The sequence below is a fragment of the Lygodium microphyllum genome, chromosome 2 (genome assembly GCF_053477565.2).
Source record: "Lygodium microphyllum isolate KBCC chromosome 2, Lygodium_microphyllum_v1.1.10, whole genome shotgun sequence".
Lineage (NCBI taxonomy): Eukaryota > Viridiplantae > Streptophyta > Polypodiopsida > Schizaeales > Lygodiaceae > Lygodium > Lygodium microphyllum.
The window spans coordinates 112434017-112578195 of NC_141136.1; the positions used below are offsets into that span (position 1 = coordinate 112434017).

Consider the following 144179-nt stretch of genomic DNA (forward strand, 5'->3'; position numbering starts at 1 on the left):
CTGCCAATCACTAGGTGATGCAAACTACTTTGTCACATTAATTGATAATTACTCACATAAGGTCTGGGCTTACCCTATTAAGCAAAAATCAGATGCTTGTCTACCTTTAAGCGTTGACTTGCTCTTGTTGAGAACTAGTCTAGGTATAGGTTGAAATGCCTAAGGTCTGATAATGGGGGCTATCAACAATCATGATGTAGTTTTTCATGAGGAAAAGATGTATAATCAGCATGAGAAGGTGGTTTAGGTACATGGGGTGATCTTTCAAGAGGAGCCTCCTGTTCTCGTGTAGCTAACTAGATAGCCTATAGTAGCTAATGCTCTAATGGCCTAGGCCCCACTTGTTGTACATGATCAGCCTGTTTTGAGATGCTCTACATGAGCCAAGAAACATCAACCTAAGCATTTTATGCCCTCCATGGATTATGTTATAGTGACACATGCATGTGAGCCTCTCTCTTATGATGAGGCTAGAGAATATAGTCACTCATGGGATCTGGCTATGCAGTTGGAGTTTGACTCCTTATAGACTAACTATATGTGGGATTTGGTTCCTTTGCTTGTGGTAAGAAGACATTGCCATGCAAGTGGGTATACACGTTGAAAAGTATCCTTGGATACCCCAAGCCTGCTTATAATGCCAGATTGGTAGCTAAGGGTTTCAAGTAGGAATATGGTATTGACTTCGATGAAGTCTTTTCTATTGTGGTCTAAATGACAACCCTACAATTTGTACTAGCATTGGTTGCTCAGCTAGATCTAGACCTTTATTAGATGGATATAAATATGGCTTTTTTACATGGGGACTTGCATGATGGAATCTATATGTAGCTGCCTAAGGGCTTTGAAGAAAAATGTAGGAAACACCTAGTGTGCAAGTTGAGAAAGAGCATTTATGGCCTTAAGCATACACTTAGGGAATGGTACCACAAGTTTGATACTTTTATGCATTCATAAAGATATAGTTGTAGGGCTACAGATTTATGCTTATTCACAAAGAAGGTTCGTGATGGCAATCTTATGACTTTGGTACTTTATGTGGATGGCATGCTTATTATTGGGAGCACTCATGGTGAGCTGGATACCTTGAAAATTTTGCTCAAGAAGAGCTTTGAGATAAAGGACATGGGACATGCCTTGCATATTCTTGGGATGTGCATAATGTGCGATCGCTCTAAGGGGCTCCTTTATTAGTCATTACAGAATGAGTATATTCAAAAAGTCATTGAGCGGTTTCATATGTAGGACGGTAAGCTTATTAGCTATCCTCTATTTCTCATGTAAAGGTTAGTTAGGACAATTGTCCATAATCTGCATCCATAGTCTGATGCGCAGAAGGCCGAGATGGCTAAGATCCTTCATGCATTCGTCATGCTTGGGCGGTTTGATGTATGCCATGATAGCCACTCATCCTAACTTAGCATTTAGCGTGGGAGTTGTGGCATATTATATAGCTACACCTAGCAAATGATATTGGGATACTATCAAGGGTATCATGAGGTACCTAAAGGGCATAACAGTTATGTGCATATGTTATGGTGGCTAGGATATAGGAGTTGTGGGGTACACTAACTCTAATTATGCAAGACATGCAGACAATAGGAAGTCCACTTTTGGCTATGACTTCATCTTTGTTGGAGGTGCCATTTCTTGGATATCTAGGGTGCAGAAATGCATGACCCTCTCTACTACTACCGAGGTCGAGTATGTTACAACTACTAAGGCTTGCAAGGAGGCTCTCTGCTGGCAAGCCTTGGTATGACTAATGTGGTCCCTATACTACATTTGGATTGTATGAGTGCTATCCAATTAGCCAAGAATATGGTCTTCGGTGCAAATACGAAGCACATTGAGGTGCATTACTACTTCATTAAAGAGATCGTCAAAGGACAAGTTTGTTGACCTTGTCAAAATCTCAATATTATAGATTTGCTCTCAAAAAGTTTCTTAGCAGAGCGTTTTGCCTTCCTTAAGAAGTTTATGGGCATTGGATGAGATGACTTCTTTCCTCATCCTATTGTAATTAAGTACATTTGTTCTTTGTCACTTTTTTTCTTGTTCTCTCCTCACTAGGGACACATTTGCCTTTAGGTGGGAGATTGTTGGGGATAAAGGCACATGTGCCTTGTTGCTCATGTATTACTATACTAATAGTACCCACACACCTATACACTATAGATAGCATGTGCCCATCACTGTCACTTCATTCTTTATTCTTTCAATGACATTTGAATAAAGGGAAGGCTAGTCACACATTGTGACTATTGGAGTTCCCACATCTTGTGTCTCTCTCTGTCTTGCTCTTGCCCCTTCCACCATAGCTCTTGCTTCCACTCACATGTTTCCACTCCAGGTTCACTCTCTTCTCTCGTATGAGCCATTTGAGCACAAATAGTTAACACTTCATCAAGGTCATAGAAGTGGGTTTCAACCTCATCACAGAAGGGTACCTATTTTCTTCCATTTATCGACTTGGTTTCTATGTCACAAGTTGAGTTTTCAAGTTGAGATTACCTTCCCTTGGCACATACTTGTTTCTTTCTCCTTTTCTTGGAGCTTTCCTTTGCTCATTTCCTTTTTCCATCACATGAGTCGGAGCATGCCTTGGCTCCCTCTAAGGTTGCAATCATCTTGTCACAAGAAGAGGGGCTCTCCTTAACACCCTCACTGTTTTCAATCCTCAAATCACATGTCCCAATTCTTTATGCTCCCTCCAGGTGCACAAGCCTTTATTCATTCCATCACAAGAGGAGGGGCTCTCCCTAGCACCCTCAGAGTCATCTATCTTGGCTTCTTTATCCTCGCTCTAGGTGCACAAGTCTTCATTCCCCACAAAAAGTGAGCACCTCATCAAATCAAACATTCCATCACTATCACCCAATACATAGGTTGGCCTCATGGTCTCAACATCATCATCAATCTCACTTAGAGAAGGGGAGTTGACCCAACTTGCCTCATCCTTGCTGCCTTCTTCAGTCAACACATCACCTACCCAATAACTTGAGGGACCTTGGCACTACAGGGTGGTTCCGTAGTTTTCTTGTTCACAAAAGTGGGAGTCAGCATCTCTTGCCTCCTCCACGTTGTTCAACATGTCCACCTAAAAACCATCTAATGTGCCTTGACATATAGGGTCATCCTCATCATATACTTGATCATCATAGGGAGACTCAACACCTCTCACCTCATCTATCCTATCCATCATATATTCACCATAATATTCTTGATCATTGAGGTAGGAGTCGGCTCCTCTTGCCTCGTCCTTCCCATAGTAACCCAATTGCTAGCATTTGTTTTCCTGTTAGAGTGGTGGGATTTCCATGTTGTACTAATTTGGCCATGGCACATTAGCCTCATAATCATGCAGTGGGCTTTTGCCCCACTCACTTGTGTGTTGGTGGCATTGTGTGTCCCATTGTCCATCTTCTATCATACTTTCCCTTAGTCTCAATTCATGCTCTTCAAGGTGGAACTCCATTTCAACTTTGGGGGATATCATGCCTTCCCTTAGTCTCCATTCATGCTCTGCCAAGTAAAGCTTGTCAAGAATTGCGTGGTGGGGGGATTTGCTTGAGCTGCTGCGCCAAACACACACTGTATACACAAGAGGAAGCTCACTCAAGAACACAAGAAGAGAGATGGAGGCCAAAAACGTTTTCTTGCAGGTTTCTTCTTCTTCTTCCACACACTATACAATGTACACGAAGTTTAGATAAGATACAACATAAAGGAAAGTGGCCTACTAAGTCAAACAGTGCATAACCAACTACACTAATCGACTAGCGCTATGTCTTTGCCAGCTGTAGGTAGGTGTAACAAACTAAATATAATAAGCGATAAGTCAGTGGCCATGTGAGTATCATAATGACCACCAACATGCTAAGTGTAGATGTGTGGACCCATCTAGCCAGGCAGTCCATCATCAATGTCCACACATGTTGAGCTTGCCATCTCAACACTCCCCCTCAAGCTCAACTCTATCTCTACAACTCCAAGTAAGCTTCAGAAAATTCGAAGCTTCTCTGCACCCAATGCCTTTGTGAAAATGTCAGCTATCTGATCCTGTGTGCTGACATATATCAAGTCAATCTCTCCTGCAAGTACCTTCTCTCTCACAAAGTGATAGTGCACCTTAATGTGTTTTGTCCTAGCATGGAACACTGGATTCCTAGCTAGATGTATGCTGCTCATGTTGTCACAATGAATGACAACTGGACCATCTCCTTGCATGTCCAAATCATCTAATAACTTTTGCAGCCATACCACCTAACATGCTGCCATAGCAGCACCTCTATACTCAGCCTCTGTACTCAATAAAGCAACTGTAGGTTGCTTTTTGCTACTCCATGTAACTGCTGCACTACTAAGGGAAAACATGAATCCACTTGTAGATCTTCTATCTGACATGCTACCAGCCCAATCTGCATCTCTGTATCCAAAGACCTGTACGTCCTTACCTGCCTCATAAAAAAGTCCATAATGTAAAGTGGACTTCACATACCTTAATATACGTCTAACTGCATCCAAATGAGGTTCTTTAGGTATCTGCATAAACTGACTGACAAGGCCAACATCATAACTTAAGTCTGGCCTTGTACAGTCATGTAAATCAAACTCCCTACTATCCTCTTGAACATAGTAGGGTCTTCTATCACATCCCCAACATCAGCACTCAACTTCACATTTTGCTCCAATGGTACTGAAAGGGGCTTACATGCTATCATACCATACTTGGATAACATATCTAAGCCATACTGCCTTTGGGATAGCCATATACCATTATCACATCTGATTACCTCAATACCAAGAAAGTATCTCAGCTCACCCAAATCTTTTATCTCAAACTTCTTCTTCAAGAAGTCCTTAACTTCAGCAATCCCATTGTCACTATCACTTGTAATAATCAAGTCATCCACATAGATGACTATGATGACCAACCCTGCATCTCCCTTTCTCACATAAAGTGAGTGATCAGCATCAGAAATACAAAATCCAATATTGACAAGATACTCTCCAATCTTGTCAGACCATGCTCTAGGTACTTGCTTCAACCCATAGAGCGCCTTCTTTAACCTGCACACATATGTGGGATGCTCTAAATCCTCATAACCTGTTGGCTGCTCCATATACACTTCTTCTTGCAATTCACCATGCAAGAAGGCATTCTTAACATCCATTTGCTACAACCTCCAACCTTTGGCTACTGCCAAGGCAATCACACATCTAACAGTTGCCATCCTAGCAACTAGACTGAATGTCTCTTCATAATCTATGCCATATGTTTGAGCATAGCCTTTTGCAACCAGCCTAGCTTTATACATGCTAACTAAACCATTTGAATTATACTTGACTTTGTAAACCCATTTACAACCAATAGCATCCCAATGACCATGACCAACAGCATCCTTAAAACAAGTGGGCTCAACATCCTCAACTAGTTTCACCATATAAGCATAATGGTGAGTTGTATAACGTTCAAAACCAAATCTTTTACAGGGTATCTGACCCTACTAGATCTGCGTATCACCGGATCACTCAATGGATCCTTTACATTACTAAGAGCTCCCTGTACACCTGGTGTCCTGACAGAAGGAATACCAAGCTCATCATCCAAGCTTTCCGAACCACTAAAATCTCCATCCAATCCCAAATGACTGGTAGATGCATCATTACCATCCAGCACATTCTTCTTTCCTTTGTCCTTCCCTGCAACACTTATAGATCCACCTGAAGATGTGGGGCTACTCCTTAGTCTCCCAGACCAAGGGTTCACTGTAGGTGTAGTACCAGATGATGTTTCTGGTCTACTAAGACTCCGTGATTCTTGTTTATCTTTCTGCACATAGCTGTCCTGATCATTATCATCATCCAAAACATCACCAGCAAGTGTAAACCAACTTCCCATCTCATCAAAGATAACATCCTTGCTCACTCTGAACTCACTTGTGACAGGGTTATAATAGCGATACCCTTTCTGCTCTAAAGAGTATCCAATAAAAACACATTTTTCTGTCTTTGGATCAAGCTTCTTCCGTAGCTCATCTGGCACATAAATATATGCAACACAGCCAAATACCTTCAAGTGCGATACATCAGGCTTCTTGCCAGTAAAGCATTCTTCAGAAGTCATCCCATGAACTGCAGATGTGGAAGTTCTGTTCATAATGTAAACAGTAGTATGGACAACCTCAGACCAAAAATGTTTGGGCATATTCTTTTCAGCCATTAATGCCCGTGCAACTTCTGCAATATGCCTGTTTTTTCTTTCTGCAACACCATTTTGTTGTGGGGTATACCTGCAAGTAAATTACCTCTTTATCCCATGAGTCCTCAATAAGCCATTGAACTCATTAGAGAGGTACTCTCCCCCTCCATCTGATCTCAAGCACTTTACTTTTAAGCCTGTTTCTGTTTCAACATGTGCCTTAAAAGATTTGAAGTGCTCAAATACATCACTTTTTTCCTTCATGAAGTATACCCATAACTTCCTTGAATAGTCATTAATAAATATGACAAAGTATTTGCTGCCACCAAGAGATACATTCTATGTAGGCCCTCAAACATATGTATGTACTACATCAAGTATTTTTCTACTCACTTCTCTATCATGCGAGAAGGGTTGTCTTGCCTGCTTACCAAACTAGCATGCTTCACAGACTTTATGCAATTCTACAACTCTAAAAGAAGGCAACCCTGTAACCAATCCTCTGGACTACATTAATTTCAGCATTTGCACATTTGCATATCCAATACGTTTATGCCATATTTCAATATCTGCAACTACTCCTTTTCCTTTAGCATACATAGCAGCATCCATTGTAGGAATTTCAGCATCCAAAGTGAACATTCGGCCAACTCTACTTCCTTTTGCGACCAACTTGTACTTATAATTAAAGTCTTCTACAAAACAACCTTTTGCATTGAATCGGACCTGCAACCCCTGCTCTACCATTTGGCCAACAGATACTAGATTCTTTGTAATTGATGGCACATGTAATACATCTGTCAAACTCTGTCTGGCCATCATACAAGGACAAGGGAACCTTTCTAATGTGTGAAATTGGGTGGCATGAATCATCACCTGTCTGCACATAACCTGGGTTTTGTAAGTCCTGCATCTCTCCAAATCATTCAACATGACTAGCCATATGATTAGATGCACCTAAATCGATATATCATACATCATCATGTGTCCCCTTTCTTGTAACTGCATTCATCATATGCTGCATAATAAATAGACGCTCATTTTTGTCTTCATTCTGTCATGAAGACGATGCATAGTTTCCTTGTTGTAATTTACCACTGTGAATATCATCCTTCTTTGCATAGCAATGGGCTGCAATATGGCTTGTTTTGCCACAATAATGGCAAACAATAGCAGAATTTCTAGAATATCTATTCTGCCATCTACCTCTTCCTCTAAAGCTCCCCCTGCCTCTAAAGTTTCCTCTGCCTCTAGAAACCTGCATTTCACCAAACGGTTGATTGAATCTATTTTGCTGGTTATCACCAACACGTTCCATAACACGGCCTCTCAAAGAGGATCTACCACGTCCCCTTCCAAAACTCGAGTAAAATGCTTGGACTTGTTTACCATTTCTTTCAGACAAATCACCCTGCATATTGATCCCTTTAGTAATCATGAGAAAGATCAGCTCATCAAAATCTGGAAATGGCTTCCATACATATATTGAAGTAACAAATGATTTCCATGCCTTCTCATTGTTAAGGCCACTCAAAGTGGATGAAACCAAATCATCATCATCCGGCATTGCATCAATCGGTGCTAAAGCATCTGCAATGCTCCTTACCTTCAACACATACTCATTGATAGACATTTTTCGTTTCTTCAAGGCATTCAACTCTTGCTTGAGTTGAATCTTTCGTGCCTTTGTATTTATTGAAAACATGCTCTTAAAATTTGTCCAAGCTACACGTGAAGTTTCTACATTCCTGATATGTCCCAGTATAGTATTATCAATGACTGCAGATAACCAGTACATCACCTTTTTATCTTTCACATTCCACTCTTTCCATGCTTTTAATTCATATATAGTCGAAGGGATACCCACCTCTGGCTCCTTTTCTTCACCTGAGACAAACTCATAAAGACTCTTTCAAATGAGGAAGTTCGTCACATGGAACCTCCATGAAGGGTAGTTGTTCTTGTCAAGCTTCTCAATAATGGGATTTCCACTGTTCTCTGCCATTATCACAAACAAGGATACAACACAGCAAGCTAGTCTTCTGCAATCTTTCACAACACGTGCATAGCACTATGCCAAGCAACCTTTTTCACTGATTGCTCAATAGTACATGTAATCTGCAACTTGTTTGCAAATAAAAATTATGTTTGCTTCCTGCAAACACTTAAAAAATTACAGATTCGCAATTTGTAACATGTGCACCCACTTTCGGTCAATACAACCGAAATCACAGTGTACCCTAAAACTGTTGTCCGCAACCTTGTGGCTCTAAAATGGGGCCTGAAACAGCCTCAGACGCCCAAAATAACTGTGGGAACGCCCTAAAGGACTCATCTATAGAATATACAATGATCTGCTCACACACCAAATCTCACATCAATCTAAGATTTTTGCTCGACCCTGCTCCCGGTGCATCCACGGCACTATCCAAGAGAGAGAGTGGAAGAATGGGAGAGCTTCTTACCCGTTGCTTGCTTGCTTGAACCTTGCTTATTCTCCTTCACTTCAGCCTTTGAAATCAACCTCTCTTAGTGGCCGGTTCTGATACCATGTCAATAATTGCATGGTGGGGGGTTTTACTTGAGCTGCTGCGCCAAACACATACTGTATACACAAGAGAAAGCTCACTCAAGAACACAAGAAGAGAGATGGAGGCCAAAAATGTTTTCTTGTTGGTTTCTTCTTCTTCTTTCACACACTGTACAATGTACTCAAAGTATAGATAAGATACAACATAAAGGAAAGTGGCCTACTAAGTCAAACAGTGCATAACCGACTACACTAATCGACTGGCGTTATGTCTTTACCAACTGTAGGTAAGTGTAACAAACTAAATATAATAAGTGATAAGTCAGTGGCCATGTGAGTATCATAATGACCACCAACATGCTAAGTGTAGATGTGTGGACCCATCTAGCCAGGCGGTCTATCATCAATGTCCGCACATGTTGAGCTTGCCATCTCAACAAAGCTCCGTGTCAACTTTGGGCTCACTTTCATCATTGGACTTACTTTGAGTACTTGTCTCGCTCTCCTCACTTGAATACTTCTTGAGGTATCTTGAGTGGCACGGGGTTGGTCTTCCCCTTTCAAACTTCCTTTGTCTTCTTTCCATGAAGCACCTTTCTTTGTTAGCCAAGTAGGTTTCTATATCAACTTCAGAGTCACTTCCATCTCTTGACTCACTTTCAAGAATCAACTCAATCTCCCTGCGGGGATAAGCTAGATTATGTGCCATCCACCTTGTTTTGTGACCCTTTCTTGCCTTATATTCTGCTTAGAGCATTGACACGAGTCAGTGCTTCAATCCATCATATTCATCCTTTATGTCATCTTACTCTTTGGACTTGGGCTCATCACTTACAAAGTTGGCACACTTCTTGGTGAGGTGGCTTATTATGATACCATTCCCATTGCATTTTCTAGAAACTTCACCTAATGAGGGGATATTTTCTCTTTCACATTCTCGCTTTTGGGACGTTCTTTCTTTCCTTTCAACATTCACTTGGCTTGACTTGTCTTCAAATGCTCAAACCAAATCAAACTCGGACTTCCCAACCTCCATTTGGGCTTCCAATTCACATTTCTCATTTGGCATCATACCAAGAGCCACACCAACTCCGGCATATTCCTTCTTGATTTTTTACTTTGAGGTTGCTTTCCGTCTCCAAATGTCAAAGTTGCCACATTCCATGGCCTTGTCCACCCGAATCACAATTTGCTCATTCACACCACAAAGCTGCTCTTTGGCACATTCTTAACATATTTTAACATTCTCAATCCTCCTTTCCAACTCTTATAAAGCCTTTGCACGAGGGGGACTCATTGCCTTTTAGCCATTCAAACTTCTTGGTCTAGAGAGATTGGTAGCCACATTCCAACACAAATAAAATTTCTAGCACATGCCTCTTCTTCTTGGCATAGATCTCCTCAATCTCAACTTCCAAGTTCGCTTTGGGACATTGGTGAAACACGTTCATCTCTTTGGATCCAGGTATCCCAACGCGAGAGGCTATGCACCCCCCTTGTCAGGTTTGCTTTGATACCAAATGTGATGAACCATCCCTTGACCCTTGTTTTTGGAGTGGCCCCATGGGGACTAGTCCAAAGGCCCATTACTCCTCATGACACGATCCATGGGGGAGTTGCACAAGGGAATCCCCTTTGAAGGGGTCTCGATGTAGGGCGCATCACGCAATGCCTTGCACAATAGGTAACATGGCATGGAAGCAAGTAAGTAGGCTCAAGATAGCAATAGTAGGCAAAGCGAGTGGAATGGCCCTTCTTGGGGTCTATCACACTATGAAAGAGAGGTACAAGTCGAAGGCACTCACATAGACACACTCGCATAAACACAGGACGGGGCCTCGGACTAGTCCCCACAAGGCCACCCCAAAATGGGGGTTAAGGGATGGTTTTGAGCACAACAAAAATTTAATGTAGCCTTTATGGTCTTAAGTAGATGCACCCCTGTTTTGGCTAATGGATGCATGATAGTCTATTTTAAAAGACATAAGCAGGCAAGCTGGGAAAACCAATCGCAATCCTCCACTTACACCACTGTTGATCTCACTTTGCTTAACGAATCATACTTGAGTGGTACCCATAACTCTAGCCCTACATGTTTTCCTCATCATGGTGGTGTTGCACTTCACGGAGTAGGATGGAAAATCATAACAAAATTTTAAGCTCTTAGATGGGCTTCGCATGCTAATTAGAAGTTGTGCCATTTGCGTTGAATGCTTTATCAAATTTGCCTTCACATGCGGCAAATTATGTGTCATTTCTATACTATTTCTCTCTGGGCATAGTTACAAGATGCAATGCACCTTTTCTGGATTCGTGGCTGCCTGACTAACTTTGCTTGTGTGAAGCCCCTCTTGTTCCTTTAAACTCCTAAAACCCAACCAAAGACTCTGTGGTTGGGGTACCATGGGAAAGGCAGCCTTTGAGGGGAGAAGAGAAGCATCCAACGGGTTGGATAGGGTGACGGATTGGCAGCCAGTAATGCCTGCGCAGGACATCCCTCCAGAAGGGGGAAGCTATGCAAGCTCAAGGTTTCCTCCCCTGCTGCTACTCCTGCAGCATTCTCTCATCATCATGGGCCTGCGCCAGCCATCTTCTCCCCTCCCGCCCCGCTGCCGGTCCCGCATTGGCCCTCCCTAATCGCGACTGCAGGTTTGCCTCTCGTCCTGCCACCATCCGTCTGGCCAAGCTGCTGCCCGAGCTCCACGCCTTTGCTTCCTTGGGTTTCACTGCAGACCCCAGGCCGAGGTTGGCCCTCAACCCCTCGTTCCCTTTCACCGAAAAAAGTCATTGTTTTTCTTTTTTGATAACCGCCATTCCTCCATGTTTTCTCTGTGATCATCAGTATAGAGAGAGTTGCCAATGGATTGTTGAAAGACGCAGCATCTCTTCTTGTCTACCAGGACGTGCTCAGGGTTCCTCCTGCTCAAGCCTTCCTCAAGGTTCTGCTTGCGTTGCGTCGGGGCGAAGGTAAATCGTCCATGCCAACATCTCATTTCGTACATGTAGCAATAGCTTTTGCACAGTGCCGATAGTATCTTCATACCTGTCTCTGGATTACCCAAGCCACAGAAAGTTCGCATCAATTCGACTCGCATTAGGATGCCTGGTACACATAGGACACTTATACGAGGCATTTGTTCCCGCAACAACTGTGCCGATGATGCTACCTCCAGCTTGATCAGAAAATGCTGCCTGAATTTAGCTATAGTCTCCTGTACAAGTGTGCTGGTTCTCGTGTTGTTGCTGTCTCCAACCAACGCAGCAGAGTTTCAAGCTTCCAGGCACTAAACGACCTTATTGGCAGTTTCTTCACACTTCCGTTGCCCATTTTTTCATGCTCGCTTGACCCATGTGATGGATATCAACTTGATTTCAGATGCATTCATGACACTGTGTATTCTCGCACTCATGTTACGTATTGCTCTATTGTGGATTCACATAAATCATTCTAGTACCCTTAGATACTCTTAAATCTGCATATGACCTGCAATAGAAATGCAAACACGAAATTGAAGCTGCTCTTCAGATCCTTCATGCTGGGGAGTCCGAGTATGTTCAAACGTGCAGCTTTGAACACGGCATATGTTCAAAATAGCCAGTTCTTGGTTCCTCATAGACTTTGTGTATTGTAAAGTTACTTTGTAGTTCTCAATAGAATCAATGAGAAGCCTAGATGCCCACATTGTGGGAAGGGGACACATCTTGAGGAGAAATGTTGGAAGAAGTATCCTCACCTTTGTTTGGGAGCGAAGGATGGAGCTCAATCATCGGAGCCTTCCTTTACCTCTACACTAGCTGCTACCCATGAGTCTATGTTCCTTCATGTCCATATGTTGGAGGAGCCTTCTTAAGTGGATGCTTTGTCTTCTGGGAGGCCTTGGCTTATTGACAATGGGCTAATTGAAATCCCCTTAAATTCCAGCATATCATTGGTCAATCCCTCAAAACACTAGAACAACTTGCTGTTCTTTGCAAACAACAACCATAATTTTCAATTTGCCCCTTGATTGCGCATCCATAGGGGTCAAATTGAATTTTCTTCAGTTGCATGCAAATCAGCCCTGTTGTGGACCACTAGATTTCACCCAATCTGCCTTCCACTGACTAAATTTGCAGCAACAATCTTCACAAATCACTGAGGCATGCATGCATAATGGTTACAGACCTGGGATCAACAAAATCCCAACAGCAACACTTCAGGTCCAAAATTGAGACTTGAATCATCAATTTTCTTCAGCAAATTGCACATGCATCAAGTGGGAGAAGATAGCAATAGGAGAGAAATATCTAATACATAGTCCCAAACAGATACCAGTAAGCCATTTTTAACCTAGAAACATGCCCAAAAACAGATTGCCCACAAGAAATGAGCCCCAAATCAGGTTGCCTGCTCATGATTGTGCATTAAATGCTTCTGCCTGTTGCTGAAAAGCACCCAACGGCTGTCTTTTAATCAGAAATGGCCTGTACATGCATCTTGCCAGCCCTTGATTGGGCTTCAAATGTTGTTGCCTACTGTTGGTGATGTTCCAATCAGGTTGTCTGCTACTGTTTAGGTTTTCCTGCTGTCAAACCATCCAGATTCAGGTTCGGCTGCTGTCAGTTGCTCCAAAATGACCTTCAGCTGCCCTCTTTGAACCTAGAACTAACTGGAATGCCAAGTGACAAACCTGCCATGCCAAACTCAGTCTCTTGTCTGAATTTCTGGCTAGTAATGATTTAATAAGTTGAAAAATATATGGCCATGCTGAAGCTATGGCCATTGCCTTAATTTAAAATTCCTAACTTCTTTGAACCTTAAATTGTTGAGACTTTTAACAAATCTTATTCCAAGACATTAAATCAATTAATTCCCTAATCCCGTGACACCAAAAGTCATTCCCAAGGTGTGAAGGTCCAACCCTCAGAGACCCGCTCGGGACCCCGTCTAGGCCCTGGGGCAGCACTAGACCCATTCCATAACATTGCCATCTCGACCCCTCAACACATCACGGGGCACCTCAACACGTCACGGAACGCGACATGGCACATAACATGGCACAAGATTCACCAAAGGGCCCATCTTGAGGCCAACACGTCATATTCATATGTGGACAGCATTTACAAGATCACGGGGGGCTCAGCAAGGGACTATGTCACGGCAGGTGGGTGGAGCTATCAACGCGCTTCGACACGACGCCACAACCGTGGGTGAGGGAGTACAAGGCAACACGTCACGGGGCACCTCAACACGTCACGGAACGCGACATGGCACAAGATTCACCAAAGGGCCCATCTTGAGGGCAACACGTCATATTCATATGTGGACAGCATTTAGGTACTCCCTCACCCACGGTTGTGGCGTCGTGTCGAAGCGCGTTGATAGCTCCGCCCACCCGCCGTGACATAGTCCCTTGCTGCGCCCCCGGTGATCTTGTAAATGCTGTCCACATATGAATATGACGTGTTGCCCTCAAGATGGGGCCTTTGGTGAATCTTGTGCCATGTTATGTGCCGTGTCGCGTTCTGTGTCGCGTTCTGTGACGTGTTGAGGTGCCCCGTGACGTGTTGAGGGGTCGAGATGGCAATGTTATGGAATGGGTCTAGTGCTGCCCTGGGGCCTAGACGGGGTCCCCAGGGGGTCCCGAGCGGGTCTCTGAGAGTTGGACCTTCACACAAGGTGCTATTCAATGTCCTTGACTAAGATCAGTGGGTTCCCCACTAGCACTTGTTAGCATAATTGGTGCCAATGTTCCTTACTACCCAAGCTAGGGTTGTCTCTCATTGTTACTTACACTCAATGTAATCTCACATGTGTACCACACATGTTCACAACTTAGTTGTCCCAAGAGCATTAAGTTAAAAATTCACAATCTCGTGACATAAGTTGTTGTAAGTATTAGCAAGCCTAGAGAACATTGCAAATCCTTTGGATAGGATTCAAGTGGAATGATCCCCTTATTCTACATGATTTGTTGATACCAATGAGATAATGAGTCCTTAGGAGGTGACCGAGGAGTAGATGACTTTGTAGGTGAGTTAGGGGGGTTTGAAGTAGAGCTGGCTTTGATGGCATGATATAAGATGCAGTAGGTGTAGATGAAGAAAGAGAAGGATGTGATGATGCAAGTCTAAGTGGTTGTATAAGGTCCCTCTCATTAAATACGTCGTCCTTGCTAACTAGAAACTTATTTGTACTAGGATTGTACAAATGGTACACCTTGGATTTAGAGTAGGCTACAAAATTCAAAAGCTGTGCCCTAGGCAGGAGTTTACCTTTCTTGTTATCTAGTGTATGTACATGTGAACCAAACGATGGTGGGAAAGAGATGATCGAGTGCCATGCAATGCCTCAAAGGGGATTTTTTTACGGATTGTCAATGTCCGGCAACAATTTAGAATGTATCTTGTAGCATCGACTGCCTTTGACCACATGTGCTTAGGTAGGTGAGCTTGATTGTGCCATGTTCATGATTGTCTAGCTTCTAAGCTTAACCACTCTATTCTGTAAGGGAGAGTTGGTAGAGGTGGCTTGGTGGTGAATGCCCAACCCCTATAAGAACTTGATAAATTTGTGGGAGACAAACTCACCACCATTATCACTCCTTTTGTCTCTATACAGATATCCGTTTGATTTTGGACCAACTGCACCTAAGTGGAAAAGTAGGTAAAGGCTTTGGATTTTTTCTTTAGAAGTACCTCCACATATCTCTAGAGTAATTATCTAAAATTATAGTAAACCATTTAGAGAGAGTATAGACAATCTACTACTAACTCAAGCCAAGATGAATAAACTTAAAGTGACACGTGTTGAGCTAAGACATGCTTTACAATTGATTAGCATTTTTAAATAGCTCTAAAACTTGCTTAATTAATGAAAAACACAAATTTGGTGCATAGTTTAAGAGAGTTTCAGTGGTTCCTCAAACCCTAATTTTTGGGGCACCCTTCAACATCTATAAATAGATAGACTGCCCACCATTCAGTCTTAGCTCTTTTATGCATGTTTCTCACTCGTGTATAGATCTCAACCATTAGTCTCCCACCACGTGGCGGTCCAGCCTTTGGGACTGTTGCCATGACGTCGTCTGCTTCTCTATTGTGACGTCCTATTGCTGCATTCTATTGCGGCGTTTTGCTACTGCATTTTATTGCTTCGCCACATCATGAATCATCATCCTTTGCAGTCGCCTTAGTCTCCTTACACTTTGATGATCAACATTTGGTGTTTCTCTCACTTCGTCACTGTGACTAGTAGTCATAGCACTTGGGATCCCTATCCGGTGGACATCACTCTCCGACACTTTACTGCTCTACCCTTGGGCATTCTGTACACGTACATTCATTTACAACATTCATTCACTTTAGAGTTTCTTCCCTTTGTGTTTGTCTCTGTGTTTGAGTTTTGAGTTTTGTGTTTGCATTTTGCATTTGGGGTTTGAGTTTTGCTTGTCTTTGTTTGAGTCTTTGTGTTTCAGTCTATACTTGAGACTAGACCACTAAATCAGAACTCTGTAGTGACTCAAGACCGCTAAATGCATGGAGCTACGGGCTCTCATTTGCCTTCATAGTATGGATATAAAATCATATGATATCGTAGGGCTGTTTTTGATTTGAATTTGTATGTTTACACTTCAGATGGAGGGTGCGTGGTGTTCATGCTTTATGTTGATGACCTTATATTGACAGGTGACCATGCTTGCATGATCTAGCAGACCAAGGATGCCCTTCATGAGCACCATAGCAGCTAAGAAACACGTTTCTTTTAGTTTGAAACTTACGAAACGTTTCTTAAAGTACGAAACATTTCTGAGAGTAAAAAATGTGGGTTTTTTGTTTTTTTTTGTTTTTTTTGAGTTGGAACCCAAAACGTGGTTTTTTGGACAAAAACTGTTAGGCAATGTTAAACATGATGATGATGATGGTGTGCAATGACTCGTGGCTCAAGATTTTGGATGAGAGATTGATTTTTTTGTGATTTTGTTTAGTTATTGGACTTTGTCAATCTAGTATCTATTCTTGTCTTGAGAGTTGGTTTTCATTTCAAAACAAACTAACAAAATGTCAAGATCGAGAATGAATCATAATATATCATAAATAACTCATAAATGAGACTAACTTGACTCAATCCATGTTGTAGATAGGCTATTTACATGTTTATTTCAATTTTCTTTGTATGATATATATGAGTCATAATGTTTTGAGTTCTAAACCATAGTATAGCTTTGTCCAAAGACTAACTTGACATAAGTGACAAGCCAATAATGGATCATGGATATATAACGCATTATTCTCAATTGACTCTATTATCACTCGAGCTCAATTGGCCATTCTTTGTTTAAGATAGAGTTCCATAGAGGTTTAGAATCTCTTTTCCTAGTCAAAACTATTAAAAATCCCTATATAAAAAAATTTGTGTTTCTTATTTTACCCCCTCTTGAAGGAAACTTACAAAACACGTTTCTAATGTTTTGTTTCTAAACGTTTTTGGCATTTCTAGCTGCTATGATGAGCACTTTGAGATGATAGACACATGCCTTTTACATTTCTTTTTGGGTTATGAGATATGGTAGAGTGAGAGGGGGATCTCTCTCTCAACAATTGTATATGGAGGAGCTTTTGACTACATTTGAGATGTCTACATGTCGACAAGTCTCTATTCATATGGATCCAAATTAGAAGGCTTCCACCTATGTAGATTCACCGGTAGTTGATGCTTCCCCCTATGGACAATTGATTGGATCTTTGATGTGGCTTCTTAGCACTTGGATTGATATTTGCTTTGTAGTTGGTTTGCTTGCAGGATTCACGAGTGAGCCAAGAAAGCTCATTGATAAGTTGCCTTGTGAGATCTCTACTTTCTCACAGGAAATCCTGATCTTGGCATCTTCTATCCTGCAAGTTTAGGAGACACTATGTGGTGTTGTGGGGATGGAAGGGTTCAGATTGGGCTGATGATGTTGATCTTTGGTGATCAACTGCAGGATTCTACTTTCTATTGGGTGCACGTGTTGTCCCTTGGAGTAGCAAGACGCAATTGATAGTTGCCCTATCATCTACGGAGCCGAGTACTGGGTGGCGGCTTCTACCACCTGTGAGATTGTGTGGCTTTGATAGATGTTGGGAGAGCTTGAATGTCCTCCGAGCCAAGCTACCTCTCTTCTATGCTATACTGAGAGTGGCATAGCTCTTGCATGGAACTTGGTGTTTTGTGCGAGGATGAAGCACATAGATATCCAGTATTGCTACATTTGAGAGAGGATCCTGGATGGTACCATAGAGGTTGAGCATTGAAAAACAGAAGACAACTTGATAGACCTGTTCACCAAAGCTCTTCCTCAAACTATTCTCTGTTAGCATTTTAGATCCCTTAGCCTCATCTTGCATCCAGGATCTGAGAGGGGTGTTAGTGTAGACACCTCTTGGACTGGGTGGGGGGCTAGGCAGATAGGACACCAGGATGGGCAGGCAGTTTGGCAGTTGTGGGCAGCAGTTACGGGGTGGGGCTGAGTGGCAGGCATGACCCTTTGCACAGGGCGGACAGGGCTAGATCAGGTCGGGCAGGCCTGTTGGATAGGTCTGGCATGTGGCAGCCGACCAGGCTTGCCACTGTCTGCCCCAGTCGATCAATTCTGGGCAGGCTGATTGCATGCTTCTGCTGCTTTTTTTTGGCCTATTTCGGCCCATCCTATGCTGCCTCCGGCCATCATTTTGTTTGCAAAGTGCAAGGTCTTCCATCTGTCCATATGCTCATGGCCTTGTACTCAGCATTTTATTCCTTAGTCATCATTTCAGTGTTCTGCTCTCTTTCAGCGTTCCCGTGTGTGTGCGTGTATTGAGCACATTTGATCAGTCTGAGCACATGCTTCTGCATTGCAGCACTCTGACAAGTCCACCACTGAAGTGCATTCCCCTTCAAGAAAGTGGTTACCTTATGCACCTTCGAATGTTTAGAGAAGCTACTAGTATGAATGCCTGCTAGGAAGATGAGAAAAGGATGACAATTACTGATGATCTTGTAGAGGGAAATGGTTGTTTTATATAGGTTGCTGAAACAAACAAACCAGTTCTGATGCCCTTCCACACAATTCAGTGTGCCACAATCCATAAGACCTATGCTAGTAATGAAAGCCCTTTGGTGCCAATTAAAAATCCTCCATCGCTGCTGCAAACCTCCTAAGCTCTGCACTATCGCCTTGTAGGTGTGTAATTTGTGTCCTATGTGAAGTCAACATCTAGGATCTCCTTATTACTTATGAAATAGTTTGAAGTTCAGGGTTTGAATTCAGAAGTTATAAGCTATATGCTACTGCTTGTTGATTTGTCATCACTTTTAAGTTGTGAGATGTGAGGCTGTAAGTAGCAACTTATAAGTTTTGACTTGTATATTTTTAATGTGCGCTTGGATACTTAGGTACATGCTCTTTCATATGCATCAGCTTGTGTTCCATGAGGGAGGGAGGAGCAGTTGAGAGAGGATCTCAACTGATGCATATTGAATTTTGCAGATGGTTGGAAACTTTTGGATGCATATGGAGAGTTTTTTAAGCTTATGGCTGTGGGCCATTTCTCCAGGTTTGGTGCTCATGAGCTGATGTATCATTTTTTTCTTGCTAGTAAAGCTTGATGAATTTTATATTATATTATATCAATAATAATGTGTCTCGTCTGTAAAGTTTGGATTGATAGTATTATAATTTCATGCAAGGCTAAGATGTTCTAGGGTCACAAATGAACAAATACAATTCTAACATTTTCTTTTTTGAATGACAAGGCAAGGGGTGTGATGAGAATGTGTGCAGCACATGGTTGTATCGATGGGTAGTCTACCTTGATTCAAATATTTGCAGATTACTGATATGTCTAGCATGTGGCATTGTATATGAAGGTGAAAGCCATTGGTATGGTAGTGGGATTCAGTGCTGAGGTTGCAGACTTGTCAAGAGTTTGAACACTTTTTGATGACAGTTTCTTGCCATGGAATGAGAGATGACATATGTAAAATCTATTCAGATGTAAACTCTATTTGCAGATGACTGATATGTCTAGCATGTGGCATTGTATATGAAGGTGAAAGCCATTGGTATGGTAGTGGGATTCAGTGCTGAGGTTGCAGACTTGTCAAGAGTTTGAACTCTTTTTGATGACAGTTTCTTGCCATGGAATGAGAGGTGACATATGTAAACTCTATTTAGATGTAAACCAAGTCTTGGCCTGCTCCAGATTGTTAGATTGGCCGGATAAAGATTTGCATAGACTCAAGTTTAATCGAATGGCTCGTTTGGGTTTGCAGACAGTTTTGGACGGTGTTATTTTTGGGCAGTCCTAGCTTTACTCTTTTCGGTGTATTCGTCAACACTTTCGGGTACCCCGAGGATATGGTGATGTCTGGTCATCCATACAGGTCAAACTTCAGAGGTTCTCTCTGTTACCAGTGCTGTAGCCTTTGTATCCATGGCGTGATTGGAAGTTTGTGATACCGGATGATTTTGAGAAGAGGTCTGCCAACTAGATTTACCATCAGATGGTGGAGGCCAAGAGATGGGTCACTACAAAGGTGAATAAATTATGGCATATTAGGGATGGCAAAAAGAAGTGGCAGGAAAGATTCCTTCAGCTATGAAAGTCCAAGGTTCCCTATCAGGGAGTCTTCTTGTGGAGATTGCTGATTTCTGGTCTTCCAACTGGAGAGGTGTTGCGTGCTCGGAAGATTTCTGTTGGACGTTGTGTATTCTGCACTACATGTGATGAAACATTGCTTCATCTTTTTGCCTCTTGTCCAGTTGCGCGACAGATCTAGTGTTTTATCTCCTGTGTGTGGCTCTCGGTTACTCAGCTACACATGACAGCCTGTTCTTGGATTATGGGAAAGCTCCCCTCCATGCCTTCGTTGCATTCTGATTATTCCTACCAATTCCAGTTCCTTAGATGGACTTCACTGCGGCATATCTGGCGTACTCGGAATGCTTTATTTTTGATTCGGTTTCTCCATGGTCATGTGGCCTGGATTCAAGGTTTGGTGTTATGGTAGATTTCTTCTATGATATTAGTTGACCTCATTCTTCTTGACATTGCTGGCTCGTGGCTGGCTATTGTTCGCTCTACACCAGCAGTGTAATTTTCTTCTTATGTTAAAGTCTTGATAGTCTTTCGTCACTTTCTTGGAGGACCTGATGGTCTGATGTAATAGAATGTAAGAGATTTAGTGAGAATCTTGACTGGATGGTCTGATATATATATTTTTTGGAGAGTGAGTCCTAAGCTGACCTATTGGTCTAATGTAAAATATTTACTTAATTCAATTACCTTCACGAAAAAAAATAAAAAACAAGGTGCTTGACAATGAGGGTGTTTTCATGTCTCTATGGATCGATATAAGAAAATATTATTTGAACTAGTTTTAGTCTTATGTGTTGATATGCCTTAAGAGCAACTGTCACACATCAACCTCCCCTCTCAAAAACACCATTTTGCCTATTGTTGTTGATGCAGCTGCAACCATCGTCAGATCCTTCCTCCCTCACCCCCGTGCATTCGCCTCCCCTTCTCTGTCCACTCTTGCTCTGGCTACACCTTCTTTGATGGCTACCTTGCTCCACCCTCAACCTCGTTCAGCCAGCTTGCTTGTGCTATCCTTGATGTAGCCAGTCTAAAGCATACTCCTTACCTTCTTCCTCCCTACTGTCACTCTCCCACCATTGCTTGACTGGTCCCAAATTGCACACCTCTGTGCAAGCTAGTAGGCTCCACTTGCATATCTTGGCGTCTCTTTGCCCTCACTTACTCATTCTTAGCCATGTTCTTTCTTCTTTCTCCTTTTGTAGCAAGTTTCCTCCTCCTTTCAGTTTGCCAACAGCTTGTTCGAAAAGTCTTGTGAGAATTGCATGCAATGGAAACCTTTGGTGCGACATCAGTGCAACTTGTGGTTGCAGCCAATTCTCTCACATTGCGTGTGGTTCTTTTGAGGGATAGCTCTAAACAGGCCTATCAAAGAGTTAGAGGAGACAAGCTTTATGGATAGGGTGCGGGTCAGCTTCTGAGGCACAACTTTGTGATTGGCTTCACTCTATCCTTTGCATAGCTGAGACCTTGCTGTTGGTACTTGAGGCATATACAATTCATTCAACCTTCGCAAATGTAGTACATGAGCTAGTTAATAGGTGGTCTCCACAAAAGAAGTGATTTATATTGTTCCATGGTATGGTGGCTTTACAGTTTCCAACTTCAATTTGCACCTTGAGTTCCCTTAGCATCCTATTACTCTCCCTTTTCCACGCCTTGTGGTGAAGTATTACCAATTGGTGGAGGACTTTGCACACTTCTTCTGTGTTGTGTTCCTTGTATCCTTTGCAAATGTGGTGACAGGTGCAAGGATACTAATGGTAGCTACAATGTCAAGAAAATATCTATAGAGTTGTAGATTGTGGTTGGCAGCTTGTCACTTCATTAGTGGGTCATTGTCATAGTGCAGCCTACTTTGTGTCTTAGATGCATGCATTCAGACATCAGGTTGCGGAGTGTATGTGGTTTGGGCATAAGCTTGTTTTGCAAGAGATTGCTTGCTAGGAAACAAAGTCCCATCTTATTGTGGATGATGATGGATTGACTAGTGTGCAATGATGCCATGGTGAGTGCTAGACACCTCAACAACAGCCCCAACTGTGAGTTGGGACTTTAGGACATGTCACATCTGGTTAGCATGGTTTCATGTAATAATGGGAGGCCCTTTTTCACAGCGAGCTTTGCCATCCTTTGCCTCCACCCTCTCCCTGGCCTATGTCTCCACCTTCCTCTTCGTGCTTACCCCTGTCTCCTTTCCCTTTGTCGCATCCATCTCTATTGTAGATGGTATTGCCTTCGTACCTCCCAAATTTGCCCACCCCTTCTCCATGACAGCCCCTTCCTCACCCTTCTCTTGTCATTCCCCACCTAACAACTCCTTCCCTCAGGTGGCGATGAGCTCCACATCCCAATGACCTCTTGTCATTCCCACCTACAACTCATTCCCTCAAGTGGCGACGAGCTCCGCATCCTAATGACCTCCCCTTGACAATCATAGAGTGACCCCTCTCGATGAGAGGGAGACTCCATGTCCTTGGTGGCTCTAGCATTCCTTGCTACTCCTAGCTTCTACCACAGGAGTTCCAGTGTTGTTGGCCTTGGTCCTACAAGAGAGTTGTGGGTGATGTGGAGTTTTTTGCTTCCACTAGAGGCGGGAATCTTCATAATTTGTAAATCTTAGAATGACAAGGTGCAATGGTTGGCTCCCTTAGACATTCCTAATTGCTACTTTTTTCTATAGATTGTACTCTTTAATAAGCAATCTAAGTAGTGAGGAGAACATAATGGAGGTGATTGGTGGTGATAGAGCACTCGTCCTAGTGGCTGGAAGGTGCTAGTTTGGAGTTGCTTTCATTGCACTGACCTAGGTGCTTGATGCACATCAAGGGAAGGCCTTTAGCAAAGTTTCCTTATCACATCATTCTTTTGTGTACCACACAACAATGGCACCTTCCCTTGGACATAATTGATTGAGTGGCCAGTCTTTGAGCAACCCAATGTTACATGTTGATGGAGGCTTTGCGAATGGAGGCATTGTGTGTGGTTCAAGGGGGTGAACATTATACCCCTACTACACCATGGGCGAGTATGGGGGATTGAAGCTGGTTTTCTTAACTAGCAACCAGATGTCATTGCATGATGCCAAGCGTGCTCTCTCTCTCTCTCTCTCTCACCATGGTAAATTGGAACATGTTTGTCAAACCTTGTAGTTTCTTGCACCTCGCATCTTGGAAATTGAATAGTCTCCACAATATACACTTCTATTCGCTTGAGTTGGGGGTGGGGGTGGGCCTTGTGGGTCAAGTTAGATGTCGGAGGTTCTTTTATTGGAGGCGTTAACATCTATGCTTTGATAGAGTTGAGAGCACTGCTCCTTCTTGGTTAGAGGTCGTGGTTGACTTGCTTGAGGTTGACTATTAGATCTCCTCCAACAATCTAGAGGCTTTAGAGGATTGCTAAATCTTAAACCTTAAACCTTAAACCCTAAGCCCTAAGTAGAATAGAGGTGCAAACTTCGAGTGTATTGCAGATTGAGAGTAGGTGCCTTCCTTTTTGCAGTGGAAGCTAGAGATGTTTGGATGGACTTGTCCTTCCATAGGCAGGACTGATCACTTGACTTATTTTGGAGCTACAAGCAATTGGGGGGTAGCCTCTCGGAGTGTCTAGACATGTTCTATGTAGGTGATCATGGCAACTCTTGAGGGGGAGAGATTAGGAAGATGGCAAGGACTACTCTATTGCATCATGTCCGAGTTCTCTCTAAATACACTTGCTTCGGCCCTAGATCCCCACTCATGTAAGATCCTAGAACTACCTATGAGCATGAGGACTTGCACATATAGATTAGGCAACCTTGGGCTAGAGTTTGGGCATAGAAGGTAGGTATTACAGAGGAGGTGGCACAAACCTTGGGAGAGTTGATAGGATTGCTAGAAGGAGGCTCTTTGAGTGAGGTAGTAGTGTTGGGAGTAGAAGAGGGCACTTACACCATGACCTAGCAGCCATTCAACCGCTGCTACACAATTCTTTTGGTGACCACAACATTTGGATATGGGAGATGCATGCGAGAACTTGTTAGTATACATATTTGCCATATACGGTCATCTCTTGGCTGTGATTGAGTCAAACAAGGACATTAGGACCTCTGATGTTGTGTTTGTTTGTCATTTTATGTGTTTTAGACACTTTAGATGGAGGGTACATCGATGCATTTCGTTTTGGGTATTGTGACCATTTTGGTCAAATGGGTAGGCTTTCTAGGGTGTCCATATTTTGGAGGTGGCCACTTGTATTTCAATTGTGGTCCCATTTTGCCTATTTATAGGCAGCTTGCCCCCCTTACCCATTCATCCATCATCCATTGTGATCATCAGATGACCCAGCTCTCGTCATTCTTCTCCCATCCCTTTGCTAACGTTTGGTGCCCACATTGATGCTTAGTGCTGTGTCTTGGGGCTGACAGTTGCAGCCTTTCTTTCAGCCATCAGTCAGTTTGTTCCTTCTTTCTTTTGCATTTCATTTAGTCTCCTTCTTCTCTATTCACTCCATGTTCACTTTCTTGTCTGCTGCGCATTCTCACATGGTATCATTCCCCTTGATGGGAGCCAGAGACAATGAAAAGGAGCAGCTGTCCATGTTGCAACCAGCTGGGAACCGTCTCTAGGAGCTTTACCACCTAAGTTTCAGCTGAAACTGAGCAGGGTGGCCTGCTTTCTGCCCAATACCTGCTGCATTTTGCAGTGACAGCATCCTTCACCCTCTGCGTTTTTGTTAAGACAGTCCTCATCTCTGCTGCGTTTACCCTTTGGCAGCAGCCACTGCAGCCAGATGGTGACCAATTTCTGCTGTGCGCATCCCTCTGTGCTGATGTCATTATTTGCAGACCTGGCATCTGCATTTTCTGCAGCACTCTATGGTTTTGGGCCCTTCTAATCTGTCTGCAGCCAGCTTTAGGTAGTGTTTCAGGTTCCAATCCTTGTATAGCCTGCATTTTCAGCTCAGCAAATCTTCCCAGCCTTGTGCTGCCCCTAGGCCCCCTTGGACAAGCAGAGAACATTGAGAGCAGCAGTCTTTTCTTGTGTTTTTACAGGTTTTCTTGAAGGAGATCTATGGCTGATGAGTATGACTGGGGGGATCGTGTAGAGTGAGCCCGTGAAGAGGTGAAGAAATTCTCGCTTGAAGATAACAAGCACAATTGTGTGACAAGGCACAGACTGATAAAGGAACTTAGTAGGGTTAGCGTAATTCAGAGACAATGAACACTAAAGAGGAATGAATGAATAATGATAAATACAATGCTCAATGCTGCAAACACACTATGAACTCTAATGTCACTAGGACTGGGACAAAGAGTATGAGCTAGAGAGTGTGTTGTACTCTAATGAATCCCAATACACAGTTTGGATTGGTGTACGATGAAGCTGGATAGCATGAACAGTGGGCAGCAGGCTGGAAAAGTGTTAGAAGATGCAGGCAACGACAGCTGAATGAAAACACAATAGATCTGATATTGTGGCAGGTTGTACGGCAGGGATGGACAGCAATGCAAATGTTGATGATGATGTCAGCACTTAGCAACAGCCGCTTGGATAGAACTCAGGCTGGAATAAGTAAATCAGTAGCAAATGCAGTGTGGAACCTGTCAGATGTGGAAAGCAGGCTGCAAACAGTCGCTCACAGCAGGAGAGAGTTTTGATGCAGGCGCCAATAGGTCAACAGCAATAGACATTAGCTCGAACTTGATATATCCTTTGTAGGTGGGGTGTGAATGGTAGAGATAGGTGTCGGCAATCTACAAAACAGGAGTGGTGCTGAGTGGGAAGCTTATCTATTTATAGAAGTGTGAATCCTTCTACATTATAGTTTGGCTTATGGGACACAGACACCCTCTAACAATGCACATTGTTTAATATAACTTTGCTAATAATTGAGTTTGGGGGTTGTAATAGAGAGCTAATTAGTTTATAATGCATTTTTTAGTTCACTTCCCCTCTCAAGCCCAAAATTGGAACTAGGAAGGGGCTATTAAGTTGCTCAAGCCCAAATTTTACCCCAAGGTGTCCCAACCCAAAGTAACCAGGGCATCGGACAAAGGGTGCATGTCAACAGCCTAGTGAACTACCAAGATTACAAAGGCTATGGTTATCTTACTAAGGGAGCCCAAAGCGTCACCGCAGTGAGGCCAAGGCATTGGAATAAGGGTGCTTGTTAGCTGCCCAGTGGCCTACCAGGACCTATAAAGACAGATGGAATCACTTTGAACCCTCTTTTCTTGGGAGGAATGGTTTAAGCCTTGTTAAGTGACTCTGTCCTTCAAGAAAATGAGAAAGGATAGCCAAATCCAACACACCACAAGATAGATAAGCTATCTTGAACATTTATGTATATCAATGTAGAAGGAAAGTATGGGGAGTATGTAGAAAATTTGTTAAAGAGATTGCTTGTGGAGGTTGTTATATAACTTGCCACATGGTGGACCGTGGATCTAGAGTCGACTACTCTTTGATATTGAAATGGGATGATTGCACATAGATGCATGTTTCAAGAATAGAATGTCAATGTATAGGATAATGTAAAGGGCAATACAAGATGCCATGCTCATGCAAAACTCTATGCAATGGTGTCACTTAGACAAAACTCTCATAGGGGAATTGTTCGTTTGCCCAAGTGTCCTTTTATAATCATAATCATCTTGATGATACATATAATGATACCAAGTACAAATAATAATATCCATCAAGCAAAATGTAATGAAAACCCTATAAACACCAAGAGAATAAGCGGTTCCCTCTTACCACTAGACGGTGGAAAGCTAGAGGGAGCCTCGTCTCTCCATTAGGTTGAAGTAGAAGGAAAGGGACCATCCACATCGATCATGGGTAGCAGGTATTAAGAACCGGTGATTGGCTTGGTTAGAATCTTTGTGAAATTCATTAGGAAAAAAATGAACTCAGAAATGGGCCATTTAGTCCCCCCCCTCTCTTCTCCTTGAAACAAGGAAAAGAGGAGAGAATAATAGCAAAATAATCGTCTTCTCTCTCTACTTTTGCAATATTGTTTTGCCTTTTTTATATTATGCAGAAATGATTTTCTCAGATTCTCTCTCCTCATTCAAGAATCCTTTTTAAACCAAGTTTTATATTAAAAAAGGAGTTAGTTATGAGAGTGTGGTGCTTGGGTTTCAATGCAAAATGATTAATAGATAGGAAGTAATTGATATTTCAATTGAAAACGAGAAAAATAAATATTAAAAAATTCATTTAAAGATACTTTGGAGATTGCAAACTTGTTGGTTAATTTTCTCATTTTTTGGAGGTAAAATTGAATTTTTAAAAAATACGAGCTCTTGGATATTCCTACTCTCTAAGCCATTTCCTCTCATTTCTTTACACTCTCATGGCTTTCCTATGACCTCTTCTTTATGAGTATGCAACCTTCATTAACACAAAAAACTACTTACATCTCTCTTGTTGACATTCACTCATCCATAACCACGGTATGTAATGTATATCTGTCTGTCTGTCTATCCTTCCTCACTGCACTAAGCTTCCTCCTTCCCCTTAATACCTTTGCGTGCCTCTCTATTCACTCTACTTTTTTCTCTTGAGACAACCAAGCCTAGCTCTCCATTTCTATTAATGTCTCTATGCATCCCCTCCAACCTATATTCATATAAACACAAATCCAACTATTTCCATTAACGTCTTTATGTGTCTATCTCAGTGTCTCTACATGTGTCTCTCTAGTTTATCAATGTAAACTCAATAGCCCTATTCCTATCAACTTATAAGTGTGTCATTTGGCTTCTCTCTAGGCTAACTCTCCAAATCCTAAACCTTATATTCTCATTAGTATCTCTGTGTAATCAATTCGTATACGTGTAACTGGGGCACAAGAAATAAGTAAAATGCATGCAGGAAAGAAGGAGCTGCATATTGCAGTAGAGGCTGAATATGTCCCTTTGTTTAAAAGGACCCAATATACTAGTGGCAACCCTCAGGTTCTATAGAGTAATAAGTAGATGGGATTGAAGCACGTGGACTTGTTGGTTGATGGGGGAATCTATCCAATTAATCCTCTAACTAATAAATCTCAAACTTTTCGAGGAATTCCAAAATTTTTGAAGTATAGGTGTGGGGGTAATAATGGGTTGCTGGGTTATACTAAGCGGCTCAATGATCAGGCATTCAAAGTGTCTACACCCTACCAAGCAACCATAAAAAATTGTTATGATGTAATTGTTGCACATCAACTTCATATACAACAGCTCATATGACAAGTGGTGTAACTGAATGAGACTTTAGTTTAATAAAATAATGAGATTGTTACAATGCGAAGGCACTATCCATGACATTGGTATCTCATATGAGGAGACAAAGTGAAACCAACCTTCCTTCTCGGATAGGGTGGTAAATAACTTGATTTAACACTAATTATAGTAAGCATAAAATTTACATAAACTGAAAATGCACACTTTACCACTTAAATCTTGGACATTGGACGTCCTGTTGGCTCCAAAACTAGCGCCCCTTGCGGTATTGCCGTATCTTATATTGCAAATGGAAGATATATAATTGAGATCCTCTGATCTCTTCTAATCTAAGTGCCTCTTGGTGTCGAAACTAACCAGCAAGCCTCCAAACCCATTTGCCCCTTGGTTTGCTTGGGGATTGATCTTCACCCTGCTCCTTGAAAGACAAATTCAGCCCCAAATCTGATATTGATTGGTTGGCCTCCAGAATCTTCTTGAAATTCCTTAATTTCAGCTACTGGAATTAAAGTCCAAGGCCCTCAATTCTAAGCATGTATCCCTAGGTCACTGTTAAAACCCTAATTTGTGTTGTAAATTAGGGTTTGTAGCAGAGATTAACTGAAATCTCTTCCTCTTGTGGTTCAAATTGTTGGAAAATCCTGAGATAACTTGAGAAATGGTTGGGAGATGAGAGAGAATGCTGTTTGAGAGAGAAATTTCAGAGTTTCGTTGTGAGAAATGCTGAAAAATTGTTATTGCGTTGCTCAAACAACCATGGAAGTGTCACCTACAACCGAAGATCGCCAGAAAGATTGCTATCCGCTTCTTATGCTGACACTTGCACCAAAAGGATGTTGGGCTACTGTTAGTTGCTCCTAGAGGGCTCCAAATTGCTATCACTTGCTGTAGGATTGGTCCATGGTGGCTGCAAATCATATCAGCAGCATCTCCTTGCACTCTTACAACCTCCTTCTCTCTCACAATGGTTGAAATAGACTCCACCAGTCCCTTAAAACGTTTTTTCTACTTGCACGTGCAAGTTTTGCCAAGTGCCAGCCTTCTAGTTCCATTTTCCAACATTATTCAGCTTATTAAATTAATTTTCAAAATATTAATTCTGAGAATTAATATTTTGAAAATTAATTTAACCAGTAAATAATTAAATTGGCTAGGAAAATTTGTCTTCGAAGTATGCTTAGCTAGTTATTAGCCCTTAGACCAATATTAATTAATTAATTAATATCTAGTCTCTAATGTCACCGATGACATTAGTGGCCAATTAATTGGTCTGGGCCAAAATGTGACATTGGGTATCACCTAGTACGTGTCAGGCATAACTTACTACAACTTTTACCTTTGACATCCACTGCATCCTCGGGGTCCTTTGCTTGTTACCATGAAATAATTGGCATATGCATCACATGTGCTAAACAACCTTGTACGTTTGATTAATATCTTACTCAAATGGTATCAATGAGATTAGAGCATCTCAAAATTTTACATTCCCGCGACACAAAGGCACAATTGGATGACCTTGGAAAGATTAACAACAAGCTAATATAGGAGCGTAAATATGAAAGAAGTCAATCAATGAGTTAATTGTGAATAGCAGCTAGTGGAAGCAACGTATTAAAGCATGCAAGGAAGTTAGAATGAAAATCTAGGTGAGGGTAAGCTTGGATTATCTATTAGAAGATTGCTAAAGGTGAGTACATTGGAAAATGCTTTGAGCAATCCAAAGTTCAAGGTTGTGAAGGAGAAGATGATTAAGTCCATATTGAAATATGTATTAAACAAGTTCTCAGCTTGTGGATGCACAATCCATTTGTGATAGGACCGGTATTTGTATAACGACTTACTAAAAAATATTTAAGGGTGTGAAGGTTGGGTTTGGTTGTGTGCTGAAGAGAAATAAAATCATGCTTCTTCTTAGCCTTTCAAAGTAATAGAGGCTCAACGACAACTTAATGTAAAGGTTTTGGAGTTGATAGGAGATCCCATGTATGTTCAAGGTATGGAAACACTAAAGGTTGGGATAAAAAATGTATATGAGGTGAAGTTTACCGAACTCAACAATCATTATCTAGATTTATACAAGGTGTAGATGGCAATGGTAATGTACTACAATGTGTCAATTGAGGAATGTAATGGTAAACTGCAGTTTGTCATAAAATTAGATGACAGTGAGGTCGTCAAGGAGTAAAGCTTAAAAGAATTAGTGTAACTTTGATGAACAGAGCTTTACAATTCGACAAGAACAACCCAAGGAACTTTAGTGTTTAATTAGAGTATCATTTGTGGTGGCTCGTTGCATTTGAGGCTCCTAGGGAAACATTTGAGATGCTACATTTGTTCTTTAGGCACACAAGCATTCCAAACATCATGTGTCATTAAAATGTATGTGTGGAATCTCCAATAGTACAAATGTAAAGCATCTATGCCTATATTGCTTGATAGAGAGGGTGGAAGGAAAGGACACGAAGAAGAAGTGGCAAAGGGTGACAAGTGTTACACCAACACGCCATAAAGAAGATCCCACTTGGAAGCCCATCTTCAATATTCCATTGGATCGTGTTCATATTCGTTTATTGCATGCTATTGTTAGAATCATGGAGAAAATTGTTTATGAGTATATTTGCTTTGCTTATAGGATGCAATTGGAAAAAGAAGCCATTGCAACGTGTAGGAATGTGGAGTGAGTGCTATTAGAAATTGAGCTATACAAACATCAAGTAACGATTGAATAAGATGAGAAGAGATTAGGAAAAAATAGTAACTTGCTAAAAAAAAGCCTTGCTTCGGAGAAGCGAAGGCTAGGAAGTTTCTTTCAGCACCTATCAGTGAGGAAGGAAATGTCACAGTTCGTAGGCCGCAAGATTATGATGGGTGGAAAAGTTTGCATATTGTGGTTTCTAATCAAAATAATAGAGGTAAAACAAGGTTGGTCAAAGCCAAGGTTTGGATTAGTCTCAATAAATTGACTCTCTTTCTTTGAAAGATGGTGTTTGATAATGGAGATAAGCAAGAGTTTATCGATGTTGTGCATAGCTTCTACGAAAATATAGTGGAAGCGTGGGGCAAATGTTCTATCACACATTACATGGTGCATACTAGGTCAATATTTTAAAAGTACATGAATTGTATAAATCATTGAGCATATTTTTACTCGTGTGATATGTACCTTTGAAGCATATCCTTGAGGTACATTGGCCATACTTTGCAGAAAAGAGAAGCATCGGAGTTTGATCCACGCAAGGAATGGAAAATTCACATTGGATAGCACATGGTGTATACTACAGAAAAACCGATCATGGTGGAGTAAATGGCAGCAATTTAATGATCCAATTGCTATCTTGGTGATACAGGATCACAACAGCGGATGGAGCTCAACTCTCGCAGAAGAGAGCAAATGATAGTGTTGATGAATCGGCTGCAAACGTGATTGAATCACTTTGTGTCACAAAAGAGTGTGTTATGATGCCTTAAGTGATAAAGAAAACCATGCCAAGTGGCTAGAAATAAGACTTTGTGAAGGCAGTAAATGGGTTCGAAAAGAGCTAAGATAGTAAGATAAAGAATGTTTTTAGTAGGAACGCAATTCATTATTTAAGAGAGAAAGAGAGTGTGCGCCTATGCGAACGAGTCTTAAAATTGAAGCACTATATAAGAGGGTTTCACTTTTCATCTTATTCATCGAGATTTCAAATCTCTTGTTGTGTAGGAAAGATGGCTAGGTCTAAGGTAGCCGAGAAGAAGGTTCCCCTCAGTGCCATAGTTACTAGGAGTTTCAGAAACAACGAAACAGAAATGCGTTTTGGGGTCGTGAAATGGAGTTTCGGTCCCAATCCGAAACAACGAAACGGGAATCCAAAAAATATAGGTATACAATTTAAAAAATATATACAGTGTCACGAGGACGTGAAAATTTGATGCTTTGCTTATGTTTAATTGACATTTGATTAAAGGATTCATCAAATGTGTAATTAAAAGATACACATGTGTTGCACATGTGAGGTGCAAACTACTTTTTTAACAGTTGAAGGCCCAAGGACCTTGTGAAAAAGATGGGTGTCAAAGGCAAAAGTTGTAACAAGCTATACTTGTTAGGTTCTTAGGTGAACTATGGTGTCAGTTTGCTCCTAGGACCATTATTGGCCATTAAGTGTCAGTGGTGACACTAGGGCCTAGGCATTAATTAATGGATTAATGCATGTCCAAGGGTCAATTAATGCATGGGACCACTTTGGATTGCAAATGGCCTAGCCAATTAATTTTTTGATGGTTGGGCAAGGTCAATTTTTTGGGCATAGATTAAGGACTGAATTAATTTTGAGAATTAATTAATTCTGAAAATTAATTAAATGGCTAGAAATTGCTGAAAATGGATTAAGAAAGCTGCCACTTGGCAAAACTTTCCCATGCAAGTGGGGGAAAGGCTAAATAGGGCTGAAGGGAGAGAGAAATCTCGTTTTTTCATTTTGGAGCTGTTGGGAAGAGGTGTTGGATTGTTGCTGCCAGCTTTTGGGGCCATTTCCCAGCCATTAGAGACCATTTTGGTGATGGAGATTGCATATTCTTGACCTTCGGAAGCTGGCAATTGCTGCTGATGCACTTTCTCTTGAAGATCACAGTCTCTGACGCTCCTATTGTTGTTGGTGCATCTGTTTGGGGCTGGTACAACAGGGCAGCAGCTGATTTTGATCAGTTCTTCGCGACGAATCTCGGAATTTTCTCTCTCTACAGGATTCTCTCATCTCCTTCAGCCATTCTCAGCAATTCTTAGCCATTCGCAGGAGATCTGAGTCATTTTTTGTGGGTTGATCTGTAATTTCTGCAGTAAACCCTAATTTTCAGTAGAAATTAGGGTTTAGCAGTCACTTTGGGATCCGTGCCAGAGATTGAAGGCTCAAGGGACTGAAATCAACAGCTGATAATTGAAGATTATCAAGGGATTTCAGGAGCCAGCCCATACTGAATTGATTTGGGGCAGCATTTGGCTAGCCAAGGGTCAAATTGGAGAAGAAGTCCTGGGTGAATCAAGGGGCAAATGACCAAAAGGCTTGCTGGTCATTTATGACAGCAAGATCAATTGGTTAGAAGGAGGAGATTGAAGAATCTCAAATTGTATTCCTTCCAATTGAATGAAAGCTAAAGAAATACTGCAAGGGGTGCCAGTTTTGGGGCCAACAGGGAGTCTACTGTCCAAGAATGTTATGGTAAAGTGTGTATTTCATTTTATGTGCATTTATTTATTGCTGTAATTAACTCTTAAATCAGGATATCACCACCCATTCCAAGAAGGAAGGCTGGTTCCATATAGTCATAAATATAACTAAAAATATATGATAGAGTAACACCACTCATTAGTTGAACCTCTACATCAAAACACTTAAATTCCTCAACGATATAACATTAGAACTTGAAAGGGAATTGAGATTTGACGAGTTTAAAGTATACATGAATCATGATTCAATTTAAGACAACAAATTGTAACTTGTCATAAACAGTTAATTTGAGATTGAAGGCTTAAAAGTGAAAAGTCATAGACTCATATTATGTCATATAGACTTAAAAAAGAGAGTACTCATGAGTTGTAACTTAGTAAACAGTGTACGAAAAAGAAATACAACTATGATGTATGATGTATGGTGCATCACAGTATCCCATGAGTCATGAGTCATCCAAATGCCATTGAACCATAAACATGAATCTACATAATCAACTAACAGCAAGTTTGCTAAGTACAAGTCTATGAATCATCATACCACGATTTGTTATCTAATGACTCATGAGAGTCACTCAGCATTATCCAAAGCCATCTCTATCTTAGTCTCCTCAGGGCTACTAGCAAGAGCACTAGTATTGCAACTAGAGGAAGAGGAGGCATCATCATCATCATCACCCATTGGAGTTGTTGAGGTAGAAGTAGCTCCACGTCAAAGTCGAGATTCTCTCGCTCTAGTTGATGTATGCATGGACTGTGTCCAATGCGTAGCTATAGACATCTCCTCATATAGCATATTGTAGATGTCTATCTTCTCCTTTGGAACGGTATGAATGTCCCTTACCTTCTCTATGACAATCTTATCTATATTTACTTTCTTTGGCTCAAGTGATGGCAAAAAACTAGTCTCTCAAGCTGAGCAGTCTTCAACTTATTTCTCTTTTTGGTAGGAAACAATGCCCACATGCTCCAATTTCTCTCAGTAGGACCACTACCACAATCCTGCGAGAGAACACAGATAGCTATCCTTTTCTACCTAGTTTGAATAAAAGAATAAGAAGAAATTCAGCACACTTGTTTATGTTACAACTTACAATTTACAACTAACATGTATCATTGTATGATGTATCATATAACATGTTTATTGTTTAAACTTGTTACTTTACTCACCAATGTTGTAGCACAATTTCCATACTTCTCACATCAAGACACAAGTTGGAGTTGTGTCTTACGTAACTCTGCTATGGGGCATGCAAATGAGAGTGTGATTACGAAACTTGAGGAGATCATCCTCAAGTCGCGTAATGATGGAAACATCTCTATGAACATACTTATTAAAATAATCTTGTAGCCCCTCTTTAAGCTTCTTACTTGCGTATTGATCCTTGTTGCGCCAAAGTAGATGCAAGCAATGTGCAATAGATTGGTTTGTGAAACCAATCCTATCTCCTATTCCACAATGCGCGAATGGTCAGTGATTCACTTACTTATCTCGAGACAATAAGGTCAAGTGGCTCTCCAATTTGATCCCTGTACTTGTACAAAAGGCCTAGAGTGCTAGCCTCCATATCAGTGATTCTCAAGACTATGTAAATGGGAGTCAAAGATTTTACCAATGGAGTTGCATTATCCTAATAGGCCTTATCGATGACATTTCTAATAATTGCCAAAGCCTTAGGTTGCTCCTTCTCATCCCATGCAGTCCACTCTCTAGAGACAACCATTCTCAAGAGGCCGTGGTGGACTCTAACAAGTCTCTCCACAACAATAAACATGCAAGTGAAGTGAGTGGCTAATGGCTTCAAAAGATCCAAATCATTGTTTGCCCTAAAAATGGCATGCACTCTAGGCCTCTTTGTCACAAACTTTATCATGCTTCTCTCTCTTGAAGTGGTCATCTATCCATCCAACCTTTTCCAAATCTTCCATGAGTAGGTCTAAGCAATGTGATATGCATGGAGTCCACATGATCTTAGAGTATAGACAACTTCTAGATTAGGATGACATGTAAAAGAAAGCATGTAGCTTTTAGCCAATTTGAGAGGATTTTATGTAAAAACAGAGATTGACGAAATCGCGCGACACCAGATCGCTGTTTTCAAGCAATGAACAACCCTCCGAAGGGGGAGATGAAGGAGTGATCTAGTAGAGCTCTGACCAGGTGTGTTGGTATTTTACCCCCCTTTCGGAGCCAATGGAAGCATCAGATTGGCAATCCGAGCAGCATAGAGGAATGTATTATTTTATTCACATTTTTATCTATTAGAGTTATATCTTCCATAGAAACAGGGAACGCCCGTTCCGGCGCATAGGAACGGATTAACGCGTTCTGGGAGGTACAAGCCCAGAAAACGCTAGCGAAACGTTCCAGCCCGTTCCTTGGCCCGTTCCATCCCGTTCCCTGTTTGGAACGGCTGTTTCAGCCATGTAATTTTTTAATTAAAAAAAAAAGTCTCTTGTTTGACGTTTCGCCTATTGCCCGCTCCCGCTAGTCTGTCGCCTGTCGCCTGCCGCCACGCGCTTGCCTGTAGCTCCACGCGCCCCCGCCTGTCGCTGCGCCCGCCTGTCGCCTGCCGTTCCACCTGCCCCGCCTGCTCCTACCCCTCCTGCTCCCGCTCCCGCTCCTGCACCTGCCCCGCCTGCTCCTGCTTCTCCGCCTGCTCCTGCTCCTCCGCCTGCTCCCGCTTCACTCACCTGCAGGCTGCTCGGCCTGCCACACCTATCTCGCCAAGGCCGTTGGCATGCCTACTTCTGTCCATCTGACTCTCCCACTTGTCTCTGAGTCTCCCGCCTACGTCGCGTGCGGCACACGGTACACTTTGGTTGAAATTTTTGCAATTTCATTAAACTTTGACGCATGGATGTTGAAATGTTGGCTGCAAATTTTTGTAATTACTAATTTCATTGAAGTTTACAGTTTACTGATTATTTGTCACTTCTATATAGATGGCAACATTGACATCTATGGGATCTTCATCATCCTCAGCAGGTACTTCGTCAACAACTGGACGAAGTTGAAGCACTACTTGGTCATGGTGGGATGAGGTAGATGCAGGGGTGCCATTGAGAGGTGGAGGGGCTCGCCCTTGGAAATGCAAACTTTGCCCTTATGCTCGCACTAGTGGGGCTGATAAAGTGCGAGTCCATCTTTTACATGGGGAGGGGAAAGAGGTGCGTTTTTGCACCAATGTATCAATTGAGAAAAGGCAGGATTTACTTGACCGCATAGCCACTTCTATGGGGAATTCACATGCCAGGAGGATGCCAAATATAGCAGTGGATCCAACAACATGGACTCCAAGGCCAGCAAGGCATGGTGCTTCATGCAGAAGACCACCAGGATTAGTGGCTACGTAGCCTTCTCGTGGGCCATCAATGGCAACAGGTCGTGGTGTTAACAGAGTTCATTGCATACTTCATGGGAACCAAAGAAAAAAGAGGAAACAGATGCAGCAGTGGCACGCTTTTTTTACCATGACCATATTGCATTCAAATCAGCCAGGTCACCTTATTTTTTAAATATTGTGACAAAGATTGCAGAGTATGGATCCACATATAAGCCCCCTTCATCAGAAACTATCAGGACTACATTGCTTCAAAAGGAGAAAGTAGCCATAGAGATTGCAACAATAAATATTCGCAATCAATGGGCAAGAAATGGAGTGACATTGATAGCAGATGGATGGAGTGACACACGCCATAGGTCCATACATGGTGTTGTTGCATATTCTCGTGGAGATGTATACTTCATTGGTAGTCATGATGCTTCAGAGACTGGAAAGAGTGCAGATGTATTGGCATCCGAGTGGTGCGAGGCAATGCAGGATGTTGGGGTAGAAAATATAGTGCAGTTTGTGGCAGATGATGAATCTACAAAGAGGGCAGCAGGAAACATTTTAATGGCAATGTATCCACATATCACCTTTAGTCCATGCATGGCGCATTGCTTGAATAACTTGTTGAAGGATATTGGGGACTTGCCATGGATTGCATCTCTTGTAGTAAGGCAACAAGATTATCGCATTTATATCTAATCATCAGTACTTGCATGCTGAGTTTCGCAAGAGAAGTGACAAAGAACTTCTTAAATACTCGGATACACGATTTGCATATAACTTTCTTATGCTTGGTCGATTGCACTATTGCAAAGGTGCAATTCGGAAGCTATTTGCTAGTGATGAGTATGAAAATTGGATTGGGGCTGCCACTGCTACTGCTGTGTTATGTAATGCATATGTTTCTGATAGAGATTTTTGGGATGAGATTAATCGCACCAACCAAATGGTTGATCCTATTATGCACATGTTGAGGCTTGCAAATGGCATGGATCCATGCATTGGGAAGATCTATGAAGGTATGGATCGCATGATTGAGAGGTTGGAGAGTTTGGAACCAAATGCAAATAGGTATGAGCAGATCAAGGAGTTATCCATCAGCAGATGGAATGAGTATGACTCTTCTATGCATGCTGCAGCATATGTGCTTGATCCTGAGTTTCAAGGAAAGATGCAAGAAAGAGACCTTGAGGTGGTCAAGGCTTGGAACACATTGCTTGCAAGGCTTTATCCCAGCCGTGAAATGCAACGCAAAATTAAAAATCAGCTCTCTGTATATCGGCAAACATTAGGGATGTTTGGTACAGAGGATGCACTAGAGGACATGACAAATATTGGGGCTGCTTTATGGTGGGAGGACTACGGAGCAGAAGCTCCAGAGTTGCAGAGTTTGGCTATTCGTATTTTTAGCCAAACAATTATCTCTTCTTGTTTAGAGCAACTATGGAGCTCATTCAATCACATTCACTCAAAGAAGAGAAATCGTCTTGGTACAATGAAGACGAATGACCTAGTTTATGTGAGCTCCAATTTTCGCTTGCTAGCTCGTACATCAGTTTTGCAAAGGCTGATTCTTTTATATGTTGGAAAAAAGATGCCGATGATGATGATGGGCAGGATGTTGTTCAGCAGGATGAGCATTCAGGCACAGTGAAGCCATCTTCCATGAATCAGAGCACTTAGTAGCTAGCCTTTTGGAACTTTAGAGTATTGACTTGGAAATTGGAGCTCTTGTAACTTGGATCTTTACTATTTAGGCTTTAAAGTTTAGTGTATATTTTATGTTTTTGCAATGCACACTTGTTGCCAGTTGGACTTATGCAACATTGTTGATTAGAATGTTGAATTATGAATGCGACAATCCATTGCTGGTTACAATGTTTTGAATCTTTATTATTGTTGAAACTTGATTATTATGTCTCTAGAGTCGAATTTCATGAATTATGGTTGATATGATCTCTCTCTCTAGATTCTAAGACAAGTGTTGACTCTCTCTTTCTCTCTCTCTCTCTCTCTCTCTCTCTATATATATATATATATATATATATATATATATATATATATATATATATATATATATATCGATATATATATATATATATACCGCTCCCTCACTTTGGACGTTCCCCCCGTTCCAGGGGGTCCCGTTCCCGTTCCCCGTTCCTGGTAACTATGATATCTTCCCATAATGCTGAAAGAAACTGACCGGCTTCATCTCTGTTAGTATTCTTCTACATTTTTTTTTTGGAGTATTTTTCTACGACTTCGATTTCTTTGAACTCCTTCTCTTCCGTCTACTCCTCTCCCTAAATCTACCTTCACCTTGCTGTCTCTTATCTTCAAGAACTTGGCTTGAAACCTTCAACCCTTCTCTTATCTCTACCATCTCCGGAGTCTAAGCTCTTGAACCCACATACATTCTTCTCTTGCCAAACCCCTGTGGTGACCTTCAACCCTATGCGCTGCGACACCGCGAAGTATTATCCTCATGTGGTGCACTAACCATAAGGCGTTGTTGGCTGTAATACTTTAAATTGGTATACACATCATTAAGCACATCAAGGCAATTATCAATATCCTTACCACTTACACGAGAAAGATGATCCTTTACTCGTGTAATGCACCCCATGCGTATGACATGGCAGTGGTTGCATTCCCACCACTTTGAGCCACTGCTACCTCCATAGTCACTAACGATGCACGTGTGGCTCCAAAATGTGTCCTTCACCATGGTTATACCCTGCTGGAAACAGGGGAAACCAGCAGCAAAAGTGGGAAACAGTTGCTCAAATCAATGTGGACAGCGAAGATAAAGAGAGGGGAGGGATTGCTCGCTGGAAACAGTGAAAATCAGTAACAAATCTGAGGGAAAAGAGCTAGAAATAGTATGGATAGGAAAGTAAAGGGATTGGGCAGCTAAAGGATGAGGAATGTCACCGCATGTGGAGTTTCAGCATTGGATGTGGAGCAAACAGCAGGTAGGGAGGTGATCAGCTGAGAAAGAGGGTGGACAGCATGGGAAAGAAGGGGGAATGCTCAGGTAGGAAGGCAAAATGCAGTCCGCGACTTGAAATTGGGTTAAATCCTTGTCCCTCGAAATGCCTGTTTTGAAACGCATTTCAGTACAGAAATATTTCCGTTTCGGGCAGCCTGAAATATTGATTTGGGCAGCTATGCTCAAAGCCCCATATCGTATTGAGATTCATGGAGTATCTACTAGCTCAGATACAATGTTGAACAACAACACTTCACAGCCTACGAATGGACTATCCCCTTCTCAACCTAACCCAGCTTCCTCAAGCTCCCTTGAGAGGGGTCCTCCTTAGCATCCTCACAAGAAATGCAAGTGGAAGCCAGGTACAACGGCCCTAAGAGAAATCTGGAAGCATCAACACTCTTTTGATCTTGTCATTCTAAAGGCGAGTTTCTTGAGACTTGTTTACACGATTGTGCAAGAGCTCTACCGCCCAGAAAGCAAGAGGTGGTTTTTGGCATAGGGTCAAGATAGACCCGATTGCTTTATAAAAGAATGTCTTCATGCTTTGTAGTGTGCTACAAAGGCCTTTTTGGTAGACTTGATGATTGGTGATTGATGTTGTGCAATACATGCGAAGTATATCACTGTAACTCCCAAGGACTTCCAATTTGTAAGAAATCTTCAAGTAGTGAGGGATGTGTTCATTCCAATGGAATGAATATAGTTTTTAATGTTATCTTTTTTGGAATATTGTTCTCCTTGTGCATTGGACACATAACTATGTCCCAATGCAAAATTGTTATGCTTGCCTAAAAATTATGAATTAAGTTTTTACTCTTGTCCTGCACGCTCAACTTCAATGTGCATCTTTGTTGTAGTCTTTGCTAGCACTGTCAATTTCAACAGGAAAAACATGTGAAAATTTGCCATTTCTCATTGCAGACTTTACTCTAAATACCTTTGTATAGTCTATGTGGTGTGAATACAATATGTACGGTATGGCCAACACACATGATGACGAGGCATAGATTGTGTATTCTACTTGTCAGTCAGCCTATGCCCCAACAGGCAACGTAAATGATTGGTCATTTGTTGGAAGTGATAGGGATGAGGATAAGCTCAAAAGGTATGAGTAGAGATGGATTATATGTGGTGGTTTATAGAGTATAGATTAGATGCAGTGGTTTATGGAGTACATCTACCATTTGGTTAAATATAATGTCTTGTCAAGGTGACTGGCATGCCTTGAATGACATTGACTTAGTCTAAAGTTTAGCAACTGGAAGTTTGGGATTGAAGTCTAAATTTAAGCTACAACACAAAGTGTTGAGAAACCCTTCACCCTTCACCTGCAGTTTGCGTTTTTGCGTTTTGCGTTTAAGGTTTGCAATCCCAAAAAGGGGCGCCATCCTAGACTGATTGTGCCTATTTATAGGCCACTCTCTCATTCATTCCTCATGGCTGATTCATTTAGTCCGTTACCTCTTCTCTCTAGTCTCTCTACTACCCTCACACCCCTTTAAGAGGACATAGCAGTTTGTGGTTTGTGGCTTTCTTCTTCATCTTCCTTGTGCTACAGCACCCTTGTTCCCTTGTATCACATTCACTCCATGATTCAGGTCTTCGTCATTCCATTCATCATAGTTTCTTCTCTCTTCCCTTCTCTTCTCCATGTTTGCTAAGTTTACTCTATGTTTCTCCTCGCCAACCCTATTGTCTCGCTGGTACATTATCTTTTGACATGGTATCAGAGCTGGATCTGCTCACCTAGCAGCGAAGATTCTCCATTCCAGTGAAGGCAAAGACCGGTGGCGGGTTCGGCATCCACTTCTCTTCTTCTTCCGCTGGATCAACATCTCGTTTTTGAAGGTTTCGGGTGTTTTCAGCTTGTTGCCCACACCCCTTTCGCGGAGAACTTCGCAGTCTCAGCTGTTCCTTGCTGTCATCTACAGTCTGGCACCTGTTTTCAGCCTTCCATCCGCAGTTTGCAGCTATTTACAGCAGAGCGATTGTTGCTGATCACACTCTATTAAAAAAACATCTCGTTTTTGCAGATTTCAGGTGTTTCAGCTTGCTGCCCACACCCCGTTCGTGGAAGACATCTCAGCCAAAGCTGTCCGTTGCTGTCTCCATCAGTTCGCGCCTAATTTTCAGCTCTCTTCACGCAGTTTGGAGCTGATTCCAGCCAGGCGACTGCTGTTCCTATGTAGACCTGTTTCCGTATAGCTTGCCACATCATCACAGTCCTTCTGCCTGCGTTTTTAGTCTTTCTCTCTCTTGCAGGCTTTCCTGCCTGCGTTTTTAGTCTTTTTCTCACCTGTTGTCTGTGTATTTAGTCTTTCTCTTTCCTCAAGTGCGTTTTTCTGCTGGTCGCATTCTCCTTCCACTGGCTGCTCACTTCTAGCCCTTCCACTATCCTCCTACCCCTTAAGGCAGACATTGCGGTTCGTGCTTTACACTGTCCTCACACCCCTTGAGGCAGACATTGCGGTCATAGTTACCAGGAACGGGGAACGGGAACAGGATCCCCTGGAACGGGGGGAATGCCCAAAGTGAGGGAACGGGAACGGAGAGAACTGTGTCTGTGTGTGTGTGTGTAGAGAGAGAGAGAGAGAGAGAGAGAGAGAGAGAGAGAGAGAGAGAGAGAGTCAACACTTGTCTTAGAATCTAGAGAGAGAGATCATATCAACCATAATTCATGAAATTAGACTCTAGAGACATAATAATCAAGTTTCAACAATAATAAAGATTCAAAACATTGGAACCAGCAATGGATTGTCGCATTCATAATTCAACATTCTAATCAACAATGTTGCATAAGTCCAACTGACAACAAGTGTGCATTGCAAAAACACAAAATATGCACTAAACTTTAAATCCTAAATAGTAAAGATCCAAGTTACAAGAGCTCCAATTTCCAAGTCAATACTCTAAAGTTCCAAAAGGCTAGCTACTAAGTGCTCTGATTCATGGAAGATGGCTTCACTGTGCCTGAATGCTCATCCTGCTGAACAACATCCTGCCCATCATCATCATCGTCATCTTTTTCCCAACATATAAAAGAATCAGCCTTTGCAAAACTGATGTACGAGCTAGCAAGCGAAAATTGGAGCTCACATAAACTAGGTCATTCGTCTTCATTGTACCAAGACGATTTCTCTTCTTTGAGTGAATGTGATTGAATGAGCTCCATAGTTGCTCTAAACAAGAAGAGCTAATTGTTTGGCTAAAAATACGAATAGCCAAACGCTGCAACTCTGGAGCTTCTGCTCCGTAGTCCTCCCACCATAAAGCAGCCCCAATATTTGTCATGTCCTCTAGTGCATCCTCTGTACCAAACATCCCTAATGTTTGCCGATATACAGAGAGCTGATTTTTAATTTTGCGTTGCATTTCACAGCTGGGATAAAGCCTTGCAAGCAATGTGTTCCAAGCCTTGACCACCTCAAGGTCTCTTTCTTGCATCTTTCCTTGAAACTCAGGATCAAGCACATATGCTGCAGCATGCATAGAAGAGTCATACTCATTCCATCTGCTGATGCATAACTCCTTGATCTGCTCATACCTATTTGCATTTGGTTCCAAACTCTCCAACCTCTCAATCATGCGATCCATACCTTCATAGATCTTCCCAATGCATGGATCCATGCCATTTGCAAGCCTCAACATGTGCATAATAGGATCAACCATTTGGTTGGTGCGATTAATCTCATCCCAAAAATCTCTATCAGAAACATATGCATTACATAACACAGCAGTAGCAGTGGCAGCCCCAGTCCAATTTTCATACTCATCACTAGCAAATAGCTTCCGAATTGCACCTTTGCAATAGTGCAATCGACCAAGCATAAGAAAGTTATATGCAAATCGTGTATTTGAGTATTTAAGAAGTTCTTTGTCACTTCTCTTGCGAAACTCAGCATGCAAGTACTGATGATTAGATATAAATGCGATAATCTTGTTGCCTTACTACAAGAGATGCAATCCATGGCAAGTCCCCAATATCCTTCAACGAGTTATTCAAGCAATGTGCCATGCATGGACTAAAGGTGATATGTGGATACATTGCCATTAAAATGTTTCCTACTGCCCTGTTTGTAGGTTCACCATCTGCCACAAACTGCACTATACTTTCTGCCCCAACAGTCTGCACTGCCTCGCACCACTTGGATGCCAATACATCTGCACTCTTTCCAGTCTCTGAAGCATCATGACTACCAATGAAGTATACATCTCCACGAGAATATGCAACAATACCATGTATGGACCTATGGCGTGTGTCACTTCATCCATCTGCTATCAATGTCACTCCATTTCTTGCCCATTGATTGTGAATATTTGTTGTTGCAATCTCTATGGCTACTTTCTCCTTTTGAAGCAATGTAGTCCTGATAGTTTCTAATGAAGGGGGCTTATATGTGGATCCATACTCTGCAATCTTTGACACCATATTCAAAAAATAAGGTGACCTGGCTGATTTGAATGCAATATGGCCATGGTAAAAAAACTGTGCCACTGCTGCATCTGTTTCCTCTTTTTTCTTTGGTTTCCATGAAGTGTGCAATGAACGTTGTTTAACACCACGACCTGTTGCCATTGATGGCCCACGAGAAGGCTGCGTAGCCACTAATCCTGGTGGTCTTCTGCATGAAGCACCATGCCCTGCTGGCCTTGGAGTCCATGTTGTTGGATCCACTGCTATATTTGGCGTCCTCCTAGCATGTGAATTCCCCATAGAAGTGTCTATGCGGTTAAGTAACTCCTGCCTTTTCTCAATTGATACATTGGTGTAAAAACGCACCTCTTTCCCCTCCTCATGTAGAAGATGGGCTCTCACTTTATCAGCCCCACTAGTGCGAGCATAAGGGCAAAGTTTGCATTTCCAAGGGCGAGCCCCTCCACCTCTCAATGGCACCCCTGTATCTACCTCATCCCACCATGACCAAGTAGTGCTTCGACTTCGTCCAGTTGTTGACGAAGTACCTGCTCAGGATGATGAAGATCCCATAGATGTCAATGCTGCCATCTATATAGAAGTGATAAATAATCAGTAAACTTCAATGAGATTACAGAAATTTGCAGCCAATATTTCAACATCCATGTGTCAAAGTTCAATGAAATTGCAAAAATTTCAATCAAAGTTTAAAGTCCAATGAAATTGCAGAAATTTTGGCCAAAATTTCAACATGAGTATCAAGAATCAAGATTCCTCGGACCTCACCTAATCGCGGGCGGGAGTTAGGCCAAGCAATCAATAGAGGTGGGCCGCACGCGACGTAGGTGGGAGAGGCAGGTGGGAGAGTCAGGTAGGCAGAAGTAGGCACGGCCTTGGCGAGGTAGGTGTGGCAAGCGGAGCAGGTGAGTGAAGCGGGAGCAGGCGGAGCAGCGAGCGACAGGCGAGAGAAGGCGGGCGACAGGTGGAGCAGTGGGTGACAGGCGGGAGAAGGCGGGCGATAGGCGGGAGAAGCTCACGGGCGACAGGCAAAAGATGCGACAGCGTACAGGTCGGGACAGCGTACAGGTGGACGGGAGCAGACACGGGAGTAGCGGGTGACAGCGGGAGGAGCGGGAGACTTGTTTTTTTAAAATTTAAAAATTATCTTGCTGGAACGACCGTTTCAAACAGGGAACGGCCAGGGAACAGGCGGGAACAGGAGGAAACGTTTCGCCAGCGTTTCGTAGGCTCGTACCTCCCGGAACGCATTAATCCGTTCTTATGTGCCGGAACGGGCGTTCCCTGTTTCTATGATTGCGGTTCGTGGTTCATGGTAGCTGACCTCTTTCTTCTTCAGCAAGGCACATTGGTATCCATGGCTTCTTTACCAATAGATGACCAGTCTACTGGGTGTTCCTACTACGGCACGAACGGTCGTCCCATCGAAGACTGTCGACATTAACCTTTGCTCCCCACCCCTCCGGAGTACATTCGTCTTCCACCAGGCACTCATTGTGCCACCTCTTCTTTCTGGGCCATAGAGATCGTTCTGCATCTTCTATCAGAGTACTATGCTCAAGGCAATAAGACATATCCGATGCATGCTAAGTTCTTTCGATCACATGGAGGATTGATTGGTGCTACGACCTCCTGCAGATCGTTGCAATGCCAACGGCGGTCTTCTCCCACTTATTTTCAAGTACAGTGGCTTCCACGACCTATGGATCTGTAGTCCACTCCATCGAGAGACAGTGATTGTTTGATACCGTCTCCTCGTCAATCCGCTTCTTTAAGAGACAGTGGGTGCTCGACTCCTTCCTCTTCTTCGGCTATCCAGTTCGCTTTACTGAGAGACAACGACTGTTGCCCACCTCTTGCTCATTCTGAGCCCCAGCCTTCCCCACCCTCGACTACTCAGGTTCGAGAGGCTGCCTCTGAAAGCTCTTTAGCACCCTAGATACCTTCTTCAGCACGATCGACAACACTTCCTTTGTCATCAGACATTTCAGGGTCTGTGATCCACGAGTTTTTGGATCCCCTATCTACTTCAGAGGAGGATTCTGAGAGGAATGCTATTTCTTTGTTCTCAGAGGGGGCATCTACCTCTTCTTCAACTTCAGCGGGGGCCCCTCCACCTCCCACCTCAGAGGGGGAACCTATTCCACATGAAGTTCTTCACCCATCCTCTACTTTCTTGGGGTGTCTTAGACTAGTCATCTCTTCCATTGATACCCTAGATCTTCAAGTAACACCTAGATCGAGACCTCAGAGGTTCAGCTGCGACTTGGTGACGAGGCCTTCGTATTCCTTCCAGCATGGATACATGGAGCTAGTGGCTTCTCTCCCGAGGTTTGGTTTCGGGTTTTCCAGTTCACTTTGTCTATTGTTTTTTACTGTAGGCTACCTTTTAGGTGGAACTCTTGGATCTGAGGAATCCTCTACATCTTCTTCCTCCTCTTCTCTTCTTGCTTTGGTCACTTGGTTAGCATGGATCCACCTCTCGAGATCGAGTATGGGCATATCCTTATGGTTCTTGGCACCACACAAAGTCCGACATTGCTCCTATGCATTGCATGATTTCATCATCTATGTACTAGGGCGCTTGGGCAAGTGAACAATTTTCCCACGAGGGACACTGTCCGACTGGCTCCTGGTGTATGAGAATTCTTCAGCATGTAGCCTTACATCTCCACCTCACTCTTCTCTTGTTCCCCTTTTTGGGCCCGAGAGGGGATGTTGAGAAACCCTTCACCTGCAGCTTGCGTTTCTGCGTTTTGCGTTTAGGGTTTGTAGCCCCAAAAAGGGGCGCCATCCTAGACTAACTGTGCCTATTTATAGGGCACTCTCTCATTCATTCCTCACGGTTGATTCATTTAGTCCGTGACCTCTTCTCTCTAGTCTCTCCACTACCCTCACACCCCTTTAGGAGGACATTGCGGTTTGTGGTTCGTGGTTGTCTTCATCATCTTCCTTGTGCTACGACACCCTTGTTCCCTTGTATCACATTCACTCCATGATTCTGGTCTTCATCATTCGATTCATCACAGTTTCTTCTCTCTTCCCTTCTCTTCTCTATGTTTGCCGAGTTCACTCCGTGTTTCTCCCCCCAAACCCTACTGTCTCGCTGGTACTTCATCTTTTGACACAAAGTTGGATCCAATGATTAAAGCTTGAGGGACTTGCTTGGCGAGATTAAATACTCATGGTCAGCATGGCTGTTTGGAGTCTCATGCCTAGAGTTGCTAATGGACTAAATAGTTTTAGTCAATGAAAGTCATTTGGAGTGTTGCACATTGTAACATTTAGACAAAAAATGTAAAAACAAGAAAATAGTAGAAATAAGTAAAGCCAATGGCAAGCAAAACCTTTGAGGTTTGACCAAAACCTCAAGCCATATTACTTTTACCATCAAACAAATCATGTATTAATATACATTAAAATTAAAACAAGTGTTCTTTGCCACGAAAGAAAGAATCTTACGCTTTGAACATTTAAGGCTGTTTACTATTCTAGTGTGAACAATCGATGTCACGAAGTAGCCAGTGTGGTGACAACTCTCCTTGTACTGCCCATTCACTTTTCCTAGAACCATGCTTTGCGGCTTGGTAGTAACCTATTGAGGCTGATCCCCATGCTGGTTAGTCTAACTATCAACATTAGCATGTGTGGAGCCACTTCTAAGACTACTAGCTTGGCTTGCAAAATTTGCCTTGCTAGCCAGTCTGGTCATGAATAATAGTCAATTAGGAGTTCCCATGTCAACTAGCTTGATGAAAAAAAGCAGTCCACTAGCCTTTGTCATCAGCCATGCAGCTTGCAAAAATACTTGGGGAAAGGAAAAGAAACACTCTTTTTCTAGCATTCATTAATTCCTTCACCATGCCTTTTGAAGGTTTGGTGGTATCCATGGAGTGTGAGCTCCTCAGGCTACCTTCCAATGCACCATGAGTGATAATTGGGAAAAAACTACATGCACTCTATTAAACACCCATGATGCTATAGCCAGTACAACCTCCACATGTGCTTGTTGATGGTGCGTAAATCGGATATTGGATGCGTACGTAGCGAGCGTCGGAAGGTTCCCAAGAATAAAGAACTCTACTAAAACTCATAAAAGCAAGAAGAGAGTTTGCATGATATGAAGCCAAAAAAAACAAATTGGGTACAATCTCTCCCCATGCCTTGTGCGAGTGCTTCACAAGGCATGTATTTATAAATTTATTTATCTCAAAGCTCAAAAAATAGCCCAATTTTACAATAAGCATGCTCTAGCTTTTGTATTTGCTTTTGTCCAAATAAAAAATAAAGTAGTTAGGCGGTCCAAAAGTCAGACTGTGCCCAAATACAATGTCCAATAATGAAAGATTTAAATCGTGCGTCCATGACCATACAAAATAATAAATATTTATCAAGTGCTTCAATAAATAAGTGCACCTAAATAAATATTAGTGCTACGCCTTTAATAATAAGGCACGCGTCTATAAAAAATGATAATTTCTTTTAGATAATTTGAATACATGCTATTGCCCAGTGCTTTCCAACACCATCGCTGCTTGCTCTACACATCAATTGAAGCATTCACAATTGTTAGAAAATAACAAAATTAAACCGACAAAAGTGAATACCTAGCAATCTTCAGCTACAAAATAAATAAATAGGTTGGAACTCTGTCCTAACCTTAATTTAATATGAGTGCACTCTAAACTCATAAACGTCCATTAATTAAAATATGTATTTTGCAGAATCACCCGCCATGGAGTCACCCACATGCACATTAAATTAACATGATGCTCGAAAAGGACAGGTGTCCCTGTCAACTTCTCGCACAAGGAATCCACCTTGTGTACGAGCCCCAACAAATAAATATAGTTTTATGGAATCCACTGCAAAACCTCACGTAATCCACCGTGGAATAAAAACTCACGGAATCCACGGAAGTCTCACGGAATCCACTGTGGAATATGCCTCCTGGCATTAGTTGATAGGAAAATGCTCATGAAACTCACTACCTTCTCTCATGCCTTCTTGTGTCTATTTCTCCTACTAGTAGCATTCCATGCCACCCTATATAAAAGTGGAGTACTCTTGGAGAATGGACCATCATGGTCCCATGAGCTTTAGTGTTTTTTTGCACGTCACCATGGCACACGGTAGAGAGTAAGTTGTTGCTGTGAATCGTGATACCAATGAAATGCCCCCATAGATCTTGATTCTCCAACTTGTACATGGCATGGTAGTAACCATGCTTTGCGGCCTAGTAGTAACCTATTGAGGTTGATTGTTACGAGGACATGAAATTTTGAGATGCTTTAATCTTGTTGATAACATTTGATTAAGTTACTAATCAAATGTGCAAGGTTTTTTAGTACATGTGATGCACATGGTAGTTATTTCATGGTAACAAGCCAAGGACACTGAGGATGGAGTGGGTATCAAAGTTATGATAAGCTATGCTAGTGGGCTTTGATGGTTTGTTGGTGTTAGTTTTGCCCCAAGATAGTTGTTTGGACAAATAAGTGATAGTGCTGGCACTACAGACTAGCACTAATTAATTAATTAATACTACTCTAAGGGTTAATAGAGGTTGGGGACCACTCCAAGTTGCAAATGGTAGCCAATTTAATTATGGATAGGCACATTTAATTTTTGGGCAGGTCAGAAGGGCTGAAATTAATTTTTAGAATTATTTAGTTCTGAAAATTAATTTAATGGTTGGATAATGCTGAAATTGGGTTTAGAAGGTTGCCACTTGGCATAAATACCCATGCGAAATGGGAAAACGTTTTGGGGCTTGGTCTTAGCTATTTAGATCAGTTTTCAACTGGAGGAGGAGAGTCTCTAGTGCTCCCAAGTTGCAGGCGACTACATTTCTTGTTGGTTGAAATAGGCAACAAGAAAATTGCAAGGTTTCTCCACGAGAAATCTCTGAATTTTCTCTCTCTGGCATCTCTCACCTCCTTCAGTCAATTCTTTGAAGATCTCAGCTTATCTCAGCCAAATTTCATTGCTAGTAGAGGGAATGCGATTGTAAATCCTAAATTTCTGCAGAAATTAGGGCTTAGCAGCCACCTCGGGATTTGTGTCATTAGTAGAAGGCATTGTACATCGATATCAGCACTTGAAATTTGTGGAATTATTAGGGAATTCAGATGCTAGCCCATCCATTGTGAATTTGGGGCAGCATTTGGCCTTTCGGGGTCCGATTAGTGCAAGTCCTAGGTAAAATTAAAGGGGCAATTTGCCCAACTTGTGTGTTGATTATGTCTACAGCAAGGGGCTTCTGGATTAGCCAAGGAGATTGTGGAATCTTGGCTCGTACCCAATCCATTAGTCAATACCGAAAGGGTGCTAGTTTTGGGGCCAATAGGGTGTCTACTGTCCAAGATTATGAAGGTAACGTGTGACGGTCAGTTTATGTTTATTTAGTGATTGCTGTAATTAAGTACTTGATCAAGAATCACCACCCTGTTCGAGAAGCAAGGTTGGTTTTTTACATGACATGGTACAACCCATATAGAGTGGTGAGTCCTATGACCATCTCTTTACATTTCTTTCTATGGTTAGAGCCAAATAGGCTCACCCCTGAGCTTGGGACCAGCAACATATTAGGCCAAGTTCCCATCACAATGAGGATTGACATCCCATTCTGTTAGTGATACCATCTTGGTGTGTAGGTGGAGCTGCCTAGGGTCTAGAGTCCAAGAGTAGATGTTGCACCAATGAGCCCCGAGTTCTCTTTGTGGAACTACTTAATGGGCTTGGCCCTAAGTCTTATTCACACTACAAGATCCTTAAATCGTCCTAACTTTTAGGATACATTTACACCTAGTGATCAAATTGTAAATGCTCAATGGTCAATGTTGTTGGTGCCCATCTAGGATGTCCAAGGATGTAAAACCTAGCTTTTGCTAGCAACATTACATATGCTCTTTATGTTAGAATGACAACATGCAAAAGCGAACAAGGAAATGAGGTGAACACAAAAGATGAGTGTGCATGGATGACAATAACATGATGGAAATGCAATGATGCTACATTTTGCCCGCCATATGAAATTATTACAAAAAGGAACGGGAGACTATAAAGTGACCATAGACACAAATAATTAGTAAAATGAGTGACTACTCAACTAAGGGCAAAGCTTCGAGCTCCTGATTGACATGACAATGCATTAATCAGGAAAAATTTGATTTATTGTTGCACATAGAAATTAGAAGGGGATTTGGGAGACCTGTTTGTCCAGGCATTGCTGCACAAGTGTGCTGACTAGATGTGAATAGGATTTAGGGGATCCACAAAAAGTGCAAATATGGTATGCACTCCAAGGACCATGTTCACTGATGTGGATATAAGCCCAAGAGATTAGACCAAAGACATGTTAAAGTCTCAATTTTCATGACATTATTAGTAGAGCATCCTGCTTGAGGGGAACATGCTGCAGCCCACATCTGGAGTTTCTCTTCTCTCCGCACAGAAAATCCAGTCGAAGATGGTGATAGCTGGGGCAGCCCATGCTCTTTGTCCTTAGCTCGTCTCCTTCCTAGTTTTTCCATGACGTGCTGCCGCCCACGTCTGGAGTTTCTCTCTCCTCTCTCCATGCAAAAAGTCCATCTGAAGATGTCAATAGCTGGGACAGCACCCCCTTTAGCCATGATTCATCTTCTAATTCTCCCTCCTAGCTTTTTCAGGATTGGTTTCTTAGCATTCACAAAGCTCTTTGAAGATGTCCTGAAAAATCCGCAAATTGGGGTGCAGCTGCTGAAATCTGTAACCTCTCTTCTCTCAGCTTGCTGCCAGCCCTTGCAAACAAATGGAGGCAAACCACTAATTGTGGACAGCTTTATATAGCTGTAACAGCCTCAAAATGTGCCGTCCTGGCTATATACTGCAATTGGGAGAGAGATTGTAAGCAACTGATGGAGATCTCATTCAGCATTGCTTTCTGTGTTGCATGCTGCCTTAGAAACCCTAATTCTGTTATATTCAAAATGTAAAGTCCAATTCTTAATGCAGCAGAACAGAAAACCCTAACTTTCCTGTAACATTCTTATTACTTGAGAAAATGTTTGGGTATGCATTTGAAGCAAACATTAGTCAAATTCAACCTGATCATCAAAGAGAACAAACATGATGTTAAGGGGGCAAAACAAACCTATGTTAGCTTTTGGGCCAAAAATCGAGAAATGATGAGAAGTTAGAGCTGTGTACAATCTGTATGGGCTGCCTATAGGGTGACATAGGTAAAATGACTGTCTTAAAATGTAGGGCCAGATATAGGCAATCTGATAAACTGGGAAAGATGTCCACTGAAGATGACCAGAATATCACTGGCCCTGAACAAGGGCAAACTTAGCTTAGATATGGAGTTAGACGAAGTTGCCCCAGTATCAGGCACGATGAATTGGCACATGAGTAGATGGAATCTGAGGTCTTGCTTCAATTTTCAGTAGTGACATGGCAAATCAGTCAGCATCAAGGTCATTTGTTGGTGGATGGTGAGAGGAAGAGTGGCTCTGCTACTGGCTGTTTACTGAGGCTGTGGAGTGCTGTCATGAGTATGAATGACGATGAAGTTTTCCCAATATGATCGATTCTTTGAGGTCGTTACAAGTTTTGTAAGTACTGGAGCTGTCCAATGTCTATGCTTGTCGTGATCTGTTATACTTCCGAATCAAGATCTCTAACTTCACTTCTTTTCAATATCTGAGGCTTGTTTCTGTAGTAAGTGAGAGGTTCAATTCAGTTGTTGATTCTCTTTATTAGTTTTGCATCTCTTTTATGAGAACATAAACTGATTTGCTCCTCTGCCGCTTTGTTGGTATGTGTGAGCAAGTCCTGCTAAGTAGATCTTTTCCTAGTCTTATCCTTGACATTGCTTGGATATGCTTGTCTTTGCTTACATGCTTTGCATTATTTGACTGAAGTGGAAATCATAATGCAGTTGGGAAGATTTGCTATTGGAGGGTATTCTAGTTGGGGAAGGAAATCCATTTTCGGAGGCTTCTGCAAATGTCGGGAATCCAGGTAGCAGGTGGTGCAAAGGAGTTCCTGCTTCTTTGCTGGCAGCAGCAGCTACTGATCTGGACAGTCTGCAGCGCTTAAGCATCACAGAACGCACCTTAGTTGGCTGGGTATTCATATGAAAGGCTTTGTAAGGTTAAAGTTTTTCGTTCTGTGCTTGTAGGCTGCACAAATGTAATATAGTGTAAGTTGTAGCTGAGAAGAACTGGTTCTTTAAGGTCATATTGATTTAATATAGTAAGTGTAGATGCACTGCCTATCCTAAACTAGTAACACAGTGCCTTAATATAGCTGGAAAATGGGAGTGGAGGAGTTTGATGTTTTATCAGCTTGGTGCTAGCATGATTGGAACATGCAAGTACCAGTTTTTGTTTTGTTAAAATATTTGGCTATGGTTGGAATGTTCTCAGGTGATTGAGCTAGTCCCAGATGTTAAGCAAGAATGGAGAGTGGCTGCAGAATCTACCCTCGATAATCACCAGATAAAAAATGCTCAAGTATCTCCAGATGAGCATCTACCTAGGAATTTGGATTCCTTAAGATCAGGTGGGTGTGGCTCTGCTCAGTTGTGGGAGATAAACATCGTTGCTGCCTTTTACTTTGTAGAGCTTTTTCTTATTTATTTTGTAAGACAGTATCTACATACAATCTCCACTTTTGTAATTTGGAGCTACTTGTAACATTTTGCATTAGGAGTAGTATAAGTATTGTCTCCTTTTCTTGTTGGCCTTTACCTTGTGTAAACGTATCAGCTAGCATATTTAAACTCGTTTGACTTGTACACCATACTGTGTATGAAGCTTGAAGAAAGGAACGGTCTTCAAAATTTTTTGGCTTGCCTCAATCGTCATAGCATTTTTGAACCATAAGGTGAAGGTGTGGATAGAACTACTTTAGAGGAGGTGCCTAGCAACAGTTATCCAAGAGACCCTCACTCTTGTGGTCTCTCTCTCCCTATGAATTTTTTGTTGTTGGCACTCTCTCTTCTTCCATAATAGTAGATTAAAGTTTTGGGATGATTCATCTTCTTGGTTTTGACCTTCACCTTGGTCTTTTGGTATGTGATGTTGCAATTGTCATCATGTCCCTTAACACGCTAGGAATATACTCATAGAACCCTTGTAGTCATTTGCAATGTGATAAGAGGCAAACTTGTTTCCTCTAGTTCAAGTAAGAGTGCCCTCACACACCATGGATTCTCTCCCCTTGTGCACCCTGATTCCTACTATGCATGGATGCTCCATCTACCACCTACCATCTGCCATCCACCATCTACCATCTACCATCTTTACCTCATCTACCAATGTTTTAGTTGAAGAGAGTATTGTCATCTAGTGGCATCATCCTCTAGAAACCATGTTAGTTTGGGTCCAATGATTAGAGGAGGTTTTAGAGGACAATCCTAGACTTTAATCCTTTCATTGTTCTTTATAACCCTTCCGCATACCCAAAAATGTAGGTTGGTGTGGTCTAGAACAGAGGTGAAAATTGGGAAGTGTAGTCAACTTTTTGAGTTCAAAGGCTTTGTGCCTTGGTAAGATGGGAGTTTCACCAAATTTGATGGCTTTTTGTATCTTTCAGAAAAATGCAATGTACCATAAGATGATTATGATAAATGATGGATTATAGAAAATGATAATAAGGTGTAGTCCTATAGGGGTGGTGGCACAAAATGGTGGGATGTTATTGTCACAAAAGTCCCATATCCTTTATCAGATTTTTGTCTTCAAAGTTCTTATTGAATGCCTCCCTATTGGCGACATATTGTGGTGACACAATATTGCTAAGCCATTGTGGAGATTACATCTCTTATTGCATGGTTGCCAGATAGATGTAGATTTCATTTCCAAGGTTTGGACTTCTGTGATATTGCGAAAGGCCACTAATCAAGCATAGAACTGAGAAGTATTTATGATGTGAAACACAAGTGGAAGTTTTTCATGGTAGATTGGCATCTTTTAGCAGCATGTGATTACCCCTCAACACATTTTTGGGTCTTGCTTTTATTGTATTGGAGGTGCCATATGCGACACATGAATGCAAGCATCCTATTAGTGTGTCTTGAGAATGCTGCCCAAGGTATGAAACTCTCTTTTATTGATTTGGATCTTGGGGGGAACTCTTTGCTAGAATTCGCCAATTTTGGGTAGTGCCCAATGTAATGTGTGGTGTGGACACTTATTAAAGTGTCATTGTAGGGTGTATACACCTAGTGTCTTAGTACATTAAAGTAGTGACACTAGGCTATAGAGTAAATAAACTAAACTCTAGTTAGTTGGTGGAAGTGTGGTTAGGTCAAACCTTAGATCTAAACCCTAGTTGTATTTTCACCTATCATTCAGTTCTGCAAGTACATTCTCCTGTTTACTCTCACATTGTGTAGTGTCTACTGTTCACTTTCTTTTTCTCTTTCCTCCATAGCTGGTCGTGTTTTCCACACTCTTATTATTCATTTATTGGCAGCCTCATCAATCCATAAAGAATATTGAGGTATTGGCTATGTCAAGAATATTGGATAGGCCAGATAAGAGTTTGTTGCACAGTAAGTCAACAAGATGGCTGGGTTCAAGAATTGAGATGGATGCAATAAATCATTGCCAATGGAGTCTTTTCATCGTGTCATATCTGCCAATGTTTTTAGATTTAGGAGTTACAAGTCTATTTGGACAGGTTGGAGGAGAATAGAAATCAGCTTTCAGTAATTCAAAGGGTTGTAAAACACAACTTGTCGCCTCAATAATTCAGCACTATTGGAATTAGAAAGCATGAAGTCTCTTGGGAGTGCTTTGACCCGGAGGCACCAATGCTGGATTGGCCCCCAACATTGGCGAACCTTGTAGTCTTTCTTTAATTTAATGAATGGGATTTGCTCCTCCAAAATTTGAGTAGAACTTCGCACCACAAGCCAGCCAATCCCTTCTAATTTCTGCTAAGAGTGGCTGTGCACTCTGCAAAAAGAGTTAGATCATGTGTACTCTAGCGTGCTGCCTAGAATCTTCAACCAAGAACTCTTCAAAACGCTTCTGCTCTGCCTTTTCCTCTTGTTGCCAAGGAACCAAGATCACCACTTTAGTAGCACACAAGCTATGGGGAGGAGAGGATCATCACGATTGATGGAAACCATGCCCATTAGCAAACATACAATCACAAGTGCCAACATGACAAGTATTGAATTCTCATGATTTGTATTCCCCCCTTTGATTAGTAAGGAGAGTGAAAGTGTGTATCCACATGCATATTCAGCCATAGCCAATTGTACTTTGATGCATACAATCAGCAATGATACGTCATGTCATCAATGAATGTTATGGAATATAAGTATCCCTCAATGGATGGGATGTGATGGGACCACACACATCACTATGCAAAAGCTGTCATTTTTTATCAGCATGCATAGATCCATTTTTAGGAAAAGAAGCACAATGCATTTTTCCAAGAATACAACTCTCGTATAGGTTATTGACTTGTCCCTTCAATGGAGAGAGATTGGGCACCATGTCCTTACTTCTAAGATAAAACTTCTAATGTAAACCACAAATTAGATGACCAAAGTTGGCATGCCACAACTGAGTGTCATACTTGACCTTAGCATCAATATCTAATGCATCCTTTGATACTCTTTTCTCATGCAAGTCAAGTTGATAGAAGCCATTGTATGTCCATGTGACAACACGATCATCCCCACCTTTTTTGCAATCATTCACATTGCATCTGTCCATATAGAACTTGACCATGAATCCAATGCATGCAATGGCTGAAACTGAAAGCAAGTTCTTTTTAATGTGAAACATATACAAGATGTTCCTAAGCATAATGGTAGCCCTATTCATTGCAACAATTAGAATCTTCCCAATGTCCTCAATTGCGACAAATAGCTCATTGAAAGAGGTGATGTGCTTTAAAGCACCATTGTCAAAACACTATTACGGGGATGTGAAATTTTAAGATGCTTTAATCTTGTTGACAACATTTGATTAAGTTATTAATCAAATGCATAAGGTTGTTTAGCACATGTGATGTACATGGTAGATATTTCATGGTAACATGCCAAGGACCCCAAGGATGCAGTGGATGCCAAAGGCAAAAGTTGTAATAAGTAATGCCTGACAAGTATTAGGTGGTACCCGATATTAGATTTTGGCCTAGATAAACTTATTAGCCTCTAATGTCGGTGGTGACATTAGAGATTAGGTATTAATTAATTAATTAATGGTGGTCTAAGGATCAATAAGTGCTCAAGGATACTACCTAGCCAATTTAATTATTGGTTAGTGAAATCAATATTTTGAGCACTAGAATAATGATTAAATTAATTTTCAAGAACTAATATTTTAAAATTTAATTTAATAAGTTGGATAATGCTGAAAAATTGGATTAGAAGGTTGCCTCTTAGCAAAACTTACCCATGCAAGTGGGAAAAACGTTTTTAGGGATTGGTGGAAGTCTATTTAAGCAATTGTGAGAGAAGGAGGTTGTTAGAGAGTAAAATGAGGCTACTAATGTGATTTGTAGCCACCGGGGATTAGTTTAACAGCATGTGACAATAGTTTGGAGCCCTCCAAGAGCAATGAAAGCAGTCCAAGGCACCTTTTTGTGCAAATGACAGCATACAGGAGGGGCAACAATCTTTCTGGTTGTCATAAGCTGTAGGTGACAGCTTCCATGGCTGTTTGAGCAGGTTAGCAGTAGCTTTTTAACATTTCTTGCAATGAAACTTTGAAATTTCTCTCTCTACAGTATTCTCTCTCATCCCTAGCCATCTCTCAAGTTATTTCAATATTTTTTTGCAATTTAAGCCATAAGAGGAAGGGATTTTACTCAATATTTGCTGTAAACCCTAATTTATAGGAGAAATTAGGGTTTTGACAGTCGCCTTAGAATGCGCGCTCAGAATTGAGGGCTTAGAATTTGAATTCTAGCAGCTAGAATTGAGGAATTTCAAGGAGATTCAAGAGGCCAACTAGCCAAGATCAGATTCGGGATTGAATTTATCTTTCAAGGAGCAAGGTAAAGGCCAATCCCCAAGCAAACCAAGGGAAAAATTGGTTTGGAGGCTTGTTGTTTAGTTTTTACAACAAGAGACACTTGGATTAGCAGAGGAGATTAGAGGATCTCAGTTGTACTCCATCCATTTGCAATAAAAGTTAAAGAAATACCACAATGGGGGACATGTTTTGGGGTCAACAAGTTGTCCAATGTGCAAGATTGTATGGCAAAGTGTGCATTTTTAATTTATGTGAATTTTATGCTTGGTGTAATTAGTACTTAATCCGGTTATTAACCACCCTATTCGAGGTTTCATAGACAATGTGCATGTGATGAAGGATTATTTTTACTTACACACTTGGGAATTGCATTGTGTGTTGAGTCTGTAGCTTCACTCTCACTCTCTCTATGTTCATTGCTTTCAGCTCGGAGCTGCCATCTCTACTCTTACATTTGGTATTAGAGCTGAAGTTTAGCATGGTCCATTTCGCCACCCCAGGCTTGCCAGCTCGTTCATCTCGTCCAGTTGCAACCCTAGCTGCCCTCGACTATAGCACCACTACCCTATAGGTTTGCCAGTCAGCACCACCAGCGCTGCTCTTGGTCCAATTATAGCCACCCCTTGAGCTAGTGCCACCACTACTGGCCAGTGCCGCCTGCAGCGTAGCAGGTTGAGCCATTTGCTCTAGCTTGTTTGCTTGCGCCACCTATCGCAGCATGTCACCGCCCCCTTCAGTCGCTTGCAGCAATGCCAGCACCCTGCGTTGTCCATTGCTTCGCCACTTGACAGTTGCGTCTCTAGCAACCAGTCTTGTCACCACCTCTGTCAAGCCCGTCTTGCTCGACACCTTTGCTAGGTCTGCCCTGCTCGCCACATAGGACATTCAGCTCCAATAGCTGCTGCCACCAGTTTGGGCATCTTCTTGGCTTGACCTTGACTCACATTTTGAAGGTGATAGGGACATTTAATTATCTTTATTTAGTAAATCTGAGCTACAGCAAGGGGTCTTTGCCAAAGGAGTGCATTTTTGCTCTAGGAAGTGCTTTTGGGCACACATTGCAGAAATTTCTTGGAATTTGGGTTAGAAAATTTGGGGCTTTTGGGTGTTTAGTAGACATTGACGCATGTAATGAATATTCAGTATGAAATTGACTGAAATTGTGCATTCTGGATAAGTAAAATTTGGGGCTTTTACATTTTTTGTGCTGCTGAACACTGTTTGTGCATTGGACAGTGTGCTATTCGCTGAAATTTGTGGAAATTTCAGCACGTTGGACAGTTGTGATCAAGTGTGGTGCAATTTTGCTAATTATAGCTTGGTGTATACTATAATTTCTGGAAATTTTCAGATTTTCAGGTTGTTCCAGCTTTGGTTCTTGCTCTCGAGATTTTTGAAACAATGACATTTATCAGGGCCAATCAAGGATAGAGTAATGTATTCACATATGTATCCAAAGAGGATAGATTGGATGAAAATAACTATTCTCTACGGTCCTTCATGATGAAGAATGTGCTTATTGCTTAAAATCTTTGGAAATATGTTAGTGGTGAACAAGTTTGTCCTAGAGTTGTGGCTCTTGCAACTCTTCCCCAAGGAGGACGTGGTCAAAGGCTAGCTCAGCCACTTCCTCAAAGAGCAGTTGCACAGAAGGCTTGGGACACTCCGGATACCCAAGCAGTGTCACTGATTGCATTGGCAGTTCAATGGTCCATAATCCCGCATATACGGTCTGCTACTTCCCCACGAGTAGTGTGGCTCACACTCGAGTAGATGTTTGATGGAAAAGATGAGACATACATTTCTTTCTTGCAAAAGAAGCTTGAGAATGTGGAGATGGGCGAAGGTGATGCCATGTAGGATCTTCTTGATAAAATTTAGTACTTGCGTGAGCTGTTGATGAATGTAGATGAGTATTATTCTGATGCACATATGATCTTTACTACTTTGAATTCCTTGCCACCCTCTTACTTGGCCTTTCACACGGCCTTAAATCTCACCATGAGAACTTCTCCGCAGCCACTTATCTTTTTTCAGTTGGTTAGTTTGCTCCTAGAGGAAGAGTAAACAAGAAAGAACAGTGGAGTGGATTTTATAGTCTCTGAATAGGCTTCTATGGCGAGAGAGAAGGAAAAGGGCAATCAATCTAGGAATGCTCAGTAGAGTTCTAGAAGTTTAGGTACTTCACAATTTTTGTAAAAAGCAAGGTTGCTACATCACAGAATGTAAGAAATTCATTGCCAAGGAGAAGGAGGAGTGGGGGATGACTTTGATGCACCTTCTATTGCGATAGAGTCCACATCTTTTATTGTTAACTGTGACTATTGTTTTTACACTTGCAATTATGATTCTTCTTGGGCAGATAGAGCATTCAGCTCTATAGAGGATGCTAGCTCTTGGTTCTTTGATAGTGATGCTTCTAAGCACATCACATTTCGCAGGGATTTATTTACCTCTATTATTGCACCTACTATTGGCAAATCTGTGCAGTGTGCCAACAATACATCTTACCCTGTTAGAGGTGTTGGGGAGATTGTCTTGAAAGCCATTGATGGCTCTACTCTCCTTTTGCAGGATGCATTATATGTGCCAAGGATAGGAAGAATTTGTTGTCCATTTCTTCTTTCGCAAAGTGTGATATGTTGGTCACATTTGATGACGACAAAGACATGGTTAGGGATAAGGAATTCTTGACTTTGATATTGATTAGCACATTATGTCTTGGACTCTATGAGTTAGATGCTTATTCGATTGTTTAGTTAGTCTATTTGGCATCTACTATTACTACTTCTATGTCACAAGCAAAGTTATGGCATGCTTGCATGGGGCATGTTAACTATGGCAGTTTGATGCTTATGCAAGGTACTCAGATGTTAGATGGTTTACCTCTCTTGGAGAGACCTTGTGAACATATTTGTGAGGGATGTATTTTCGGAAAAATTCTTTGGTTCTCTTTTTCTCGAATTTTTCTCTTTTTCTCGTGATGTTGCTTTTAAGGCAACAACCAAGTTATAGATTGTGCATTTGGATGTATGTGGACCTATGTATACAAAGCCATTGGGTGGATGTTATTATTTTGTCACCTTTATTGATGACTTTACTCGCTTTTGTTGGGTCTAATCATTGGTGAAAAAGTCAGAGGTGTACGATGCATTTTTTTGCTTTTATTGCACTTGTGGAAAATCAATTTGGCTGTCAGTTTACGATTCTCCATTCTGATAGAGGGGGGGAATACAAGCCTTCTTTGCTGAATAATTTTTTGAAGTAGAAAGGCATTGCCCATTAGTACACAATTGAATATATTCCACAACAGAATGGGGTTGCAGAAAGGAAGAATCGGTCACTCATGGAGATGGCCAGATGTATGCTGAAAGGTAAGAATCTACCACATGGTTTTTGGATGTAAGCAGTTATGTGTGCTTATCATGTTTTGAACAAGTGCCCTACCAACACATCGAAAAAAATGTCACACCTTTTGAGGCTTGGAACAACCGGAAACCTCAGTTGGCCACTTTCATACTTTTGGGTGTCTTGCATATGCTCATATTCCCAAAGTATTGAGAAAGAAGTTGGACAACAAGGCTGTCAAGTGCATACTTGTGGGGTAGGGCAATAAGAGCAAAGGGTACAAATTGTATGATCTTGTTTCCAAGAAAGTCTTTGCTAGTAGGGATGTGATTTTTGATGAGAAATCAGAAATCTCTCTTACTGGTTTTGACACATCAGGCTGCAAATGATGTGTTTGAAGGGCTGTTGACTATTTCTTTTGGTGATAGAGTTGGAGCTTTAGTAAATGAACAATATGTTAGGCACCTCTGATATCTCTGATATAAGATGGCAACTCTAGAATGAGGGTCCACTCATCAAAGATTTGCCATGGAATAACCTAAACACATGGGCACCCATAAGGTATTATTGTGGAGACCGTAGGAGATAAAGCAAGGACTAAATAAAGAGCCATCTTCCTTTTCAATTGATTTGTTAGAAAAGGCACAAGCAAATGCTATATTAGTACAATATGCTTAACTGCATCAAATATGCATCCCTCCCCAACATGGTATTGCATTAATGATGCCTCTTGGCAAAGTATCTAGGATCACAATACAGGTGTGTTTGCAAGGTCCTGATCATTAAAAAGTGCTTGTACAAGGTGTGGATTTCTTGTACAACTTCAAAAGCACAAAGTCTCAATGTGGAGAGATTGAATCCAGGGTTCAAGACAGATAATCCAATAGATGGGTTACTAGCATTACATTTACAGCCTCTCTTTGAGACAAAACTCATGACAGGTACATCTTAGTCAGCTCACAGGATTGTACAAGAGCAAGGTATTCTAGTTGATATATCGGGACTCCAAGAACTCAACTTTAACTTTTCCACTTGCAAGGTATACTTAAGGAAAGTCCACTCCAGCACCCAGAACTTTGCCTTTGAAGTGACAAAATACTAGAGGCAAGCGGCCTCTTGACAATACAATATTCAACTGAGAGAGTCTTCCTTTTGAGGGTGCTGAGCAGTTGACAGGTTAGCCTCCTTGCTCATCTTCCTGCTTTCAAAAAGAGTTAGCAAAACATCTTGATTCCCCATAAGTAGAGGATGCAAATAGAGAAAAACAGTACAACCATATAGAGCTTCTTCAAAGTGAAGGGAAGATCACACCAGCAGCCTTTCAGTATCTTTAGGAGGTTGTTAGCTTCATTTCGAGCCTGGGATGGTTGTCAAAGTCCTTCCTTGGTTGGTCTTGCAGTAGCTTGGAACCTTGTCTTGATAGTTCCTTAGTTCTAATTCTCTTACTCCCCTTGACATCCCCAACCCATTATCAAATGTTTACAGAAAGCTCTCACAGTTAGAGAGAATAGAAGGGGAAAAAAGACAGGTGAAAATGATCATACAGTTCACTCTGAATGGAAGGGAGAAGAATAATAACAGCAGCCCATACCCATTGTTGCATGGTGGGAAGAGAGGGAAAAGATGATAGCCTTGCTGTACCATAATCATCCCACCTTTATGCATTGCAAAGCTCAATACCCATTGTATAGTGCTGCTGGTGCACTCTATTCACAGTGTGATCATACTGCGCCTGTCAGTCCTGCCTGCCATGACCATATACCACCTGCCCTTCATGCCAAGTACCCAGCTCATTTCCACTTGTCTTCCTTGATATACTAATTACCCTAGAAGGGATCAAATGCTCATCATCATTATTTCATAGTGACAAGACCCGTACAACACAAAGACCAACCCAATGTTACAAGGGTTCTTGAGTGAGCCTAATAGTGCCTTTTCTTGTGCTTTCTAGCTACCATCAGGTTGTTAATTGGCTTTCTTTTCAGCATTCATCATTCATTCTCTTTCTTCTTTATTTGCAGTCTTGCTCGAGCTCATTTATTAGTCATGTTCATAAAATTTTAGTTTCTCTTCAAACCCTAGTGTAACTTCACACATGCTAGATGGCATATATGTCATTGTGGCATATCAGAGTTAACGGGATGAATCACATGCAGCACCAATAACTTACCAGGGTTTTGGAACAAATGGATCATACCACATGGGCATATCAGGTGACGTGGCTTGTCAAGGAGTTCTTGAGGCTTGGTTCTTAATCAATAACACTGCATAGGATATAATCTGAAGTAAGCACAGGCTTCTTTATAAAGTTGGGAGTTGTTCGATTACAAGGATAAGTGGATGACTAGTGGGCATGCCTGTCATTGTTCATGGTTATAGTGGAGAAGATCATGGTCAAGAGTCCAAAGGGTTTTTGCTTTGTAGCAATGACTTTCAAGGCTTCATGCTTTCGAAACACATATTACTTGTACGTTGAGTAAAAAGCAATTAAAACATCAAGACTTAGAGAAAAAAAGGATCCTGCTTAGCTTTATATAAGCCCTTATAATTCTGAATGAAGTTGTTCTCAGCTATAGGTTTGACCTGCTAAGCTATTTTTTTCGATGAAGCACACTTGTGCTTATTCATGAAGGAAGTTTGTGTCAGTGTCAATCTCTTATTTTTTACAGAAGCTTTTAACCATGGAATTTGAAATCCCTGGAATCATAGCTCTCCTCCAGTAGGTCTCACAAAGGCCCTCAATTTATGCCTGTGCTGAAAATGGCCCCAATATACAATATGCCCCATAAAGCAATTTGCCAAGTCTAAAGCAGGTGCCTTTTCTTGGGTCATAGACAGTGGACAGTTCTTGTCACAAGAAGCAACACAGAAATGACTCGCTTCAGATGCTGCTTTGCTGTGTTTTTGCATGTGCAAATTCTAATAAGATGAGGATAACTCCATCGTCATTTTCGTCACATAGCATTTTTTTGTTTTTCCAATTTGCATGTACTGTTCATCATTATCAAAGTTAATAGGGCTGATTTACTAATGCAAGAAGTTGATCTTCATTGGTTGCACATGTAGACAAAGAGGTGTGGCGTAAGAAGATAGGAGGCCTGTGGCGATGGTCAGAAGCTGTTCCTTTGCTACAGGAGTACTATGCCAAGCATGGCATTGGAAGAACTGCATGTGAACAAGGTCTCTGAATCACAGACAAATTGATGTACTCTTATCACTAGAAAAGTGAACTAGTGAGTTCATCAATTACTCACTGCATGGGGTCTCTACTTCTAACTTCTCTGTCCACTCACCAAATGAGGTTCGCTAGCCTGCAAAAGTTTAACAGGAGCCTTTGTTTTTTTCAAGGTCCTTTGCAAGCAAATGACGAGTTTTGAGGAAGAAAATCAATAACATGCCATGTGCATACTTCAATGAGAAAACTTAGAAATTGGTCACCAGAGCAGTTCATGTTGACTGTGTTATTGTTTTTCGAAAACTTTGGATTGTTCTTTGAATGGTAGGTTACAAGAAGCTTTCTGGAATGACGTATCCCCCCTCCCCCGGTTTTCTGGCTTGAATGTGATGCAGTCTTGCACTGTAAAGGTGGTAAGCTGCTGCGGCATTCTGGTTTCTATCTGTACGGACATACCTGGAACCTGAGTATTCATCAGACATTCAGGGAAGAGCTTGCTGAAGCTTTTGAAAGACATGGGTCAGGGTTTGGAGCAAACCATATACTAATTGTAAGGGTGAATTCTTAGCCTTTTCCCTTTAGTAAGAATGCAAATATTCTTTTGCCAAACATTTCTATGTAGTCATTGTAGATTAAGCATGCATTTCAATAGCAAATAAATAATGCTAATTCTTTTCTTTGGGGGGAGATTGCTTTGATGCTCAGGAGTATTCTCATAATGGTGGGTTGTTGCTGAGTTGCTATATCACTTGCAGCATGCATAGTGACTCTGCACGATGAGAAAAGATCCATTATGAAAATGCAGGTGTTTTCAGTGAAAATAACATCTTATCCATTTAGCAGATGAGAAAGGAGAATCAGGAGGTTAAAGCTATGATGGAGTTATGAGCTGCTAAATCACCATACAGGAAGTGAAAAGAGGAGTTGTCTTTAGTGTTCTGTGATGGGAAGCAGTAGCAAAAGACACGGTAGTCCTTTTTAAGTTTCTTAGGCTTCTTTTATCCTTTCACTGCCTAGCCTGATTTGTATCTGACCTGGTCCAGTAGGCTGCCTCACTTTAAGCACTCATGTATGTATAAAAACACTTGCATATTTGTAAATCTTGGTGCTGCGGTACCATCTTGTGGGAACTCTGTCACATCACCATACAGGCAGAGAAACAATTCTGTCAGGAAATATAAGGAATTCAGTGGTAGCAGAATGCAAATGAAGTGGAATGTATGTATAAAAACACTTGCATATTTGTAAATCTTGGTGCTGGAGTACCATCTTGTGGGAACTCTGTCAAATCACCATACAGGCAGAGAAAAAATTCTGTCAGGAAATATAAGGAATTCAGTGGAACTTGGCAATGGTCATTTCACAAGTTCTTAGGTGCTTGTCATTATTTTACTGGCCAACTTGACTTTTAGCCCACCTGTGTCCATTGACAGTTTCACTTATAAAGCCAAACATATTGTCCATTGTAATTTGTACTTCCAGTAGGATGCCTTACTTTTTTCTTTTTCGTAATAGGTAATTGTATTAATCACAAAAAAAAAATAAATCAAGACTACATGATTGGAAGATCCAGGATGACTCTAGGCTATCGTGCATAACTCAACTCTCTTTTACAAACAACACATGAAAGGAACACCAAGGAGTACAAAAATCAGGGTAGGTTCACTAAAGAGGCTGCTCGATGCTAAGGTACTGAATCCTCTATAGACAAAGTATTGGCATGTTGAATAAGATCAAGCTGCCATTGAAGAAGTCCTTTAAGCTTGGCCAGATAATTTTGTATGCCCAAGGCAGCATTAAAAAGGAATGCATTGTGTGACCCAAATATGCCAGCAGCCCCAAGATCTAAGAAAGGGAAATAGAATCTTCATGTGAGGTTGCAGCAGACCATGATGCTTAGGCTTACCAAAAACCCAATCTAAAGGATGCATCCTGGGGTGCACCACAACATGCCACATATTAGAAAGGAGAAGCCAAATTGTTTGGGCAAAGGGACAAGAGATAAATTGGTGACAGGAAAATTCCACTGTAGTAGTACAGAAAAAACAGTTGCCATTCGAAATACCCCAAATGGCAAAGAGCTGAAGCAATGGGAAGACCACCCACCGACATGCTCCAAATGAATACCTTGCATCTGAACGGCGTCTTGTTATGCCATCCTTCTATGATTGTGAGTTTCCACCAGGCTTTAGTTTTGTGCAGTCCCCAAAGTGCATTAGCTTTAATGGTCAACCATGAATGATTTTTGGTCATGAGGTGGTAAATCTGATTAACTGAGGAAGATTGGAGACTCAAGTGGCCTGCAACGTTCCAATCCTACAAGCATAGTTGCATTCGTCCTACATATGGACTGGTTTGTTCCATATGATTCGTACGAATCGTACTGTATCGTACAATACGTATCCGTACCAATTCGTACAAAAAAGTTCCATATGATTCGTACGAATCGTAATGTACCGTACAATACGTATCCGTACCAATTCGTACAAAAAAATAGACTACTTTTGCCCATGAAGATTGGACCATACAATATCTCCCAACTTCCAAGCCTTATGTTTATTATCATAATTTCCAGCCTCTCTCACACACTCTCTCCCAACTTCCAAGATGAATATGCAATTCCACGCTTCTCTCTTTTCCTCTCTTTGTCTTTCTCTCTCCCCTTCCCCCCCCTCTATCATATGTAGTCCAAAATAACCAAGGAAATTTTTAATTTCATACTAATAGCATACGGTACCTTATAGAATCTTAAGGTGCCAATTAGTACCGTATTTTATCGTACTATACCGTATCGTACCCGACAACCCTACCTGCTAGAGATAGGCAGAATCTAGGGTAGGAAAAGGTTGGTAGTCCTGTAAAAGTCTGGAGACCTAGCCACAAAGGGCACAATAGTCAGGAGGGACCTAGAAAACGTGCCTAACTATGCAAAAAGACATGAGTGTGCATCGAGGCAAGAGAGTGGCATTAGCCACTGGGACCAATCCAAGGGGAGCCATGGTATGCTGTCCTCTGATTTGTCCTTCCATGAGAGTGGATGAGAAACTACCAGAATTTCCATTTGGAAAGAATGAGTAGCCAATCTATCCTTGGCCAGGTGCCAAGCACCATTTTCCATGAACATACCAAGTGGGTGAGAAGTACTGAAGCAGATGTAGAGAGTTGAACGTCGGTAGTAAGGACAGGATACCAAGAACCTTGAATCCTTGTATTACCCTGCCAAAGGCCGCGATCTTCAAGAAAATAACAAGCAATAACTGTCCAAGGTTGTTGACCAGCACACATGGACTGCAAAAGTAACCAACAAAGGGCTGTCATATGGGTATGCACGTCCAAAACAGCCCTACTCCCCATGGATTTCAATGTACCAACATGATTCCAAGATATCCATGATATACCAGCATGTAGTGAGTCTTTCTTCCATTGCATAAAGCGGAGGTGCAAGGTGATATCCCTCAGAGCTACGTTAGTCCAGGGAAGCAATGGCAAAAAGTAAATGAGCATGGGAAGCATAATGATTTGTGCCACTTTAAGGAGTTCATGAAAGGGCCAAGCTTGAGATTTCCAATAAACAGAATTTGGCTTCTAAATTGTGTGAGATCCATATGAGCAAGTGCTTGGGCTGCACATCAACACCCAAGGAACAACCAAGATGCCTCGCTTTTTGCATGTAGATACTCTTGTATTTGCAGATATTGGAGCTGGTAAGAGGAATCTCATCTATGCTTGGCATGCTGCTAATACTCATGTTGCATTTTCAATTGCTTCCTGTAGTTCCTTGTCTGTTCAATTTGCTGTTTTTGCAGCATTGCTTCTTTTGTTCTTTTGTTGCTATGCTTTGCACTTCTTGTAAGAGTGAAGCAATGCGGAAGCGAATGACCGTGACAAAGAGTGAATAGAGAGAAAAGAGAGAGAGAGAAAGAGACAATGAAACACAGAAAATCTGTAGTGAAGAATGTTGCATAAGGATGCAGAATTATACATGGGTGTAGAGAAAATATCTGCGTATGTCTTCTCCTCAAGGATCTCAATCTCCGTCAACCCTGAGAGCAATCTCCGCAATCAACAGATTGAAATTTGTCAAGAGACAATGTGTAGACTATTGAAAACTCAGCCTATTTATAGGCTATAAATAAATCAGTAAATGATCAGGTTAATTGCATTAAATGCAGTCGACTACAGTCGTGGATTGTCTGACAGTTGTCACCTGGCATTGCTGACATGGGTGTGTCTTGGAAATGACTCTCAACACTCCCTCTCAGATCTTGAACAAGGTAGCAGATGCAGGGATCTGGAGTGTTGGTGAAGTAAAACCTGGGGAAGTGTCTTCGTAAACAAATCTGCAATATTTGTCTTCGGTCTTATAGTATTCCACATCATTGGTCTCATCCAAAAACTTTTCCCTGATGAAGTGATATTGAATCTTTATGTGCTTCATCCGGGCATGGAAGATGGGATTTCGTGCCAAGGCAATGCAACTCTGATTGTCGCACCGCAAGATATTAGGGTGAGTCTGGGGGCAACCAGGCTCCCCCAACAATCTCCAAAGCCACACAGTCTCACATGTGGTAGAAGACGCAGCCCGATACTCTACCTCAGTCGAAGATAGGGCTATTGTGGACTGCTTCTTGTTACTCCAAGAGATAACATCAACACCCAAGGTAAAACAATAACCTGTAGTAGACCGTCTTTGATCCACATTACCAGCCCAATTTGAATCGCTCCAACTCGCAAGAACAAGATCAGAAGCACCTGTACCTGCTGGACAAGAAATCTTGAGATCGGAGGCTCCCCTCAGAAACCAAAGTATCCTCTAAGCAGCGTGCAAAAGCACTTGTTGAGGTGCACTCATGAACCTACTTTTTCAACTTGTAAACCGTCCCATCTGAGGAACCAAAGCCAGGAGGCTGCTCTACATAGATCTCTTCCTTCAGATCACCATTTAAGAAGCCTGACTTCACATCCAACTGTGAAAGACATGCCATTTCCTTTGACTAGCCAAGGCAAGAACAACACGAATAGTCGCCATGCGAGCAGTAGGGGCAAAAGTATCATGGAAATCAACACCTAGGCACTGTGCAAAACCTTTAGTAACAAGGCGAGCCTTGTGCTTGTCCAAAGAGCCATCACTATGGTACTTGGTCTTGAAGACCCGTTTAACACCAATCACCTTCTTATAAGAGGGATGAGGCACAAGGTACCAAGTGCCATTCCTCTCAATAGCCTCCAATTCGGCTTCCATCGCTTTCCACCAATGATTAGACTGTAAAGCTTCCTTCACTGATGTAGGCTCTCTATCCTGTATAACACGGGATATCAAACAGTAGTTAGAGCAAACAAGCTCCATCGTATATGCTTGGTGCCGCCGTAACCTCCGCGGTCCATCCTGTGGTTGCCACTCCTCAGGGACCCCCTCGATCCCTGAATCTCAGAGCATATCACGGGCCCAACGAGGAGGAGGTCGACTTGCCTCGACGCTCTCCATTTGTTGAAGTTTTTGGAAGGTCCTTATTTAGTGGTTGGGTAGTAGACTCCTTATCCGAAGAAGAGTCCTCAAGAGACACAAGCTCAAGAGGAACAGTTGCTGGGGTCCATTTATCACTGGGATCTCTAAGTACAAGGTGATCCTCACCCCCCTTTGGGGCTGGGACCTCCATAAACCGAACATCACGGCTTGTGTAGACATCCCGCTTAATAGGACCATATAATCGGTAGCCTTGAGATTGTGAGCTATAGTCCACAAACACCTGTCTGCTGGAAGTTGCTTCAAATTTGTCACGTTGGGTTTTCGGGGTGTGAATATAAGTATTACACCCAAAAACCCTGAAATAAGAAACATTGGGCTTTGATCCAAAGTACGCCTCAAAAGGATTCATGCCAACAACAACGGAAGTAGGGGGACGATTAAGGATGTGAACTGAAGTAGCCACAGCCTCGGCCCATAAACACTGAGGTGTCTGATGATGCTCCATCATAGTACGGGCCATCTCGATCACACTGCGATTCTTCCGCTCCAAGATGCCATTCTCCTGAGGGGTGTTTGTATTGGCAAACTCCTGGTGTATGCCATGATTTGCACAAAACTGAGCAAACTCAAGTTGGAGAAAGCCTTCGACTTAAGCTTCAAGAAATAGGCCCATGTCATCTTGCTGTAATCATCTACAATGAGCATGAAATACAAACTCCCTCGAAGGGATTCCGTTCTCATCGGTTCATAAAAATCGGTGGAAACAAGCTTTAAGGGTGCTGAAGACCGCCTTGAAGTCTTGCTGGGAATAACATCACAAGTCTGCTTCCAAAGGATGCAGGATACACAAGGGTACTGACTCACCACAGTATCTGGCAAACCTTGAGATATGCTCCCGCATGGATGATGACTTGTTGACACTCATAGTCCTCATTTGCACTTCCAAAGAAATGCGCTTCATGATGGTCATCCCCCTAGTCACCGTCAAATGCTCTATGTGAGAGATAATAGCTGTCGTATATGAGAGAGATAAAAACGAGCGAATGCGTGCATTGAGTTTATCCCAATGTGCCTGAGCCTTTGTGTTGGAGTTGTGATGGGCGATTTAGTCCGATAACTGATATGATGAGAATAAAGGAATACCACACAGTTCCATTCAAAACAGAGGCACGAGATACGTTTCACCTCCTAGCCTTGCCTAGTTAATTGCTGGCAACTCACATTGTGATCCGATTGCCAGCCATCAATTCTTGGTGAGTCCTACTATTCTTGGACTCTCTTTAATTCTAGGCTTCCCTAAACCCCGTTCGGGTGCCCAAGGCCTTCGGACGGTCATTCCTCGTGCCTGTTTCCCATAATTTACCTTATTTATGTAACATTTCCTTCCCCTTAAGAATCGGTTTTGTCCTCGAAAACGATACTTGGAAGGTCTAAATGTAAATTGGGAAACCTTTTCCTTAAGATACTTACTCGCTCCCATGTTGAGCTTTCTTCTGAACAATCTTTCCATTTGACCAAACATTCTTGATAAATAGTATTTCTTGTTCATCTGTTACGAACATTTAATATTCTTTCTGGTTCATGTGGATTAGATTGGTCATCTAATAACTCTTCAATGTTATCATTTAGGATTAGATTATCCAAATTACCCAGCTTCTTCCTTAACTTATTTACATGAAAAACTGGATGTATTTTACTACCAGAAGGTAGTTGGAGCTTGTAAGCCTGTTCTCCCATTTTTTTAAGTATTGTGAAAGGACCATAATACCTGGGTGAAAGTTTTGGACATTGTCCCGTTTTCATGGTTTTAGTTTATTTAGGCACTTTAAGATAGACCAATTCTCCTTCTTCAAAGGAGATGTCTCTTTCGTGAGGATCTGCATAAGCTCTAGCTTGATTTTGAGCTTTCTTAATATTTTCTTGAGCAAATTTTAACATATTGTTCATATCCTCCAAAAAATCCTTGGCTGCTTAAACCTTTTCCTTATGCAGTTCTACTGCATGAGGAGCTCTGGGTTGAAACCCATACATTAACATAAATGGACTATATCCAGTGGAAGAGTGCTTGGCACTGTTATATGCAAACTCTGCTATATCGATAGATACTCTTCCCAATTAGTTTGCCTTTTACTTACATATGCCTTGAGCATATCTTTAAGGATTTGGTTAACCCTTTGAGTTTGCCCATCTGTTTGCGGGTGGTCTGCCGTACTCATGCTAAGTTTAGTATCCAACTTCCTAAATACCGCACGCCAAAATTGACTATCAAATTTTCTATCACGATCAAAGCATATCTTCAAGGATTTGGTTAACCCTTTGAGTTTGCCCATCTGTTTGCGGGTGGTCTGGCGTACTCATGCTAAGTTTAGTATCCAACTTCCTAAATACCGCACGCCAAAATTGACTATCAAATTTTCTATCACGATTAAAAACTATATTTGCCGGAAGGCCATACAATTAGTACATGTTCTCTACGAACAATCTAGCCAATTCTGGTATTTTAACATCAGTTGAAGTTGGAATGAACCTAGCCATTTTGGTTAACCTATCCACAATCACCCACACAGAGTCGTGCCCCCTCCGTGTTCTGGGTAATGCAACAATAAAATCCATGGAGATACTCTTCCATTTTCCCGAAGGAATCTCTAATAGATGAAAAAGTCCTCCCATTTTTAATCTTTCAGATTTATTAACTTGTCATTTATTACATTTGACCACATAGTCAAGGACGTCCTTATTCATTCCAAGCCAATAGAAGTGCCTTTTAATAAGACCATAAGTCTTATTAACTCCTGGATGTCCCGCGCTAGGGGTATCATGACACTCAAAGAGTATCTGGCGCCTTATTTCTTTATCTTTCGGGACACATACCCTACCCTTGTAGAGTAAATAACCATTATTAATGGTAAAATTCTTCCACTTAAATCCGGTTTGAGCAACCCCTGATGCTCCATTTCCTTGTTGAACATCCTCAGATATTCCTTCCTTAGTGGAGGCTCTTCCATTTGGATCCCCATTTTCTATTGCTTCCCATATGTTGGAATATGCCAGATCAACCTGACATTTTCTTTTAAAGATTGAAGCAAATCGGAAGTGAACTGAGTAAAACTCAATTCATTTATGATGGGCATTCTGCTGAGTGCATCAGCCACTATATTATACTTTCGTTTTCTATACCTTATCTCATAGTCAAACTCTTGGAGGAGTTCGGCCCATCTGGCTTTACGCCCTTGTAGATCCAGTTGGTCATTAAGCCACTTAATGCTTTCATGATCCGACAAGATCAAAAGTTTGGCACTGTACAAATAGTGCCTCCATTTTTTCATTGCATGTACTATTGCATACATCTCCCTCTCATAAACATAATAATTCTGTTTTGCACGGTCTAATTTCTTGCTTTCAAAAGCAATTGGTTGACCTTCTTGTAATAAGACCGCGCCTATTGCCTTATCATTGGCATTGGCTTCAACCACAAATGGTTTATTGGGATCCACAATTAATAGTACTGGAGTTGTAGCAATAGCTACCTTAAGTTTTTGAAAACTTTCATTTTGGTCTGTTCCCCAATTAAAGCTCTTTCCTTTCCCTTTAAGTTGGTCTGTCATTGGAACAACTATTTTGGCATAATCTCGAATGAATCTATGATAAAATCCAGATAAACCTAGGAAGATCTGCAGCTCTTCCAAGTTCCTTGGAGATGGCCATTCAATAATTGCCCTTACTTTTTCTGGATCCATCTTGATTCCCTCTTTCGAGATAATGTCTCAAATATTTGACCTCTTGTGCGAAGAATTCACATTTAGTTTTCTTCGCATAAAGGGAATGTGTTCTTAACAATTAGAATACCAATTGTAAGTGTTCCAAATGTTCTTCTCTTGATTTACTAAAGATCAAGATATCATCTAAGAAGACTACTACAAAATGTCCTAGATAGGGCCGTAATACACTATTCATCAGCTTCATAAAGGTAGCTGGTGCATTAGTGAGGCCAAAATGCATCACCAAAAAATCATAATGCCCGTATCTAGTACGAAATGCTGTCTTAGGAACATCTTGTTGTTTAGTTCTTACTTGGTGATAGCCTGATCTTAAATCTATCTTTGTGAAGAATTTTGCCCCTTGTAATTGATCAAAAAGATCTTCCATTCTGGGCATAGGAAATTTATATTACAGAAAAGTAAGAAAATTGTTGCTTTATATTATAGAAAGTAAAAGTGTTTTGTACAGGAAGAGACCATAACATATATAGCTCACAAGCTTCCTTCTTTATCAGCTTCTGAGCCTCAGTGGAACACAACAAAGGATTATCAGATACCTCATGTTCACCTTGAATCACAAAAGTCTTACCATCCCTTTCAAATTCCAGTGTATTATGATGATAACTACGTTTTAAGGATGGTTCCAATCCCCATAGCCACTCCCTCCCTAAAGCAATATCAACTCTTTCCATATTCATAATTTGGAAATCAAGTTTATCTTTATATCCTTGGATCTCAATTTCCAAATTGGATACCATTGTATCCCATATTTTATTATCTTGACCTTGCATCATACAAACAACATATTGATGCCCACTCTTTTGTTGGGGAAGTTTCAATTTTTTGACAAGTGCATAATTTATGAAATTGCGGGTAGCGGAGTCTTCAATCATGACTCTAACCCTCTTTCCAGCTATCAATCCATGCACTCTAACTAAATCATGTGGCCCAAAAGTAGGCTGTCACATAGAAGTTGATATACAACACCTGTGTTATACATCCTTGTGCAAAACCTCTAAAGATTTATACCTTTCATGCCCCTTTAATTCTAGAGTCTACACTACATGGATTTGTTTTCCTTTTCCCTTGCCCTTGTCCTTATCCTTTCCTTTATCTTCTCTCTTTTTCCTTTGAGGGCAATTCCAGGCAGCATGGTTAGGGGATAGGCAATTGAAACACAGCTTTTCCTTTTTGGCCTTATCAAAGTCATCTGGACTTAACTTTGGCCTTACATATTGTTTCTTTTCAAAAGGTTGTTTCTTGCCCTTAAAAAATGGCATTTTCCTTTTAAATTTGCCTACAATTTTTGAGGTTTCCAATTCCTTAGTCTTGGGCTCCGTATTAGTGAGACTAGTGAGTGTACCTAGACGCGTACTATCTTCATTGATTAATGCAAATTTAATTGCCTCTTCAAGCGTCTTAGGTGAACTCCTTTTTACTTCCTTTTCATAGGCCTTATCTAGTCTCTTAATGAATTCTCTTGTCTTTTGAAATTCATCTATTCCTTTCAATTTGAGGATTATCTCACAATATTCCTCCAGATATGTCAGCAGGGGTCTTCCCTTTTGTCTGACATAATCCCAATCTTCCCAATTTCTTTCCATTTCATTTTCAGGAAGGAATTCTTTCAAAAAGACGGATTCAAATTGAGCCCAAGTTTCAGGTATTTTATTTGCCTCCTTTAAAGTTCGCTACCATTTATATGCCTTTGGCCCCAAAGTTAAACTGGCCTCTAACGCTTGGAGATGTGGTGGAGTATTTTTAAGTTTGTGTAAATCTTCCCATTTTTGGAGAAAATTAAAGATAGTGTATTTATTTCTATCTTTTTCCTCCCTGTGAAACTGAGGGGGTTTCATATATTTTAAAATTGGATTATCCCTCAACTTGTGGTGGGGTTTCTTAGGATCTCGCATAGTCACATCCAAATCTTTTGATGAAGATGGGATATCCGAGGTTTCTATCTTATTTTTATCCCTTTTTAGTAATAAAATTAATTGAGATTTTATTTCGGTAAGTGTTTGAGTTAAAAATTCCATTTGAACCCCCTGTGCCTGCACACGAGCAGTTAGATCATCAAATTGTTCTCGTGTGGCAAAAAATTCTTTCCACTGTTCTTCTTGTATCTCCGTTTCATGGGGATCTACCATAGGGTGGTCCCCAGAACTAGAACCTTCTATTATTCCCTCTTTCCCTTTTTTTTCCATTAATACACTGGAATTGAAAAGCAAATATAAGAAATTTGCATATAAAGTAAAGTACTTCCCTGGTTATAGTGACAGGGCAACTGTTGCTGGTTTTAATAATAACCTTGAAGAGTGAGGGATAATGTATCTTTCCCGAATTGAGCCGGTCACGCTGGAAATGAAACTTATTTGTAGAAACGACAAGTATTTAGGCCCCTTCTTAGTGGTCACATGAACCATCAATACGCCTTTCTTGAATTTGTTCTCTGCCCAACCTGTACTTGTCATACAAGTGCAGTCGGAGCTGGTGACAGAGACACCAGACAATAGAGAGTAACATGCAGTCGGGCTGGTCACAGAGACACCAGATGGTAGTACCGTTTTTTATTTGGTTGCGCCTCACGAAGTAAACGATGTCCAGGATACGGGCGCTAAGCGTGTGGGACAGCGTCTTCACGCCAGATGACGAGTGACGTGTCGGGAAAGAACTTTACGTCAAATTTCATATGACGTGTCAAGTGGGCGCGAGGGAAAAAAAAACTTCACACATAAACAGAAGCGAGACTCGACGGCTCTGAAGACAGAAAGACCCGATGGCTCTGAAGAAAGGATGACCCGACAACTCTGAAGGAGGAGGATCCAACGCCTGCTTTGATACTAGTGTTGGAGTCGTGATGGGCGATTCAGTTCGATAACTAATATGATGAGGATAAAGGAATACCACACAGTTCCATTCAAAACAGAGGCACGAGATACGTTTCACCTCCCAGCCTTGCCTAGTTAATTGCTGGCAACTCACATCGTGATCTGATTGCCAGCCGTCAATTCTTGGTGAGTCCTATTCTTGGACTCTCTTTAATTCTAGGCTCCCCTAAATCCCGTTCGGGTGCCCAAGACCCCCGGACGGTCATCCCTCGTGCCTGTTTCCCGTAATTTACCTTATTTATGTAACACTTTGCCAACTCCGCCTTCTCACTGGAAGAGAGTTTGGACTCGTTGCGCGAAGAAGGATGATTGACAGCCTCCGTAACAAGCTCCACCAAATCATAGGACTCCAATATGGCAAGCATCATGACCCGCCAGATGCAATAGTTCTCACCATCGAGCTTTTGATTTGAAGGAAGAGCCGCTAGGATGGGCACCTTCCGGTCCAGGATCGCCTCAAACTCTGTCTCGGCCTCAGAAGACATGTGCACCTACAATGCCTACACAAAACACAAAAAAAACAGTCCTCTCTGACTATGAAAATATAGTCTGTTAGGGCTGAGGTTCGCTCATCCTATTCCTTCTTCACCCGCCGGAGGCGATGAAAATGTAAAATTTGCACTTGAAGCCCAAAAACACAGCCTTCTTCCTTCCCGCCGGAGGCGATGAAAAGGTAAAATCTGCACTTGAAGCCCAAAAATGCGCCTTCTTCCTTCTCTAATAGCAAAAAAAACAGCAACAATTTCAGCAGATCTTCTCTTTTCTTGCACGCCCACACTCACCTCAATCTAGTTCTGATGCACAGCCTACCTGCTCGCATTTGAACGGTGAAAACGCAGCCTTGTGTTGTGCTGAAAACTCCTCTTCAGATAGGTCCTTCAATGCTTTGATACCATGTGAGAGTGAAGCAATGCAGAAGCGAATGGCCGTGACAAAGAGTGAACAAAGAGAGAAGAGAGAAAGAAAGAGATAGTAAAACATAGAAAATCTACAATGAAGAATGTTGTATAAGGATGTAGAATTATACACGTGTGTAGAGAAAATATCTGCATATGTCTTCTCCTCGAGGATCTCGATCTCCATCAGCCCCGAAGGCAATCTTTGCAATCAGCAGACTGTGTTGGAAATAAAGGCCTCGTGCCTTTAAATGTGCTCGGGTGTGAACACACCCTTAGCACTTGTACTTACGCATATATATCTATCTAAAAACCTAAAGGTACACACTCGTCATTGTACCTAAAAATGTGCTCACTCTACTCTACTCTGTCTCACTCTCTGTCTCTCACTATGTGTAACGACTGATTGTCTTGATCTCCGTGTCTAACCCGTCACTATAAACTGTTATTAGAGCTGGTAAGAGATAGCTTAGGTGTTGCAGGAGTCCCAAGCGGACTCGACGCGTAGTAGTTGACAGTCGACAGGTGCAGGGAAGTTGTAGGCATGCTTGTGTGTAGGAGAGACAGTTGACTGGTTCAAGAAAAGAAAGAAAAATCTTTGAGTAGTTGTTTTTCGTAAAAGGTAATTGTATTAATTACGAAAAAAATACAATATTACTTGATTACAATATACATGATGACAAGCCAGGCCATCATGTGAAGAGGTGCTAAGTACTACGAGTTACAATTTCATGGCAATTATGCGGAGGAAATTGCCATATGCCAAGGACGGAAGTCCTCCGTAGAGAGCAAATCAGAACGATGGAGAAGAGCTAACTGCCAATACAAGAGGCCCTTAAGCCTCACAATATGCCCCTGAACATTATGGGCGGAGTCAAACAGAAAAGCATTCCGAATGGTCCAGTTATGCCAACAGTCCCAGTATCGAAGAAAGTGGTACATGAGCTTCATATGTGGCTGTGCGGGAGTAGGGTATTTGGGCCGGCCCAAAACCCAATCAAAGGGGCGCAGTGTGATCCCAACCACCCCTCGCCAAACGGCCGACAAAAACAACCAGACTTTCTTAGCGACGGGGCAAGAAATAAATCGGTGGCGGGCAGATTCCATAGTAGTGGTGCAAAAGAAACAGGTGCCATTGGAGATTCGTCGCTTGGAAAGAGCCGAAGCAAGCGGAAGACCCCCAATCATCACTCTCCAAAGAAAGACTTTGTATTTAAAGGGTGTCTTGTTGACCCAGCCCTCCATCACAGTTGCCCTCCACCAAGACCGGGATTTACGCAATCCCCATAAAGCATTCGCTTTAGTAACTAGCCATTGATTGTCTTTAACCAGAAGATGATACACTTGATTAGCAGAAGCTTTGCTCAAATGCAGCCGGCCTTGTAGGTCCCAATCCTGCCAGGGATGATCCAAAGCAAGAGCAGGAAAGGGTTGTCTGCTCTAGAGCACCATCGAAAGCTGTTCCCATATAGGCCTATATCCACGAGGGATCCGGAAGAGCCTCCTAGCAGTACGAAACGATATAAGCACATTGCGACTGGCAAGGGTGGCATCCGCGACTGAAGACAAGCCCAAACGTGCCATCCGGTTGAATTGTGGTCTAAGCTCATGTTTACCTTCCCACGAAAGTAAACGCGAGACTGCCAGTACTTCCAATTGAAAAGAGTTAGTAGCCAAGCGATCCTCCGTTGGGTGCCACTGAGCCTTTTGAAGGACGTGTTTCCAGGAACACACCAAATGAGTAAGCAGCGATGACGAAGAACTGGAAAACCGCGAATCCGCATTAAGAACATGCCACCAAGAACCTTGGAGTTGGGTAGTGCCATGCCGAAGCCCATGGCCCTCGAGGAAATAACGGGCGATAGCGACCCATGGATGATGATCATCCGAGCACATGGCGCGGAAAAGGGACCAACGAAGTTCCTGCATGTGAGATTGGGCATCTAAAATCGCTCCGCCACCCATGGGTTTGGGGGTGCACACATGCGACCACGAGATCCAGGAAATACCTGCATGCACTGAGTCCTTCTTCCATAGCATGAAGCGAATAGACTGAGTGAGAGCATTCAGAGTCGTGGGAGTCCAGGGCAACAATGGCAAGAAATATGTGAGCATTGGCAACATAATTATCTGGGCTACTTTGAGGCGAACATGAAAAGGCCAGGCCTGAGACTTCCAATACATAAACTTGGCCACCATTTTCTGAGAAATCCACTGCAGAAGCTGTTTTGGAGGAACATCGACACCCAAAGGGTATCCAAGATGCCTTACAATGGAACCTCGAGGAACAACCAGACCCTGCCAGTCCAAGGACTGCAAATCCGACTCCGTGCAGCTTAGAATGGCTGATTTGAGCGCATTGATACGAAGGCCTGACGCCTGACCAAAGAGACCCCAAACATCCAATGCTTTTCGAAGGTTATCCTTATCCGCCCGCAAAATCATAAAAGTATCATCCGCCAGTGATTGGCCAATGAAGTGTTGTCCTGTAGGAAGCGACAGTCCAGCCAACTGGGAAGAGGCGGCCATATGTGTTAACATGGAAAGAACTGGATGTGTCGCAAGGGCAAAGAATAAAGGGCTCAAAGGGCACCCCTGTCTGACAGAACGGGCAAGGACAAATGGTTCAGTAACACCTCCGTTCAGCATGACTCGCGAAGACGCCGCAGCACTAATGGTGTAGATCAGATGAGACATCCGAGCACCAAAGCCCATAGCAGACATAAGGTCAGCAACGAAAGACCAGTCCAGATAGTCAAAAGCCTTTTCCAGGTCCAGTTGAATCAATACCACCTCCTGATTAGAATGGCGGGCATAATCAATGGCCAACTGGGCATTCAAAACATTATGTAGAATATTTCGGCCCTTAATGAAACCATACTGGAAAGGTGCACAAGGGCAGGGAGATGCTTATGGAGCCGATTCGCCATTATTTTGGAAAAGATTTTGTACATTGAACCCATCAAAGAAATGGGGCGCCACTGAGTCAACTTAGATGGAGAAGGAACTTTTGGAAGCAATTTAATAAGTCCTTGTTTCCATGAGGGAGGCATGATTCCCGTTTCCCACACCTGTTGAAACAAAGCCTGTAATGGTTTCGCCAATTGGGTAGCGAAAGCCTCAAAGAACTCATTGGTGAGACTGTCCCAACCCGGACTTTTATCTTTGGGCAAGTGTAATAAGACATCCATAACCTCTGCTTCACCAATATCTGACTCCAGAGTAGCTTGCATGTCCTGCGGAAGCTGATTGTGGACCAGGTCATAAAAAACCGAACGGGCCTGAGTAATTTGGGCTGAAGGTGGGGAAGCGGAACCCAGAAGGTCACGGAAATAATTCCTGCACATATGCACAATAGTCTGTGGATCCAGGATAAAATGGCCTTGTGCATCCTCGAGTCTGGTCATATTCTCTCGAGCAGGAGAGGCATGGAGAGCTCGAAAGAACTTATGTGTCTGACATGCACTATCTTGCAAAGTCTCTGTCAGATGTTGCAATTTGGCCTGCTGATACGATTTTAGCTGGAATTCTTTAATAAGATCGGCCACCCGCATGGCCAGTGCAAGCAGAAATGCATCATCCGGAGTGTCCACCAGCAGGGAGCGAACCAAAACCAGCAAGTCCTCCGCTGCCCGTCGACGGCGCCGACAAAGAGAGGCATGATAGATCCCATATTGCCGAGCAACCCGCTGCACATTAGAGAGCAATCTTTCAAATGACGCAGTGCCCTGAGAGGAAAAGTCCAAGGAGAATCTGTCAAGCAATTGTTGCATATAGCCCTGAAAAATGGTATGCTTTAAGTAGGACGAGTTGAAACGCAAAGGGAGTCTCTCCAGAAATTGCTTGAAAGGGGCAATGGGTTGTGCAAGCAACTCGAACTGCAGAGGGAAGTGGTCCGACAAGACATATTACTGCAACACTTTTATTTCGAGCATCTCAGGCAGAAAATCATCATTCTGCATGATATATATAGGGTCCAGCCGCGACCATGTTGTGGCATACTGGGCCGAATGGAAAGTAAAGCCTGGAGAAGACGGGTGTAGCCAGGACCAAAGATCTTGCTTAAGAACAGCAAGAGCCAACTCTTGCCACATACAACTTTCCGGTGCATCCATGACCGAGTGCTCCGATGTAGACTGAGAAGAATCAACACACATATTGAAATCCCCCATGAAGAAGCCCCGTCTGCCAAGTGATAATGAAGTCTTCAAGGTCTGCCAAAGCTCCCGGCGAGAGAACGAATCATTCGGAGCATAGAGGCCAAGTAACCATAGGATTTCCCCTTCGAATAGGATTTCAATCACCAAGAAGCGGCCATGAACGTCATTTTTAATAAGAACAGGCTGATATTTGGCATGTACAATCATGAGCACACCCGAATAATGCATAGCCTGTGTTCCTGCATAGAACAAATGAAAGCCATGGCAATCCATAACTTTACCGGCGTCACCGTGACTCTTGTGCTCAACAGCGCACAGGACGTCCCACTGATTCTCATACAATGCCGTCCACATGGCATGTTGCTTGTGGCGAGAACAAATCCCTCGCACATTCCACGTGGCCACTTTCATGTGTATACAAAACACAATCAGGTACGAGGCACAGCTTGCCTCGATTTGACTTTGTCGGCGAGAATGTCCACGACTCCCTCATCCAAGAAATCCGCCAACACCGCAAAAGAGTTCTGAGGGCCGGATTTGGAAGAAGACGGCATATCTGCTTGCTTGGGGTTGGAACGTGGGTAACGACGATCCCACGGAGTAATGACGTTGCCCCTGGTATCAAAAGCCAGCTGTGCAGGTGGGCCCTTTAGACGATCCGAATACATTTTCCTGGCTGGTTGATGACGGGGAGTTGAAGAAACCATAGCAGGGGCAGAGCGCTCAGAAGACATCATCTCCTTCCTGCGCATGTATGTTCGCATGGAATCTTGTGAGGTAGTAGGCACAGTACTCTCCATGCCAGCACCAATCCTGGTGCATTTTTTGGCACGTACTTCAACCCAATCAGTGGCACGGGAATCCAGACCCGAAACCTGTTGTTTACCTTTGGCCAGAACTTGGGGCGGATGGATAGTATCCCGCGACGGAGCATCGCACACCATATCTTCCATGGGCGGAGCAACATGACCGGTATCTGAGACGTGTTGTTGCTCAGGGCATTCAGCCATAAAGTGTCCCAACTGTCCACAGGAAAAGCAATGGCCGGCAAAATTGCCCCATTTCAAACGAAAGTGTAGCGGATGCATGCCAGAGCAATTGAGGCGTAACCAAGCAGGCCGTTTCCTTGCAGTATCCCATAACATGTACAAGCGGTTGCGATTCACAGCCCTGAGACTGGGAGGGACCAGAACCGTGCCCACAGCGGCAATAGCTCCTTCAATAGCGGCCAATAAACAGCCGGACAATTTTCCACTTCTACCCACACAGGGCATTCACGTTGCAGGAGGTGCTGGAAATCTGCCATCGGGCGCCATGGAACCACATGAACCAACCGACGATCAAAAAACAACGGCAGTTTAGACAGGAGAGCAGCACGGTGCGTCTCGGTTTTCAAGAGGACCTAAAAAAAACCTCGGGATCCAACAAAAATCTCCTCAACACATTCCCCTTGTAGCAGACTCTGCAGCCATTGGCGAATACAGGAAAGCAGCGGGATTTGACCAGTGAAGAAGAGTATCACCGCGCGATCATAAAATACCGAAAAGGAGCGCAGGACAGTTTTTGGGTCGACGGTTGCTTCCAGAACATCGTCTGGAGCAGAGTCAGAGAAGGCTTCCTGATTATGTTGAACATATTCACCAAGCAGAGTGTTGGCAAATTCCAACAGATGCTCCCAGTCCATCTCCTGAGAGTCCACAGAATCCGAAGTAACCTGCGCATAGGAACGATCCGGAGTAGCACCTATCTCTTCCGGTGCATGCTTGGTACGTTTACCCGCAGGCTGGATGTCAGGACCCGGGGGCAATTCTTCCGTGCACGGAACCATATCCTCCGGTTCCTCAGCATCAGAGTCCGGGCCAAGTGCTGCCACCGTTTGGTCTATGAAATCCAGATCCAAACCAGCCATCGTGTATGACGAGCTGATCCCGAAGAAGGGCTGACCGACAGTGCAGAGCTGGACCGCTCACTCTCTCTCCCTTCTGCCTCTCTCTCTCTCTGTGAACAGAGCCGGGGGCACGCTATCCTGGACGCTGCCTCTCTGACGATGGTCAGGTTCCGGTTTTTACAGGAGCTGGGCGCCTCTGCACAAAAGGAGGAACGCACGCAGGCGGAGCCTCGAACGGCAGCACAGGCGAGGTAAACGGGGCGGCTGCAGACGTTTCAGCGGGACAGGCAGTAGACAGGGCGGTGACTGGCCGGAGCGGACAGCGTCTGACAGGCGATGACGGCTTTTAACAGACGAGGGCGGATAGGTCTGGCGGGCTATGGCGTCTGACAGGCGAGGGTTGATCTGGTAGCGAACAGGACGACGTGCAGGTCTTGGTAGGCGAACAGGTCGACGTGCAGGTCCCGCGGCGGGTCGGACCGGTCAGATGGGCGGTGCCGCAACGGGTCAGGTCAGGGCGAGAGGGCGCAGGCGAGACGGAGCAAGGGGGCGCAGGCGAGACGGAGCGAGGGCTGGGGGCGCGGGTCGCAGGTCGCGCAGGCAGCGACAACGGATCACGCACAAACGGGGCTGCGTCAGGGCTCCTGTCGGGAGGGCAAAGCGGCGGCGCGTCAGGTCAGGACAGCGGCGGTGCGTCAGGTCAGGACAGCGGCAGCACGACGCGCAGGCAACGAGCGTGTTTCCATCGCGCCCGTCTCTCCTCTCTCTCTCTCTCTCTCTCTATCTTTGAGTAGTTGTTTATCGCCTTGCGAAGGCCTGGTACATTCTTAGGGACGAGACAAGATCGGAAGCTGATGCCTTGTCTTCCTAGGGGTGGCAACTAGCTAAAAAGCAAAGCAAATAAAAGAAGATTGGAGCAAAAATAAAAGTGAGCATTAGAAAAGGATTAAGTGTCGCCTTGCGAGGGCTTGGTAGGTTCTTGGGTACTGAGACAGGACCTGAGGCCAATGCCTTGTTCTCCTTGGGTCACTACGCTCAGCTCCCTCCTTTTTACATGCCCAAGTATGAAAACCTAAAAAAAGATGTGCCAAAAAAATGCTGATACTTTTTGATCAGGCTATAGGAGTTCTCACCTAGGAGGAGCTCTTGTTGAGTTGACTTGAGTAGGTAGGTAGTTCAGGCCACCACTTAGAATGACCTCTTTGATAGTTCTTGTTAGTTTGGATGTGTTGGAACAGTTGGTTAGTGACTAGCTTTTGGCTTTCTGTCAGATTATGCTAGGCCTACTCCTCTTGGATTTCATACCTTGTTTTTGTCAAGGGGTAGGGTGAAAGCTATAATGTCTATTGTTGAGTATCTATTTTGTATCAGCTTAATGCTCTTTGTGGTTGTGTCTATGTGCAGATCTATTCGTGGGATTCCACGGCTTGAGTTGCCCTCTCTTGTAATCGCCAATGACAGTTGCATTTTAGGAGCCCACTTTGAGGCATTCTTGAAGCATTTAAGGCAAGTTTAGGAGCAAAAAAGTGCCCGGGAGATGCTAAATAGCGTGTTTTCATGGAAAATTCAACGGTGGTGGATAGCAAAGAGCGAGCGTCTGCGCCACATGCGACTGACGGGCGCCTGTTCTGCGCGATAGGATTGCAACAATGTGTTTACCGACGGGACCCGCGTGATGCGAACGGGCAGTGTCAGCCCTGATGAGTCAACGGACCCGTCATCCAACCTTTTTTCCCTTCAAATTCTTTTTTGAAATTCCTCTTCTCCTGCCGAGGGTTCACGCGTGGAGGTGCAGCTTCCATTTATTGTGCAATCTTGGCCCAGAAATTTGGGGCTTTTCTCAGATTTGGGGAATGTGATGTAGGACAAGCAAATTTCTCTCAGAAATTGCCGGAATTGGTGAAATCTTGCATCCAACATTTGGGGCTTTTCATGTACATGCACAAATTGGGCTGAAATTCACCCAATTTCTTGACATTGATGCACATTGGACCCCGTGCAATTTGGGCCTTTTGTTGTTTGGGTAAAATTTGTGCAGCATTTGGTCATTTTATGTACATGTAGGTTGAATTCCACGCAATTTGGACATCAACACTAGGTAAAATTTGGTGATTTTACTGAAATTGCTCTATTTTGGCAAAATTGGCTTGTTCTATGGATAACAGAGAAAATGCACAAAATTTTGGGGCGTTTGACCGTTCGTGTCAAATTTTATGCCCTGGGTACATGTACAACAGAAATTGCAGCTAAAATTTGGGATTTCTCATGTAATGTGATGCATATGCCCTTGGAACAGCTGTAATCAGTTGGATAATGCTGTAGCACATGGTTTGGTGCTTCTGAAAATTTAATTATAGATCTGAAATCTGTGCTTCTACGTGGTTATTTATTGCTGGTTGGTACTTGTTTGTACCTTGGTCACTTGGGTGACAGTTTTGGGCCTGCATTTGCTGTTTTTTGGTCACATTTGGGTTGAAAATCATGGCTGGCAGCAATGACAGCAGTAATCTGATGCACATAAAGAAGCTTGAAGGTGCACATAACTTTGCAGTTTGGCAAAAGCAATGCTACAATATCCTGTTGCAAAAGAAGCAGGCAAAGCTGACCAAAACGGAAGGGGCAAAGGCCGCGGACATGGAATAGGACAATTGGGATGAGTTAAATGAGCTTGCATGCTCAACCATAGAGCTATCGATTTCTGATGCCTTGCTGTTTAACATTGAAGGTTTGGATTCTGCATATGCTATATAGACTAGACTGGAAGAACTATATGTATAGAAGAGTGTTGCAAGCAAAGTGTATTGGCTGAAAAAGCTTATGGATTTGCGTGTGAAAGAGGATACAACAATGTCTACTCACTTGAGTGAGTTTAACTCCATTTTCAGCCAACTGGTTGCCTTGAAGTTCATGATTGATGAGGAATTTAAGGCTACTTTCTTGCTTTGCACTCTACCAGAGAGTTGGGATACATTCAGGACTGTTATGAGCAATTCTAATATGATCCTTTTGTATGCTGATGTAGAGAGTGCTCTACTTATGGAAGAGATGAATCGACAGAACAATGCATCCAGTAAGTCTTCTAGTGCTTTGCATACTAGGGGCAGATCACAGCAAAAGGGAAGATATGATAGCAAGGGACACAGTAAATCATGCGGCAAAGATGTGAATGTCATCATTGTGGCAAGAAGGGTCACTTTAAACGTGATTGCTACAAATGGAAGAAATAGAAAGGAAAAGGCAAGAAGACATATGATAGCAAGTTAAGGACAGTCAGTCTAAAAAGAGCAGTGTAAAATTTGAAGAGGTGAATGTAGTCACTTATGACAGTGATAGTGGAAGTAACGTACTCTTTGTCTCTTCACACTTTGGTGCACATGCTTTACTTGCAGATATAGATAATGACATGTATATCTGGATTCTCGATTCAGGTGCTTCCTTTCATGTCACCCCTTATTGAGTGGTTCTCTGTCTATATAGGCGGTCGACATGGTGTTGTCCATCTTGGGGACAACTATGCATGTGAGATTGTAGGTATTGGCAGTGGGCAGTTACTGTTTCAGCATGGCTCTGTCTTTACACTTCAGCATGTACGGCATATACCTCAGCTCAAGAAGAGCTTGATTAGCACAGGGCAGCTAGATGATGATGGTTTTCATACCACCTTTGGTGATGGAAAATGAAAGATCTGTAAGGGATCTAGAGTGATTGCCAAAGGTTGTAAGAGTGATACTTTGTATCCACTTCATGTATCTAGTATGCATGACCATGTTGCCGTGACTGAGCAACCAAGTGTTTCTTTGTGGCATGGTCGGTTGGGACACATGAGTCAAACATGAATAAAAGTGCTTTTTCGTTTGGGTTACTTGCCTTGTCTTCGTTATGCTGATTTTGAGCACTGTGATCATTGTATTTATGGCAAACATGTACAAGCATCTCATAAAAAGTCTTTCTTTGTTTGAAATCTTCTTCTCTAGAGTTAGTACATTTAGATGTATGTTAAATGTCAGGATTATCTTTAGGGAGAAAGAAATATTTTGTCACCTTTGTCGATGATGCTACACGGAATGTATGGGTTTAGCCTATTCGTAGCAAGGATGAAGTGCTTGACAAGTTTAAAAAATTCTTGGCATTGGCTGAAAATCAGACAGATAAGAGTCTTCGCTTTGATAATGATGGGGAATATGTGTCCAAGGCCTTTCAGGCATTTTGTGATAGCAAAGGGATAAAGAAGGAGCTCACTGTCCCTCATAATCCGCCCCAAAATGGAGTTGCAGAGCGTATGAATCAGACCATATAGGATAAGGTTCATACGATGCTGTCTCATGTTGCATTATCCCATGGTTTCTGGGCAGAGGTTGTTATGACAGTCATTCACTTAATTAGTCGGTCACCAAATAGGTCTTTGGGGGAGGGGGGGGGGGGGGGGGGGCAAGCCACCTTCATATGCTTATCTGAAAGTGTTTGGTTGTGAGGCTTTTGTGCACATTAGTAAAGAAAAACGCAGCAAACTTGAGCCAAAGTCCTGTAAATGCATTTTTCTAGGATATGGTAACGAAGGTGAAATGGGGTATAAATTGTGGGATCTCGAGAAAAGGAAAGTAGCACGTAGCAATGACGTTATCTTTCGGGAAGATCGCATGCATAAACAGCCCGAAAAGACTGAGGAGGTCTGTAGGGTTGCATTCCGGGATGAAATACCTTTTGGACAGCAAAACATGCTCATTGTACAGCAGCAAATACTTGCTATAAATGAATCTGTAAATGCAGGAAATGATGCCGGAAATGATCAGCCAGCTATTGCCCATGAAAATGAGCCACAATATGTGCAGGAACAGCCAAGATAGAAAGCTGTTAATGCTGATTTGTAGGCTGAAATGCCAGGACAACATGCTGAAAATGGAAATTTGCAGGAACATCCAGCAAACAATGACTGTTGGGTCAGGAAATCGTCTAGGGCTACTAGACAACTTGACAGATTTTTTCCTGGTGCAAACAATGTGGCTGATTATGTCATATTGACGGACTGGTGAACTGTCTTGCTTCAAGGAAGCAATGGACAGACAGGACAACAAAAAATGGTATAAAGCCATGTTGTTAGAGATGGAATCTCTTGAGAAAAATGACACTTGGGACTTGGTGCAGTTGCCTAAGGGGTAGAAAACACTTCCATGCAAATGGGTTTACAAGGTCACTTCTAGTTCCTCACCAAAGTACAAAGCAAGATTGGTTGCAAAGGGGTACAAGTAGGAGTATGGAATGGACTTTGATGAGATTTTCTCTCTTGTAGTCAACATGGCTACATTGAGAACCATTTTTGGGCTTGGTTGCAGTTGAGGATATGGAGCTTAACAAATGGATGTAAAGACTGCATGAGGACATATATATGCAGTAGCCTGAAGGGTTTGTTGAACAAGGGAAAGAAAAGATGGTATGTAAACTCAAAAGGAGTTTGTATGGGCCGAAACAAGCACCAAGAGAATGGTATCATAAGTTTGATATATTTATGCAAGCAAAGTCGTCATGGTAGCTTTGATATGAAGGATCTTGGTGATGCAAATCACATTCTTGGCATGCGAATACTCAGAGATAGATCGACATGCTTACTCTATCTATCTTAGCAGGAATACATCTCCAAGGTTTTGCAGCATTTCAATATGGAAGGGGGGGAAAACAATTGAAGTTCCATTGCCTCCATATGTGAAACTCAGTGCAGAGGATAACCTTATACTGATGATGAGAAGGCTGAAATGGCCAAGATACCATATGCTTCAGCTCTTGGCAGTTTGATGTATGCTATGGTTGCTACACATGCTAACATTGCCTTTGCAGTGGGAGTGATTAGCAAATACATGGTAACCCTTGGCAAGAAGCATTGGGATGCAGTGAAAGATATTATGAGATACCTCAAAGGCACAAAGGAGTTGTGCATCTGCTTTGGAAAGCAGAAGGCATCTGTTGTTGGCTTTACGGATGCATACTATGCTGGTCATGTGGATTGCAGAAAGTCCACTTTTGGGTATGTGTTTACTTTCATAGGAGGAGTAGTCTCTTGGATCTCTAGGCTACAAAAGTGTGTTACATTGTCTACTACAAAGGCAGAGTATGTGGCTGCCACTGAGGCATGCAAGGAGGCTTTATGGCTTTCACGTCTGGTGGGAGAGCTTGGCATCATAGAGTTACCTGTTTTCCATTGTGATAGTCAGAGTGCTATCATGCTAGCACGGAATCTTGTCTTTCATGCAAAGACAAAGCACATATAGGTGAAGTACCACTTCATTAGAGATGTACTTGACAGCAAGAGCATTGAGCTTGTCAAAGTGCATAGAGATAATCCTGCAGACCTTCTCACGAAGGGTCTTCTAGCAAAGCGGTTTGCTCATTGCCGATAGATGATGGGTGTTGGATAGATATATGTATTTCAGTGTTGTACATACCTAGACTTAGCTGATTTTTTTCTCCTCTTAAGGCACATTGCCTTTAGGTGGGAGGTTGTCGGGAATAAAGGCCTTGTGCCTTTAAATGTGCTCGGGTGTGAACACACCCTTAGCACTTGTACTTACACATATATATCTATCTAAAAACCTAAAGGTACACACTCGTCATTGTACCTAAAAACGTGCTCACTCTCTACTCTACTCTATCTTACTCTCTCTGTCTCTCATTGCGCGTAATGACTGACTGTCTCGATCTCCGTGCCTAACCCGTCACTACAGACTGAAATCTGTCAGAGACAATATGTAGACTGCTGAAAACTCAGCTTATTTATAGGCTGTAAATAAATCAGTAAATGATCAGGTCGGCTGCATTAAATGCAGCCGACTGCAGTCACCACGTGGCACTGCTGACGTGGCCGTGTCCAGGAAATGACTCTCAACACTTCTAACATCATACTAGAGGTCTGATGTTTTGTGCATGTTAGAAGTCATGTTGTGAGAGTGCATAATGCGCGTAGAAGCATAAACTGTAAGCTCATAAGCACTAAGCACTGAACAGAAATTAAAGAACTCAAAACTGACCAGGAGCAGGCAATAGAATACATAAGAAAGCATGAGAGCTCGGAGTACACGAACATGGTACAAGGCCCCCTGCGTGATCAGTAATAGCGTTCCCAATATCTCCCTTGAATGTCCTTGAACTGAATGGATAGTGTGGAGTAGGAGGCTATATAAAGAGCTTAGGAGGCTATATAAAGGGCTAATGCATATCCTACCTTTTTTATAGAATTTTCCTCCATCCATCAGAATTGAAGCATGATTAACATAAAGGGGTGGCCCCCTGTTAATGCATCACTGCTTTTGTGTACAATCCTTTGCTTTGTGCAACCTCAAACATCTGGAGATTTGGCATGCTATGATTTGCCATTCTGAAATCCTTGATGGATTAAGGCATAGGCTATTACTACTTTGATTTAGTCTTAGCACAAAAGCTTTGCATGATGCGAGATGACTATGTTAGGTACATGCTATAGATTTGTACAATGGTTATGTGTGCAAGAAAAGCTCAAGCTAGAGCTAAGAGGGTTGTAAACAAGCAACTATGATTGCAAATTTGACAGTGCTGTTGATTATGAGCGTTATCGCTACTGTTTGAAAATTGAGACTCACAAGACAATTACTAGACCGTAGCAGTTGCCCTTCTAGCTTACTTTTGTATGTGACTAGTGCTGTACGCTTTGACACCATCAACATAACCGAATGAATAAGGATAAAATGGTAAGCCCCCTCTCAAATCTGAAACAGTCGGAGTGAGAAGATCAATCCTTGAAACAAAGACTATGAGATAGGCTCGTAAAAAATTGTTCGGAAGAAATTGCTTCAAAATTAGAGCTTAGGACTAGGGGTAAACATTGTGAAAAAGCAGGGTAAGATAGGTTCATTTGTTTGGAAGAAATTAATTGCTTCAAATTAGAGGTTAGAAGGACAGAGGGTAAACATTGTGAAAACAAGCACGCTAACAGAGTGCATAGAAATACAAACTCCTTCAATTATAGATGAATGTTCATATAGATGGAATGCAAATCGAAAAATAGATACATGGACCTCTACACAAAGTGAGGTATGAGGTACAGTGATGCGCAGTGACTAGTTGAATCAGCTCATCCTAATAAAGAGCTTGAATGAAAGGCAAAGGCTTGATAGAGCACAAGGTTTGGGGACACTCAGAGAGGCAGTCCAGGCTGTGTGAAGCTGAATGTAGAGTTGACTGCCTTTTGTAGTAGACCAATAGCATTGTGGCATGCGGCTCTGTTCAGGGCAGCGGTTGACAATAGCCACAGTAGGCTCTATTCTGATGACATCAGTAGTGTGGACACTTACACAAGCTGTTGTGATCACCTAAGCTTGGGAGTGGGCAGCAGAAACCTGCATTTCATAGCATGAAGCAATATGTAGTAGTAGGGATAGCAGCCAGGACAGTAGGACAGTTGCAAAGGTAGCATGGAGGGTGACTAAGCAAAGTAAGATCACAAGAGCATATAATCTCCCAGTATGTCATTGCACAATTATTCAACATCTACATGCTTTGTGTTCTTCAAACCTTAGCTTCAAATTAAGAGGGGAAATATGTAGGATGCAGACAGGGAGATCCCTCAATAAATAGATGTAGCACAATCTCCAAGCATGGCATTATACAATCCTGCCAACTCTTGGTGTGCTTTTTGTTCTTCAATCCTCATCCCTGAATAACAAAGGGCAGAGATATAGGCTGCAAATAGTGAGATCCTTCAATAAATGGATCGTAGTTGACAGTGATGAATGAAAAGAAAATAGCTCTTTAGTACCCCAAATGAAAGAGTCCATGCACTTACAGATGAAGTCCAGAGCTTATTTCCTGTCCAATCACAAGGGCAAAATAGGTCGGGCAGTAATAGGACATGAGGAAACACTCGAAAAGAATGAAAACAACAAACCACAACCCTCTGTTTCTCTTGATAACTCTTCAGCCATAGAAAACATGGATACATGTATGAGTTTTAAAATGATGGAGAAACAATTTATTGACCATCCCCTCATCATTTGCAAATAAAGGTGATATGATCTGATTTATGTTTCAGTCTTTAAAACAACCTTGTAAGGTGATTAAACATTCACTCACTTCTAGAGACCTAGGCACTAAGTCAAACATGGGTCGTTAGGCAAACATATGTGTCCCTCCAGTTAACTGTCATCCCAAGTTACATTTCATTTGCAAATAAAGGTGATATGATCTGATTTATGTTTCAGTCTTTAAAACAACCTTGTAAGGTGATTAAACATTCACTCACTTCTAGAGACCTAGGCACTAAGTCAAACATGGGTCGTTAGGCAAACATATGTGTCCCTCCAGTTAACTGTCATCCCAAGTTACATTTCCAGGAGGTTCGAAAATTGAGTCTTTACATGTGCCCTTTGGCTCCAAGTGTGAATAATTCTAAAAATAAAAGGGTGGTTCAACATTCATGTTTTTAAGTAGTTTTTTAGCTCTAAAGAAATTTGCCACACCTGCAAATATATATTTTTAATGCAGTAAGATAATTCCCACTTGGACAGATAACTTGTCACGTGAATGGATTGCACAACTCAAGTTGTTCCTAAAAGTGGTCACTTCTACGATTAAGTCATTGAAGATAAATCCTACAAACAAAAACTAGCAAGCACACACAAATATTTGATGGTATTTTCTAATATTTCTGATTCAGTTCAACATAAGATTAATAAGTTATTTTAAATGTGGTCTTGCTATTGCAGCTTGGTCCAGCTGGCTCAGGTAAAACCTGGCTTGTGCTTGCAACTTTATATAAACTGGTAGTGAAGGGTACAGTGAAAGTTATAATGATGCCCAAGGGTGAGCTTAAGCATATGCAAGGAGTCCTGGAAGAGCTAGCAAAAAGTTGGCAGCTCCGTTTTGTTGTTGTGGCTGATGGCGTCTCAAGTTCCAATGATTTCACTTCCTTGGTGAGCTTTGTTCATTAGCTTTTTCTTGATTAGCTTGCATAAATGCTTGTAAGTTCCTGTATTACTTTTGCTCCTACATGCATTGTGCGAGTGATCTTCCATTATTTACCATATTCCCAGCCTGGGTATGTAGTATAAGTGACATGGTGTCTCATCATGAAGTACAAATCTACTCCTAGAAAGTGCTACCATGTTGACAGTATAATGTAAAGCAAAATTGTCATGGGGTGCTGGCTTCGCTGCTCTTAGTTATCAAGGCTTGTGTGTTTGGATGGACAACTTGTGTGTTGGGGGGGCGATGATGGCTCAGATCTGACATGATGAGGGTGATGGGGTCATCTACTTGGGAAATTGTGGATGTCTCACACCAGGGTGAAGTTGTAGCTCGTGCCAGGGAAACTCCTCGTGATGAGGGTGGCTTGTCAATGATTGGGGGAGAGTTATTTGCGGGGGCCAAGGAAAGCTATCTAGTGGCAGCCATTGTGAAGAAATCTATGAGCACCTTGTCCAGGCACTTTCTGTCCAGGTGAGCCTGTGATAGGAATAGCGGTGCAAAGGAAGGGTGCACAACCAAATGACATAGTTGTCAGGTACGAAATGTACGATACAGTACGGTACGATATTAGTAGGAAAAAAAATAACTTGATTATTTTGGACTAAAGATAATAGAATAGATATTTCAAGTCTAAATAGCAATGCTATTAGAGTATATAAGATGAGTACTTAAGGGTAACATGCCAAAACCTAATGCTGCATGGGCAACATGCGCTACTGTCACCTATAACTTATAACTACATAGATGGGAGTGGATACATCATACATGCATGATCATACAAATAAGAGAAGTGTGGGCTTGAGAGAAATTGTTTGAATCTCAAATAACCTAATCTCATGGGAGAATCATATTAATATAAGGAGCATTTAGCTAGTCCCAAAGTGCAGTTTGAATGGAAAAGATGTATCTATTAAGTTGGTACCTTATGGTACTAATATGTAAGGTACGGTACCTAAAGTATGGTATAGTATGAAACCTTTCGTATGTGGTACTAGTGCAACTATGGTTGAGAGAGAGGAAGAGGCTAGAGAGAGAGAGAGAGAGAGAGGAGAGGAGAGGCTTGAGAGAAAAAGAGGGTGTGAGAAGCTTGAGAGAGAGAGAGAGAGAGAGAGAGAGAGAGAGAGAGAGAGGCTCGGGGGAGAGAAATAAGAAAGAAAGAAGAAAAAAAAAGAAAAAAGAAAATAAAAAAGAAAGTTGTAGGCTTGAAGGAGAGTGGCCAAAAATTGCCTATTTTTTCGGACTAAATCGTACAGATATGTACCATACCGTACCGTATGGATCAGTCTGTACTACATACGGAGACAACCTTGCCAAATGAGAATGAACTTAAGAGAATGGCAGGAAAGAGCAAGGCTCCCAGGCTGTGAACTCTGGACAAAATGTGTTGAAGAATGATGTGAAATATGTGCAAATGAGATTGTTTACAAAGAGGCACTAGCGAGGGAATTGGTCGCCTTGACTTGAAACAAATGATGGATGACCTAGAGTTCTGACCTAAAGCAGTGATAACAGGTAAAAATTGGGCATTTAGACACTCGCACATGTGCTCATGAAGTTGGGCTGGACCTTGATTTTAAACACCCTCTCAAGGATATATTGGAGAAGATGATACAAAAGACACATGTACAATGAAATGAGGCAGAAAACATGGTTCTTCCATTCTTTTGACTAAAGAATGATACAATCAGGGAGGTCCAACTGTGACTTGAAACAAAAGATCGCCAATGCTGTTGATGGGTAATGCCTTGGTAAAAGCTTCCAATGAAAATGTCTGGGGTTGAGCTAGGAAAATGTACTTGGGCTGTTGAATTATCTGAAGAAAGTCGTTGCTAATCCTAAATATTTGAACTTTGAACTCAGAAGCTAGCAAGATTGGAAACCTCAATTAATGTACACTTGAAAATAGAAAGATCCTTGAATATTAGGTAAATGCCATATGCAAGATGAGTAGGAAGAATCATAGAAACAGGGAACGGCAGTTCCAGACCTTAGGAATGCGTTCCAGGATTCCAGAACCCCTGAAATGGCCATTCCCTTTCCCTGGCCCCTTCCATACCATTCCCTGGCCATTCCATGGTCACAAGTCTGCTAGAACAAAATTTTCAGTATTTCTTTCTAAGAACAAAATATCTAATCACCCTTCTGTTTCCTCGTGCGCGCACCAAAAATGGGAGAGCTCCATCAGGGACTACTAGGCTGGCCTGCTCAAGGACATGGAAATGGATGGGGATGAATGTGATTTGCTCCATGTGGGACCAATATAGCTCCTATAGGAACATGGATGTCATGTGAGCGCGCGCGCACTGAAAATGGGAGAGCTCCATCAGGGACTAGGCTGGCCTGCTCAAGGACATGGAAGTGGATGGGGATGAATATGTGATTTGCTCCATGTGGGACCAATATGGCTCCTATAGGAACATGGATGTCGTGGCTCCTATAGGGAGATGGATGTTGCTATCTGGGATGGAAAGGGCCTCCTTTGGAGTTTGAATGTCTCCTTATAAGACTGACATGGCTTCCAGTGAAATATGTTTCAATGCCATGTCCTCTGTAAAGTAAGGGGAGTCAGCGAGTCCTGAAAAGAATCATGTGAACAGGTAGTCATCCCTCAAAAGCAAAGAGCATGTAATGGATGAATATCATGAATATGAATAACTCATCAATAACATGAAAAATACAATTGTCCACTATAATGTTTGAAAGATACAAGTGGCCTCAGTTAAGGTACCAAACTCAAAAGTCATCAATAATATTATCCTCAAGCAAAACTACATGAGTGACTGAAGTGAATGTACTATCACAAAGTGTAGTAGGATGGCTAAGTGTATGCTCAAAGAGATCTATGAAGCCAGAATTACAAAGAATCAGCTTGTACCACAGGAAGATAAGCCTATTGGATGGATGAGGAGGGTTGGCAGGGGCTGGTGGAGATCTCTGGGGGAGGTTATTGGGGAGCTTGCCGAGCAAGATGAGGCAGAGGTGGGAAGGGAGATATTGGAAAAGTAAGGGATAGGAATGAGAGGGGTAAGATGGCCGTGACAATTGGATAAGGAGGCTCCACTTGCAAAGCAGAGGGCAAGCCTCAAGGTCATCCTCTGAAGGATAACATATCTTGGTTTTTGGAGGTGTATGTGATGGAGCCACATAGGATTGCTTACGTTCATGACCATAATCATGAGCTCGAGGTGTGAGCCGATGTACCTTGACCTCCTTGTCTAGGATAGGACCTCATGTGAGGCTTGGAAGAACCAAACTCGGCCTCTTCATTCATGCATCAATAGCAGTGAATGGTGGTCTCTCTGACCATGTAGGGGATTTCACTCCATGTGGGGAATTGTTCTCATTGTTGTTGTCATGGTTGCCACAGCTGTCATTTTGCTGTTTCTTGCTGCATCCCTGTCTGCAGCCCTTGGAAGAAACAAATGACCCTTGAAGGGTATAAGTAGCTTCTCCATGGAATGAATGTAACTTTTTGCACAATACACATGATATAATCATCATCTTAGGTCTGTTTGGCCTTTTCTAGCTGACCCATCAAATCAATCAACTGTTATACCATCTCTGTGAGGACTAGGTCCTTCTAGGTTGCAATCAACAAGCTGCTCCTGCAGCTGCTAATGGTGAAGGTTGTCTATTCTAGCATATCTATCCTTTATCTTAGTGCAAGGAGTTTAAGCAGTCTTGTATTCACTGGCTACAGCAAATACCTTTGCAGAGATGAGGGAGACAAGGGCAGCCAAGGCGGCCTGCTCAACAGCAATGAACTTATGAACCACATCACGATCACACTCATTTGGGAGTGGAGTGGTGCCTTTGATATATTCCCAATGTGAATGCATCTTCAAGATAGTTTTACCTCGGAATTGTTGCAGCTGATGTGATCACAACAGGGGCCAAAACGATGAAGCATGCTGCTGGAAATGATGGTGCTGATATTGGTGCAAGATGCAGCTGTGCTAGACACAAAACTGACTGCTGCTAACATTGCTGGGCTATGGTGCTGAAATGCAGCATGCTATTGATTGCAGTGGGGTTGGGAGGGCTGGCCAGCAATAGATAAGTGCAGAAAATAATGAGGACTTGCACTGAAGCAAGGAAAATCTGATGTCAACTGCTACTCCCACAGAAAACACATCAGTTTGCTGTCTATGGTCGTCAGTCATGTTGGAATGTTGCCACAATGAAAGAATGTCTGAAAACTGATGTAAATGCAGCCTCCTGCTGTTATAAAGGGTTGTTGGGGATGAAGGAAGCACTGAATGCTGCTGTACCAGCAAGCACAATCAGCTCTGAAACATTTTGGCACAAGAAACATGTGTCTGGAGTGCAACATTCAAGATTCAATGGTGAGGATGAATCGTGTGCTTTGATACTATGATGGAAACATGGGTGCTAAGGAAGGGTGAACGGCTGAAGGAAATGAAGGCAAGAGAATGCCAAGAATGAGCAAGGCCTTCAGGCTATGAAGTTATGAACCCAGGTGCAAAATACTGAAGAATGGTATGGTCTGGAGTGAGTGAGTGAGTGAGTGGGTGGGTGTGTGTGTGTGTGTGTGTATGTGTGTGTGTGTGAGTGAGGTAGCCTATAAATAGGCATTGGTTAGGAAACTGGCCACCTTGGACCTGAGGTGAAAATGGTGACATGTGGCAAAAACTGGACAGCCAAAAAATTGTGTACGTGCCCATGCTATGACTCTCAACATCCTGAAGACATTCTACCATTGTTATAGTCCTCATACTAGTGAAAATCATGTTGACAAGAGCTTAGCCACAACTGAGAACAGTTGGCATGTTGTAGCTGCAGAACCACGATATCAATGATTAAGGTCCTTAAGGGTAGTTACCTCCACAAAGTAGAACATCAAGGTTCTGCAATGAGGTCTGTCTTATAGATGATGCTAATCACGGAGGGAATGTCAATTGCTCAAAAAATGGTCCCTCTCTAAGATTTGTCCCACTCAAATGCCAGTAGCAAGAACAATGCCAAGACACTGATGTGTGACAAAAAGCAAAAGTATACCGATGCACTTGGAGAAATGTTAAGGATCTCTACATGACTGCTAGAGACAAACTTGCAAATGTCTAGAAAAGGAACAGCAAGCATTAGCTCAATTGATTCTATGAGTACAAAATACACTTCTTTAGTTTACAAGGCTACTTCAACACCCACTCACATGGGTGGAGGTTGGTGACCTAGGATCGCCTCCCGTGTGGTAAGGCCTATGGAGTCCTCATAGAAGTGGAGGGTTTAATAAGGCCTATTCACTCTTCATAGAAGTGGAGGGCACCGAGACGAGTGAGAACCAAATTTTTCCTACACCTACGCGCCTCTTCGCATGGAGCAGCAGAACGATGCCTCCTGCAGTAAATGCCCAAAAACTTTTCTGTTCGCCTGAGAAATGACGCCAAGGATTTGCAAACTACTACTCTTTAGGGTATCGTCTGGCAATGGAAGCTCCGTTATGAAATTTGTGGTAAACTCAAAACTACGCCAGGTGCGAGGGCCCCCTAAGTCTATGAAATTCTGTGAGCTTCTGTCTTGTTTATGAAATTTCATGCATCTTGTAACCAATTAACTTGATGCAGCCAACGAATTCTGCAAGAACTTCGTATGTATAGATTCTGTAATGCGTTGACATAGTATGCAGCGAACAGTTTGATAGAATTGTCGTTCATGTCAAATCGAAATGTACAGGATTGGCCAGCCAATGTTCTATTATGTGCAACCTGCACTTGCTCAAGTTCGAGTGTCGCAGAAGAAGCTGGCAGCAAGAAGACACCTATTTTGCCAGAGCTGAGCGACATCTTCGGTACGACTTTGCATTTGGAAACTCTAAACGTGGACTCTTTCCTCCTGACGGTACAGGAGATTTTAGATCGCGATCCAGCTTCTGACAGACAGCTAGAAGGCATCAGAGAACAGGCAGCACAGTGGGCAGAGAAGCGGAAAGTACTGTCTGTAAGAAGTGCAGCTCAATTTGTCAAAACTGTACCGGTGGCTTAGTGAATGTCTCTTTTTTGTAAACGCTTCATTTATGACCCGGTCTACTTAGATAAAATATTAAGATGCCCTACATTCTTTTATTTGAGTAGCACATGATGTATATAGTTTGTTTCTTGCAAAAAATTTAATTTGCCTCATGGGAAAAAAATATATACTAGGGAACTGTTAAATGACACTTTAGTGGCCCCTTTACCCTAGTAGAAACACATTATTGGAACCGGCAAATTGTAAGTCGAACTCCTATTATTAGAACCATTGTGAGAGTCACATTCCCTTTTAAGTTAACCACTTGTGCCACTTTACATAGGCTCATATCTATATTTGCACTAAAATGTCCTTAATAGTTCTTTCACCATGCTTGGGAATAGGCCCTTGTAATGGTTCCATTCTTGAGAAATGCATCAGGCAAATAAGTGAGAATAGATAGTTATTCTCTATGACATCTTGCATTCTCCATTCATCAAAAGGTAAAGTCTCCTTCTTTAGCCTTTATAGTGAGCTTTTCCTTTGTAAGAAAATAAAATGGTAATTATTATGGGAATATTGTAGAATACATAGTCATTCTAAGCTTTACTCTTCAAGAAGTTTTTAGTAGAAGTAATAGTAAACTCTTAAGATCGTGGAATGGTATTTTTTAAAACCTCTTTTTTTGGAATGTATATGAGAATTATTGGTTGATGATTTTCTTGAATTCGTTTTTCGCAAGAGCTTTGATGCTCATATGAAGACAAATATTGTTGCTAAGTTTGACAACACCTCTACTTCTAGTGGTAGCATCCTAATCAATAGGATTTCATATGTTTTTAGCAAGCTACGAAATCATCATAGGAGGCTTTTTTGTGCACTTGAAATGGGATCCCACATCTTTCATGATAGGATTGGTTTGTGGCATGAGATTTTGTAATACAATTGACTTCACTAGCATCTCATTGTATTACAAAATCTCATGCCATCCCCCTTATATGATTAGTGATTGTTGAAAATGATCTTGATGAGTATCTTGTTTGTGTGGATTTTTCCTTGTGAACAATTAATTGATTGCAAAATAACATTGATTTAAGTTTTGATTGTCTTTTGGACCTCCCAGGCCTACGTTGTCAACCTGCATACTAACCTTTTTCTCATTCCTTATCACAATGCTTAGCTAACATAATGCTAATCTTGGTGGGACAATGGTTAACTTTTGAATGCAATGCATGGGTATTCATTCTATGAAAGAAGTGTTAAGTTGGACTTCATGATAGATGCATTGCACGAAGTTTGAGTAGATCAAGAGGATCTGTGAACCTTAGCAAGCATTGAGATTTGTGGGCATAGTCAATCACAGGAGGGTGATTTAAGGCAAGTCTTCTAGTAGATAGTTGGTAGACTATGGAATCTAGTGATGTATAGAGTCTTCTTATGCTCATCCTTCATGACTATCCTTGTGAGATCTCTCCTTTACACACTTTTGTCAAGAACTTAAATGAGGTTGCTTGTAATATTTTCGTTACTTAGTTTATTTTAATAAACAATGTGCGTATATATTCCAAAGAAAATTGATTTATGTTGCATATTCACAAATGGAAAAAAACTGCAAAATCTCTACAGGATTTACAAAATCAGGATTGGTTTATTAGAATAGTTTGAAATCTCTAGAATCATGTTTAGATGACTTAATTTTCACTCTAGATGGATCTAAATATATACTGTGACTTATTTTTGGGATAAGTCCTACAATACAAAATATCGATAAAAAGAATGTGATTTACAAAAATCGTTATTTTCGCCTAATTTTGATGGATTTTTACAAATTTGTCCACGTTAGCTTGTCGACTAGATGCGTTCCGATCGTTTTAAGTACTCGAACGTTTATATTTGGAGATTATACAATGAAGTTATAATCCAAACAAGTTGCATGACAGAAATAAACGAAAATCTTTGTTAGCGATGATGTCATAAAAAACGCTAAAAAGCAGGCAAACTCTTTATTCCTCTCTCCTCCCCTCCCTCTCACCACTATATAAACAGGGGTAGAGCGTACACAAACATGACATAACGAATCATGTAGAAGTCTCTGTTGTTATTGACGTGACGAAGCTCGGCTACAATCAACCTAGTCTCTCTCTTTTTCTCTCTCTTCAACTCTATGCGGAAGCGCTGTCCATCAAGCTTCTCCTATGGCTCTTAAGAGACGACGAGATGTTGAGCAAGGTCACACTCAGAGCTTCCCAACACGAGGAAGTGGTCGTCGCTGTTACTGAGTGAGGAAACTTAACACGATGCTGAAGCACAAACGGAAGTTAACCCCGAACCCATTTAAATCGAAGAACCAGCAATCCCACAACAAATTGAGGTTGGGGCTATAAATCATAATCACGATGGATGGCCAAACGGAGATAATAAGATTTAGTACACAAGAAAAGCATTGCTTTTTAAGTTATTAAATCTACAATTTCCTAATAAAGGATAAGTTAGTCCGTTATATAGATTATGATCTCTTAGAAGGTACTTAAACTTACAAAAGAAACATGTTGGTATTATCAAATGATTCTTAGGAAAGAACAAGGAAATTGATGGAGGGGATAGATTCTATGCATCGCATTGACAACTGTGTTAAAATGTCTTATGGTTATGATTGCTTTTGGATTTGTGAATGATGAATTATGGCTCTTATGATTTCGCGCTTGCATAGCCGGCGGACGAATTGTGGATTGTGGTGGTTTGGGACATTGGGGTTCCCAACCCAATGCTCCCTTACACTCTGCGGAATGTGGAAAAACTCACATGCGGATGGGGGTCCTATGCTCCTGAGGGAGGTAGGCATTTTTAATTTTGATTACTCGAGCACCTGAGAGGGCAAAGGGGCGAGTGGTAAGTGCCTCTGTTATGTAGGACGGTTCCTGAGGCTCAAGGAAGCTGAGAGGGGCTCTGAGGAAGTAAATTTCCTTATTGATCGCGGACGGAGTGCAATCACATATAGCCCAATCCCGAGGGATTGGAAGGCCCTATCCTAGGCTGCACGACGTATTTCTGCGAAAAGACGGTTTTGTAACACTCTGCGGAGTGATGGCTCTGGATGTTATTATGAAATAAAATATCTTATTTTTCGAATTGTTTGTTATGTGCTAAAGGTTGAGTTTAATGAACCTAGTCTAATGGAGTAATAAAAGCAAGCTGATTGTATATGTCTAAACAGTATGGTAGTATGCTTTGTTAATTAGAAAACTAAGCAAACCCATCGAGGAAAGTGGGAGGCTTCGATCTTGACGATTGGACACTTGAGGCTGGGTGGACCGGATAAGTCGGGTAACTTTTCAACATTAGATAGAGCTGATTAAATCGTGACCCTCCCAATATCAGTAGGATTAGTAATCAGGTTTAACACCATTTTAGGGGGTCGGAGCTGAGATTTTACCTGATGGGTAGGGAGATTGAGTTACACTCTCCCATGTCTCTCACTCTCTTTGAACCAAGTGCAGTGTTAATCTCACTCCTACCTTTGTTGATTACAAAGTGGTCTTTCTTAGGTGGGTGTTAGATTGTTGTTAGGGGTGACTTGTCCACGCTTCCCCTGTGAAGTAGAATTGAGATTCCCATGTTCAGCTAAGTCCAAGGTTTCCCATGGGAAGACGGGATGGTTATGTGCATGGATATGAATTTCAGTCGACTACTAGAGGACTCCTCCAGGTCTGTTGGAGGAGGAACCTCACACGTGGTATCAGAGCTTAGGTTTCAAAAGAGCTTTTAGTGTAAGGTTAAGTAGTGAACATATGAAAGGAATTAATAAAATAACGACACTTGTTTGAAGAAAACTGTTGTTGAATATCTTGCACTAACACTAGCATACATATTGTGCTCATCAGGAACTTAGTGATGAGGAAGCTACACATTTGCGGGATATTTTTCCCATCATGTATCAAGTAGCCTTAGGGTCAAATAAATTCTCATACCGCGAGGCTATATTTGAGATAATGAAGATGATATTTATTTCTCCAAGTGTATTGCAACCTCCTTCTAACTCATGGTATATGAGAGATTTATGGCCAAGAAAAATGTCACATATGGAGATATATTATAGGCATAACATCCTTATTCATTATGAACTATGGAGGATTCGATGGGTTGAACAACTAAGGATAGTTAAGATATATCTTTTGTTCAGTGCCTTTGCTGAACGATTACTAGACATTGGGGATGAGCCTGTAACTGAAACCTTGTGGGCATATTAGAAAGTGTTACAAATAGTACCACCCGAAAGAGGAGTTGTAGTACCAAAAAGGCCTTATTTTGGTACTGGATGTTTTGGTTATCCCCAAGAGCCACCACATTATGTTGTTTGCCATGTACATGAGAATTCCCCAAGATATAAGAATATAGACCCTGATACTTTTCATGAGGAAAGGATCCATGAGATGATGTATTGGTAGATCATAGTATGATCAAATACATCTTTGTAAGTACTTTTCATAAATATAAAGTCTCATTATTGTTTTTGAAGAGCGCGAGTTATGAGCTTATGAGCTCATGATGATAATTGAGCTGTTTTGACAAGTTAATGATGAAGTACACTTTCTGTGAGTTATTTTTGAGATCATGTACTCCATTGCTAGTGTGCTAATCAAACATGTTAGAATTAAGAGAAAGCGTAATGGCTATCTTAGAGAAGACTCGTCTATGGAATTGCTTAAGCTTACGAAAGGGCTAAAGCTGGAGCTCAAATATGGGGAAGGGATGACCCTTACCTGTACTCTATGCGAAGATGTGAAAGTCCATCTCAAGTTATTGAAATGGCTTGAAAAACTAAAACTAGTTCAATGTTTCTTACTTGAAGAACATAGGGTTAATGATACTGTGACAATTAATGGGGAGCCAATAACCCTATATCGTTGGGTGTATGACCAATATATAAAGGTTATTTCTCCCGATAGGATAACCCTTATGCATGAGTGTAAAGTCAAAAATTTATGAGCTTCCAGAGTATCCTAATCTCCCAAAGTCTTATGGATTTCTAGAGACACCTTGTTTTGTAACAAAGAAGTTACGAAGATAATTAGAATCTTTAAACTAGTGCGAATTGATGAAACATACAAGGAACTCTAAGAGAAGAAGTTTCTTCTCAAGCAGACACAAATACCTAGGTTTAGTGGTGAAGAACCCAAGGTGGAGCAAGATGTAGAAGCATGGATTGAGGCTTTGGACGACTATTTCCTGGCCGCTAAAACTACTGCTGCAAATTAGTCCATGATTGCTCGTCTTCGTCTTATTGGCGAAGCTAAGTTTGGTGGAAATAGTTTTGCTGAGATAAATAAGTAACAGAAGCTTCCCAAACTTGGGAAAGAAGCTATGAAAGGACGTTATCTTTCCTCATCTTTTGAATCAATCAAGATGAATGAATTCTACAACTTACAACAATTAAGCCTAACCTTGGAAGGATACTATTCCAAGTTTATGAGTCTACGCAAATATGCACCCCCAATGACAACATCTCAACAGATTACAAAGTTCTGCCAAGGACTAAATCCACCTTTGGACACTCACCTTGAATCAATGAGACCAACGACTCTCGAAGATGCTCTTATGCGAGCAAAACCTATGGCCAAAGAAATCACACAAAATGGCCAAAGAAATCGTCCAATAAACAACTATGGAAGGGGTTACCCAAACCGTGGTATCGACATGATCAATGCCTGAGGAGATGGTAGAACTAATGCAATCACCCAAGGACCAAATGGGATAGGAATCAGGCAATGCTACTAGTGCGGAAGGACTGGACACCTAAGGGCTAATTGTCATGACTATCCTCAAAATCATAGCCCAAACTAGGTTAGTGGAAGAGGCCGAGGGAACGTCAACAACAACCTAGGCCATGGACGTGGAAGAACAGCTAGTGCCGGAGTAAATACCATGATTGGACAGCCCGAGGAATGCACATTAGGTGAAGAATTTGAAAGAGGATCCATTCATGCTATCGTGGAAAAGAAAGGAACGAACCACCAATGTTCAATAATTCAATCTCCAGCTACTTACAAGGGTATGTTGTTTACGATCTTAATTAATTGTGGTAGCACGCATTCCTTTCTTGCACCCAAGGCAACTAAAAGATTGCATCTAGAATCTAGGGGGACAAGGAAAATGATAGTAGAATTAGCTAGTGGGAAGGAAATTGCCTCAACCGAAACTGTAGGGAAACTTCAATTTGAGTTAGACAGCCATATAACTGAAACAGAATTTCGAATCCTACCACTAGGATGCTACGATTGCATTCTGGGAATGGATTGGCTCAAGAAGAACAAAGCCGAGATTTTATGTGCTGAAGAGTAAATAATCTTTCAAGACTTGGAAGGGGAAACTGTAAAGGCATATGGGAAAGTTGGAAGAACTAGAGTCCAACTAGCCAAGGCAAGTCGACTCAGGAAGGGACTGAAGAAAGGTCAACCAATCTACATGATCCGGTTGAATAAGGTCGAGAAGACTAATGAAGGCACTCTATCTTCGTGGATCAATGACTTCGAGGATGTCTTCCCAGAGGAATTGACTCAACTACCTCCAAAACGTGAGGTTGATCATGAAATAAAGTTGATTCCTGGAGCCGAGCCAGTGTCAAAATGACCATACAAAATGTCTATTCTTGAAGCTATTGAGCTTAAGGAACAACTGAGACAATTGATAGAGCAAGGATTTATCCGCCCTAGTAATTCACCTTGGGGAGCGTCTGTCCTCTTCCAGAGAAAGAAGGATGGAACACTTAGACTCTGCATTGACTTCAGATGACTAAACCAGGTTACGATAAAAAACAAGTACCCTATACCCAGGATAGACAAACTTGCAAGATATCCCAAAGACTGCCTTCAACACTAGGTATGGTCATTATGAATTTTAGTCATGCCATTCGGATTGACTAATGCTTCGGCTACATTCAATTGTCTAATGCACGACATTTTTCGACCATATCTAGATGATTTTGTGCTAGTATTTTTTGACGATATACTAGCATACTCCAAATCAATAGAGGAACATGAAGGTCACTTAAAGATCGCCCTAGTAACACTTCGTGAAAATTAGCTTTATGCCAAGATGAGTAAATGCGTATTTCTCACTGACAGGATTGAATATCTTGGCTACATTATTTTCGCTAATGGAATTTCTGTAGACCCTACCAAAGTAAAAGATATCCTAGAATGGCCAATACCTAAGACAGTAAAATAAATCCGAGGATGGTATCGAATCTTCATCAAGGATTATTCCCTCATTGCTGCACCCTTGACAAATCTTTTGAAGAAAAATACATAAATCCTTTGGACCATTGAGCATCAAGGAAGCTTTGATGAGCTTAAAGAAGCTGTAACCCTGCATGTGTATTAAAACTCCCTGACTTCAATCAACCTTTTGAAGTGATCACTGATGCAAGTGGACTCGCAATCGGTGGGATGCTAGTACAAGAAGGAAGACTAGTGGCCTATACTTCCAGAAAATTGAAACCCCATGAATCCAACTATGCTACTCATGATCTTGAGTTACTCGCAGTAATTCGTGCCTTGAAACAGTGGAGACACTATCTATTGGGAAGGGAATTCACTTTAGTGACAGATCATAAAAGCCTTAAGTGGATCTTCACACAAGCTGAACTAAACATGAGACAAAGAAGATGGATAGAGATACTGCAAGAATTTGATTTTAAAATCAAATATCATCCAAGGAAGGACAATGTTGTAGCAAATGCATTAAGCCGAAAAGCCTTTCTTAATAGGGTTGTAGAAGTTCGAAGCTTAAGAACCGTATCCATACATGATAACCCTGTACTTGACCTTGTACGCCAAGCTATTTCTCAAGATAAAGAATATGAAGGACTCATGGCTAAGGTACTTCAAGGGGGAAGCTCTGACAAAGAAAGGCCTAAGATTAAGGATTATTGTGCTAGTAATGGTTGTTTATATTACCATGATCGCCTTTGTATCCCAAAAAGAACACAAGTGAAGGCCAAGATCTTATGGGAAGTCCATGACAACCCCATTGCAGGATATCCGGGGTATGCCAAGACACTCAACGCAGTTCGTAAGAGCTATCACTGGCCATGATTAAAAAGAGATGTATTAAGATATATAACTTAGTGCTTGACTTGTCAAAGAGTTAAGGTAGAAAGGATCAAGATGCCTGGAGAGTTACAACCCTTGGACATTCCACAAATGAAATGGGAGTCAATAAGTATGGACTTTGTTATTGGATTATCTACTGCTGGTGGTGGATATGACTCCATCATGGTAGTGGTTGATAGATTGGCAAAGGTTGCACACTTGATCCAAGTCAAAACAACTTATAAGTCATCTGACATTGCCAAAGAGGTATTTAGGTTATATGGATTGCCAAAGAGCATAGTCAGTAATCGAGACTCTAGGATCACCTCTAAGTTCTGGACTTGCTTATTTCAAGCAATTGGAACGCAGCTATGCTTTAATACTGCTTATCATCCTCAAACTGATGGCCAAATTTAGAGGGTGAACCAGAGCATTGAAGATATTCTAAGGTCTTATTGTGGTAAAGAGCCGAAACGATGGATTGAACATTTACCTTTGGTGAAGTTTGCTTATAACGCTGCAACAAACAATCAAGATGTCACCATTCCAAGCCTTGTATGGGCAAGAATGTTGTACACCTCTAAACTTCTCTGATCCCACTCTCAAAGTAGAGACTTCTAAGGCTATGCTTGAAGAGATGGACCAACAAATTCAATTGATCTGACATGACATCCAAGCTGCTCAAGATCGACAAAAATCCTATGCAGATCTTGAAAGATCCATAAGAACATTTAAGGAAGGTGATATGGTGTTTCTAGGGATAAGACCCGAAAAGAGCTCATTATCCTTCGGAAAATATAAAAAGCTTAGTCCAAGGTACTATGGACCATATGAAGTAATCAAAGTAAAGGGAAGACAAGCTTACAAGCTTAAATTGCCATCCTATCTCAAGATTCACAATGTATTTTATGTAAGCCTATTGAAATCTGATCATGTGCTTAATGATGAACAAATAGTCATGCCTACCCAAGGGATTTTGAAAATGCAACTCGAGAAGATTCTAGATACAAGGGAAAAACCTCTAAGAAGTCAAAATTCTAAGAGAATACCTAGTACAATGGAAGGATGAAGATGCCATGCGGATCGATGATGTAACCCTTATGAAAGAATATCCCCAGTTTCTCTCGAGATAAGGATATCTCGATTTCTCTAAGGAGGGAGAATGTAATGTCCCCATTACTTAGTTTATTTTAATAAACAATGTGCGTATACATTCCAAGGAAAATTGATTTATGTTGCACATCCACACATGGAAAAAAACTGCAAAATCTCTACAGGATTTATAGGAAGCAGGACTGGTTTACTAAAATAGTCAAAAATCTCTAGTATCATGTTTAGATGACTTAATTCACTTTAGATGGATCCAAATATATACTGCGACTTATTTTGAAGGGGATAAGTCATCCAAGACAAAATATTGATAAAAATAATGCGATTTATGAAAATTGTCATTTTTGTCTAATTTTGATGGATTTTTGCAATTTTGCTTGCATAAGCTTGTTGACCAGATTCATTTTGATCGTTTTAAGTACCCAAACATTTATATTTGGAGATCATACGACGAAGTTATGATCCAAACGTTGCAAGACAGAAATAAACGAAAATATTTGTCATCAATGATGTCATAAAAAACGCCAAAAAGCAGGCGCCCTCTCTTTATCCCCTCCCCTCTCACTACTATATAAACAGGGGTAGAGCGTCACACAAACACGACACAACGAATCATGCAGAAGTCTCTCTGCTGCTATTGATGTGATGAAGCTCTACTGCAATCAGTCTAGTCTCTCTCTCTCTCTCTCTCTCTTTCTTTCTCTCTCTCTCTCCAACCATGGAAGCGCTGCCCATCAAGCTTCTCCCATGGCTCCTAAGAGATGACGAGATACTGAGCAAGGTCACACTCAGAGAGCTTTTCAACACGGGGAAGTGGTCGCCGCTGCTACTGAGGGAACTCAATACGATGCTAAAGCACAAGCAGAAGTTAACCCCGAACCCATCCAAACCGAAGAACCAACCATCCCATAGCAAATTGAGGTTGGGGCCATAAATCATAATTACGATGGATGGACGAACGGAGATAATCAGGTTTAGTATACAAGAAAAGCATTGCTTTTTAGGCTATTAATTCTACAATTTCCTAATAAAGGATAAGTTAGTCCATTACATAGATTATGATCAGTTAGAAGATACTTAAACTTACAAAAGAAACATGTTGGTATTATCAAATGATTCTTAGGAAGGAACAAGGAAATTGATGGAGAGGATAGATTCTATGCATTGCATTGACAACTATGTTAAAATGTCCTATGGTTATGATTACTTTTGGATTTGTGAATGATGAATTATGGCTCTTATGATTCTAGGCTTGCACAACCGGACGAATTGTGGATTGTGGTGGTTTGGAACATTGGGGTCCCCAACCCAATGCTCCCTTATACTCTGTGGAGTGTGGAAAAACTCACATGTGGATGGGGGTCCTACACTCTCGAGGGAGGTAGGTGTTTTTGATTTTGATCACTCTAGCACCTGAGAGGGCAAAGGGCCGAGTGGTAAGTGCCCCTGTTATGTAGGACGGCTCCCGAGGCTCAAGGAAGCTTAGAGGGGCTGTGAGCCAGTAAATTTCCCTGTTGACCGCGGACGGAGTGCGATCACATACAGCCCAATCCCGAGGGATTGGAAGGTCCTATCCTAGGTTGGACGGCGTCTTTTTGTGGAAAGACGGTTTTGTAACACTCTGCAGAGTGATGGCTCTAGATGTTATTATGAAATAAAGTATCTGATTTTTTGAATTGTTTGTTATGTGCTAAAGGTTGAGTTTAATGAACCTAATCTAACAGAGTAATAAAAGGAAGCTGATTGTATGTGTCCAAATAGTGTGGTAGTATGCTTTGCTAATTAGAAAACTAAGCAAACCCATTGAGGAAAGTGGGAGGCTTCGATCCTGACGATTGGACGCTTGAGGCTGGGTGGACCCGATAAGTCGGGTAACTTTCCACCAACATTAGATAGAGCCGATTAAATCGTGACCCTCCCAATATCAGTAGGATTAGTAATCAAGTTTAACACCATTTTAGGGGGCCGGAGCTGAGATTTTACCCTATGGGTAGGGGGATCGAGTTACACTCTCCCCCTGTCTCTCACTCTCTTTGAACCAAGTGTGGTGTTAACCTCACTTCTACCTTTGATTGATTACAAAGTGTTCTTTCTTAGGTGAGCGTTAGATTGCTGTTAGGGGTGAGCTGTCCACGCTTCCCCTATGAAGTAGAACTGAGATTCCCATGTTCAACTAAGTCCAAGGTTTCCCATGGGAAGACGGGATGGTGATATGCATGGATATGAATTTTAGTCGACTACTAGAGGACTCCTCCAGGTCTGTTGGAGGAGGGACCTCACATTGCCATGTAAAGGATTAGACTTTGAATTTTCCCCAAGTGGTGGACCTTGAATATATTTAAGAATAAGTGGGAGAGAAGCTTGTTATTGACCAAAAAGATTGAGAAATAAACAAAAGGTTTTAACTCTCTCTTATAAGGCACTTATATTCTTTGGGCTTACAAGATAGAGCCTATATATATCTAGAGGTAATACACGTGCTACCACTTTATAACAAAGCTCTCCTTTAGTTTTTTGCCCTAAAGTATAACGTTGTGCTTCGCTAATTAGTGTGAAAGTTGTAAGAGCACATAGGGCACAAAGTAAGGTGGGCCAATGATAGCCTAGTAAACCCATGATAAGCTACTTGTGGTAAAACATTTGTAAAATTTGATTGGAGGCTCTTATTGAGGTGAAAATTGATTCAAATGAGGCTCACAATGTCCTCTTTCTAGGCATATAACTAGTGGCAAAACATATTATAATTAAAAAAAGCTATGATTGGAATGCTTTAGTAGATAGAGGTGGGTTGCACCTAGGAAGTCAGTGCTCGGAGGTAGTACCAACTGCCAAATGAGGGTTGTCATCATGGAAGAAAGAGGGGACTTGAGAATTCATCATCCGGGACTCCTTGCCACTCTGCAAGGAAATCTTGAAGCACCAAAGTGCGTAGGACTTTTTCACTCTTGCTAATGACCTCCTCAAGCACATACATGATCAAACCTTCATTATCTAATGGCAAAAGCTTCTCAATCTTTTCTAAGGCTAGCACTATCAGAGTTTTGAGCAAGTCCTTGGATGAAGAGTGATTGTGAGGTGGAAGATCCTTTCATCGTCAAGATCTTGGATGCCCTTCATTCTAATTTAGCTTCAATGATCGCTAGCCTTTTGAACTCGTCACTCTCACTTCCTTTAAGCTTCCTTGGGACAATGCAGCTAGTTGGCTCTCTATCTGCTTTAGTCTAGTTTTTGACCCATCTCTACTAGGGTATTTAATTAATGTGAGTGAGTTGGAGGTGGTACGATAGTCTAATTTCCTTAATTGAGTTAAGAGGGGTGTCCAAGGGTAAGGAGGAAGGAAGATGATACCTTGTAGTGCACTCGTGTACCACCCCTTAACCCATTTTAGATCCACCACACAACCTTTGCACATAGAGCACATTACACTAGTACACCATTCTAGTGCACATACAATGTGCACTTGTACTGCACCTAGTGCATTGCACCCTTGTAAACCCACATGCATTATGCAGAAGACTAGTGCAATAGTGCATCTTAACACACACACATTGTAAACTAGTTCAACCTTTATGCACTACACCACCTTGCACATAGACTAGGGTATAAAACATTGTTGCATAACACCTAGCCATTCATCCTAGTGGATTACACTTGTGCACTAGCACATTGCACTTGTGCATAGTGCACCCACACAAGCACACATGCACTAGTACACATTGCTTCTAGTATCATCCTAGTGCACAAAACCGAGCCTAGTGCACTTACTGTGTATTATACCTTGCACTTCAGAACACTATCACATTAGGTCTAGCCTTGTACACTTGGTGCTGCACTAGCAAACTAGCATACTACACATGCACAATGCACAACGCATTAGCCTTGTGCACACATGCAAGCACCTAGTGCACTAATACCATTCACCACAACTAGCCCTTGCACCAATGTAGTAGCAAACTTACCTTGCATCTTGCCTAGCACACATGACCCTTAGGACACCCTATATGTGCACAACCATAGTGCACTACTCTCACACACTAGTGCAGTACACTAAGGCACACACTTGTGCATGTGCACTGCACCTAGTGCACATGTGCACTACACCTAGCGTGCACATGCACCACATTCTAGACCCTCTTAGTGCACCTACCATTGCATATTCGACTTACATCACAATAATTAGGGTACATCGGTCCACCCTTGTGTATGCTACCCATCCTAATGCACACAAGCGCACTAGTACACTCAGTAGTGCACTCACCTTGCACTATCCTAGTGCACTCATCCTTGTGCACGTGCCATTGTGCAGTATGCATCCACTAGTGCCCTTCACATATCCCCTACACCCACATAAGCCACCTGTGCTCTTGAGCACCCCACAACACACTTCATTATTGTACCCTAGTGCACTACATTGTGTACTAGCACACTACACTCATGCATAGTACAAACACATCAGTGCACATGCACAATTTCACGTGCACATTGCATGAACCTAGTGCACATGTGCACTAGTGCACCTAGTAATCTTAGTTCACTCATCCTTGCATACCTCCCTACATAGATCAATACACATACGTCCCTAATTCACCCTAGCACACACTAACCACCTTAGTGCACACAAGTGGACTAATATGTGCACATGCATAGTGCACACACACAATGTACGTGCATAGTGTACTAGTCCCCTGCATGATCATACACAACCATTTCATATCCCTCTTGCATGCATTACCTGGTGCACACCTAGTGTGCACTTGTGTGCCTAACTACCACATCTCACCCTCATCACCACACCCTAGTGTACTAGTTTTCTAGTACACCACCACTACGACCTCGATTGTCGTACATAGCCTAGTGCACACATGTACACGTGCATGAACACTCCCTATAGTACACCCACTAGTCATATGACTCCTCACACAAGCATATAAGGCAATTAACTTGCGGGCACATCGTCTTAAAGATGTTGTAAGTTACTATGCTATAATCACACATCTTGATTGGAAAAGGAAAAGGCATGTTTTCACACAGTGTACTCAACCACACTTGAACATGAAGTGAATTGAGAACGAGAAAAGACAAGTGAAAACCATAAGTAAAAACTTTAAGAAATGGTGTAGGGTGGCAAGACAAGCAATAATGAAAACAACAATCTCAAAAAACTTAAAAATCTAAGCCAACAAAAGAAGACCTAAGACTTGAACTCACAATGTAGGTGCATGTACTTGTGAACTAGAGGTGAGATTTTGACTCCTACAACAAAAGAAAAGATAAGCCATAGCTAGGTAACCAAGAAGACCCTTAGCTAAGCTAGGGAGAGGTTGAATCAAATGGCACACAAGGCCTTAGGTTGATGTAGAAACAATAGGAAGAGATTTTAAAGACGGTGGAAACTCTAAAGCTATCCTGATCTTAGTGCCAAAGCTGCTAGTACATCCATTGTGATAGAGACCACCTCCCTTTGGAATGCTCAAGGCTAGTACTACAGACTTGCAAAAATTGCAGATGTTATGAGCATGAAGCCTCTTACTGTAGAGCCCCATGTAACTTCCAATCTCTAACCCTAATTCTGGCTATCCAAAATTTGATTGCAGTCTTAATTATCCAAGATCACCACGGATAGTACCACCCTTAGCCTTAAAACTTCCTAGGAGTAAAGCAAACAATGCAGAGCACTTAGATCGATCCCTCAGGAATTCCTAGACTAGCAAGCCTGATCATCACTCACCCTCGTGATGTTCCTATTCATTGCATTAAAGAACCAATGGAAGATGAGTACACTAATCCCTTTGATGTTGCAACAAAAGAGTCATCTTGTCCTATGGATCATAGACATGTGCCAATCATGATGTTAGGACAAGGAAAACAAAGTAGACCCATGGTGCCCTTAGTATGCATCAAGATTGCTCGAGACGCTAGTGATGCATGATGTTGTCAATTGGATGCATGTGGAGGGCCTAAAAGAGTGGCATTATCTCTACAACATATACATGGGCATCCACGATGTACCATAAACAACATCAATAGTGTCGATGACAAGAATACAATGCATGTTAGAATATAAATATACATTAAATAATAAAAAACCTTTACACATACAATGAAAATACTATGCAATGGACCTTGGCTTAGGAATCATCAATATGTTAACACCCAAAAGGGGGCATATGCTCAACTGCCACTTGACGACATATCATGTTAGGACAAGGAAAAGGGCAAGGATCTAGCCTTGAGAAATGATGGCTTACTAGAACTATGGACAACTAGGGTATGTGCTATCCTTTGAGACAAGAACAACCCAAGGAAAACAAAGTAGACCAATGGTGCCCTTAGTATGCATCAAGATTGCTCGAGATGCTAGTGATGCATGATGTTGTCAATTGGATGCATGCAGAGGGCCTAAAAGAGTGGCATTATCTCTACAACATATACATGGGAATCCACGATGTACCATATACAACATCAATAGTGTTGATGACAAGAATATAATGTATGTTAGAATATAAATATACATTAAATAATGAAGAACCTTTACACATACAATGAAAATACCATGCAATGGACCTTGGCTTAGGAATCATCAATATGTTAACACCCAAAAGGGGGCATATGCTCAACTACCACTTGACAACATATCTCGAAATAAAAATTATGGGGTGTATCTCTCTATCCAGTTAGCACCATTCCCTCCACAAAAAAACACAACATGATGTATGAAAATTTGTTATCTCATTCAATATATTGTATCTATAGTACACACATGTATGTTGCAAATAGTTGCAAATGATGACATAATCAACAACCAAATAGAATCTTCCAATCTGGAGGTAGAAAGGGCAATCTCGAAGTGTACATGATACCATCTCCTACACAAAAAAACATGGCATGATGTATGAAAATTTGTAATCTCATTCAATTTATTGTATCTATAATACACACATATATGTTGCAAATAGCTGCAAATGATGACATAATCAACAACCAGCTAGAATCTCCTAATGTGGAGGCTGCAAGGGCAATCCCAAGGTGAATATGGCTTGCCACCATGAAGGATGACACCATATGGAAGGTCCAAAAATATAAATCTGAGGCCCATTACCCACACCATGTGATTATGCATGAGTTTCAATGTGAGATTCTTCATACCACTGGCAAAGTCCTTTCCAATGGATATGTAATCCCCAACAACAACAATATTCTTGTTTCCAAGATCTCTATAGGAGTAAGAAATATATGCTCCTCCAAGAACAAAAACTTTTTACTCTTTTCAAGAATTTTCCTCCCTACTATGGTTGCCATATCCTGCTCCACATTCATACTCTCTTGAATATCTACTTCATCATTTGATGTTCTTTGCCTTTTCCTTTTGTAATATTTATTCCTTTAACATCATAGTCCACATTTAAATTTTACTACAAGCTGAAGAATGTGAAAGACTCATTACCTTTCACCATATGGGTATCATCTTTTCTTTGATCCATCTTCATTTCACATCTTTGTGAATGTCCAATTGATGATATATTGACAACAATAAAGGAACTATAGAAAGAATAAGCACAAAGAAATACCATTAATTCTTTGAAAGCCACAATATGCCATTAATTCTCTCTATAGATCTATCTCCCCTCCCATGTCTCTCTCCCTGCCATGCTTATTCTCTCATAATTCTCACCCCTCTCTCCCTCCCTTCCTTTCATTCTCCCCCACTCTATTGTTATTCCCCTCTCTCACACTCTCATGTATAGCCTAAATGAATGATCCAGAAAGGCCTTTCATTGTTACTTCATCGATACATGCAAAGGCCTTTCATTGATTCATAGACCCCCAATATCACATCAACACTCACCCTCACTCATTCCATCCTCTAGTGGCATTGGTGAAAGGGCCCAATCCCTCATCAACATTGTGTGTAGTCTAGTTTTCTTCATTGTTTAAGTCTTATGCTTAGAGAGGGTGGAAGGAAAGGACGGAAAGAAGAACTACCAAAGGGTGACAAGTATTGCACCAATGTGCAATAGAGAAGATCCCACTTGGAAGCCCATCTTCAACATTCCATTGGATCGTATTCACATTTGTTCATTGCATGCTTTTGTCAGAATCATGGAGAAACTTGTATATGAATACATTTGCTTTGCTAATGGGATGCAACCAGAAAAAGAAGCCATTGCAACGTGTAGGAATGTGGAGCAAGTGCTATTAGAAATTGGGTTACATAAGCATACTTGAGAGGTGAAGGTCAAGTCCATCCTTGACACTTTCGACCTTATGGAGTTTGTCTTGCCCCATAACTAGACAAAGAACTATACCTAAATCCATACATCTCATATCACAAGGGAGGACAACCGAGTTCCAATGGATTATTGATCAATTTCAATGTTGATGTTTGGTAGAAGAAGATGTCCATGGTTTGGAGGCACACAACCTCAAGACTCTATGTCATGTTGGAATTGCGACCATTTTGGGCACATTGCATCTCATTATTCAAAAAAAGAGCAAGAAATAAGAGACAAGTTAGAATGTAGATGTGCTAAATGTGGTATCATGCATCTTTGAATGCTTAAAAGAAAAGCTTCTACTACTAGAGTATGCCATTTGTGCATTTAGGTATCTTCGGAGTTGAAAAGTCACAAATGGAGAAGCAACCCTAATACAATTTAAGATAATGACTAGAGCGTAAGCAAAGCATGCAAGAGTGTCGATACCTGAACAAGCAATGTGGGTGCTTCTTCAATTGGAAAGAAGAACGAGAAGAAAATGAAGAAAAGAACTAAGGAGAAATTCCACCTCAAAAGTGATAGTGCTATCACATACATGCCTGGCCGGATACCATGTAGGAACCCAATTTTGAAATGCACATGCCTAGCTTAACACCTAGCTTAGTAATACTTGGAATCTTGCAAGTCAATGCTTTCCAAGGAAGGAACTAAAACACCTAGCTTAACACCTAGCTCAGTACTACTTGGAACCTTGCAAGTCAATGCTTTCGAGAGAAGGAACTGAAACACTCTCATCAAAGAATGGAGTTGATTATAACATTCTAGTGCATAATGATGACTCGATTCAAAAAGGGTAACCTCAATTGATCCCATTCACTACCAAATCCAACCCATATGAAGGTAATACATGCACCTTATCAAACAAATGTAAGATAATGCTAAGTACCAATATTGAAACCTTCATATGATCTTTATGTGTTGCAGAATGTAGAAGAATTTAGAAAAACATACTATTGGATAGAATACTTAAATGAGATGTTAAGTATATCATTGATTATGGTAATTAACACATATAGTTAGCCTTCCCCAATGTAAAAATTATCATGACTTTTATCAAAGGCAAATCTCATCTCTACCAAAGCAAGGCATGGTATTAGTGTCTTCAGCCCCATAATGACATCTCTAGCGGGGGGAATACCTCACTCAATGATCAAAGAAAGTGAAACGAGGTGTCACCATAACCAAGATGCGAGGCCATGAACCTTAAGAGTGACCTAAAGAATTGGATGCTAAATGCTAGAAGTACTAACACACATATTATTGCATCTGCAACTTAGTGGCATGGAGCTGCCACCCATAAATTGAGATGAAGGTGCCATTAACATAGACATAGAACCAAGACGGAGCCCCGATGGGTTTCCGAAAAAGCCCTATTGTGCAGCACTCAAGGTTATTACATTGGAAATGGATGCATCTAGCTATCCAAGCTTTATTAAATATCTACTACCTCCCAAACTACCAAGGTATCCTCCATAATAATCCAAATGCCTTTGTGACATCACCAACCAACCCAAAAAATCACATAGTCTTAGGTGAAGACATCAACCATGGTAATAAACAATTTGAACTTGTGATAACTTATAAGAAGAAAGAATCAGTGGTGCCATTGATCTTGACACAACACATTGTTGCTTCAAGCTTAAAGTAGAAGCAAGAACTCCCACGGCATGTGTTAACCATAAAGAAATTGATACCACACTAACTCCAAGTTACCGACAAGGTATTGATTATGCAAGTGAAGGCACCATAATAGCCACCAACTATTGCCACCACACAAACCACTAACTCTAAGAACAAGAAGAAGGCCCACAAGAACTCAATGATTGCATTTTTGTCTGTCGATAACCTTTCACAAGGAACAATATAATGACAAGGAATAGCTATCCCTCTATTAGGTAATGGTAACCACTAACAAATGTGTAATACTAGACCAAAACACCTCAAGGACTATGCCCTAGACCATCGATCTTGGGCTTTGTCTTCGCCAATAGGACCACAAGTACAAGTAAAGATATTCTTACGTGCATAAAATGATTAGATAACACATTCACCTTATTCACACATAGCTACAATCACATGGACTTAAAGGTCTTCTAGATGAGAAAATAGTTAAATCAATTAAAACCCTTCCATGTTCTTGTGAGGATTATGAAATTATCTTCACCAAGTGCACCACCCTAATAAATGAGTTGATAGTAAAAGAAGCATCAAAACTAAAAATGTTGCATGATTGCATGATGACATCCTTCAAGCCTAGTTTCTTTGATATGATGCAAGAAGACCTTCAACCATTGTGTGATTGCATGATGGCATCCTTCAAGACTAGTTTCTTAGACCTTATGCAAGAAGGCCTAGATGGTTTAGACATTTGTGTGAAAAGGATGCCTTTATATAGACTTACAACTAAGTGGTTTAGGGTAGTGGTTTTGGTAGGTGCCTTTTTGATAGTGGTTTCTAGTAGGTGGATAAGATTGGTAGCTAAATGTGGATTCACACAATGCAATGGGTGTAGGGAATTCTTCCTTTATTAATGGATACAAAGCATAGGGAAAACCAATTAACATAGTGTAACTCTTGGGCAATCCCCAAATACATATCATGTGTTTATGATTTTAACACCGCCCCTTCAAACTCATGATCGTACACAGTTGTATGCATGACCATCTTTTCAATAGTAGGGAGCAATTGACCTAAATAGCAAATGTAATCAGCAATTCACAATATTAGTAGAGGCGTGGTCAATATATACATTGACTCAAAGTAGCATTGAAACATTTTCCACTTGACAAAGGGCAATAGAATAGTGAGATTTCAAGGACAAATCTATCAAGAATGAGAGATACGAATAGTCATGCAACATGCCACATGATGTAGGTGCATATTTAGCATGTTAAGAGCAACTAAAGTGAGGAATGGGAAAACAACGTTAGCAAAGTAACGCAGTTTAGCCCATGAAAATAATGTGAATCAACAACTGGAGGTAGCACCCTTCTATGTGATTCCATTAGGATTTGGATAGTGGTTTTGGGAGATACCTTCCTACTAGTGGTTTCTAGGTGGATAAGGTTGGTGGCTAAAGGTGGATTCACATAGTGTAGTGGGTGTAGGGAGACTCTTTCTTTATTGATGGGGATACAAAGCATAGGGCATACCAATTGACTAGGCAATGTGACTCTTGTGCAATCCCCAAATACATATAATGTGTTTGTGATTTTAACATATTTTCATCCTCCAATTCTTCAATAGTGTATTCTTCCATGGCTATCAGTACTTGTACTTTGAGAGCAGGTGTCCAAATCTAAGGATTGAGCTGATTTCCAACTTGCATTTTCATTAAATATTACATCCCTTGATACAAAAGATTCATTTTTTATTGGATCATAAACCTTGTAAGATTTACTTACATCATTATATCCAACCCTTTTGCTCATCACTATAATCTAAGAAGATACATTTTGTACTTTTTGTATTTAACTTGTTGCTCATATTCTTTAGAATATCTACATAACATTCACATCTAAAATTTCTATAGTGTGAGGCATATGGTTTCTTGTCAACATAGGCCTTGTGAGAAGTTTTATCCTTAAGGGTCTTTGTGTAACTTTAATTGAGAATGTAGACTACAATATTAACAACTTCCATCCAAGAAATCTCTTATCCTTGAGCTTGCACCTTGCCTTTTCCACAAAGGTGCGATTTTGACATTCAACAACATCATTCTACTAAGGTGTATGAGGCATTGCCAATTTACGATTAATCACTTTTATCTTGCAAAAGTCTTCAAAATTCTTTGAGTTGAGCTCACCAACATAATCTATTTTAAACTTCTAAACACTTTTCTTAGTTTCATTGGCTATCAGTTATGGAAGTAAATGATAAAAGATTACACAGGTTAGAATTGTCATCAAGTTTTTTCCTTTGTCATCAAGAATATGAGGAAAAGCTAAGCATCCAAGTACTTTGCGATAAGATATCTGGGCTTTGGATCCATATCAGGATTCATATGGTGTAACATGTCTTAGTGCTTTAGTAAATGATCTAGTTCATCAAGTAGCAAGTAGCATTGATTGCTTCTTAACCCAATAGAAATTTGTAAGTTGCTTGTCTCTCAGCATGCATCTAGCTACCTCAAACAGTGTCGTCGTGTTAAGGGCTGAAGGTCTACCACCGAGACTTTAGTGCAGAAGAGGAGTATGGGATTCAAAGTTCAGGAAGGGGAAATAGATTGGGGTTTAATAAGATCCGGGATTTAGAAATGATTTAGGTACGGAAGAAGAATTCAAGCTTTTTCTCTATGTATTTAGCATACATGAATGGAAGAAATAACTCTATCTTGATTACATCAAATGCCTATGGATACATACTCCATATCATAAAGGATATTTTCAGATTCTCAATTCAATTATGAATATCAAATGCAAGTTCTAATGGCTTTTATTTCAAGTACATAGATGGATTTCAACCCTTTGGGACAAGTAGTATATTGATAGACTTCAAATACATTCAAGATTTGGGCCAATGGTACATGAAATGCATTGGAGGAGCATACTTTTAGCTTCAGCCCTGTTTTAAAGAAGAAAATTCTAGCCCATAATCAAGCTCAAAACGAGTGCATAAACTCATGAAGAAGCTCCTCTATTCATTAATGAACAAAAACCTGATGAAAAGAGGTCATTTTCTTTCATTACAACCACTTAAATATCTTGTTTTCTCATAAAAATGGACAAGAACAGTGGGCTGCCCTGTTTATGACTAGTTATTTTAGCCCATAATAGCCCATACACCTTCAAAATCCTCACCCTTTGCTGGCCCCAAAGTCACTCAAGTACTTGGGTACAAGTACTTGGGTACAAGTCGGGCTTCATTGGACCAAGATTGAGGTAGACAAAATGAGAGAAGTCGTGCATAAGAGCAGGCTGAATACTTTTCTCCTAGATTTCCCCCTTTTATAGACTGTTATAACATGCATTTTCGTCAAGCCAAATGGACAGATAAGTGGAGCTCTCACCGTGTTTACATCTTCAGCTTCTGGTCTTGTTGATCTCCAGTTTGCATGCTCCAAAGCATGCACCATAGCTTCAGCTTTCTCCAGTTGTGCTTAGGCTGTGCAGCCCGCATTTTGCATCGAAAAATGCAGGCTGCTCCCTGATCAGGCCCAGGTCACTTTTTGACCTACTCAGGTCACTTGCTGGTCACTTTAGTCTATTACTTCAGGTCCCCTGTGAACCTAGTGAACTTTTGGCAACTTTTGGCAATTTTCTTGAGTTCTGACCATATTTTTTCCTACTAGGTTTCTTATTTTGCTAGAAAGGATGTGTTGTATACAGTTCCTCCAGAATGTGCCTTTGCAATGTGATTTATCCTGCAGACTGTCAATTACTTCCAGTTGACCAAGTTGTAGGTTCCCATAGAGTTATTTTTCATCAATATACATGATATAACTGAAAATTATATGCTAAATACAAAAGAACTTATGTAACTAAGTTGGTTATTGGATAACAATGTCTGAGTTTTGTATGCAAATTCCTCATATAACTCCCAGTGAAGTTCTTCTGTGTTCATAAGAATCCTATGATTTATATTATGAATAGTAAACTCTTTGACATTCACCCCCTCCTAACCTGCACATCCTCCGGCCTGTGCCATTTTATAAGATTACAGGTTAGGGAGGGTCTTCTTCTGATATATCTTCATCTTCATCTTCTAAGTCTTTTTCTTCCTGCTTGTCTTCAAGTAGAGGGTTCATATCTAAGTCATCAAGCTCATAAGTTGAAGATTCTCTTCGTTTGAAGAGCTTGATTCATTTCCCGGCTATTGGTATTTTAATCATGGTCCCATCCATTTCAGCCAAAGAGTAAGTAGCATTATTATGTACTACTTTTACAACATATGGTCTAAACCATCGCTTGGCTAACTTCCTATGAGCACTATATTGATTGTCCAGGCTGCTATCATAGACAAGTACCCAATCATTCTCTTGAATAGCTCTTGGACGGAGTCAATGATGCTTGTCAAACATCTTCTTATTCTTTAATCTTGCTGTTTTCAGCCTTTCAATGGCTGTCTTGACATCTTCTGGCCTTCTTTCAAGTTGCCTTATGCGTAGAGTCAGCAATTCTTCTCTATCCATGCCTTCATCCCATGGTAAAATACTCCATGTGACAATGGACTCTTCAATAGGCATAATAGGTGGCTGTCCATATATAAGTTCAGCCGGCATATAACCTGTTACTGCACTATGGATAGTTCTATCAGTCCATAATGTGAATGGTAGCATTCTAGGCCATTCCCTCATCTTTCCTTTGCATGATTTTGCTAAAGCTTTAAGAATTGGTTGATGACCTCTTTCGCTCTTACCATTGCCTTCAGGGTTGTAGGCTGAAGTAAGGGATAGCTTGATTCCCAATTGAGCAAAGAAATGGCGAGCCTCATCAGCATCAAATTCTCCTCTATCAGTAGTTACTTTGGCAACACATCCATACATGTAAAATACTTCTTCAAGTAAAAATCTACAAACAACATGAGTAGACTTTGTTGTCAAGGCTTTTCCTTCCACTTGATTTGTGAGATCTTCTCTAGCAAGTACTAGATATCTCATGTTCCAAATTCCTATAGGCATGGTTACTAAATCAATAACCCATCTATAGTGAATGGATAAAGGATAGGTAGGCTGAAGCCCATCTCTATGCTTTATCATAGAGTACATTTGACAAACATGACAAGACTCAACAAAATGCTCAATGTCTTTATACATGTTTTGCCACCAAAATTTCTCTTTTATTTTGGCAAAAGTGCCCCATATGCCTCTATGACCAGCCAATAAGCTTTCATGAAATTCTTGCATAACCTGTTTTTGAGTCTTTTTGTCTCCTAAGACACGAACAGGCGCCCTTCCTTTCTTTTTCGCATGCCTCCAAAGGTAACCCTCTTTAAGAAAAAAGCCATAAGCTTTTCTCTTAATTCTCTTGAACTCGTCATTAGTCCAATCTTCCTTCTTTGTCATAGTGCTCAAACATTGGCCAATTTTTAGCCAATCATCTGCATAATATTCTTCTTTAAAGTGTGAATAAACCATAACAAAACATTGAGCATGCTGTCTACTAGCTGCCCATTGTCCTTCCTTGGTTGTTTCATCCTTCCTTGCTGATGTAAAATTTGTTTTAGCAGCTGGACCTGTTGTACTTGCTGTAATTAATGTTGTACCTGCATTTTTGACTGTTGAATCAACATTAGATTCAACTGTACTTTCTGTTTTCAGATTTGTACATGCATTTACAGCATCATTTATAGACTCTAGTTCTTCATCCATCATTTCTTCTTCATCCTTATATTTGGCACGCGAAAGCATGTCAGCAACTGGATTATCTCTTCCTGCAATATGTTTCAAATCGGGATTTAAGGATTTAATATAGACTATCCATCTTAGCATGGCTATGTCGGGAGTGGAACAGTTGGCAATCATGCCCAAGAGTGGAAGGCAATCTGTTTCAACTATTACATGTGCGCCCATGAAGTACTCCTTGTCACATTTCAATGCAGTTACTACTCCCCAAAGTTGTCTTTTAATTTGAGCATACCTTCTTTGTCGTTCATTAAGAACCTTCGCTCCAAAGCGGATTACATATCTGTTGCCTTCAAGGTCATCTTGACCAACTACCCATCCTATTCCAATAGGACTTGTGTCCATTGTGAGTATAATGGGCTGTCCATTAGAGTAATTAGCCCTCTTTAAAGTGGGGGCTGAAATCAGCATTTTCTTGAGTTTCCGAATAGATTGAGTATGTTCTTTTTCCCATATAAACTTTTGGCCTTTTCTTAGCAGTTGATAAAGTCTTTCAACAACATGAGCAAAATGTGGTATCCAAATAAGGTAGAAGACACATGCACCAAGAAATCTTCTCACCTCTGAAACATTTGTACATATTTCCTACATTTTGTTGATAGCATCTATTTTGGATGGAGAAGGCTTTCGGCCATATGGACCACACATATGCCCGACCACAAGAACTTCTTCGACTCCAAAAACAGATTTAGCTCCTAAAAGAGTAAGATGGACTTCTTCTAATTTAGACAAGATTTGAGCACAATCATTAACATGATCGGAAACAAACTTACGACATCCAAGTTCATTGAGTTCTTCATTTTTCTCATGAACTTCACATCCTTTGGTGATTGGAACATCATCAAGGAAAGGTAGAGTTAATTGAGGAATACAATCCCTCAATACCTTATGCATGGCATTCATCATGTGAGCTACTGAATTCGTAGCCCCTTGAGGTAGAGTACACATGCGGACTAAGCCAAGAAGTGTCTTCATTGTGATAATGTCTAGGCTTTCCAAAGCAAGCTGAAATTGGTCATAGGCTGAATATAAATCTCCCATGGAATAGATTGCTCTACCTGCAAAGGCTTCAGCAAACTCATCAACAATTGGCCCTGATCCAATATTTCTAATAGTGACTTTATTGACGTGCTGTAAATCTTGAATGAATCGCAAAGATCCATTCTTCTTAGGCACGGTGAACCATCGGTTGGAATATGGAGCTGAGGATGGCTCCAAAATTCGCATTTTTATCTTTTCATTTAGAAGTTCCAATAACTTAGGCAAATGAGCCCTTGGTACCGGAATTGGTTTAAGATTCCAAGGAACATGTGGGACCGTAAAAATCACCATTGGTGCCACAATGCTTGGATCCACACAACCAATTTCATGTGGCTGGAATGAAAAAGCTTTGCCATGATTCTTTAACATCTGCATGAAGATTTGCTTTTCAGCCGGCAGGAGGAAAGAGTCTTCACCAATTTTCAGTTATTGTAGACTTTCTGCTGTAAATTGGTGACCAATATCTTTAGGATCTCAAAGGCTTGGCTGTTTAGATACCCTTTCTGCCAGTCCTTTGCTTTCAGGTGGTAGAGGAGTAGCCACCGGCTTGACCTTTTTATCAACTGTTTTATACTTTGTTTTTACTCTTACTTCATCCTTGTTTGGCTGTCTAAAAGCTTCATAATCCGCAAATTCTTGAATTATGTCATATATATCCAATGTACATACCTGTATGGACTGATTTTCAGCTTGATTTTCAGCATGAATGGCTGTATAAATTTCAGCCATTGTATCATTATAATTCAGCCCATAAAATAGCCTTGAAATTTCTTCATCTTTAGGTAAAACATCAATTTGCTTCAGCTCTTGTTCCATATGACACAAATACTTTCTTTCAGCCCTATTCATGGCTGAAAACTGTTTATAACAGCCCATACTATTGGCTGTAAAAACCTGCAAATTAGCTTTTGGCCTTGCCTCCTTTATAGGTGGAGGCAATTTTTTGTGACATGATGCACTACCATAGCCTCCACTTATAGCAGCGCTACCCGAAAACCCTTAAATTCTTGGGCATTAGAAGGAACATGATGATCTCTCAATCGATCCCTATTCCGGTGGTGATTTACACAGATGGTCAGGAATTGGACAGCTTTGTCATTATCCTTACTTCTTATTCGAGCATATGATGAACCATCATCAAGAGCCTTTGTCTCTAAACAAGACTCGGAAATAAATGGTTGTCCAAGAATGATAGGATAGTTGCAGGAATCTTGAACAAAGAAATGAAATTCATCTTTTACATTACCAATAGTAACTTGTACATAAGGACATACTGCATAAAGATCACCAGAAGAGTTATTGGCCGCCTTCATGCACCATCCTGGGTCCACATCAATGGGCCATCTGCCATTCTCATAGAGACTTCTTGACATAACATTAATCTCCGAACCATGGTCTATAAGGGCAATGCATGGAGTTTCTTTTTCACTAATTTTAACAACGGTTTCAGTGGTCGCCCTTGCCCAATGGGTACGGAAGTAGTGACTACTAGGAATAAAGTGAGCATCACTTTCTTCTTGCATGTTGTGAAGATGAGCTTCTTTCTTACGCACGGGCTGCACTTTAGATTGAGAAGTCCCCACCATAATGGCTTCTTCAGTTTCTTCTTCATAAATGTCTTCATCTTTGGCTTCTATGGCTGCAATCAATTCTTTGATTGCCTCCAATCAAATCCCTTGAATTTTTAGCTTCTCTTCATCCTGCAAATACACATGAAGTGCTTGCAAAAAAGCATGTGCAGATTCTTCAGTTTCCTCACCAACATATTGTCTTTTTCATTTAATTACATCAATTATTACATCATGAAATCCTCGTTTTGCAATTCCGAGAATTTTTCCTAATGTAAATTCAATTCTACTTCCAAGAATCCTTTCTTCTAGGATTTGTTTAAGATCCGTTGCGGTCTCTATGTCTGACTTCAACTTGTAACTGGGATGTTTGCTTTTTCTTTTTCCTTCTGTCTTCTTTGCTTGAGGGGCATCTCCCATGTCAAACTCTGGCGGTGGAGGATTTTCAGCAGCCTTCTGTTGGTCTGGTTTACTTCTTGTTATGCGTTTAGTCGGTCTTGAAGAAGAAGGACCGGCAACATCTTCATCTCTTCTTCTCTTTTCTTCTATCATGGCTTCTTGATTATTAATTTCAGCTAACCGGGCAAAAGCTAAAAACGAATCCACAGGTTCGGTCCAACCGGTTCTTCCTCGGATACATTGACTGGTAGTGGTTAAATCATCTTTAGTTGCCTTGCCTTGCTCCATGCGATCCAAGGCCTGCATCCACACTTTAGATTTTGCATTAGTTTTACATGTTTTAACAATTTCATTAGTTGGCTCAATTTGCAGCCCATAGGTTGCTACATCAACAGCTGCATAGGCTGTTCTTGTTGCCAAATCCTCCAATCTTTTCTTCATGCCACCGTTGCCGAAGTTTGGCTCAAGAGGAAGCCTGGTTTCGGTTGCATGAATTTTACCATCCTTCCAAAAGACTAATTTTTATGCTTCAGCTTCACGGAATGCACTGCACTCTCTCTTGTCATGCTGTAGGCTATCACACCAAATACAACGTCTTTTGAAGCCTTCTCGTACAGGCCTTTGGGTAGTTGATCGACCCCTTTCTTCTACTTTTACATCAAGCCTTTCCACTTTAGAGTTAATCTCCATTAGATTAAGATGGAGATCCCGCATGCTTTTAATTAGTTTGTCCATGACATCCTTCTTTGGAGATGGAGCAGCAGAATTTCTTGGTTGCTCGGCCATAGAGGCAGGAGGTCGAGAAATTGGAACAGGCTCCTTCATGGATTCAGTTGATGCAAGGGTTGATCCCCATCTTAGGTGCAACCGCTCTCTTCGAGCAATCATATTAACTACTTCAGTGACATTACTCCAAGCAGTCTTCAATCCCGTCTCAGAGCCAGGGTCTTCAAGTCGATCAATTAGCTTCTCTTGAAGAGAAGAATCTGCAGCTTTTAGAAATAATTCAATCTTCTGACTTTCCATACCTTGTTGATCATCAGGATCTAGTTGAGAAAAATTGCTTTCAAATTCTCGATGAAGAGCAGTAACGGTTAGACCCTTATTGGGCCTTTCGACCCATTCAGTGAATACTTTCTTTGTCATAAGGCCAGAATCTTCAAGAAAAAATTCTTCTCGAAGAGCCTTCTTGAACACAGACCATCCCGCGTCTTTTTGGAAAAGTCCATGAATTCGGTCCTGGAGACCATGCACAGCCAGATGGGAAAAATAACGGCTCCAGGCATGTTGAGGAACTCCAAAGAACATTTTGTCAGTATAGAGGCGGATAAATGAGGACACATTTTTCCCATTAAATTGCTCGAGCTCTTGCCCAACTGCTTCCAAGGCTTTAATGGCAGCAGCATCAATTAGCTCTTCTTATTGTCTCCGTTGTTCTTGCATTTGCAACTGCTGCTGAAATTGCAATTGTTGTTGTTGGCTTTATTGCATTAGACGAACCAACTATTGCAAGGCATCTCCTCTCGAACTTGATGACTCTCCCATTGAACTTCTTCTTCCGCAGCGGACCTTCACGTCGGGTTCACCACTGTCATCGTATTAAGGGCTGAAGGTCTACCACCGGGGCTTTAGTGCAGAATAGGAGTATGGGATTCAAAGTTCAGGAAGGGGAAATAGATTGGGGTTTAATAAGATCTAGGATTTAGAAATGATTTAGGTACGGAAGAAGAATTCAAGCTTTTTCTCTATGTATTTAGCATACATGAATGGAAGAAATAACTCTATCTTGATTACATCAAATGCCTATGGATACATACTCCATATCATAAAGGATATTTTCAGATTCTCAATTCAATTATGAATATCAAATGCAAGTTCTAATGGCTTTTATTTCAAGTACATAGATGGATTTCAACCCTTTGGGACAAGTAGTATATTGATAGACTTCAAATACATTCAAGATTTGGGCCAATGGTACATGAAATGCATTGAAGGAGCATACTTTTAGCTTCAGCCTTGTTTTAAAATAGAAAATTCCAGCCCATAATCAAGCTCAAAACGAGCGCATAAACTCATGAAGAAGGTCCTCTATTCATTAATGAACAAAGACCTGATGAAAAGAGGTCATTTTCTTCCATTACAACCACTTAAATCTCTTGTTTTCTCATAAAAATGGATAAGAACAGTGGGTTGCCCTATTTATGACTGGTTATTTTAGCTCATAACAGCCCATACACCTTCAAAATCCTCACCCTTTGCTTGCCCCAAAGTCACTCAAGTACTTGGGTACAAGTCGGGCTTCATTGGACCAAGATTGAGGTAGACAAAATGAGAGAAGTCGTGCATAAGAGCAGGCTGAATACTTTTCTCTCAGATTTTTCCCTTTTATAGAATGTTATAACATGCATTTTCGTCAGGCCAAATGGACAGATAAGTGGAGTTCTCACCATGTTTACATCTTCAGCTTCTGGTCTTGTTGATCTCCAGTTTGCATGCTCCAAAGCATGCACCATAGCTTCAGCTTTCTCCAGTTGTGCTCCGGTTGTGCAGCCCGCATTTTGCGCCGAAAAATGTGGGCTGCTACCTGCTCAGGCCCAGGTCACTTTTTGACCTACTCAGGTCACTTGCTGGTCACTTTAGTCTATTACTTCAGGTCCCCTGTGAACCTAGTGAGCTTTTGGCAACTTTTGGCAATTTTCTTGAGTTCTGACCATATTTTTGCACCTGAATCAATGTGATTTATCTTGTAGACTGTCAATTACTTCCAGTTGACCAAGTTGTAGGTTCCATAGACTTATTTTTCATCAATATACATGATATAACTGAAAATTATATGCTAAATACAAAAGAACTTATGAAACTAAGTTGGTTATTGGATAACAATGTCTGAGTTTTGAATGCAAATTCCTCATATAACTCCCAGTGAAGTTCTTCTGTGTTCATAATAATCCTATGATTTATATTATGAATGGTAAAGTCTTTGACAACGGGGTCCTATTTTTACTCGCTACAATAGCAATCTGGTAAGGTGTATAGTTGCAAGTAAGCTACTTTCTTATCCCATGTTTTACTAGGTAATGGTTAGATTATTCAGACAAGATTCCTCCTCCATTATCTGACCTGAACAGTTTGATCTTCTCTACCGTAATATGAAAGTGCTTGAAAATATCAAATACTTTAGCCTTGGATTTTATGAAGAATATCCAAGTATACCTAGAAAAATCATCACCAAAATTGACATCATATGTATTTCCACCTATTGAAGTATATGGGATGATTCACATACATATGCATGAATGAGATCAAGAACTCCTTTTGACCAATTTGTACTCCTTGAGGATCTAGTTCTTGACTACTTTGGAATGCAACATGCTTCACAAACTTTGCCAATGATTTGTAGTGACAGTGTCCATATCTTTTATGCCATAGTTTAGTAAGAGAAAGAGGGGTTGTTATTTCATCTTGTATGGCTGCAAATGTTGAAGGTGATCCATGATTTTTGAAGAGCTTTCCATGATTCTTTCCTCTAGTCACTACTTTAATGATCCTTTATGTATTTGATGAGGCATTACTAGCCTTGTATTGAGATGGACATGTATGTATCCTTTACATGTAATAGGATTAGGAGCACTATATGTAGTATATATATATTACAATTGCAAGTATAATCCAATGCAGAGAAATATTTAGCATGAGAAGTCATGTGGAAGTTTTCTCTACTATCACTTCACCATGGTTCTTCTTTGATTCCAAAGTACACTCTATTGACTTGTATAGTCTCCTCAATAGAGAGTAGAGGGTTTTCTTGAGAGCAGCATTGAAAGATTCCTTCTTCATCTACAAACCTAGCTGATTTCCATTTCAATCAACTTGCTTCTTTCTACAGTCTTTCTCAAAATGTCCATATTTTGAGAAATAATGACATTGAATTGAGTTATGATAACGTCTATGTCTACCTCTTCCTCTACCTCTAGAGGAAGGATGACCTCCTCTTCCATAAGAAGACTAATTACCTTCTTCATGTACCTAATTATTGTTGTGACTAAGATGGTTTCATTGGTGTCTTCCTCTTTCTCTTTGGGTGTTGAATCTTCCTTTTCTCCTACTAAAAAGAGGGATTTATTAGTTGTACTTTACTGAAGTACTTATATAGCTACTATTATGAATATCTTTCATAGCTACTTGCCTTTGATCTTCATCTCTAAAAATCTATTACATCTCATCAAGTGAGGGTTTTGTCTCAAAATAATAAGGCCTTGTACAAGTCCTTGATATCTTGCCTTCAAACCATGAATGATGATTGTAGATAGCTCATTGTCTATCATTTACTCTCCCACAACAGTCAATTACTCATGCAAATACTTGACTCTTTTGATGAACTTTGTGTACTCACTCTTTCATTTCTCTTTGTGTTGGTTAGCTAGCTCTCAAGGCTCTTTGCCTTGATGTATTGTTTAATTATATATTTTCAAGGCTTGTTTGTCCAAGATTTTTGAGGATTTGTCACATCCATTACATGGCTAAGAATATTATCCTTGACACTCAGCTTCATCATGTAGATAGCAAGCATAGCATTTTGTTCCATTTGGCCAATTCTTCTCTAATAATCTCATCTTCTTTTGATCTATCCATTGAGACCATCTCCCAATAATCTTGGAAGAAGAGAAGTGACTTCATCTTCACTTTCCAAGTGGCATAGTTGATGCTATTGAGCTTTTTAGCTCCCTCCAAATGTAGATAGTGTAGACTAGGTGCCATTTCCATCTTCAAGCAAACAATGTAGTGAACGTGGATTCTCACATAGAGAAGGCTCACACTAGGCAAGATTCTAAAAAATCCTACTCTGATGCCATGCAAAAATACGGGATAAGAAGTAGGAGAAGATATGAGGCTCAATCAAGCCAAAAAGTAGTGATAATAGTAGTATGAAAAAGTATATTTTACACAAATAAAAAGTGATTTTCAGAGATATAAAAGTGCTTTTACACAAAGACAAAAGTTCTTTTCCAAATATAAAAGTGCTTTTACAAATACAAAGTATCTTTAACACAATTAAATGTTTAGTAAAGGATAGTAGTGAAATGTATTGAGATGAGATCAAGACACCAATACAAGTCTTAATCAACTCTAAAATGGATAAAGAACACAAGTTTGATAATAGCATTGAATTCTTTGTTCACAATAGAAGGGCGAGTATGGATACCTAGTACAAGTGATGAGATAATCCCCAAACCCAAATCTAGTATAGAAGAGGAAGGCACAATATAGAGAGTGTGGGCTACACTCAACTCTACTCAATAGTACACTCTATGGTATCTATTGGAAATATGTTGTGGGGTTGTAGTGGACTATGTTAGATGGATGCTCCATAAAGTGAAGAAACATTTTTCTTTATACACTGACATAATATCATGGATATAGCTCCAAATATTTAGCTCCCTAGGTATCTTGGTAAGTGTAGTCTAGAATTTTAGTAGTTAGAGATGATAGTCAGATCCATGGCAATATAAGATAATATAAAAATAATTTCTTGAAGATTTCTTTGATCATGTTGTATTACTAAGAAAGATGAAAAATGTATATTTTCACACCTCCAAAATTTGTTGGCTAGATTGAGAGATATCAAATCTACAATACTACTTCCTACAAAGGTTCCTATAAAGGTGGTAACCAAAATGTTCTCCTTCATTGAAGAAGACTTTTCCACTATTTATTCCCATGTATTGGTACTACCAAAAGGTGCAATCACAGGTAAATTGTATGACCTTAGCACATTCTTTTATATCATATTACCATTGTAATCTCATCCTTGACCTTTGTTATCCCAAAGGAATTATTCAAACCTTAGTAAAGAGATGGTGTGAGCTTGCATACTTTAACATCCTCATTATCCCCAAGCAAGCAAGAAAACAAATGACCATGAGTTTATAGTAGACTCTGCTTCTCACCTTTGTGCATTTTAATTATAATGACTTCAGAGGTTTATTAGTGTCTTTATAATTCAAACATTGCCCTTCTATCCACTTCTGCTACTCCATTGTAATTAATTTGATATGCAAGCACTCCAATGAAAAAAAGAAAAGTGAAGAGGAAGTATATTTAACAACCTCAGCTCACACTTTATCTCTCACCCTCCAAGTTATAGAAAAAGAATGGAAAAAAGAGAAGAAGGGAAATAATGAGGAATAGCTTCACTCTCTAAGCCCCTCACTCACACTCTAGCTCTCATGCTCCCACTCTCCCTCACTCTCAACAACAAGGTGCATAAGAGGATAAGATGGAAGTAAGGAGAAGGGTTGCTCTTAAGGTTCACATACAAGAATGAGCACTTCTATTTTCTTTTTAACTTTTATACATAGGATTGGATTTAGGGATCCTCTAATAAGCTAGGCATCCCACCCATTCTTGTGGCTCATTGATCGATCCCCTTTAATATATACATATATTTTATATTATTTGGGCCATTTGTGCCTAAAGTGAATAGAAGTTTTGTAATCAAAGTATTACATCATTATAAGTGTTTCTAACTTATTCCACGCTATTTTACAATTTTCATGAAAGTGAGCACATATTTCCAAATAATTTCAACACTTGGAGCATCATTCTTTTCTCTTGAATGTTAAAATTACCCCCTTCTAAATGAGTGTTAGTCCCTTGGTACTCATTGTTGTAGGTAGCATGCTTTAGCTTGCACATTAGATCTCTCATTATTATGTGTGTCATTTTCTTAAATCAAGATTTCTTATGAAAACCAAAGGCCTTAAAATTGGATAGGATACCCAACCTTTGATGGAAACCATGATTCTAAACCTAATATATAATAGGAAAAAAGTGAATGAAATAGCTCATTCTTCTCTTTTCCATTTTTGAGACCAAGCTCTATTGCTTTTTGCTTCTCTATTGCTATTGTGAGAAAGAGAGAGCGAGTGAGTAAGGGTGAGGGAGTGTGACAAACCAAGAGAGTGAAGCACTCCATTGCATCCATCCTTCTCTTATTTTTTTTCTTTATCTTGCAACATGCATTGCTCAAGATTGGAGGGGGGCTCAAAGGTGTTAGATTGTGAGACCACCTACTTTTAGTTAAAGCAAGGACTACAATGAGAAGATATCAAAGAGGTGTGTAAACTACAATTTTGTAAATCATTGAGCTTTCTTATGGCATGGTCATTGTGAGAGGAGTATATGGTGATTTTGAATTGGAAAGTGAGTGAAATAAACCACCACTTCATCTAATATATGATCAATTCATGGCAAGGGATAGTGATCTATTTAAGTTGTTGCATTCAAAGGCTTAACATTCACACATATTCTCCAACCACCATCAATCTTCTTTGCTTGAATAACAATAGGACTAACCCATTTGAGTACTCCACTAAATATATAAATCCAACCTTGAGAAGTTTTCTAATTTCTCTATCAACACCTCTACTTCTTCATTCGACAAAGGTATAAATATTTATCACACATATTTGCTCTATTCTTTAGTTCTATGTGCAAGTCCTTCCCTTTATACCCTCTAATCTCCTCATAATAAGTATAAAAAAATTAGGGTGCTTGCTAAGCATCCTTTGGTAGTCTGTATTCTCCTAGGTTAGGTCTTTGCTAAGTATTTTCTCCATTCATGCTCCTTCCTCAATCATGTGTACCTTGGTCCCTAATCACTCTTCTATTTCCTAAACCCTATCATTTGACTCTTCTTCATCCATGGCATGGTTTAGACAACTTTTTGTTTTGCAAAAGAATAGTAGATACCCTAGGTTTTGGCCTAATATCTAATCTTGATGTGTGCTTCTCTTCTACAATTGATACTTCACTACTTACTCTTTCCTCCTCTTAACTTTCATGTTGCATTAGCTTCCTAGTTACTATGCTAAACTACCTTCTCAATACCCTTGCCATCATAAGAAGTAATAGTGCCTTGTCCTAATCCTACATGATATGAATGGCTTGTAACCATGGACTTCCTAGACTTGAATATATCACATGACACTCTATTCTAATGAAAACACAAAAAATATTTACCTTTATGTTTTGGATGATCCCCACACACTTGACCTTAAAGTGATGGAAGAGCTTGATTTAAAACCCTAAGAGGCTTATCATCTCCAATTCCTGTTTCTATACACAAGCCTATGTTATCACATGTCAAGAATCATGTTATCATGAATCATGTGGTGGGAGGACTTGAGCTACTACGTCAAACACACACAAGCATGCAAAAAGAAGCTCACTTAAGAATATAAAAAGAGAGATGGAGGACAAAACATTTTCTTGCCAATTTTTTTTCTTTCTTCCTCTCATAATACAATGTACAAAGTATAGATAAGATATAACATCAAGAAAAGTAGCCTACTAAGTCAAAAGTGCATAATTGACTATCCTAATCAGTTGCAAGTTGAAGGTGGGTGTAACTAACCAAATATAATAAGTGATAAGCTAATGGGTATGTGAGGATCATAATGACTACTAACCTATTGATTTCAAATTTTATTGTCAATTTCTCAATCACAAGTTGCTTCATCCTACCATTGAGGTCCCCCATATGTGCTTTTCCTTTACTGTTCTCCTTATGTGTTTGGTTTGATTCACCTTACCCCCCCTTTTTTAATTGAGAAGAATCCTTCCTAGGATTAAATGTTTAGCAGATGAAGGGCTTTTAGTACATAATCTTACTGTTTTACTATTGCATGAGCCAAGCATAGAAATTGGTGTTGTATCTTAAAGTAGCATAACTATCCATGTCCAAAGGGCGTATACTGACATGCATAATATAAGTGAGGACATCAAGCAAGAAGTCACCGGAGTCCATGCGGCTAGTGATGTGCAGCTCTTCCTCGGTGAGGATGCGATCTAAATAAGGATGTCCCTTAATGTGTTCTTCTAGGGGTTGGTTATGAATGGTAGTCAACACCCTATAGGAAGTTGGAGTGACATAGGTGGGGTCATATTCCAATGACTTGATTGCACATTGCTACTCAGCATTTGTCATGATTTGGCATCCTTCTAGTTCCCATTGCAATCAAAAAGTGTACCATTGTCACAAGAAGGAGGATTTGATGTCAGCAAGTTGTTGCAACCGCACGATTTCTTGGTTTGTGGCGATGATGGCAGCTCTGTGATACGATGTGATAAATCACTTTGTGGTTTCCTGTTCTTTGGTTATCTCAGTTGCAATTAACTCCTTTGCTGCTTTGGAAGCCTTTACAAATACAGATTCTAACTCTTCCCAAGAGCAAGGGAGCATGCGTACTTCTGTTGTTGCTGTAGGCTCGGCCAAGAGACCTAGGTCTAGTCTATCATAGTTTTTAGCTAGTGTCATGAAGGTAGCATCCAAGCATCTTAGGCAAGCAACTAATTCGGCACCCATATTTTCAGCTAGGTCTACAACCAAGGTTAGAATTGAGTGCCACTTAGAAGAGGGTTTAAGGCGAGAAGGTGGTTGAGGTTTGAGGGTAATAGAGAATTCAATAGCTACTGGTCATTGTTTGGGTTGCTCCTGAGGGTGTAGCTCGACCTCATGTTCTATGGGTGTAGCTACAATTGTTGACACGCCATGAGATGTTTTTGAGATTTGAGGGGCACCATCGATGCTAGAGATAGGTGGTTTGTCAGCAACCTACAGTGGTTTTGGGTAATAAATTGATTTGGGCCCGACTGATCTAGGTTTTGGAGGTTCTATGGATGTAGTGGGCCCTTTCTCTTGTGGTCCGAGTGTTTGCGGATTAGTGTTTTGCATGGTCAAGTTTGAGGGTGGCATTTGCATAGGGCCTTTGGTTGTGTTGACCTTAGGTAGCCAAATCTAGGTGTTACCCTCATAGTAGCCTTGGCTTGCAATAAGGTCATGGGGTGATTGTGCGTCTTTTTTTATAGCTTCTTCTTGGCCTCCTAGGTTTCGAGTGTGGGCCATTAGCCTTGCGCGGCAGAGGGTTTGTGGTTTCAGTTGGCGGTCCTTGATGTTTAGGCACCCATTTGAGTTGGGGTTCATGGACCTTAGTGTTGGGTGTAGTAGTTTGCTGGCATTGAGGCTTGACAGAATGTGATGAGTCACGACCCCCCTCCTTAAGCTTGATAGTGGGTTTCTCTTCTGGTGGCTTCGTGGACTTGAAGGGAGCCACACTGCCCTTGTTGAAAGCTGTAACTATGTTGATGTTGCTCGAACTAGGTAGATAGCTGCGATTTGTAGTCTACATGGAAACAAGCTTATTTTTTAAAGAAACGACCTAACAATGATTTTGTGCCTATAGCTTTAGTGTTGGGAAACACATAGAAGATCATCCGCATGCTTTCAGACTCGATAGAAACTACAACCTTGCACTACCCCAAAAGTGTGTAGGGTTGGCCTTCATATGGGTTGAGCTTAGCATTAGTAGGCTACAATTGCGGTTTGCCAATTTGGGTCTAACGGTCATGGGTTAAGACATTAAAATCAGCTTCCTCATCGATCAATGCCTTGACGGTGCATGTGTGCCTTGCAGTGATCATGATGCTTTGGTAGGCTGGTTCTCTACGGCTTTCTCATCCTCATCGTCCATCTCAGTGATAGTGGCTACTCATAATTGGATAGGGGATGCTAGCATTGGAGGCTCATGCAATGGGTGCATGGGAGGGACGTATTTCTTTATGCGACTGCCATTGAAGAAGCCTATGCCCTCACCTTCCAGGTTTTCGAGCTCTACATTGCCAGTTTGACTGATGGTTCGAACCCTAAAAGGTCATAGCCCCTGAAACTTCAGCTTTTGCTTATGTCCTTTGACTGAGTACAATAGTACTATGTCACTCTATTCAAAGTTGTGCTGCTTGACATGCTTGTCAAACCAGTGTTTGCGTCTTGAATTCTCGCATATTAGCACATGGGTGGCTAGAAGTTAGGTTTTCAATAAGCGTCGAGCTCAATTAAGCATTATATCCATGCCTCCTTCCCATTCCATCTCTCTTGAAGGGCTATCCTAAGGTTAGGTACGAAGAATTCCAAGGGTAGAATTGCCTCTGTACCATAGGTTAATCTAAAGGGGATCCGTCTTGTAAGCCGTGCGGTAGGCCCACAAGGCTGCCATCAACTTGTTATCCCAATCACTGTGAGAAGTAGAGATGACTTTGGTTAGGATGTTTACTAAGATTTTATTTGTGGATTTGGCTTGACAGTTTGCATGAGGGTAATAAGGTGAATATTTTTGATGGATGATTAGGAAGGATGACAAGAGGTGAGCTATCACTTCATTGATGTATTTGGCTTATGAATACTATGCCGTAGGACTAATGGGTCCAATGAAGTCAATCCCCCATTTCTCGAAGGGTTGTCATGTGATAATTGGGGTTAGCCCCATGTGATCCTTATAAATAGGGATTTTAGTCCATTGGCACTCATCACAATGCTTGACAAATCATGTCACATCTCGGAAGAGGGTAGGCCACCATAGTTGGGATTGCAACACTTTGTAGGCTATCACGTCTCCATTGAAATGTCCTTCTGCGATTCAGCCATGTGCCTCTGTCAGTACGTCATGCATCTCATGCTCACACACGTATCTGTGCAGTAACCCGTCTTGCCCCAGCCTATAAAGTTGGCTGGCTATCAATTGATAGGGTTGGATCTTCAAGATGAGCTGCCTAAGTTGGGCCTTTTGCATTGGCCATTTTGGTAGTCCATGCTCAAGCACTTGAACTATGTCATTTGTCCAGTACGACATCATATTGGCTCTAAACAAATCCCTTTCGCACTGGATAAGCAGAATAGATGCACGTCATGCAGTTCATCCACAATGCCTTGTCCAGCAGCTTCCCTCGTGAGGATACGAGATAGATGGTCAGCCATGTAATGCTGCTTCCCTTTATGCACCACCAGGGAGAAGTCAAACTCCAAAAGAAGAAGCGCCATCTAGCGATGCATCCTGTAGCATACACTCTCATTAGTTTGTCAATTTCTTCCTTAATAGTGTGAGCATGCTTTGGATTCATGGGATATGGTCACTGCTTGTGGCAGCGTTGTGTCAGGTGTCATGGGTATGTTGTGAGTCACCACACTCAGGTTCACCCCTTTGAGCTCTTCTAGGGACCAAGCAAAGATGTCTATATATTCTCACAAGAGAGTAACAAGACTTTCTTCATCTTGCTCTGCCAAGTCATTGGCTATAAAGACAAGTCATGGAGTGTCCCCTTCCTTAGGTAAATTGACCTCTTTGACCTTGGTGGGTCCTTTGATTGGTTTGATTGCTTGCCCCTGTCGTTTGGCTCCTAGCAAGATCACCACCCTATATCCCTTTTTAAACTTCGTGAATCGCTGAGGTAGATCTTCTGGTTTTTGCTATTTTTCTGTTTGCACTTCTTTGTGTAGCGTCTGTTGTTCCCGTTGGCGTTGTAGGTGGACAGGTAGGGCCCCCCTTAGTGCATCTAGTTTTGGGAGGTAGAGGGATTTTAGGATCACTATCTAAGCCGACTTCTAACTCAGAATCAAACTCTTCATCTTTGCTAGAAGAGGGGCTCTCTCCAAGTGATCGTAGCTCAGAAGGTGAGTCCATTCACAACAGTGGTGCATCAGCCGGTTGGGTTAGGCCTGCCTGCTCGTAGTCGATTGCAACTATGTGCTCCAATCAAGTTCGATCGCAGTCCTTGTGCTTGACTCCTTTCTCTACTCCAAGTGTGCTCTGCTTGCATAGTCTAGGGTCCACTTGTATTTGTTCGATCATACGTCCCCCAATGTTGTATTCTATAGTATCGATTTCCCTTTCACTCTCATCACTGAAGGAACACCAATCCTCGTATTTGCTGTTAGAGCTATCTCTGTCCGGTTGCATATCATTCTCGAAGTTCTGATATATCTTTTCTTGCTAGTCTAGGATTAAAGCCCAATTGTACCACAAATTTAAATCATGTACCTTGGACCATCACCATTCACACTCGTCTAAGAGATCTTGGAGTGGCTTAAGATTTATTGTTGGATTACCAGCCAACTTGTCGGTCAAGTATTCTAGAATATCCAGGAGCTTTCGTCTATTGTTCGGGACTCAAAATGTAATAGGGTTGGGTCTTCCATGTAGGCTTCCAATCATCATGTAGAGACTGGCACTAAGGGTGTGTCCTTGGGCTCGCCAGTTGCCTTAATGACTTGTTCATACTCCTCCATGTCTGAGAATGGCATGTCGATGGTAGCAAGAACATGCATCCAGTCTCGTTCATCCTCAAGGCATGGGATATAGTTGGTAAGATCACCATAGGATCTCCTAATCTAGCCGCCACCCTTTAGCATGGTAGAGATGGCATCTAGGTCAACCGACATAGTTTTCCAAGTATCTATCTCTACTCTTACAGCCTCTGTTCGATTGTCTAAGAAGATGAGACCATTGCCCCAATCTTCTACGACTTTCACATTTTGCATCTAGGGTCGACCTAGTAGGATGCCGTAGTCCACTCCCTTCATGACTATAAAGTCAATAGAGAATTGGATTCCTGAGATCTTCACGGGTCAAATTTTCAATACTCCAAATGATTTTACCTTCATTATGTTAGCCAATGTGGCATTGAACATAGCAATCTCGACTGGTGGGTTACCCCCAGTTTGGAGTATTGCATGGCTTAGCACACTCACTCCTACCCCCGTGTCTATGATTCCCTTTCTTGGGACATCCCCCAGAGCTAGGGCTGGTAGGACTACATGCATCTCCGTGCCTTCCCAAAGAGCATTGACGTGCAAGGATTTCGGCATGGAGTGTAGCATCAGACTCGATATTTGCATTTTTGCATCATGCATGGGAAAGTCAATGGTGACTGGCTCATCTGATTCCTTGACCCACTATTACAACCCTTGCCATAACGTTGGATGTTGCCTAAGCTTAGAGTCACAAGGGTGGTCACCAGTGTATTAAGGAGATTGCTAGCCACTTGCCTCTCTCCTAATTTTGTGGTTCTTGGCCAATGGCCTTGATTGGTTTGCTGGCCCAGAGCATTTAGACTTTGTTTAGGTGGCCCTGTTTGTGGTGCCATCGGATCCCTTGATTTTGGTCGTGGGAGAGAGGTTGGCACACTTATACTTAAGAGATCATTGATATTTATGCTTGAGAGATCATCGATCTCATCCTCTAGTATGGGCTCAGCATCTTTTAGGTGCTCCTGGGCCTCCTTCACCCACTCTTTCACCTTCTTGATGGATTTGAGTTCGCGCTTCGAGTTGGGGGTACTCCCCAACCTTATGGGTTTACATAAGGCTCGTCACCACTAGGCTTGTCCACATAGTGGACTAGAGTATCACTCGGTGGGTGGGTCACGTAGGGTCCAGGTGGTCTAGGGATACTTGTAGAATTTATTTCCATCCTAGGGATGGGTGGCTTAGCATGATTAGGTGCCGAGAGAGCCATTGGGACTCCCCTTCCAAAGAAGTTTGGTGGCCTATTTGCAAGGTAGAGTTGACAGTAAGGCTACGGGTATGGGAGTCTCCGAGGGTAGTCTACATAGCATGGCATCATGGCTGAACCTACCACAATTAGTGCAAGGTCATGACAACCTAGGGTCCTTACACTCAACTGGCAAGTGGTTTCCACCACAATGCATACATTGGACATGTGAGCGTGTTGGTCGTTACATCATCTCTTGCAGTTTGCCTATATCCATCCTAATCTTTGCTTGCTCTTGTCCCGGAATCAGTGACCTTCCCTTTGTCATGTGTATATGGGCCTACTCTCTCACTTGGCATTGAGGCCCTCTCGGAACTCCTGGTATTGGACTCTTCTTGATTTGATCCTCTCGAACTTCTTTCCTTGAGCTGGTCATCTACTCTAATAGCTTCTTCAAAGACCCTTTCCAGTGCGTCTCACTGCAAGCTCGAGTTGCTGGCCAAGGCTTTGCAGAGCTCTTCACTTTGTATTCTGCTAATGAATATCATGGATACCGCTCTTTCAGTTGGTCTCTCGCCCATTGGGATTCTCTTGAAGAGACTCCTCACATGGGTCACATAATCTTGAATATCCTCCTCTCTCTGTTGCTTGACATTCATGAGTCGCACTAGCAGGTTACCGAAGTACCTAGTTTGGAAAATCTCTTGATGAAGAGAATTTTTTAGGCCATTGAAATTGGCACGCTCTCTAGCATCCAAACTCGTGTACCAAGTCCGACCCTTATCACTTAAGCATGGTCCAAAAGCTTGTGAGCATTGCGTGGGGTTAGTGAGGCTAGTGGCCTCATAGGCCTACTCGAACTGCTCCACAAAGCTATACAGGTTGTCGTTTTCTTGGTATTTTTCCAATTGCTTTATCACCACAAGAATTCTCGATTGGCTCTTAGAGCCTTGGTTGACTCCTAACCCGGCTAGCAATGATGTTGCTAATACTACAGTGATGTGCTCTGCTACCGTGTTATCTAGCAGTCACTTCATCAAAAGCTCGCTCAGTGTGAGGTCTCCCTCTAGCACCCTCTTGATCTCCAATCGATTTCTACTTGCTAGGGCTAGCACTCTCTAGATCTCTTGCATTTCCATGCTCTGGTGCAAGTTCCTAGTTTGCTGATCTTGGTTGTACGCAGCTAGGCCTTGCAGAGCCCTGCGTGCCAGCTTCCTCTCCTCCTCAAGATCTGCTAGGATGTCCTCTACAGGTCTACCTTGGTGTTTTAGCTAGGTTTGAGCATTGTATTTATTCACTAACTGTTGGACAACCTCAGGAAAATTCCCTAGGTCGAGTTCTTCATTGCTTCTACGGCCTGAGCTACCCTCTTCCATGTCCAAGGATTCATGTTCTGCCAAGTTGTCGATCAAGTTGATAAGGCCAGGTAGATCCACTTCCATGATAGCGTATGTCCTCATTGCGTCTAGTTTTTTAGTTGTGTTCTTCACTTGGTCCTACCTTTGGGGATTTGATCATCCTTCTATGTCCTTGGGTCTTCTCTTACTAGTGGGTTCTTTCAAATTCTTAAGTCTGGGTGAATTCCTTGTTAATTACAACCAATCCTCAACTTACCCTCACTCTGTGCGTGTGCACATCTGTGTGTTCTTTTCTGTGCACCATGCAAAATCAGGCTTTAAGCTCTTCCCAAGTGTTGTGAGAAAACAAGTGTCTAGACGGCTCTAAGGCTTTTTATTTGGGTTTAGCCTGATAGGCTTGTATGCTTCATCCCCGCTAGTTCATAGGGTTCTCTGCTATGTCCTCCGCTCAGTCATGATTCATTTGGGCTCTACGACTCCACTTGATGTTGCTGACAGCATGGATTGCTAGATGGTCAACTAGTGTTGCCTCTATGCCTGCGTCTCATTGATTCCTTTGTTCCTTTCTTGTGTCAAAAAGGCATCTCAAGCATTTCTATGGTCTTCAGATGTTCGTACGGCCAGTGTCTAGGT

The 144179-nt window shown here is 41.5% G+C and overlaps 1 protein-coding gene across 2 annotated transcripts; it reads left to right on the forward strand.

Annotated features, from left to right (window-relative positions):
- Positions 1-11144: 11144 nt before the first annotated feature.
- LOC148040197 (uncharacterized) lies at positions 11145-100374 on the forward strand. Of its 2 annotated transcripts, XM_087697513.1 has the most exons (9): positions 11148-11480; positions 11578-11702; positions 19223-19289; positions 53440-53629; positions 53930-54065; positions 64919-65032; positions 65423-65577; positions 93810-94016; positions 99766-100374. In XM_087697513.1, exons 1-9 carry the CDS (start codon positions 11251-11253, stop codon positions 100072-100074), a joined length of 1533 nt encoding a protein of 510 aa, XP_087553639.1. In that variant the 5' UTR covers positions 11148-11250; the 3' UTR covers positions 100075-100374. The 2 variants fall into 2 exon arrangements, with proteins under 2 accessions (XP_087553641.1, XP_087553639.1); XM_087697515.1 differs by lacking the exon at positions 93810-94016 and having other exon boundaries at positions 11145-11480.
- Positions 100375-144179: the final 43805 nt, after the last annotated feature.

Bases quoted from the DNA above. Each gene is read 5' to 3' on its own strand.
- LOC148040197 (XM_087697513.1), top strand. From the start codon at position 11,251: ATGCAAGCTCAAGGTTTCCTCCCCTGCTGCTACTCCTGCAGCATTCTC. The intron at 11,481-11,577 runs GTTGGCCCTCAA...TGTGATCATCAG, and splicing joins ACTGCAGACCCCAGGCCGAG to TATAGAGAGAGTTGCCAATG. The intron at 19,290-53,439 runs GTTTGGTGCTCA...ATCATAATGCAG, and splicing joins GCTGTGGGCCATTTCTCCAG to TTGGGAAGATTTGCTATTGG.